At 40.6% G+C, this 144,179-nt stretch overlaps 4 protein-coding genes and 2 long non-coding RNA genes across 7 annotated transcripts; 1 reads left to right on the forward strand and 5 right to left on the reverse strand.

The window, feature by feature from the left end:
- Positions 1-22,296: 22,296 nt before the first annotated feature.
- On the forward strand, positions 22,297-26,249 carry LOC132765664 (uncharacterized). The gene is made up of 4 exons (XR_010909409.1): positions 22,297-22,476; positions 22,986-23,089; positions 24,218-24,398; positions 25,856-26,249. It is a non-coding gene; the product is annotated as an uncharacterized lncRNA (long non-coding RNA).
- Positions 26,250-29,900: 3,651 nt separating this feature from the next.
- Positions 29,901-39,980, reverse strand: LOC132766749 (killer cell lectin-like receptor subfamily B member 1B allele A). The gene is made up of 6 exons (XM_067465528.1): positions 39,207-39,980; positions 36,552-36,641; positions 35,182-35,307; positions 31,414-31,574; positions 30,491-30,612; positions 29,901-30,080 (listed from the first exon to the last, which is right to left on the reverse strand). Exons 1-6 carry the CDS (start codon positions 39,547-39,549, stop codon positions 29,957-29,959), a joined length of 966 nt encoding a protein of 321 aa, XP_067321629.1. The 5' UTR covers positions 39,550-39,980; the 3' UTR covers positions 29,901-29,956.
- A 5,998-nt stretch (positions 39,981-45,978) lies between these two features.
- On the reverse strand, positions 45,979-66,736 carry LOC132765663 (uncharacterized). The gene is made up of 5 exons (XM_067463342.1): positions 66,255-66,736; positions 61,334-61,483; positions 55,552-55,950; positions 49,718-49,797; positions 45,979-46,448 (listed from the first exon to the last, which is right to left on the reverse strand). Exons 1-4 carry the CDS (start codon positions 66,718-66,720, stop codon positions 49,760-49,762), a joined length of 1,053 nt encoding a protein of 350 aa, XP_067319443.1. The 5' UTR covers positions 66,721-66,736; the 3' UTR covers positions 45,979-46,448; positions 49,718-49,759.
- A 10,585-nt stretch (positions 66,737-77,321) lies between these two features.
- On the reverse strand, positions 77,322-91,770 carry LOC132765178 (E3 ubiquitin-protein ligase TRIM39-like). 2 transcript variants are annotated; one of them, XR_010909127.1, is made up of 5 exons: positions 91,691-91,770; positions 91,313-91,436; positions 85,914-86,012; positions 84,413-84,532; positions 77,322-80,807 (listed from the first exon to the last, which is right to left on the reverse strand). XR_010909127.1 is itself a non-coding variant. In XM_060759391.2 (4 exons), the coding sequence occupies exons 1-4, from the start codon at positions 91,392-91,394 to the stop codon at positions 80,287-80,289; spliced, it is 822 nt and encodes a 273-aa protein (XP_060615374.1). In that variant the 5' UTR covers positions 91,395-91,751; the 3' UTR covers positions 77,322-80,286. The 2 variants fall into 2 exon arrangements, 1 of the variants encoding a protein (XP_060615374.1); XM_060759391.2 differs by having other exon boundaries at positions 91,313-91,751.
- Positions 91,771-98,902: 7,132 nt separating this feature from the next.
- On the reverse strand, positions 98,903-110,190 carry LOC137096012 (uncharacterized). The gene is made up of 4 exons (XR_010909128.1): positions 109,780-110,190; positions 105,596-105,694; positions 103,881-104,018; positions 98,903-100,551 (listed from the first exon to the last, which is right to left on the reverse strand). It is a non-coding gene; the product is annotated as an uncharacterized lncRNA (long non-coding RNA).
- A 19,940-nt stretch (positions 110,191-130,130) lies between these two features.
- On the reverse strand, positions 130,131-140,271 carry LOC137096376 (vomeronasal type-2 receptor 26-like). Its single transcript, XM_067465529.1, has 6 exons — positions 140,081-140,271; positions 137,533-137,824; positions 134,499-135,329; positions 132,535-132,762; positions 132,260-132,386; positions 130,131-131,041 (listed from the first exon to the last, which is right to left on the reverse strand). Exons 1-6 carry the CDS (start codon positions 140,269-140,271, stop codon positions 130,131-130,133), a joined length of 2,580 nt encoding a protein of 859 aa, XP_067321630.1.
- Between the last annotated feature and the right edge of the window lie 3,908 nt (positions 140,272-144,179).

A 144,179-nucleotide genomic window follows, 5' to 3' on the forward strand; every position in this document is an offset into this window, starting at 1 on the left:
TCAGAGAATGGCACCATGTTCCCCGTCTGCATTTCTGACACATCCTCCAAACTAAACTGTTCTTTGCCAGGTTTAGTGAGTATGTACGCAAAACAACAATGTATAGCTGCAGCAATCTACGCCTTTGCCTTCACTGAAATGTTACAACTCAGACAAACAAAAACTGTACACGCTAAAGAGCTGCAGTGCATACCTTCCTTCCTGGCTGGAGAGGCAGCACCGTCCCTCTGCGGACACCTGGACTGGAAGTTCAGAGAAGTATAGCCTTCTTCATCCTCCATTGGTAAGCAAAGGCCTTCTAAGCAAAAGGCCTTCTAAGCAAAAGCTCAGAGCTGTGAGCGAGGCAGTGTGAATGGTTTGCTCCTGTGGCCTGAATGGATGGTCTGACACATCCGCCTGAGCAGTAGTTCAACCACAACACCAGTCACACCATATAAGAATATAATAAGCAGCGTAGCATTGAGGTGTGTGTGTGTGTTTGTTTTTAAATTCTTGGATAAAGTTCTCGTCAGACAGTCATTAAGAGCTGTAATTAATATATGTGGAGAAATGTATAGAATTGTATAGACAGGAGCCCTTCCTGGCATATAGAGTGATTCAGGCCCCTTCTATACTGCCATATAATCCAGATTATCAAATTAGACAATCCACATTATTTGCTTTGGATTATATGATTCTACACTGCCATATAATCCAGATCAAAGCAGATAATCTGGATTTCATATGGCAGTGTAGAAGAGGCCTCAGTAGCCATGCAGCTCTTCAAAGGTTATAGCTAGCAGGGGTGTTTTGTGGTTTCTGGGCTGTATGGTTGGGATCTAGCAGCATTTTCTCCTAACGTTTCACCTGCATCTGTGCCTGGCATCTTCAGAGGATCCTAGAACACCGAAGGCAAAGGATGTGTCCTGGTCCTAAACTGGTGCCTGTCATCAGTAATGGATTGGATGAGGGCTAATAAGCTGAAACTAAATCCAGACAAGACAGAGGTACTTCTGGTCAGTTGGAAGGCAGATCAGGGTGTGGGATTACAGCCTGTGTTGGATGGGGTCACAACCCCTCTGAAGACACAGGTTCACAGTCTGAGTATGATCCTGGACTTATTGCTGACCCTGGAGCCTCAGGTATCAGCAGTGGCCAGGAGTACCTTTGCACAATTAAAACTTGTGTGCCAGCTGTGCCCATACCTTGAGATGCCACATCTGGCCATGGTAGTTCATGCCTTAGTCACATCCTGCTTGGACTACTACAACACTCTCTACATGGGGCAGTCTTTGAAGATAGTTCGGAAGCTTCAACTGGTGCAGAGATTGGCAGCCAGACAAAACCAAAATCTTGGCGTTTGGGAAAAGCAACAAAAGACAAGTCTGGAAGATAAAGGGCCACTATATTGAGCAAGTAAAACATTTCAAATACCTAGGTCTCTGGTTTAGCAACAACTTGTCATGGTCCACCCACTTAAAATATACACTGGCCCGGGCCAAATCGAGTGGCTGTGCGACCAGGAGGTTCTTCCACTCCAGGGGTAATCAATATATCCCCCTAGCTCTGCAAGTATTCAAAGCAAAGGTGATGTCACAACTTCTCTATGGAGCACCCATCTGGTTAACCCCCAATAACAGCGCCATCAGATCTTTTCATTCGAAATTCCTCCACAAACTATATGGTGCCCCCAACTGTGTCCCGTATGCAGTTCTTTGTCTTGAATCTGGGCAATATTCTATTGAGGCTACTATCTGGCTAATCGTCATTAAATTTTGGCTATCTATACACTATCAAAGTCCCAGAGACTCTCTGACTCAACTCACCTTGAGCGAACTCCACCACTCCAAATGGTGCTCAACTGTCCTAGCAAAGATCGGGGAATTGGGCTACGACAGCGATTTCCTGACCCTACTATCTTTTCCCAAGATTTTTACCCTCATCAAAAGGAGGCTGCTAGATAGGGACCACAACCAATTGTTGAGCTTGGCAAACAAATCCTGCTCACCTATTAACTTGGCAATTCCATACACACAGGGAAATCCAGCCTTTTACATCACAGAGCTCACCAACCCCTCTTACAGAAGAGCCTACATGCTGGCTAGATTTAACATCATGCCATCGCCGCACCATAGAGGAAGACTCAATGGCCTCCCGAGCGACAAGAGGGTCTGCCTCTGCAGCACAGGACAGCTAGACTCCATACCGCATATTCTCCTGCACTGTCCACTCTACCAGGAGCTAAGATCCAGTCTGCTAACACAAGTTTTAGACTCACTGAAGAACCGCAGCGATTCTGACAAAGTGATTTTGCTTTTAAATTGCCAGGACTTTAGCTGCTGCCTTTCAGTGGCAAGATTCCTGAATGAAGTCTGCAAACTGAATGTGTAGCAAACGAGAAGCCCTTTTCCATTATGTGTACTATTTTTTATACTCTCTGCCATGTTATGCCAATAAAGGCTTATTGTATTGTATTGTATTGATTGGCAGCCAGATTACTAACTGGAGCAGAGACAGAGAGGAATCCATTTTCATGTTACAGCAGCGCCACTGGCTGCCGACCCACTTCTGGGCTAAATTCATTTATGACTGTAAGCCAGCTAAGTTTCAGAACATTTCGGTCATTCGCTGATTTTCAGAAAAGTTGTAATGTTTTTCAAAACAAAAACTAAAAGAGGTATCCCCTTACATTTCTGCATGATGAGACAACATAAACAGGGCATCAGTCCTGCAAATTTCAGAAAAATTAGGCCATCTACTGATTTTTAGGATTTTTTTTTCTATTTAAGCAGCCAGGGCGAGTCAACTCTCTCAGCCTCAGAGACTTGAAAAATTTAAATATTTGTATCGAGATCAAACTTGCCATAGTTGTAGGCCACATTTACCACTTTAAGCCTGCCAAGTTTCAGAGCGTTTTGGTAATCTACTGAGTTTTTTAAAGTTTTTAAAAATATTTTTGATTTTTTAAAGAGGTATCCCTTTGAATTTTTACACAATCACACAACATAAGCAGGGCATCAATCCTGCAAAGTTTCAGAAAGATTTGTTTATCAATTGGTTTTTAGGGTTTTTTTTTTAAAAAAATTAAGCACATGTGACTGGGGACTGGTTTTTAAGCAGAGGCCAGATGGCCATGTCCCGGGAGGACTTGGATGGTGTCCCCAGTAGAGTTGGACTGGTTGGCCTTTGGGGGTCATGTTAAACTCCCAGCATTCTATAATTTTTTAAACAGAGTCTGGATGGCCATTTTCCTTTTGGGCAGAAAGGACCAGAATGGATGGCCCTTGGGTTGTTTTTCAACTCGATGAGTCCAACAACAACAACAATTTGAATTGAACAGGCTGATTTTCTTTTTTTGTGAAGTACAGCTGAAGTATTTTCTACAGTGTCTACTGAACACTGCACATTATGGCTAACAGATTTGTGTAACCTTTTACTGTTGTCAAATACTTTGTGACCCCCAATATTAAGTAAAGGGGACCCCATTAGGGGTCAGGACCCCAGTTTTAAAAGCAGTGCTCTAGAGCAGCAAAAACAAGCTTTACCCCTCAACAATGTGACATCCTTTCAGATATGTAAACATGACTATCATGGATTATTGTGGGTTTTTTCAGGCTATATGGCCATGTTCTAGAGACATTCTCTCCTGACGTTTCGCCTGCATCTATGGCAAGCATCCTCAGAGGTAGTGAGGTCGACCTCACTACCTCTGAGGATGCTTGCCATAGATGCAGGCGAAATGTCAGGAGAGAATGCCTCTAGAACATGGCCATATACCCCGAAAAACCCCCACAACAACCCAGTGATTCTGACCATGAAAGCCTTCGACAATACATGGCTATCATGTTCCTGTAATTCTTATATCCTCCTGACTAAACATCTTCCAAATCCCCTCCTCATGGGGTTTCCAGAGCTTTGACCATTTTGGTTGCCCTTCTCAGACACACTCGAGACTAAAGTATTTCTGCCTTTTCCCCTCTATTATGTTATCATAAGACTAATCATAATCAAGGGATAAGGAATAATTAATTAAAATATTAATATTAGTGCATATTAATAAAGCTGCCGCATTTCCGGGGTCCCTGGCCTCTACTGGACATACATATTTTATATTTTATATTTTTATTAGTATTTTCAAAAACCAGCGAAACAGTGAGTCTGTGTCAAGCGAACTGCGAAGTAGTGAGAGAACACTGCAAATGGCAAAAATTCAGTGCCTCACATATGATAAAAAATATGTCATATATCTAAAACAATAACATATAATTGTAAATTGAACCAAATAAAACTATAAAACCATCAAACATAAACATGAACACCTGGCATTGCATTTTCAGCATCTGCTTAATTTGTTCTTCTTATTGAAATATATGTGGACTTGGTTCTGGGATGAGATACTAAAATCTGTGGGTGGTCCTTTGTACCCTGCCTTCAATCAATCTGGGTGTGGGAAAACACTTTGTATGTTTATGAGTACACTATATTATATAGAAATGAGGAAGCAAGCTAAACTAAAGCAGGCAAAGAAAGCAGAAGTCCGTGTACCTAATTTGCATATTGAAAGCCAGCGTGGCATAATGGTTTCACCATGGACTATCACACTGGAGACTATAATTTGAACGCTCAGCCATGCAACCCAATGTATGACCCAGGGCAAGTTTTGGGGTGCATCTAAATGGAAAATAAGTGCAGTTTGATACTGCCATGGCTCAATACTGTGAAATTCTAGGAGTAGTAGTTTTGTGAGACACCTGCACTCTCTGACAGCGAAATCTAAAGACCTTGTAAGACTATAATTCCCATGAGCCCTGAGAGGACGCAAACCCAACGATAGACAGGGTATAGGGATTTTATCTTTGAAGATCCCCAAATATATGGAGGGAATATAACTCAGGCCTCAGTTGTATAGATGAGTATGTTATGGAGGAGGCCAATTATTATTTGTAAATTAAGGTAACTGCCACCAACGTGAGGTAATTGAGGTACCACCGATGAGATCTGGCTCGACAGACGCAGATTAGTTAAGATGAGATGGTTTTCAACAAAAGATAACAAGTTTATTGTGTACAAAGCATATGGTTGCAGGCTGTTAAATAACTTATAGAACTTTGAAAATCACTTGGTTTGTAATACAGTCCACTCTTCCCTATAACACAGCTTGTGGCTAACTTTCACTGAGGTGAAGCTCTTTAGTTAGTGAACAATGTTTCCTACTATAAATAGCCTTTCAATTTGATCTTTCCTCGATCAAATCTCTGATCTCTAGTCCTTCCTTGACTAGGGATCTTAACCAGGCTTCCCTTAGTCTGCTTTGACTAAAGAAACTAGCTAGGTTTCTTTCTCCAGCCCTCCTAGACTGAAAAACCCCAGCTGCTAACACACACCTCTCTCCCAGGCTTCTCAAGCCTCACTCTCTGCCCTTTTTAAAACGCACATAACTTTTCCTGCTTGGTTCCGCCCACTTCTCTCTCTCATGAGCCAGCCAGCTCCGTTTCCTTGGCAACGCTCACTGTGGATTCAAATCCGATGACTCCAGTTTTAGCTACTGTTACAAACACAAATATATACTCTAACAGTTAAACATAAACATAATATCAATGACTTCTGCACAGCCCATTGCACTGAAATAAGAGAATGCACAAAAAAGTATAGACTTACTACAAAAAGAGACAAAACTTCAATTCCTGAGTATACGAAAGCTATCAAATATTAGAAGAATTAGGAAGGCAAACTCTTGTAGTACAGGATTTATGAGCATTTTCTTTCCACACATTGCTTGCTTCAGAAATTACTTGAAGGCATAGAGCAAGAATTTCCTTATTACGCGCACTGAATGGAGCAATTAATCAAATAATTGTGTGTTGGCACATAAGCTTAACAACATTTGAATTATTTTATTACAGATGTGGTTCAGCCTTTGCACCATGTTCTAGTTCAGCGGTTCTCAATCTGGGAGTTGCAACCGCCAAAAGAGTCAATTGGCTACTTAGAAGGGGTCACAAGGCTGCCTCCTTTGACCCTGCCCCTTCACCTCCTCAAAATAGCGTGGTAAAGACTTGATCACCCGGCTCTTGCTGCCTGCTGGGCCGCAGGAGGTGGGAGCCAAGTGAGAGGATCCCTGCGAGGTTAGGCCATGCCGGCTCTGAGAGTGCCATGGACCACGAGAAGATCCAACCAGTCCATACTCCAGGAAATAAAGCCCGACTGTTGTGGCCAATCTCATGATTGGCCACATCATGAGAAGACAAGAAAGCTTAGAGAAGACAATGATGCTGGGGAAAATGGAAGGAAAAAGGGAGAGGGGCCTACTAAGGGAAAGATGGATGGATGGTATCCTTGAAGTGACTGGCTTGACTCTGAAGGAGCTGGGGGTGGTGACGGCCAACAGGGAGCTCTGCCGTGGGCTGGTCCATGAGGTTACAAAGAGTCGGAAGCAACTAAATGAATAAACAATATCAATAGGTCTTGCCTCATGTCCCCAGTCTCTCTACAAGCTTCATGAGAGGGAGACTGTGAAGGCTTATGAATCACTCAAAATAGTATAGGGTGTCAGAGGGGGCTGTATGGTGATGGTGAAAGTTTGCATAGTTATTTTTTTATTGTAGAGATTTTGGCTGAATTTTTAAAATAATTATAACATGTGTAATGCTTGCTTAATATTTATCTTCCACATGCTTTTAAGTGCATAGTTTTTATACTTATGAGCTGCTTTAAGCCAATCCTAAGTAAAAAGGATGGTATAAAAATATCAACATAATAATTTTACATTTTACTCCTGTGAATCTATTCACATCAATATTCAGATAGTTTTGGTTTGAGGTCCCCAAGGCTGAATCTACACTGCCCCATATCCCAAAAACTGATTCCAGATCCTGGAAAGTAGGGAAGTCTAGATCCAGCCTTAGGAAGGGGTTTCAGCATTGATGAGCTACTACAAAGAAAGACTATCAACTAGCATCCTGGGTCAGCAGCAGCAAATTATAATCCGGCCCTCCAACAGTTTGAAGGACAGTCAGTCCTAGAGAAATGCAAACTGCTAATTTTCAAAGAAGTCTGTTCCTGGATTGAACTCTGTTGTTGTTGTTGTTCATTCGTTCAGTCATCTCCAATTCTTCGTGACCTCATGGACCTCAGGGAATACCATGGCTTTGACTAGGCGGATCTTTGTTGCCAGTCTGATGTCTCTACTCTTCACTATTTTATCGAGACTGGACATTGCTCTCCTCCCAAGAAGTAAGCGTATTCAGATTTCCTGGCCACAGTCTGCATCTGCAGTAATCTTTGCACCTAGAAATACAAAGTCTGTCACGGCCTCCACATTTTCTCCCTCTATTTTCCAGTTGTCAATCATTCTTGTTGCCATAATCTTGGTTTTTTTGATGTTTAGCTGCAACCCAGCTTTTGTGCTTTCTTCTTTCACCTTGATTAGAAGGCTCCTCAGCTCCTCCTCGCTTTCGGCCATCAGAGTGATGTCATCTGCATATCTGAGGTTATTAATGTTTCTCAGTGTGTGTTCATGCAAAGGCTTGCAAGGATATGGCTGAATTCCATTTGAAATTGCCTCCTATAAAACACATAGTCCAGCTCTGTGCAAATTTGCAGAGTGAATGTAGGTTTTTAAAAACTCTTATCTACTTCTCTGGTGTCATAAAAAATGATTTTCCAGAATCGCTATTTTATGAATGGAAACAGAAAATGACATCTGCATTTATAATTCTGGTAAACTAGTTTAGGGGAGGGGCTTTTAAAATGCTCAGGCATAGAGGTCCTGGGTCCCAGTATGGGCCATTCTACACAGGCCCGAATGCCCGTGATAGGTAACAGGTTTTCCTAAAGTGTTCAAATGACACCTCAGGCAAACCAGGATTAATGTAGAGTAAACTGGGTTTTTCCAGTTCACTCTGCATTAATTTGACACCTGCAAAGATCTGAACCTCAAGCTTCAACAGTGCTGGGGGTCAATCCCCATAGCCATCCCGGTTTTTCAGGTTCTTGGATCCCAAAGGAGTGGGGGGAGCCCCCCTCCCCCTTTTCCTGCCCACAACTTACTGGAGGAGCCTGCTGGCAGTACAGGCCCCTCTTCACAGTACTCCTGATGCAAATAAATAAATAAATAAATAAAGCATGTTAGGAGTGTGGTGGAGCAGGGATTTCCTTCCTCCCCCCCCCCCCCAAAAAAAAAACTCCTGATGTCATTTTCTCATGTCAGGAGTAATGTAAAGAGGGGCCTGTGCTGCTAGCAGCCCTTTCCAGTAAATTTTGGGGAAGGGGGGCATTGAACCATTCCCCCCAGGGAAAGCCCAAAGTTGTGGGAGAAGGTGGAGACTGAAACCCAGGAGGAAGCGGGTTTTTAAAATCCGCTTCCTCCTGGGTTTTAGTTAAGTGGAAGGGCTCTAAACTACAACTTCAGGCTGCATCTGCATTGTCATATATTCCAGGATCTGATCACAGATTATCTGCTTATCCCAAATTATCTGCCAGGGTAGACTTATATAATCCAGTTCAAAGTAGAGATCTGATCCTGGGATACAGGGCAGTGTAGATCCAGAATTTTGCAGGAGGCAGCCACAGGATTTCAGATGGCATGCATACCTTTTGCCTATCCTTTTAGCTCTAGTGCAATAGCACTTTGTTTAGGTATTTATTTCACCTACCATCCCCTTTTTCAGGGAAAAAAAAATACTCAGAACCTGTCTGGAAATCTGTCTTCACTTAGCAAACAATCAGAAAGATGCACTGACAAATTTGCATTATTTTGTGCATCTATATTTCTGCCAACAACATAGTAAAAAAGCTGACAATTTGAAGCTTGAAATTATAAACTTATTTGTTAAAATCAAACATAGCAGCATTCACAGTGCACACAGAAAATTGGGATAACAAAGGATATTAAAATAAACATTACAAATAACATTAAAAATAAGCCTAAATGAGAAGGATGAATCTGGTGTCTGCTATTAATTAATTAATGGTCAGCTCTATTTTATCAGTAAAACGTAAATGTTTTCCCCTGACATTAAATCCAGTCGTGTCCGACTCTGGGGGTTGGCGCTTATCTCCATTTCTAAGCCGAAGAGCTGCCATTGTCTGTAGATACCACCAAGTCATGCGGCCAACAAGACTGCATGGAGTGGTGTTACCTTCCCGCCGGAGCAGTACCTATTGATCTACCCACATTTCCATGTTTTCGAACTGCTAGGTTGGCAGAAGCTGAGGCTAACAGCAAGGACTAATGCCTCTCCCTGGATTCGAACCTGCGACCTTTTGATCAGCAAGTTCAGCAGCCTGGAGATTTAACCCACTGCAACACAAAGGGCTCCATTTTATCAGTAGCATGATTTAATTTTTTAAAATAATTATTGCCCTTGCACTATTGTTACATGTTGTTCTTACAATTCAAAAACAATATGCATTATTGTTTTTGCATATTGTTTTTGAATTGTAAGACCAACATGTAACAATACTTCTACGCCTCTCCACCATGCTGCTGGCCACTTTAAAACCTTGCAGCACAGACTGGTAAGAACAGCTGAGAGAGGAGCCTCCAGTGAGTGGCTGCATTGGGCTGCCTCTATATTGAACCTTTTCCATCATCATCCCCTCTGGCATCGCTGCTTCAGTGCCCAAACCAGACAGGCAGTCTTGGGGCCTCCTCCACCATTGCCCCCTTGGCTTTTGTGTTATAAGACTGGCTTGTTCAACCACCATTGTCATTGCTGCCCTTGGAGGAGATGCTGTGGCTTAATATAGTTCAGTGCTTGAACTTTTATTAACATGTCACCCCCTTGCTCCCCCCTCCCCAGACCAAATGGACTGGTCTGGGTTAAATAGACTGGAGCAGCTGGATGCCTTTTGGGAATCTTTCATCAGCCCATTGGGCATTCCTTAAGAGCAATTGGGTATGGGGTGGATTGGACTAATTTTAGGTGGGGGTGGGCGGTATGTGACAATGTTTTGTGGGTGCTGAGCTGTTATTTATTAGGGTTTTGGCCGTTTAAGCCACTGGACTGTAAGACCTGTAATCGTGCTTCAATGCAATGTAATTTTGATATGTTTGAAATGTTTTAATATGTTTTAATCATTTGAAAGACTATTTTAATTTATATATTTGTGTTTCTTACAGTTTTATAATATTGTGTTCTATTGATATTGTTGTTATCTGAATCTGGCATTGAATTGTTGCCATAGTTTGTAAGCCACCCTGAGTCTCCTTCGGGGTGAGAAGGGCGGGGTATAAGTGCAGTAAATAAATAAATAAATAATATTTCATACATATTGCCTTGGGAGCAATAGTTACAGCCTGAAGCAGAGAAGGCTGAGAGGAGATATGATAGCTTTGTATAAATATGTGGGAGGAAGCCACAGGGAGGAGGGAGCAAGCTTGTTTTCTGCTTCTTTGGAGACTAGGATGCGGAACAATGGCTTCACACCATCTGAACACGAGGAAGAACTTCCTGACTGTGAGAGCCATTCAGCAGTGGAACTCTCTGCCCTGGAGTGTGGTGGAGGCTCCTTCTTTGGAAGCTTTTAAACAGAGGCTGGATGGCCATCTGTCAGGGGTGATTTGAATGCAACATTCCTGCTTCTTGGCAGGGGGTTGGACTGGATGGCCCATGAGGTCTCTTCCAACTCTTTGATTCTATGATTCTATTTTGTGACAGCAAGATACTCAACTTCGCAGGTGGTTTGATGGGAACTCTGCCTTACAAGTTTTTAGCGATTCTTGTAAAAGAGTCATATAGCCCCACCTTGGAAGTTTACAAGAATTCTTATAAAAGTGGTTTGCATATGATTAACTTGCATTTGTTTCCCCATCACTTTTGCACGTAGACCATAAACTATGTTAAAAGTAATCTAAACCTGTATTCTGATTCTATCTGAAAAAAAGGCACCAGAGCATACCTGCCTGTATTCTGTAATAAACAGATAACTGAAGCTCAGTTGGTGGAAATGAGAGAGGGGGCCTTCTCTCTTGGTGGCTCCCCCTCAACTCTGGCCCAGGGAAGCCAGAATGGTTCGGGACCGGCTTATTTTCATGACAGCATCTTCCCCTTTGAACCTACAAGATCTTTAAGATCTTATAGGGAGGCCCTTCTCTTGCTCCCACCCCCATCTCAACCACGGTTGGTGGGGATGAGAGAGAGGGCCTTCTCGGTGGTGACCCCTTGGCTCCCCCAGGGAGATCAGACTGGCACCCACCTTGTCAACCTTCCAGAAAGAACTAAAGACATGGATGTTCCACTGTGCTTTTGACTAGAGAGCTCCCCAAATAATTCTGACTCCCAATTTGATCCATAACTAGATCTTACACGTCACCACTTTTCCCTTTAGAGATATAGTGCTCTCCTTACACTACCCCCCAGGCCCGAATTTTGTCATCTGCCTTTAGCACTTTAACCATCAACCCTATCCTTTGGCAAGTGATTTGCACCAGACTCAGTCACCCCAACTCAGAATTGTGCACTACTCACACCACTGAAGGTTGTTAGATGTTCACTATGTATTGTATTCTGTGGTTTTTTTATATTATTGGAATGTTTTTATGAATTTTGTTGTTATATTTTAATTATGTTGAACCTCGGGCTTGTCCCCATGTAAGCTGCCTCGAGTCCCTTCGGGGAGATGGAGGCGGTGTAGAAAAATAAAGTTATTATTATTATGATGTTATTAATGGCCTCCTTCCTGCTGTCCTTCTGATGGCAGGCTAAAACTTTTTTATTCAGGCAAGCTTTTAAAGAAGAAGGTTTTTAGGATCGAGTCAGGGGATGCTGTGGTTTTAGCTTTGAATATGTTTTTAATCAGTTTTTATGGATTTTAACTGTGATTTTTAAAATAACATTGATATTTTATTCTGTTTTAATGTTTGTATATGTGTAAGTTTTAAATTGTATTGAAATGCTTTTAATATAAGCCACTTTAAGTATTTTTTGTGGAAACAAAATGCAGGATATAAATAAACACAACAACAACAACAACAACAACGACATAACCAAACACTCTTGTTCTCCTGTTTGAGGACTCGGGTTGATGGCCTTTTAATAATATTTTAGTCAAACAGGTTATTACATACACATATTCCTTTCAATGCATTCTGATCATGAGAAATGTACTTGCCTGCCAACACATGTTTGTTAGGACCAATCGGCAGACTTAACTTCTCATCCTTCATAGCTTGCATTTTTAGTGTTAATTTGGAAAATAAAGTGAGCCAGGTTTGAACTGCATTATATGTCTGTGTCAAAAGATCCTGAGAGTAGCTGACTTTCCCAAGTTAACCCAGTTGGCTTCCATGGCTGAGCGTTTTAACCCAACACTCAAATAATTGGGTTGTTGTAGGTTTTTCCGGGCTATGTGGCCATGTTCTAGAGGCATTTTCTCCTGACGTTTTGCCTGCATCTATGGCAAGCATCCTCAGAGGTAGTGAGGTCTGTTGGAAATAATTACATCATGTTAGTTCTAAGACCCTTCTACACAGCTATATAATCCAGATTATCAAAGAAGATAATTCACATTATCTGCTTTGAACTAGATTGTATGAGTCTATACTGTCATACAATTCAGTTCAAAGCAGATAATTTGGATTTCAAAGGTCTGTGTTAAAGCGGGCTAAAATATTCTGTTATATACTCTTAAGGCCCCTTCTACATTGCCATATAAAATCCAGATTATCTGCTTTGAACTGGATTATATGGCCTTCTAGACTCATATAATCCTGTTTAAAACAGATAATCTGGATTACATGGAAGTATATAAGGGGCCTAAGTGACCTATCATAGAGTTTTCTTGGCAAGATTTTTTTCAAAGGAATTTGGCCATTTACGTCCTCTAAAGCAACGGTTCTCAAGCTGTGCTCTGCAGAGCCTCTCCTCTCTGCTTTCACTGGGTTTCCTCTCAGCACTATTTATTTATTTATTTATTTATTTATTTATTTATTTATTTACGATATTTATAGCCCACTTTTCTCAGCTTTACAGTGACACAAGGTGGGTTACAGGTTGGCACAATTCGATGCCATACATCCATAAAAGTGCAATTAAAAACCATCAACATAACAATATAAAAACAGATAAAAACCATTAAAACATCAAATCATCGGTGTCAGCTTATTAAAAGCGTTTCCAGTAACATAATCTAGCCATTCCATGTTCATCAATTCATAGTTCCATGTTATCAATTCAGTTGCATTCTCAAAGGCGTGCTTAAAGAGCCAAGTTTTTAACTTTTTTTGGAAAGTCAGGAGGGAGGGGGACGATCTAATAGCCGGGGGGCCACAACTGAGAAGGTGGCGGCTTGGGCTGGGAGCTCACAGTTTTCCTTCTGCCTCCACTCCCATGCCGCCACCATTGCTCTCTCCACATCCTTGCCAAGACCAATGTGGAGGAAAGCCGCCCACAGCCCTTTGTGGTACGCAGCCACCTGCAGGCTCCTTCTAGTCCCCAGGCTGTGGCTCCCTCGCTGCATAGTCCAGGTTGCAGCCCTGAACAGAAGGCAGATGGGTCACCACAGCCTGACAGCCAGCCTTAAAAGTGAGGCCCCAACAACACGTAGCAGGGAAGAAGAAGGAGACGAAGGCCTATCTGGAGGTGAGGGAGGAGAAGGAGGCATAAGGGAAAGGTTTCTCCTGGGACAGGGATGGGGTGGGGAAGCTGCTTCAGGAAGTCCATTATGAGGGATGTCATCTCTAATGTAATAGGCATGGTTCAATGCTACGCCATCCTGGGATTTGAAGATTGGTGAGGCATCAGCATTCTTTGGAAGTTCCCTTGATCCCAAACTTTTAGCCCCATAACTCCATAGCATTGAACCAAGGCAGTTAAAGTAGATTCATTCTGCAGCATAGATGCATCCCGAAGATTTTCTTTTCTGTTTCTGAAAGCTTTGATGTTCTAGCACTTTGGTTTTTAAAGAAGGAATTATAAGTGTGCAGCTACTGCAACGCGTACCTTTTTGACCAAATTATAGATAGTGCACCTTTTGCCACTGTGCATTATATTCACCAGCAAATAGTTGTTTGATTTCAAGTTTTTGAAAATTGAGGTGCACATTAGAGTCGATGGTGCATTAGACTAGATTAAATTAAGGGGCTTTCGGATTAATTCACATGCCTTCATGTGAATTGTGCAGAGTTTTTAGCACACCACATTGCGCTTTGTTTTGACTCTGAGGGAGTTGAATGCTGTGAGCTTTCTCTCACATAGTGTATGAGCTTTTGCATTTAGCAGGACAAAGCCATTTTGACCTTCTCTAGTCATTTTATATATGATCCTTGCGGGGGCCATAGCAAAAATAAAATAAAATAAAATGGGGCAGGGGTTGAACCTTGGGTGTCTTGAACTTTACTGGTGCCATTTCCTCATAAAATGAGGTTATGGCCAGCAACAGCTGCAAAACCCACATGAACTTTGGCTAGTTCAGAAAGTTGTCAACAAGAGCAAGGCGTAGTGATAAATCAATAATGACATATTGTGAAAAACCTTGCTGGCAGAAGATATATAAAGCCTATGTGTGCTCAACACTCTTTTCATTCCAGGACCATTTGCCTTAGCAGTATATGTGAACCTTTTGAGCAAAAGATCTGGTCTGGATGTGCAATTATTTTCTGATCCAGTCATTTTTATTTTATTTATTTATTTGTTTATTTATTTATTTGTTTATTTTTGCAATTCTGCACCTATCTGGGTATGGAAAGGTAGGTCAGACCATTTTAATAACAATATGACTTTTCTTTCAGTCCTGGGAAGGGAGCCTGAGGCTTTCCTTTCCCTTTCAGCTTCCCCTGTCTCAAAGTTTGAGGTGATGTGATGTTTTAGGTTTAGATGCAAAAATCCTGGAGCTACTGCCACAAGAGTTGGGGCTAAAGTTGATTGTAGCCACTAAAGCTCTTCCATGAACATAAACAACTTAAAAGATAACATTGTTTCACTCCAAAGATGATGAACAGAGCCTTGATTCACCTCTTCATTTTCCTTGTCAGTGCTGGGTAGCACTGGGACATTAATTTGCATCTTGAACCTGCCATTAAATCAAGAACAATTATGAAGTGCATCGACAGTGTAAAGTTAATGCAGTTTAACACCACTTTAACTGTCATGGCTCAGTGACACGGAATCACGGGAATCATAGTTTTACATGTTTTTTTAGCCTTCTCTCTACCTATTTCCGCCTTGGTATTTAGCTTATATGTGTTCATACTAAAAAGTTCTAAACCACTATGAATTTGTATCTGAAGCAGGTAATATCTAGCTAACTAGGTAGATATTTCTCTGTCTTTTCAGGCTGGATCAACAGTGCCATATAATCCAGATTATCAAAGAAGATGATCTAGATCAGGGGTCCTCAAACTTTTTAAACAGAGGGCCAGTTCATAGTCCCTCAAATTGTTGGAGGGCCAGATTATAATTAGAAAAATAACATGAATGACTTCCTGTGCACACTGCACATATCTTATTTGTAGAGAAAAAAACACTTTAAAGTAATACAATAATTAAAATGAAGAAAATTTTTAACAAATATAAACTGATTAGTATTTCAATGGAAAGTGTGGGCCTGCTTTTGGCTGATGAGATAGGATTGTTGATGTTCTTGTGTGTTTTCAAGTCATTTCAGACTTAGGTTGACCCTAAGCAAGGGCCAGGTAAATGACCTTGGAGAGCCGTATCCGACCCCTTGACCTTAGTTTGAGGACCTCTGATCTAGATTATCTGCTTTGAACTGGGTTACATAAGTCTACACTGCCATATAATCCAGTTCAAAGGAGATGATCAGGATTTTTATGACAGTGTAGATCAGGAGTCCTCAAACTTTTAAAGCATAGGGCCGGTTCACTGTCCCTCAGACTGTTGGGGTGGGGGGGGGGGCACACTATATTTTGAGAAAAACATGGGCAAATTCCTATGCACACTGCACATATATTATTTGTACTGCAAAAAACATGAAAGAACAATACAGTATTTTAAATGATTAACAATTTTAACCAACATAAACTTACCAGTATTTCAATGGGAATGGAGTGCCTGCTTTTGGCTGATTAGATAGTTAAATTAATTCAGGTTGCTGCTGTTGTTGTTGTTGAAGTTATTTCAGACTTAGGGTGACCTAAGTCTAAAGTTTAGATCAGGGGCCAAGTAAATGACCATGGAGGGCCGCATCCCACCCACGGGCCTTAGTTTGAGAACCTCTGAACCCTTCTACACTGCCCTATATCCCAGGATCCGATCTGCACTATATGAATCTCCAATGCCAGATAATCTGGGAATAACAGAAAATCTGGAATCAGATCCTGGGATAGAGGGAAGTGCGGAAGGGGCCTCATTGAGAAGACCTGATGATACCTTTATTGAGTGGGAATTATTGTCCAACATTTAGAAAAACTGCCCACTGTGCCACAACTGTTACATAGCTGTAGAAGCATAGCCAAAATTTCTGGCAAAAGACATTATAGAAGAACATTTAGAAATTGCATGTGAAATAAAACACTGAAAGAGTAAACCATTTCTTTTTTTCTGTGTTTTTTCCTCTACAGTTGAATGTTGAAGTCAGAACTTAAGGGAAGAATAGCTTCACAAAACAGGAGCTGTCACTTCAGCATTTGAAGCTATTTCACTGTCCAGAGAAGCAGACACAAATATAATTTTATACAGGACCACATGGGAAGATAATCAGCCTAATTTGGCTGGGCAAAGGCACAGAGTAAAGTGCATGATTAAATGGTACTTGAAGTGTGTTTTCTCAGATCATATTACATGAATAAAATCTCTAGTAAAGAAACAGTTTAATACAGGCAATTAAGATCTCGATATCCTCAAGAAAAAATGGCTGAAGCTAATATAATCGAAGTGGGCAAGAAATGTTCTTTTTTGAAACCAAATGAAGAAGTGAATGGAACATGCAAAATATCTTTGGAGAGAAGATCCTCAAAGTATTGTAAAAATGGTGAGTTGTGATAAGAAAAAGAAAAACATCATTTGTAAAACCAATTGGAGAACAGAATTGAGCCATGAATGTTGTAGTAAAGAGTATTTTGAAGAAGGCGGATTGTGGTAAGACAGACAGTGCCTTATTTCCAGAAAAGTTGTGAATTCACTACTAGTCCAAATTGAATGCAAAGCCTGTTATTTAAAATATATGACCTTTCCTGCTTTCTGCATTTGCTCATTGTATATTGTTCAGCCCTTGAGAAATGATATATAACTCTTTGGCTCCAAGACCTCAAGCTCTTCTCTCATTTATGTGTATGATATAAATGAAGAGAAAACAAACTTCATGCAATTTTATTATTTGCCATGACTGTATCTTATGGAATCCTGGGATTTGTAGTTTGGTGAGGCACTAAAGCTCCCTGCTGAGAATTCTAAATGCTTCTCCCTAAACTACACCAGGAGCCCCCGGTGGCGCAGTGGGTTAAAGCACTGAGCTGCTGAGCTTGTTGATCGAAAGGTCGCAGGTTCGATTCCGGGGAGCGGCGTGAGCTTCCGCTGTCAGCCCTAGCTTCTGCCAACCTAGCAGTTAGAAAACATGCAAATGTGAGTAGATCAATAGGTACCGCTCCGGCGGGAAGGTAACGGCGCTCCATGTAGTCATGCCGGCCACATGACCTTGGAGGTGTCTACGGACAACGCTGGCTCTTCTGCTTAGAAATGGAGATGAGCACCACACCCCAGAGTCAGACATGACTGGACTTAATGTCAGGGGACTACCTTTACCTTTAAACTACAAAACATAATTCCATAGGATGTTGCCATAGTAGTTAAAGTGGAATAAAAACTATGCAATTGTGTAGAGTGAATGCCTCATTAATTAGTCTGATAAAAATATTACACATTACACCTATAAGCACATTATACATTTTGACAATCTACTTCCGGCTCAGTATAATCTCTGTAACATCCCTTAAGTAGGGAATATCCTGCCATTCACCAAATCCAGCTCGTGTGGCGTTTGTTTCCCTGCTACTATTATCTGCAAATGTCACCCACCCAAGTTCTGCCTCCTATAAGGGAATAACCTCTACAACCCTTCATAACACCTTCAAAGTGTATGGGTTTGTGGAAGGCTATGGGGCAGGAATCCCTCACCACTGACAGGAGATATTTATACTAATTCTGTAGAAATCACAGTTGCATTTTAGCAGTGGGCCTCTTCCATGAAAGTGGATAAAAGCATATAATCCATGCACATCTTCACTAGAGGCACCTCTTGTAACAATTTCATCTGCTAGGGAACATTCATTCTTACTTTATGTTAGAACTTATGGTTCTGGCTGAAAGAAAATGCTAGAAAATACATAATTTAAATTGATGAAGGCATGATGAAAATACATGATACACATATTGGAAAATATATATTTGATGTAACCATATTAGAAATAGTAATTAGAAAATATAAAGGATGTATGTATGCATGAACTTCACCTTACTTGGCTTCTTAAGAGTTGCAAAATTAGATGCCTCTATAAAAGGAATGTCAAGATGCCTCTGGCCAATTTCAAGAGATTCTTTCCATTTTGGTACCAGGCGAGGCTTATCGTAAGATTAATGAGCTGGCCATCAAGAGGCTTCAGGAAGAACTTATCTCAAGATGGATGGAAACTCTTGCTATCAGTAGCCTAGTAGACACTCTGGTGTGATGGTCCATTAATAGCAGCTCCTTAGATAAAGGTGCTTAAATAAAGATTGACAGGTGTTGAAGTTAAAATATGCTATTGAAGTCAATGTAAAAGTAGAATTTTGTGACGCACATTGTGATGTCTGTATGATGCATGCATATTATTTTAAAGGGTATATAAACCAAGGTAATTCTTTTGTTTGGTACCCTGTTTTCTGGACTACCAGCAGGGTCCATATCTGGTTGGTGCCCACTGAGAATAAACTGTGCTTTTGCAGACCTCAGGAATTCTCTTTGTTTCTTTTCCTCAAACCTTCTCTCTGTAAAAAAATTAGAACTGAAATTAGAATACATTTTTATAGGGGTAATAGAGAAAAGGGTAAAAAAATGGTATAACAATTTAAACAATCCCTTTCTAAAAATGTTTTAGAGATTTGGGGGAGATATAAAAAACCCTAATGCCAGGTATTTCTCCTATCATGCCAGTATTAATGACAGAAAACTTCCCAGAAATTTTAAAAAAAGAACTCGAAGTAGAACTTTAATGGAAGAGGTTTAATGAAAGTAAAAGACTGGGATCTGAAAATGGTAAATATGGAAAGAATAAAAGAGGAATTAGGAGACTTAGATTGGTATAAGTATCTACAATTGGGTAAATGGTCAAGTGATATAAGGAAAAAGTATAATGGAGGTAGGGAATACACAAAAATAGAAAAGATGATAACTCAAAGGGAGACTAAAGAAGAGAATATAACATTAAAAGGCACAGTAAGTGATATCTATAAACTGTTATTAATGAATGAACAGGAACAAGATTATTTGAAGGAAGTATGGGAAACAGACATGGGGGAAAATGAATAATCAAGAATGGGCAAACATATGGAATATGAGAATACTAAAAAATATGTCTATCAGAATTAAAGAAAATTACTACAAAATGATATGGAGGTGGTATCTAACCCCTATTAGATTAAATCAGATTTATAAAAAATATTCAAATCAGTGTTGGAGAGGTCGTCAGGAAATAGGGACATATCTTCATATGTGGTGGTCATGTTACATTATACAAACATTTTGGGAAAGCATATTCAAAGAAATAAGAGCAATAATAAAAATAGAGACTGAGATTACACCAAAATTAGCTTTATTACTTATACATGATAATATAATTCCTGTACAAGAGGAGAAAGAATTGGTTTCTAACTTGATAACAGCAGCTAAATTGTTTATAGCAAAAAAAAAAAAATGGAAGGAAAAAAAAAGAAATTCAATAAGAAGAATGGTATAGGGAAATTTGGAATATAGCGATTAATATTAAGCTAACTTGCAATATTAAAATTAAAAGGGGAATATGTAAACAAACAGACTTTTGGAAAATATGGGGAAAATGTATCGAGTATGTGTTTAATGAGGGAAAGGGGTATAAGCCAGCAAGAGAAACCATGATATTTTGGAATGGTGAAACAACATGAGTTGATTGGTCCTGGTGGAGGGGCACAAACTAAGGGGAAGGGGAAGAGGGGGAAAATGGTATAATAATAATTATAAAGAAATACAATATGTATAACTGGATAAAAGGTGTGTGATAGAGTTATATGTAACACAAGTTGTAATAGAAATTTAAAAATAATGATAAGAAATATGATAAAAAAAACCCTTCTCTCTGCCATTTCAAGATGACCTCCAAGAAGCAAAATTACACCGGTCACTCCTGTGGTGTGAAATATAATTGCAGACATGGTTGTGGACTAAAAATTAAGATTTCAGCAGCTCCCAACAATATAGATGTGTTAGGAACAGACCATAAATGGAGGAAACTGTTGGACTGGCACTTTTTGATGTCTGCTTTCAAAAAGCACCTGAGGGAGTTTTTTTTTTTTTTAAAGGGAGGATTAATAAACATTTAAAGATAACGGAGAAAAGCCAGAGGCAAGAAAAAAAGCTGATGATCCAGCATGAACAGGAATGCATCTTTCTTAAGCTTCTCCTGTTGACTGATGTTTTATCTTTTCTTCCTACACCTTGGGTACAATTTCACATTGTCTTTTAATTTTTTCAAGGATCTTTTTGGAAAATCACTTGGTGCTGCAAGAGTGAAAGAGGAAAACGGATCAATAACAGAACATGTTTTTATTTAGGGATTACCAGCGTGGTGCTTAATTTTCTTTTTCTTCTTTCAGTTCTGATACAATTCATTTTATTTGCAGGTGAGTGAAGAACTGCATTGGTCAAATTCTACTGTATAGTCTGTCAGTTTATTTTGAAACTTTGCAGATTCTTAAGTGGTCTAGATATGCTTCTCCATTTGATAAATTACATTTCTTCCTTTCTGTTGGAATTGTTCACATGCTTGTGGATTTCAGTGGCTTCTCTGTATGGCCTGACATAGAATCATAGAATCAAAGAGTTGGAAGAGACCTCATGGGCCATCCAGTCCTGCCAAAAAGCAGGAAAATCACATTCAAAGCACCCCCAACAGATGGCCATCCAGCCTCTGTTTAAAAGCTTCCAAAGAAGGAGCCTCCACCACACTCCGGGGCAGAGAGTTCCACTGCTGAACAGCTCTCACAGTCAGGAAGTTCTTCCTAATGTTCAGATGGAATCTCCTTTCTTGTAGTTTGAAGCCATTGTTCCTCGTCCTAGTCTCCAGGGCAGCAGAAAACAAGCTTGCCCCTTCATCCCTATGATTTCCTCTCACATATTTATACATGGCTATCATGTCTTCTCTCAGCCTTCTCTACTTCAGGCTAAACATGCCATGGTAGTTGTTATCTGGTAACACAGAAATGATGGACCACTCTAACAACCACCATGTCAGACTACACAGAGAAGCCATTGAAATCCACAAGCATGTGGACAACTTCAACAGAAAGGAAGAAACCATGAAGATGAACAAAATCTGGCTACCAATATTGAAAAAATCTAAAATCATAATAATAAATAAAGAAGAATACTCAAAAACAGGGGGACACCAGACAAGAAACAATCAGGGACAGCTAATCACCTCTCAACAAATCATGCCCCCAGGCAGTAAGAAGTCACACCTTGAAAACTGCCAGGCCATTAAATGCTAATCAAGGTGGCCAACTGAAACATTCACACCTACCTCAAACAGACAAGAGTTCTTTCCCCCACCCTGGATATTCCACAAATATATAAACCCCATTTTCCTAGTTTCCAACAAACCTCACAACCTCTGAGGATGCCTGCCATAAATGTGGGTGAAATGTCAAGAGAGACATTTCTTCTGGAGCTTCTGGAGCATGGCCAGGGGCGGCTCAACCCATTACACAAAGTAAGCATTTGCAGTATAGTTGATTTTGCCCAGGGACACTCTTGAGGTGCTCTTGGGGGAAAATAGACCTTGACATATGCGAGTTGTAGTTACTGGGATGTATAGTTCACCTAAAATCAAAGAGCATTCTGAACTCCACCAAATATGGCACACAGAACTCCCATGACGAACAGAAAATATATATCAATGATTGGTGGGGGACGGGGCAAAATACTGTTTGCTTACATTGAAAATTACCTAGGGCCGCCTCTGAGCATGGCCATACAGCCTGAAAAACTTACAACAACCCGGTGATTCCGACCATGAAAGTCTTTAACAAGGTGCTTAACCTTTTTACTTCTAACATTCTAAGAGCTATGGTTTGGTCAATATTGTTAATATTCTGGTTTCTTAAATTCTTTTTATCATCAGAGGGAAGGAACAAAACATGCTCAGTTTTCCCCACTGCTGCCCTTGATGTTCCCTGTCCAAAAGGCTGGATTGGGTATCAGAGGAAATGCTACTACTTTTCAGAGACTGAAGGAAACTGGACATATGGCAGCAGATACTGTTCCTCCTACAATGCCTCCTTGGCTGTGGTTGACTCTCAGGAAGAAGTAGTAGGTATCAACATTTGGAGACATGGTTCCCCAGAGGTCTTTCATTGAATTCTATGGCACTTGCATTTTATTATAGGATTATACAATTATTGTATCCATCAGTTTGTGCTCTTGGTATAGAGAGTATTATAATCTGCTTTGGATTATTGCCCAAAAATGTAAAGTATAAAAATGTCTTGACATAAAACAGAATAAACAAAACAGAAGCAGCAAACTTGAAGGTGCAGTGGATTTCACAGCTTTATTTCATAGCGAAATGAAAGGTTTGGAATACCGGTAGATTTACTTAATTTCTCAGCCCAACTTTTAAAAAAAGTATTAGAATAAGTTTATGAGGGGTCTGGGGCTGAAGAGGGACTACCATATCATAGATGTCACATGTTCAAACTTCTAAATAGGGATATGGGTCCGTGTCTCATTCAACAGTTTTATTTTTTATATCAATTCTCAAATAATTTCTCACTCTCACTGGAGTTGCTAATCTGTGCTTCCTTTTTTCCTTGATGAAGGATTTCCTTTTACGCTACAAGAGTCTTCCTGATCATTGGATTGGTCTCCGGAAAGAATCTGGTCAACCCTGGAAATGGGTAAATGTCAGCAGTTTCCCAGAACAGTGAGTTTCCTTTTCTGTTTGAAGCAAAAAGCTTCCAAATCAAGGCTTGGAAGGTGGAAAATTGGAGCAGTATCTGTACTACCTGTGTAGGTATTGATTGATGACTATCAAGGCCAGATATTCCTACTTTTGTATAACCATTACATGTATACAGTACAGTCTTGTTTGTTCAACCTTCGCTCATCTAATGTTCTGTATTATCCAATGCAGTCTGCTTCCAACTCAGATCCACAGCTGTTTCTATAGGCAACAATGCTCAGAGGACCACTCTGTGCGCAGGGCGCCTACCGGGAGGGACGAGACATGGCTGACACAGATTTTTTACTATCGAGCACAGTGTCCGGTCTGCACCGACTGCATCTCACCCCTCCCAGGGCGCAGAAAGGCCCGCTGCGCATTGCTGCCTAGAAAAACAAGGCTTTTCCTTAATCCCTCCTTATTATTCAATATTCTTGCTTCTCCTACATTCTGCCAGCCTGTTTATGTTGGATAAGCGAGACTCTACTGTAGTTTTCAACCAGGCAACCCTAGATCAAATGTTCAGAATGCCCTAGTGTAGCAATATGTGTTCAACCTCAACATTTGTTGTGTTTAGTTAAATATCTATCTAGTCAGTGAACTGACATTCAACAAATTAGATAAATGAAAATTCAACTTTCTCAGGGATATCATTAACAGCAATTAAAGTGGGAGGGAAAGAATGAAATAATGAGTGGGGGATAAATTAAAAGATGAGATTAAGAATAAATCCATGGGCAAGAACCTTCAGATAGCAGAAAACTAGAATTACAGGCAGATCTATAAAGGACGAAGAATCCAAGAGACATACAAGACAGGTCTATATAGATCTATAAAGAACACCATTACAAATTATGGTAATTGACAATTACACAACAGCCTTGTTGGGGCAGAACCATCCCTACCTGGACCGAATAGTTCCCACTATTCACATAAGATGGCAAATTTATATTTCTAATAATTCTCATTTGAGTGATGGCAGATAAATGGCTGTGTCTTTTCAGCCTCAGTCTTCATGCCTTGCTGTTCCAAAAGAGGCCTTGGATGTCTACTATCTGACTTCACACCAATTATTATTCCTTTGCCTGACAGAATTGTGTTACTCCTCAGGCTCCTTGGACTTCCCACTGAAGCAGGAGTAAGATGTGCATATTTGAACCATAAAAGTATTGCCAGCTCTGGTTGCACAAGAGAAGAACCCTGGGTTTGTAGCAGGGAGATAACGTGAGACATTGCCTGACCTTCTGAAGCTGTATTTCTGCTGTGCACATGCACTGAAGCACTCTAAAAGGTACTAAACTTCTGCTTTGTGTGAAATCTTTGGCTGCTTGAAGGAGAAAGTCCATTCAGTCTTTGCAGAGGGGGAGGCACCTCAGACTTCTAATTAATGACTAGCAATATAAATAGGGCTGGGCGGTTTTGTTTCGTTAATTCGTAATTCGTTAAAAATTCGTTATTTTTTATTAACGAAGCGATAACGAACCATTCTGGAGCAACTTAAAAACGAAACAAATTTTTAAACACGTTTTGTAAATGCTTCGTATTTCGTTATGTATTCGTTTCGTTATTGGTTTGAGGTTGCTTCGTTATTATTTCTGCATGTCTGGGGCAAGTTTTAGGGTTGTTTTTTGTTTAATTAGTGAAAAAAATTATAATATCACACCAACAGTCAACAACAGAGGGAGAGGGAAGCATCAGAAGTTTTTTTAGCGTATTGCGCGATCGCGGCCGCCATTAACGAATCGATTCGTTATTGTTTCGTTATTGTTTTGTAATTTTTTTACCATTTACGAAATTTCGTAAATATCGAAATTTTTAAAGGAAAATTTTGTAATTATTTTAAATATCGAAACGCAAAAAACCCCAAAAAACGAATCGATTTTAGAAACAAATTTTTCCGTTGTTACCCAGGCCTAAATATAAACATTGAGCACCCTGAGATAGAAAAGCAAGGATACAGGCAGTACCAGATTCACATCAAAATATAACCGATCTCCCAAGTCCTAAACCCAGAAAAAACAAAATGATGGCTTCTTTTCCTGCAGACATTTTTGAGACGCAGAATATATTAGTGTAACCCACACTGACTAAAGTAGACCAATTGAATAAATTGGAATTATAGAATCATAGAATCATAAAATAATAGAGTTGGAAGAGACTGCACAGGCTATCCAGTCCAACCCCATTCTGCCATGCAGGAAAGCACAATCAAAGTATCTCTGACAGATGGCCATCCAGCCTCTATTTAAAAGTTACCAAGGAAGGACTTCCACCACACTCTGAGGCAGCTGGAACTTTTGAACAACTTGTATGGTCAGAAATTTCTTAGAATCATAGAATCATAGAGTTGGAAGAGACCTCATGGACCATCCAGTCCAACCCCCTGCCAAGAAGCATTCAGAGCACCCCCTGACAGATGGCCATTCTTCCTAATGCTCAAGTGGAGTCTCCTTTCCTGTAATTTGAAACCATTGCCCCTAATCCTAGTTTTAAGGGCAGCAGAAAACAAGCATGTTCCTTCTTCCTTATGACACCCTTTCACATATTTATACTTGGCTATCATGTCTCCTCCCAGCCTTCTCTTCTGCAGACTAAATATACCCAATTCTTTAAGACACTACTCATAGGGATTCATGGTCTCCCGACCTTTGATCATTTTAGTTGCCCTCCTCTGGACACCTTCCAGCTTGTCAATACTTTTAGAAAGGAATCTGTTACCATTTCTTACTTCTCTTTCTTTCTCCTTAGGTATGATGGGCCATTTCTAGATCCTCCTGGAAATGTAAGGAGAGAGGACATGAAACTCCTTAATGTTTGGCTTGGTTTAATCCCATTGGTGCTTCTGCGTATGGTTTGAGCCTTGTTTTCAGGAGATTGAAGAATGCAAAGAAGTCACTGTTCATCTGTCAAATGCTTACTGCACCAGGATGTTTTCTGTCATTGAAGGTTTTTGTTTTTTTTTGAGTGGTGCAGTATCTCAGAACTTACTAGTGGGGCAGAAGATCCACTTTATATTTGAAAATAATATCTTGCCTATTTCAATTTTAGTCTGCCAATTTTAAAATTTTTATTTTGTCTCTTTTAATTTTTTAAATTGTATTGTTGAGACTATGTTTTAAATATGTTCTAAGTGTTTTAATTGCCTTTTGACATGTTCTATTAATAGTAATATTTTATTTATTTTTAGCTTTGTAAATGAGTGTTTTAGTATCATGTGGAAAAATGCAATATAAAATTCAATAAGTAAATAAATACATTTAATTAAAATGTGATTGAAAATCACATTGTAAACTTAAAATATTTTCTCTTCCCCCCTCTGATATTAACAAGGAATACATTTTCTTTACAACTAGCTTAAGTACCTGGTGATACTTGGGTTAGATCTTTTATAATGCTATTTATAAGAAATGGTATTTGTTTGCATTCATTTTTTATGAATGCTCCAATTAGAAAACACATAAAGATTAGAGGTGTGCAAAATGGCAAAGATCAGTTTTGTTTCATTTCAAATTTCAGATCCCTCTTCTCTCCCCTGTGTCATTTTGGGAAGATTTGGGAAGATCTGTGTGTGTGTGTGTGTGTGTGGGGGGGGGGGCAGTGTTTTGATTCATAATTTGAAATTCAGAGTTTCGCTAATGTTTAGGTAAGATTTGGTACATTAGGCTCATTTTTCTGTCATTTTATGGCTATCAGGATGAAACTTGCCACAGCTGTAGAACACATTTAGGACTGTAAGTCTGCCAAGTTTCAGAATGTTTTGGTCATCTACTGATTTTTGGAAAATTTTAAAGTTCCTACAAATAAAATCTCTACAAAAACAAATGAGGTATCTCTTTGAATTTCTCCGCAGAGATGAACATGAGTAGGGCATCATTCCTGCCAAGTTTCAGAACATTTTGGTCATTAACTGAGTTGAAATATATATATTTAAAAATTACAAATATATTTTTAAAAAAATCTTATAAGAGATATTCTCTTGAATTGCTCCACAGCAACAGGACATGAGTAGTGCATCACTCCTGAAAAGTTTCAGAAACATCAGGTCTACCACTAATTTTAAGGATTTTTTTTCCAATTTAAGCACCTTGGCCAAGTCACACTTAGCCTCAGAGACCTGGGAGAAAAATTGGCTATTAGGATGAAACTTACCACACTTGTAGGACACATTTATAACTGTAAGCATGCCAAGTTTCAGAAAGATTTGGTCATCCAATATTTTTTAGGAAGTTTTTGAAGATTTTAGAAATAAATTTTCTTTTTTGAAAAACCAAAAGAGGTATCGTCTTGAATTTTTGCATGCTGAGACAACATGAGCATAGCATAATTCCTGCCAGGTTTAGGAATGCTCTGGTCCTCCACTGATTTTTAGGAATTTTTCCCATTTAAGCACCTTAGGCAACTCACACTCTCAGTCTCAGAGGAAGGCAAAGTAAACCCCTTCTGGTTAAATAATTAGAAATGGTTCAAAACAATCACATAAAAGAAGACTTTGTGGTGAAGAGGAGTAGTAGGCCTGAATATTGGTCATTCCAAGAAACAACAACAAATAATGGCTGTGCCAGGCTACACTGCATAAAATAAAATAAGATTTCTGGGAGGGATGATTCTCAAGGCACCAGTGCAGCCACCTATTTCCTGGCTGCACTGCGCAACAGGGTACGATTTATTGATTGAGTTGGGAGAGAGGGTCAAGCTTCCCACAAATGCACACCCACCCACACTGCCCTAGCAGAATTTGGAAAATAAAATTTAGATAATTCCAACAGAGGAAAATAGATATCAATGAAGGGACATAAAGAAAAATTGTAGCTAGGGCAGTTCTCCTATAAATTTTAAGCACAGACAGGCAGAGAAACTGAATGGAACTAAGGACACATTTCTTTTCTCTCCAAACGCTGCACCACCCAATCACAGAAAATGATTGGCCCCGTGTGCATCTCTATATAGACCAACTTTGTAGAAAGCCACATAATCAACTTTCTTCTTCTACTGATTGACTGACAAGGGGAAAAAACTGCATGCAGTTGTCCTTGTGAATCACACCAGCCAGTCCATGCCTCTGGGGTAGCAGAAATATGTTACATTGGGGGAAAAGTCCAATTCAACCAATTTTCCGAATTTGTCCGAAAAATTCGGAAGCTTGTGGTTTGATTCATAAATGCTTCAGAGACTTCCCTTCCAGCTTTGTATTTTGGTGGTTCATATCTCTGAATCTCTGAAAATTTCTGATATCTGGAATTTCACACAGCTCTAATAAAGTTGTGGGTGAATTACAACTCTCAACAGCTTGGGTCAACTCCCCCCCCCCCTCCAGCCACACAGTTGCAGCCACACAGCTGCAGGCCCTCCTTGGTCACCATTGCAGACATTTGCAAGGGTGCCAATGCAACTCAGGTACCTCTCCCCTTCCCATGTTACGTGGGGATCCTTGCAAATACCAGCAAAAGCACTCAAGGATGGCCAAGCACTCTTTGGAGCTTCATGGCTGCTGTGGCAATAGCAACTGGGGTGGGATTCTCTTATTCCCCCCCTCTCTCTCACTGTTACTAAAATGCACCTTTTCCATTCATTTGCCATTTTTCACATTTGCCTTTTTTTTGGCAAGGCTAAAATTGGGAAATTGCTCTGAAATCAAAAATTAATAAATTACAGAACAGTTGTAGTGCAGAAGATGGGATTTCTACTAAGGGCACTTCCAGAAAGCAGCAAATCACAGGTTTTAATCAGGGGCAAAAAAATCCTGTGACTTCAGAAGAGGTCCACATACAGACCTGTTGGTCCTGGGATTTCTGCCTCTGTCATCCACACTTGATGCTTCAATGCAGGATTTAGAGGCCCCCAAGATGGCCACCATCAGAATCCCACTGGAAATTTGGGCAGGTTTTTAAAACAATAACTTAAGATGTGAAGATGCGAATCATTGTATAAGTTCTGTTCCTGGGTTATATAAGCTGCAGGGCCATCTGTACAGACAGGGTGTTGTTCCTGGGTGAAGGTTAGGGTTAGGGTTCCTGATTGCTCTTATTGTGAAAAGATGTATAACATTGTTTGGGAGGACACAATTTTTCCTGGTCAGAGAAAATGTACCCTCCAAATGTTTCATGAAGTTTCTGGCACACAAACAAAGTTTTCACATTTTACTCAACTGTCACCTTTTTAGGAACTGACCAATCAGGAACAAACTAAAACCCAGAAATAAACCTGGATTAAAAAAACTCCATGATTTCTGAGTACAGGGACATACAGGTATTCAAAGATGTGGATATTCCTGCACCTGAAAATTTCACATCTTTTGCCATTTGTAGTGATTGCTTCCGTGCTTACTGGGAACGGCACCTGGCCACCCTCTTGTTTGCTGTGGAAGTTCCTGAGATAAAGGTTCTGTCTGGATGGGCCCTCAGTGTGGAAGTACAACCATGGGACCACAAACTGTCAAATCAGTGCAGTTTCACAATGGAAAAGAGGTGAAATATTAAAAGTGCTCAATCCAGTCTTCATCCACCATCAATAACTCGACTGCAGTGGAATAGCAGACATATGCAACGAAGTCCTTAGCCCTAAGACCATTTTCTAGTAGTGGTCCATCTCACATTTAGAGTATGAAGGAGAAAGTGCCTCCTAATTGTGTGCCACCCATATCTGGACTCTTAGCACACAACAGAAAGAACTCTGAGTCTAGTATCCTGAACTGAGTGAGTCTTGGCATAATGAATTGAACATGTCTCAATGAGTGATTACCATAGAAACAGAAATGCATTCTAGGTGAGTTTTTATTTGTGTGTTTGTATTTCTAGCAAAGAACAAAATTGTTATTAACAACATAATGATCCCATGAATTAGCATACAATATCATATCAAAACTGCGTCCTTCTGACAAATCCATCTGAATTCAACACTGCAGGCTTCAGGCTGGACTTTGCTGTTCCTTATTGATCCACAATGTTGTCCTTCTTCGTGGTTTGGTTCTTGGATTCTATGGAAGAAAAGAACATGCATTCACACCGTGGGTTTCATGGCTGTAGTAACTTTTCCCAGTTGTAATAGAAATCAACCTGCCAACTCTGCCTGAGATGCCACCTTGAAATCTCAGTGTTTCCCTGTCTCTGGGAAATCTACCACCTAAACCCCTCCCTCACTGAGGTCCACACAGTTGAATAAAATCCCACATTATCTGCTTTGAACTGGGATATATGGCAGTGTGGACTCAGATAACCCCATTCAAAGCAGATATTGTGGAATTTTCTGCCTTCATATTCTGGGTTATGTGGCTGTGTGGAAGGGTCCTGACATTGACCTTTGTACATTCAGATTGTCCCAGCAAAAAAATCTCCTTTTTTTCATGCCCATCTTGAGAGGCAGAGGTAATATGAAAAATGAACTCACATATTTCTGTCTATTTGGGAGCCTGTAGTCCACACCCATTTCTTCTCTGGTAGTGATAAAGACAGTCCAATCCAAAATGCATATGCGTTATGTTGATCTCGGTTGATTTTTGTTATGAAATCCTGTATTATAAAGACAGAAAACATTTGGAGTACTTACACAGAACTACTGCTTTCTAATTTTTTTGCCAACTTTAAGAAAGCCTCAACATTATAAGCATGAGTGATCCCCCAGGAAGCTATTCAGTCATATCTGCCAAAACATTGTTTCCTGAGAGGTGTGTGTGTGCCCCATTTAGTCATTATTCCATGTCCTAGTCGACCGGGCAGCAGAAAACAAGCCTCCTCCCTCCTTCCTATGACCTCCCTTCACACCTTGATACATGGCTCATCATGTCTCCTTTCAGCTTTCTCTTCTGCAGGCTAAACATACCCAGCTCTTTAAGTCGCTCCTCGTAGTGCTTTTTCTTCTGACCCATAATCAATTTAGTTGCCCTCCTCTGGACACATTCTAGCTTGTCAACATCTCCCTTAAATTGCAGTTCCCAGAATTGGACACAATGTGATTCCAGGTGTGGTCTGACCAAGGTTGAATAGAGGGATAGCATGACTTCCTGGGATCTAGACACTAGACTCCTATTTATGCACACGGAAATTGGCCTTTTTAGCTGCTGCATCACATTATTGACTCATTTTTAATTTGGTGTACACAAGGATTCCAAAATCTTTTTCACACATACTGCTGTCGTGCCAGGCACCCCCTATTCTGTATCTTTGCATTTCATTTTTTTTGCCTAGGTGGAGTGTCTTGCATTTGTCCCTGTTGACTTCATTTTGTTAGTTTTGGCCCTTCTCTCTAATCTTGTACATATAATCTGTATACATACAAATACACTTCAAGAGATGTTTCATTGTTTCCTTTACCAACACCTCCTTGTCTTGGATGATCAAGAGTTGGGCATCTCTTGTTGTGCAGTCATCTCTGCTGTCTCCCCAGTTTTTAAGTGAATTGTTTGACTGCCACCAATAGCATGTGTTGCTGTGGAGATGCCAATAAGCAGGGCAAACTTGGCAGGAAGAATTCACTGGGGAAGGAGAAAGGCCATTACTGTTTTGATTAGCATTATATCTAAAAGAAATCTTACTACTACTATTACTACTACTACATTCTATTTATAACCCATCTCTCCACATGACTTGAGGCAGATTTAAAATGCAATAGGTAGTTAAAAATATAAAGAATGTAAAACACATAGATTGAAAACACATAAACATAAACATAGATGGGCCATGTGGTCTCTTCCAACTTTGTTATTCTGTGATAAGATTGAAATATATTACAATCATTCATACATATAAAAAGAAACAATATCAAACAACATGCAAGGAGACACTAAAAAGGAATGCAAGCTACAACAGCAAATTATGCAAATACTATGAACTACAATACTTCATTAATATGCCGCACTAAGGTTTCTTCTGCCATATAATCCAGATTATCAAAGCAGATAATCCACATTATTGGCTTTAAACTGGATTATATGAGTCCACACTGCCATATAATCCAGTTCAAAGTAGATAATCTGGATTTTATATGGCAGTGCAGATGGTGCCTAAGACATACACAATGGGAAGGTGAACTACACCCGTCTTTCCAGCTAATGATTGTAGGTGCTAAAATATTTCAATTTAAATATCCTTTAAATTAACTTCTGTGTATTAATTCTAGAATTCTTCAAATACTTCTACTAATAACTCCCCCACAATCCCTGAAAAAGCAATAATCATTACTCAATCCTTTTTAAAAAAGGTTGTTCCTAATCAAAATGCTCATCTTGTCCTTCTCAGCAAATCATATAATTTCATGAACCAATCTTCTTGTGACAGACAACCACATCTTTTCATTACTGTATGGACAACACGCTGGTAATTATACTAATTTATCATATAACACAAGCCAATGAGTATTTTTCATCAGAGCATAATCGAATTATATATATATATATATATATATATATATATATATATAATAAAAATAATAACAGAATCTAATTGATACCAGTGCGTAAATGCATGAATTATTTGATTAGCCTGATCACAAAAACTACATGTGACAGAGGGAAAAAAACAGACCTGAATTCAGCACAAAACGCTCTATAAGAATGATCTAAAATCATATCTGATGAAAAATAGTTGTTGGGTTGTGATTAATTAGATTCTATTGTTATTGGTGTATACATGCATTAATTATTTGATTAACCTCATTGCAAAAACTACATGTGATAGAGAAAAAAATAAACACAGATCTGAATTCAGTGCAAAAACTCTATAGGGAATGATCTAAAATCATATCTGAGGAAAAATACTTATTGGCCTGTGTTATACAAATATGATGTGAAATGTGCAGACTTTACAATAGTCCACTGTAATGTTCCATTCATCATATTTTTAAAAGTTGACGTGATGGGAAAAAATATAGACATATTTAAAATCAGCATTAAAAAATCATTTAAAACGTGCGACTCTCATTTCTGGTGATTACAAAAAGTTTGATTTGTTGGCTTGTGTAATTTTCCTATATGACTTCTCCATTTTAGTTTTGGAGCCAGCATAATCTCTCCAGGGAGCTTTATGCAATTAATCCCTTTCTTCACTCTATCTCAAATACTCAAAATTGTTCCCATACATTGCTGCTTAACTCTGCTCAGCCTGAAAAAGTGGAAGAGGAAGGAGGGAGAGCTGTTTTTCTTTCTCCAAGTTGGGCAAAGAGGACAAATGGGTAAAATCACATCTTGCCCTTTCCTCTTGTTGCTGCCACCTCACTGGATCCCTATTCCAGCAGTGACATGTGTATAAGTCAACCCAGTTTTGTATGGTGTGTGTGATTTATTTTGTACTAGCAAATTAAAGTTATACAAAACAAGCAAAATGTGAAAAACAAACACCAATCCATCCTTCTACCCTTTCACTCACATAAAAAGACTAATTGAAATGAACGTCCCACCTTTTTACATCTAAGAAATTTTGTTTGGTTAACCCAGGGCTTCTTCAACCTTTCCTAGTCGTGACCCCTTTTCGACCAAGAAATTATTATGCGACCCCAGGTATGTAGGTATGTAAAATAGATACAAAGTGAAACATTTGCTGATAACAAAACAGCATTTGCGGAGCTTGCTAAACAGGCCAATTTTTCTTTTTATGACGCACAGGTGAAGAATTTTCTGGAGAGTCCACAGTAAATACTGCATGTTGTTGCTAACAGATTCATGTAAATGTCAAAAATAGCCACTAGGTAGACTGCTACATAAATGATTCATGACCCCAATATTGAGCTAAGGATACCCCATTTGGGATTGGGACCCACAGTTTAAGAAGCAGTGTTTTAGCCTATTTATTATATTTCTTATATTTATATACAGTGTTCCCTCACTTATCGCGGGTGTTACATTCTAGAACCACCCGCAATAAGTGAAAATCCGTGTAGGGATACTATATATGTACTGCCTCTGTGCATGCGAAGCGTAGAACCGACCCCTCCAAGAAGTGGCTCCGCCCACTGCTCTCTCCCCCTCTCCCTCTTTCTCATTCAATCCCTTCCCCTTTTCTTTCCTCTCATCTTCCTCCCCCTCCCTTCCTCCCCTTGCTGAAGCCACCCTTCACCCTCCCTGCTTCCCCACTGGCTTGGGGCTCTTACCCGGTCACTCGAGAAAGGAGCCCCAGGAGAAGGTGCCTTGGCAGCCCTCTCCGCACCCCTTGCTCTTCACCAGACACACACATGCCTCCCTTGCAGCCTGCCACCTCTGCCAGCCAGGGCAATGCTTCAGGCTTCCAGAAGGCACCTAAATGTCATTTCCCGTGTGCCTATGTAACCACCAAGGAGTTCCTGGCTTGCCCCCTCCCCCTTCCCCAGGGCTGTGCGAGAGCCATTCTTCCGCTCTGTGCAACTCAAGTCTGTGGCAACATCTACGCTGGAGAAACAATGCACTTTGATAACGGGTATATACAGTATTCTCTCGCTACTTGTATATTTAAAATTCATATATTTTGAAAAACCGCAAAACAGCGAGTCTCCGAAAAGCGACCCACAAGGTAGCGAGGGAACACTGTACTGCCTTTCTCATCCCTGGAGGGACTCAAGGCAGTTTACAATATATTAATGGCAAAAATTCAACATACATCAAATCAAATCAAATCACATTAACGAAACACTGACATATAACTATATATTAAAACTATTAAACATTGGCATATACAACATGTAAACACTAAGGCACAGCATTAAAAACTGCCAAATATAAATATTAAAATCACATGATCCAAAAATCGTTCACTGTGGCAATTCCAATTGTCATAGCACATATTTCCTGATTATTCTTTGCATTGCATTACTGGCCAAAAGCCTGGTCCCACAACCACATCTTTGTTTTCTTTCTGAAGGCCAGGAGGGAAGGTGCTGATCTAATCTCACTGGGGAGAGAATTCCAGAGCCAGGGAGCCACCACTGAGAAGGCCCTGTCTGTCGTCCCCACCAACTGCCTTGTGACACAAGCGAGACCGAAAGCATGACCTACACTCTCGCTGTCTCAACTTTCTGGCAAATCATTGCTGCTCTCTTAAAGCCCCCCCCCTCCCCATTTTAACATGGATCTTTCCTACAAATTGCAAAGCTACAATATACAGTCTATGCTTTACCTGAGGAGCTTCCCTGGGTCTTATTGCAGAGCCTGCTTCTTAGGTGAGACGTAAAGTTGGCCAAGGAGGTGCTGCAGTCTGTCACATTAATCTCTGATCCATCTTTCTCAGCCTGCCTCTGCAAAACTGTGCAAAGTGGACAGCTTTATTTCTCTATTTCATTTTTTAAACTATTTCTTTCTCACCTTGCAATTATAACCTCTCAGTGGACCAAAATATTTTACTTTAAGAACTAGTTTTAAAAATATGCAACTGCCACATAAAATAGTGAAATTTTCACGAGAAAAATGTATACCAGATCTGAACTTCAATATAAGGGACAATAAACAATGATTTATAAATGCTTGATCAGTTTTATATATGAAATGGGGCAAAGTTTTAGAACAGGCTGAGAGTCTTGTCACAGAATGATAATATCAGAGATAGTATGAGGGCATTTCCAGACAGGCCCTATATTTCAGGATCTGATCCCAGATTTTCTGTTTTAAACTGGATTGTACGAGTCTCCACTACAAGATAATCTGGGATAAACTGAAAACCTTGGATTAGATCCTGGGATATAGGACCTGTCTGGAAGGGCGCTGGCTGGTCAAACATTTGGGCCTTTTCATTATTCACCACATATACTTATGTATAAGTCAACAAAATCAATCAAAAAATGTCCTCCAAAACATGGGTCTATTTATATATGGGCCAACATAGAAGTAGGGACACAGCAGAAGGCAGTAATAATAAAAAGTGGGAAGGGTTCCCACCCCATTAACTTTCTTGCTCAAACCTGGCAAAAGAAAAGCAGACGTCTCTCCTTTTCCTCCTCCTCTTTTTTTGGCCAAAGTGAAGTTAATTCCCAACATTTTGGACTCTTGGTGTGGAGTAGAACATCAGTAGCCATTTGTAATTAGGGCTTTGTGCATAAACTTTTCAGCAGAAAGACTGTGGCAGCCATTTTTAATAGGGTAAGACAACTATCTATAGTAACATTTGAGCATTGGACTAGAACTTGGGAGATCAAGGTTTGAAAACCTGCTCAGATATAAAAAGTTTCTGGATACCCTTGAATAAATCATATTCTCCCATTCTTAAAGAAAGGCAAAGGCAAACTCCTACTGAACAAATTTGCCCCCCCCCCCCCCCCAAAATAGCTTCCTTATGCTCATATGTCGGAAACTATTTGGATGCAAACATTAACAACAAAATGAAGCAAGATAATACTAGAAAAAAAGGAAGGAAGGAAGGAAGGAAGGAAGGAAGGAAGGAAGGAAGGAAGGGGAAGGGAGGAAGGCTGGTTCTTTTTCTTTGAAAACTACCAATTATTTTTTAAAGGGCCTGTTAAAAACACAAGTAGTCGTAAAATGCAGCCTAAAACTCACTTAAGGCTACCAGAGATGCCAACAGGATAACATTTCCAATGCATGCAATACATAGAGTGATCTTTTGCCAGCGGGGTGATTGGGAAGTATCTGTGAAGGATGACATCAGATTTTTAATGTTATAACATACTTATAAACAATCATTTGCATTTGTTACCACACACCTGACAAATTAGCTACCAGACAACCAATTGTTGGCGGAAAGGTCAAATTTATTTTCATTTCCCCCCCAATGTAGCATAACCTACATCAGATATTTTTCTGTGCATTTACCAATATACCAAATAGTCAACAAAATCTACAATTCACTTTTCATGAGACTCACAAATCCCAATGATGAATTAATTGTGAGGCCACATTGCTCTTGCTGCCATTAGTTTATTATTCATGGTTATTTATTCAAAAGAATATCCTGCCTAATTTTTTTAAAGATAGCAAAGTACGGACCACACTTTCAGACCTGACTTTTACGGGTTTGATTATCATTACGTCCTCCAGTATGAAATTATGATCAGTTTCCAGGAGATTTAGTTTAAAAATGGCAATTTCTTTATTTGCAGTTTTTTATTCTCTTTTGAATACTCATGCTAGTGGCTCCGCATCACTTATTTAACTATTAGACCAACAATGGGATTTTCCTGCTTCTAGGCAGGGGGTTCCATGAGGTCTCTTCCAACTCTATGATACTATGATTTCCAAACATAAAACATCCAGCTTTGTTTACTCTGTGCCCCAACATTCAGAGTCCCTTCCAAATCTTTGCCAAAGTTTTGAAATTGTTTTGTAACAAAACAAAACAAAAAACCTGAGTTGTGCAACACCCCAAAACTGAGATACAGACACTTGGGATCTATAGCAAACAACCAAAAAATCCAATATTGTACTATTTTCTATAAACCATTGTCAAATTTTGCATTCTTGATCCTGAATTCTTTATCAAACTCTAAGGTTCTGTGACTTTTGTAGCAATTTACATAAACAGGAACAGATTGTATGCAGCAATGTCAATGTTTCCGCTCAACATGTTTGTCACTAAAATCTCTCCAAATTGTGTGATCCCCCCACCCCCATGAATAAGCCCATTACTTTGCAATACTCTTTCTTCTTTTAAAAGAGACGTGACTTCAAAAATAGGAAATGTGGGTGGTCTTGGTATTACATTATAAATGGAAGAAAATATATGAGAAAAGTAGCATTAACAGTTGTTTTAAAAAGTGCAGTAGCTCTCTACGGTTCACCCATTTCCCATTGGACAGCAGACATGGAAGTGGCTATAGTTTCAGTTTTTCAATTTGTAACATTTTTGAATTTGTTAGTATAAATTTCCATCTCCAACTGTCAGCAATACATTGCTTAGAAGGAATGATAAACTTGTCTGCTCTGACTTCATAAAGTTTGGTAGTTTGTAAAGGCAGGGTTATAGTAAGTAGAGAGTATGCCCTCTCCATAACCTTATCAACCTTTTTTTCTCCATTCACATTTGTAAACATATATGTATAGTTGTCATGTTGATAACATGTCCCATGTAGTCTAAGGAGTTCTGCAATGGCAGTGTATAGGCTATATCAAGTCAAAATGAATTTTAATAGCCCATTCTCTCATTAAAATATGCTAGATATGCCTACATAATTTGGAAAAAGACATATTTATTTACAGAGTTATAAACTGATCTGATTTTGAACGTAGTTACTTCCAAGATCTATTTCTCAAAGAAATAGAGAGGTAGGGGTGAAACCACATAGTGAAATCTGGCTAATGTAATTGGAACACTATCTTGCCAAGTTCCTTAGGATATTTCCCAGGTAAGAATGTGTCAATGTTCTTATACCTTTAAAAAAGGAGAGAATATAATAACAAAAATGCAGATGTAACAAGTGAATAACAGATTCCACCCCCGACCCCGCTTTTTACAAGATGTTTGGAATCAATTGTAAAACTTCAACAAATATTTGGAGTGAATCAGAAATTGTTGTATTTTGGAGGTTTACTAAAACTCTAATTTGGAATACACAATGCCCAGTTTTTCGGCTGTTTTGAATTACTGGATTTGATTTCACATATGTGTTGAAGCGCCTCAGAAATGTTAGGATTGTGTGATTAACTAAGAACTCTGATCTGACAGGCAACGATTCAGTTTTGAGGGTGTTCTGAAACACAGATTTCTTTTTGTTATGAAATGTTGCAAAAAAATTATTTTTGGAGTGAATTGGACAATGTTATTCCTTAGGTATTTATTTGGAACCTGTTGAAAGTGTCTGTATCTCAAGTTTTGGAGCACTGTAAAATGCAGGGGCTTATTACAAAATGTTGCAGATCAACTACAAAATTTTGACTTTGGTTGGGATGAGTTCCAAATCTCAGGTTTCATAGAAAACAAAGCCACACACTCTTATCCCTAACCCAAATTCATGTTTCCCTGTGTTCCTCAAAAGGAAGAATTCAGCTCTGAAAAAATACAGCTCATATGTCATTCCATTTCTGCAGAGTAAGTTGTTTCCTCTGATCACCAAAATTTACTGGCATATTTGCACATATATCAAATGTAAATTAGAATTATAATACTCAGTCTAGATTCTTGAGTTTCATACCATTTTCAACCGTGCAAAAAGGCAACCAAGTTTGAAAAGATAACTAACAACATGAATGCACACTTACAGGGCTGCTGAGAGGGGTGGAATGTCCTTGAGGAGGGTGTTTCAGGAGGCAAGTTGAGATCAGCATAAACAATTTGTCCAGCCATGATGGAAACTGTACACAAACAGGATGGATGTTTAGTGACAAAAAGATGTCTGCAATTGTGAAGGACTTGTATTATAGGGAGCTGACCAACTAAGGTCAGGAAATGCTCATTACACCTAACTGCGGAAATCATACGTCTGAGTGTGTGGAGGTGTGGGGGTGGGGGTCCAATGTTTTTTTTAAAGTCACACTGCTCTTTTTTTAGGAATGTTAACTTATCGTGTCTGTCTGGTATCTTGGAGATAAGGCAGTCTGCCATTTATATATATCAAACAATTTTTGGTGTATCCCCTAAGGGTGGGAATTGTTATACAACAAAATCACTTAGGCCAATTGCAATATTCACACTTGCCTCAAGCAGACAAGAGTTCTTTCTCCCACTATGGGCATTCCACAAATATATAAATTCCACTTGCCTAGTTTCCAACAGATCTCAGAACCTCTGAGGATGCTTGCCATAGATGTGGGAGAAACATCAGGAGAGACTGCTTCTGGAATATGGCCATACAACCCAAAAAACTCACAGCAACCCCGTGATTCCGACTATGAAAGCCTTCGACAACACAAAACATTTATGTTGCAATTGCCTTCCCAGAGCTTAAATTGGACTTATATTTGAACAGACATGACTAAAATGACACCACTGGAATAGGTTGGCAGATCTTCTTGAACCTGAAACTGAGACGTCCAACCTGTTCAGATTATGAGTCTCCTCTGGTATGCAAAATGAGTTCTTATGATCAGAAGAGTAGCCTGAAAAGATGAACTTGAGCAAAACTTCAACATTTAAATTTGTCAGCCATTTTTTCAACTTGAAACTCATCCTTGAGAACTCTTTATAATAATGTTCCCATTGTAAATGAGTATTTAGACCTTGGAATTATTAGCTAAAGAACCTAATACATTGCCCGAAAACTTGGCTTAAAGATCTTCAAAGAACTGTACATCACCTTCTGGGGTGATTTCGTACCATCTGGATGTCTACTGTAATGTTTAGGATCTTAGAGAGTTAGGGAGACTGAGTTATGCACATTAACACTAAGTTAAATTATATATTTGGGGAAAATATATGTCAGCCAGTCATTTTCTTTATGCTCTACCTTTTTGCAAAAAGTGGAAATGAAAGCAGCTCATAGAATAAAAACGGATTTTTTTATTCAAAAAACACAATAAAAAAGGTAGGATTAAAATATTACACTTTATATAGAGATAAACTAATAGAATCATAGGATCATAGAGTTGGAAGAAACCTCATGGACCATCCAGTCCAACCCCCTGACAAGAAGCAGGAAAATCACATTCAAAGCACCCCCGACAGATGGCCTCTGCTTAAAAGCCTCCAAAGAAAGAGACTCCACCACACTCTGGAGCAGAGAGTTCCACTGCTGAACAGCTCTCACAGTGAGGAGGTTCAGGTGGAATCTCCTTTCTTGTAGTTTGAAGCCATTGTTCCGCATCCTAGCCCTAGTCTGTGTTCTAATAAAAACTTATGAAACCAAAGATTAAAAACAGTGCAAAAGAAAATCAAATATATAAAATGACCAGTTCCTAAATACCTGTTGGAATATAAAAGTCTTCACTTGAAAGTGAAAAGAAAACAAAAAGGCGAACTGCCTAGTCTTTTGAGGAAAGGACCTCATCTATACAGATTCAATACCCCATGCCAATGGAAAATATGCTTCTGGCTATCTTCATGAGGCCCTTGAATCTTATAAATAAGTGTTGTCATTATTCATCCAGGATCTCTGGTTCTTATTGTGGTGTTAACTAGATTAAGCTGACCTAGTCGCACATTGAGGGGATACTCTGAAATTCATTCTATATTCTAAAGCAGTCATTTGGGAACAGTGTGGATAGCAAGACTGGGTCAGAGGTGAAATGGCCCACAGTTGACATGGCCACCACTGCCATTCCTTTTTTTAGAAGTTCTAGAGATATTTTAAAGCATACAGCTGTACATATCTGGGCCAATTTTTTAGATCCCAAACGTATATGTGCAGCTGCATGCTTTAAAACTGTTTAAATTTATTTTAGGAATTCTTTATATATCACTGCTTATTGCCTCTTCTCAATATTTTCCTGTTGTTGCAAAGATAAGCTATCTTTGTATTGTTTCCACTGAAAATATTATTTTCACAGAATCTTAAGAGTTGGAGAGGATTGGAAGCATAAATTGTTTAATATGTTTTAAATGCTTATTTCCACTTTGTTAAATTTTTAAATTTGTTTATCCCCCCCCCCCCAATTGATTGCATTTTACCCTGTCCAGAGATGTTATAATAACAGACAGCATATGATGTCTGTCGCTCAGTTTTATTGTTTTAATTATTGACAAACAATGTATTTTAATTGTGTTATATCTTACTTCTGTTTTTGCTTGGTTGGTCCCCATGTAAGCCACCCCAAGTTCCTTCGGTGAGATGGTGGCGGGATATAAGAAAAAAAGTTGTTGTTATTATTATTATTCTATAAATCAGTCACTTTGCGTCCACATTGGAAAAAAGTGGGATATAAATCAAATACATAAAACAAGTATTCTTTAGGAGATAGGCTGACTGAAAAAGGTAGTTGACTGTAGAAAATCAGGGAAAATTATTGAATTAAATGACTCCATGACCATATAGGGCAGAAACTACTAACAGATAAGGATCTTTTGTGTATTGTTTGAGTTTGTTTCCCCTTAAAGAATGGATATGGACATTTTAACATAATTGTGGTGGATTTGGGAGGTGGGGTGGGAACATTTTGCAAATTTGCTTTAAACCTTGAACAAAATAAAACAGTAAAGCAAGAAGCACATTTTTTCACAGAGTCAAATCTGAAGTGGAAAGAATTGTGGCAAACACCTTGACCATAAAGCATTCACAAGTGGGTCTTAGACTAAAATGGAGCAAATGAGTCACATAAATGTGTTGGCCATCTCTAGACTGTAATGCTAACTTTTCATAAGAGAATACTGACAGAATGACAGACTCCTTGGCTGCTCTAGAAATGACCTCTTCTGCACAATGGTCTTCCTGTTAGAAAAGGATGTGGGTGCATAGCGTGAAGGAGATGGTTATATTTATAGCTGTAGACTGCTACTAGAACGATAGGGCCAAGATCAAAAAAAGTGACACGTATGTGGCAGGAGTATGGATTTCTGCAGAAGAAGAAATAAGTTAGCATTGCTTCATGGTTGCATGCAGATATCAATGTGAATTGGAGACAAACAATATGCATCTTTTGAGCAAGGACCTTCATAAAATCATAGAGAATCATAGAATCATAGAGTTGGAAGAGACCTCATGGGCCATCCAGTCCAACCCCCTGCCAAGAAGTAGGAAAATTGCTTTCAAAGCAACCCCAACTGTTTGAAAGCTTCCAAAGAAGGGGCCTCCACCACACTCCGATACAGAGAGTTCCATGGCTGAACAGCTCTCGCAGTCAGGAAGTTCTTCCTAATGTTCAGATGGAATCTCCTTTTTTTGTAGTTTGAAGTCATTGTTCCACGTCCTAGTCTCCAGCGCAGCAGAAAACAAGTTGGCTCTCTCCTCCCTATGACTTCCTCACACATATTTATACATGGCTATCATGTCTCCTCTCAGCCTTCTCTTCTTCAGGATAAACATGCCCAGCTCTTTAAGCCACTCCTCATAGGGTTTGCTCTCGAGACCCTTGATCATTTTAGTCGCCCTCCTCTGGACACATTCCAGCTTGTCAAAATCTCTCTTCAATTGTGGTGCCCAGAATTCGACACAATATTCTAGGCCTCTGACAATTCGAAACAACTCAGCCGGACGGTTCTTTGCAGACGCAATAGTGGCCGCAAAGAAAGCCTTCTTTGTGGCTTTTATTGCCGCGGCATATGCCCTCAGAAAGGACACAAACCGTGTTTGATTTGGCTCGCTCGGGTCCGAATGCCACACACTCTCTAGTTCCCTCTTCCTTCGCTTCATCACTGCCTGCTCCTCGGTGAACCAAGGCGCTGGTTTAGCTCGGCTACTTGAGAGGGGACGTTCCGGAGCGATCGTGTCGATTGCCCTAGTCATCTCCCCATTCCAGAGAGCAACCAGGGCGTCGACAGGGTCACCTACCAAGGCGGCGGGAAACTCCCCAAGAGCCGTCAGGAATCTATCCGGATCCATAAGCCTCCTGGGGCGGACCATCCTAAAAGGTCCTCCACCTCTGCAGAGGTTAGGGGGTGCAGTGAGCCTAAATCTGACCAGGTAGTGGTCGGTCCATGGCAACAGAGAGATGGTCAACTCCTCAACACCGCCCCCTTCCTCCCATCCCTGGCAGAAAACTAAGTCCAATGTATGTCCTGCACTGTGAGTGGGGCCAGTTACTTGTTGGGACAGCCCCATGGTTGCCATGGCAGACATGAAGTCCTGAGCTGCTCCAGAAAGGGCCATCTCGGCGTGGACATTGAAGTCCCCCAGCACAAGGAGCTGCCGGGACTCCAACGCCAGGCTCGAGACCACCCCCGCTAGCTCAGGTAGGGAGACTGTAGTGCAGCGAGGTGGACGGTACACTAACAGAATCCCTATTCTGTCCCGGTCACCCACTCTCAGGTAGACGCCTTCAAAATTTGTAGACTGCGGGATGGGGCCCCTGGTCAGAGGGATGGAATCTCTATAGACCACTGCAACCCCACCTCCCCGCCCTCCAGATCTTGGTTGGTGCTGCACGGAGAAGCCTGGCGGGCAGAGCTGGGTGAGATTCACCCCCCCCCCCCAGCCTCGTCCAGCCAGGTCTCCGTGATGCACGCCAGATCTGCCCACTCATCCAAAATTAGGTCTTGGATGAAGGTGGTTTTTCCGTTGACAGATCTGGCGTTCAACAACACCACCTTCAATCCAGAGGGACCGCCAACCTGGTTACACCAATTTACCATATAAGGAGACCGGTTTGGAATTACTAATGTTGGTGCACGATCCCTAGGCCGAATTGTTGGTCTCCTTGTTCCGCATCTCCCCTTCCCCACCACCACTTCTATGGGGGGCCCTCGGCTGATGGAACACCCTCCCCCCTCCATGCTACATTCCATCCCTGTAATCTCAGTTTGCGCTTCATTGTTAATTGTATAGCTTGTTGAGATCTTAAACCGATTCGCGTTTCCATTCCCTTTGCTTCCCCCCCCCCCCGTCCCATTGTTTCCCCCAGTCTCCAGCCCGCTGTGTCCCCTGACCTCCCCACAGAAGATTAACAATACAGATAGAAGGTACCAAGGGATGGGGGAGCACATGGATAACAGTTATCAATACACTTATTAACGCTTCACGATCTCAATGTGTAGCGGATGCTCTCTCTAGGTTCTTAAAGTGAAATGTGCAATGTGCTGTTGGTATCTAACCAGAACTTGTTAAAGTGCAGCATGGAGGTAAAGTGCTAAGATGGATCAATAGCAGCATAAAGTATGGGATTAGTAACTTCATTTAGTTTGGCTCATCACCTCTCTAATCTGTTAAGATTGTTTTGAGTCCTGCTCCTGTCCCCTGGAGTATTGGCTATCCCTCCCAATTTGGTGTCGTCGGCAAACTTGATGATCATGCCTTCTAAGCCTTCATCTAAGTCATTAACAAAGATGTTGAACAGGACCGGGCCCAGGATGGAACCCTGCGGCACTTCAACTCACTTTACTCTTTAAAGAGGTACAGATTTCAAACTTACTGTGACAGGCATGTAGCTGAGGGGGGGGGGGGGCGTGTTGGGGCGCTTCAGCCCCCTCCCTGAAATTCTCAAGGGTCTGGAGAACAAGTCCTATGAGGAGAGGCTTAAAAAGTGATGTTATTTATGCTACATGTTTTTAGTTGTTTTTATGTTATTGGGGGCATTGAATTGTGCCATTTGTAAACCACCCTGAGTTGCCCTTGGGCTGAGAAAGGCGGTATATAAATATGGTAAATAAATAAATAAAATAATAAATAAACATCAATACAGAAGTAGGTCAATATAATTATGCAGCAAACCTAGCACCTGATAGTCCCAATTTTTAAACTGAAGTTGCTTTCACAAACTAATTACAGTGGGATGCAAGGTGCTATAGAGCTTTTTAAAAAAGAATATTTCGGGAACTGAATTCACTCTTTGGAACTTTGCTAGTTGAAGGATTCTGGGAGTTGTAGTCCAAAAAGGTTACTTGACTATACGCAAACCCATTGTTACTTCTATTTCAGAAATAGCCTATAGAACTGATGATTGAGAGATATGATAAGCATCTTGATGGAGCCCTGGTGGCACAGTGGGTTAAACCCCTGTGCTGACAGGACTGAAGACCGACAGGTTGTAGGCTTGAATCAGGGGGGAGCACAGATGAGCTCCCTCTATCAGCTCTAGCTCCTCATGCAGGGACATGAGAGAAGCCTCCCACAAGGATGATAAAACATCAAAACATCCTGGCATCCCCTGGGCAACATCCTTGCAGACAGCCAATTCTCTCACACCAGAAGTGACTTGTAGTTTCTCGCCACTCCTGACACGACAAAATAATAATAATAATAATAATAATAATAATAAGCATCTTGAAATATTTGAAGGGAATTCATGTAGAAGATAAGGTGGGCTTGTTTTCTACTATTCCAGAACACAAGCCAATGCAGTCAAATCATAATTGAAAAAAATACACATAAACACTAGAAGGAAGAGTCATAAATTAGTTTGTGAGTCTTAGAACCCAGTCAGATTGGTCAAAAATTGCAGACTGTAATACTGAAGTCCATTCACATTTATTAATGCATTCATATATCATGACACAATTCCGTATGCTGTTTAAACTGAAAATCACAAATCAAACTTCCAAGATTTGTCAATTTCTATTTAAATAGGAATTTGGAGAGAAATTCATGGATAAACTATAGTTCTGAGTTGGATATTATAGCATGCAGTGATTTAAACAACTTGAATGTGTAAGCCAACAATAAAACATGGTTTCAGAGTGTTAGACGACTAACAAACTATGGCTTGTAAGCATGTTCTCACATCATAGTGCACCACTTTTTAACAATCAACTTGTTAACACGGTTAACTTGTGACTCTGGTACTCATATTCCTCCATCTCTGCTTTACAGAAATACTCTTCTGGGTCTGAATTCTGTGAGTGAACACTAGAGAAGTTCCTGTTGTTTTCTGATCACTTGGTTTGTGACAAAATGTACCCTAGTCTTGTTGATGTATTTGCTAGAGGAAAAGAAGAGAGAGAAAGAAATTGTTTCAGAACAATAAACAGAAATCTAATTCTCATGAAAAATAAATGTATATTCATTTTTTTAGAAAAGGAAAGATGATGAAATTCTGCCAAAGTACCACTAGATGGCGCTGCTTCCTATAATAGTGCACATAGAACATGTTTTTGGCTGGAGCTATACTGACCTATATCCCAGGATCTGATCCCAAATTATCTGACAGTGTAAACTCATACATAGCAGATAATGTAGGATCAGACCCTGGGATATTGGGCAGTGTAGATCCAGTCTTTGAGAGATTTGTTCCAACAAGAATATAAAATGTACTTGCTACAAAGTATTGTTGAAGGCTTTCATGGCTGGAATCACTGGGTTGTTGTAGGTTTTTTTGGGATATATGGCCATGTTCTAGAAGCATTCTCTCCTGACGTTTCGCCTGCAACTATGACCTCACAACCTCTGAGGATGCTTTCCACTGATGCAGGCGAAACGTCAGGAGAGAATGCCTCTAGAACATGGCCATATAGCCCGAAAAACCTACAACAACCCAGTACTTTCTACAATTTGTGAAAATACCATATCTTTACTACTGCTTAGAAGGATTTTCAAAAAGCTCTAAAATTCACATCCAAATGTTCAACTTATTTCTTAGTTAGTTTATATCCTACCCTTCATCTTACAACAAGGCTAAAATCAGATAAAGCTAACAATATGATCATAAAGTTTAAAAAGTTAAACAAGCTATAATATTAAAATAGCATTTTAAACAGTGTAAAATTACTTAAATACGTAATTAAAAAGATGAAAATTACAGCAAATGTATGCCATAAAAAGACTAAGGCTGGATCTACACTGCCCTAGGCCCCTTTTACACTGTCATATAATCTAGATCAGTGGTTCCCAACCTGTGGCCTGTGGATCACCAGTGGTCTGCCAGAACAAAAATATTGTCCACGGCCATATCATTACTACACTGTTGCCACAAAACCACGAGAGCGACCCTCTTATAGTGCCGAGGCAATGGGGATGTCGGGAGGGGAGAGGCTGACTACCCACAAAAGATTACTACCACATCAGCTCTACATTATTAAATATGTATTCTGTGGGCAAGGAGATGGTGACTACTGGATGACATATGTTCTGTATCAGAAACTAGAGCTGATGTGGTCTATCCAATGCAATTTTCTGAATCAGCACCCCAAATAACCAAGCTGAACCTAAAGTTGACCAAAACCCGATTCGTAATCCTTTTGGTACTAATGTTGGAGAGTGGTCCCTGATCAAAGTGGTCCCTGGTTAAAAAAAGGTTGGGAACCACTGGTCTAGATTATCAAACCTGATAATCCAGATTATTTTATTTGAACTGGTTTATATGAGTCTACACTGCCATATCATCCAGTCCAAAGCAGATAATCTGGATTTTGTATGGCAGCGTAGTTGGGGCCTTATAACCCAGGATATGATTCCAGATAATCTGCTTTGAACTAGATTATTTGAATCTACACTGCCAGTTAATATAGGATAAGCAGATATTCTGGAATCAGATCCTAGGATGTCCATCAAAAGTCATTTTAAATTAAAAAAAATATCCTTGCCTGATATGAAGAGAAATCTGAAAGGGGTCTGCCTAGCCAAGGCAACTTCTATAGAGGTCTCTTCTACACTGCCACATAAAATCCAGATTATCTTTTTTGAACTGGATTATATGAGAGTGTAAACTCATATAATCCACTTCAAAGCAGATCACGTGGGTTATCTATCTATAATCAGGGTTATGTGGCAGTGTACAAAGGGTTGGATTTCTTTTTTCAGGAATCTGGAGAATATCAGAAAAGCCTAGTTCCTCTCAAAATGATATGACCACTTGTGAGATTTCTGATACTTATATTGAAACTTATTTGAGAAGCAGGAGGAAATGCTATATGTTACTGTTACCCAAATTAGGTAGCATTGTTTCCTTCTCCTCCCATTCCTTGTTTTTTGTAGACATTATACTCATCCAAATCTATTCTGGTAATTATTTCTCCTACCATAAAGTTGGAAAGCATTACAGCTATATCTTTACCACACAGATAAATCAGATAACTCTTTAACAACCTTGGTTCAAACCTTTGAACCTACTGGTGCCTCAATTGAATTCAAGGATTTCAAGGATTTGCTGTTTGACTAGCCACTTCGCTTTTTATTTGTTTGAGAGCTCTCTTGAACATCCCTCAACACACTACAGTCCCTAAGACCTCCTAAGAAGAATGTCTGATGTTAAACCAGTGCTGCTTGGAACACCATAATCCAAGTGAATGGACTAAAGCTCTCTAAAGTTGTGTCTCCACTGTCATATAATCCAGTTTCTAAATCCAGGTTATCTGCTTTAAACTGGGACCCCATCTATACTGTCATATAAAATTCAGATTACCTTTGAACTGGGTTATATGGCCGTGTAGACTCAGGCTGGATCTACACTGCCATATAATCCAGATTATCTAAGAAAATAATCCAGAGTATCTAAAATAATCCAGATTATCTGCTTTGAACTGGAGTATATGAGTCTACACTGCCATGTAATCCATCAGATAATCTGGATTTTTATATAGCAGCGTGGATGGGGGCGTAGATGGGGCCTAACATTACAGATCTCAGTATTCCATAGCATAATGCTAATTACATTGTTATTGTGTTAGGAGTTGTTTAATTTGGTGCAGATTCACCTCCTATCTGTTTACCAAAGAGATGGGTATATTGATTCCAGATTTCAACTATAACAGGGGTGTTATTGAACTGGGAATGGGAGGTAAGCAAAGTAGACATCGTATTGTCGAAGGCTTTCATGGCTGGAATCACTAGGTTCTTGTGGGTTTTTTCGGGCTATAGGGCCATGTTCTAGAGGCATTTCTCCTGACGTTTCGCCTGCATCTATGGCAAGCATCCTCAGAGGTAGTAAGGTCTGTCGGAATTAGGACAATGGGTTTATATATCGGTGGAATGGCTGGGGTGGGGCAAAGAGCTTTTCTCTGCTGGAGCTAGGTGTGAATGTGCTAATGAAGGTGGTCAGTTGAAAAATTCACACCCAGTTCCAGCAGAGAAAATCTCTTTGCCCCACCCCAGTCATTCCACAGATATATAAACCCATTTTCCTAATTCCAACAGACCTCACTACCTCTGAGGATGCTTGCCATAGATGCAGGCGAAACGTCAGGAGAAATGCCTCTAGAACATGGCTCTATAGCCCGAAAAAACCCACAAGAACCTAAAGTAGACATCACTCACCTCTTCGAAGCAGAGCTTGAAGAATTGTGTTTTGGCACTTTTCTATGTATAATAAACTGGATTTCTGCTTCCTTCATGCTCTGTGGAAGAAGAAAGAGCAGAAGGACAAAGCTTATTGAAGAGATGAACATTTAATGGCTAAGTGCTAAAATACTTGGAACAGAGCAGAAGAGGAGAAAGATCTTAAAAGTGTTGGAATGAAATGTGCTACTGAACCAGGTGACATCTGAGGCTAGTTTTGTGGGATGGGCAAAACATTCAAGGAACTTAATGAGACTCTAATTCAACACATTCGTATCAAGAAGAAACCCCAAAGAATTTAACAACTTAATAGAAATGCACAGGCCTGGACTGTAAAAGACAAAGAGATGCCTTCCTTTATTATTATTATTATTATTATTATTATTATTATTATTATTATTATTATACTTTATTTGTACCTCGCTAGCATCTCCCGAAGGACTCGATGCGGCTTACAAAGGCCAAGGCCTCAACACACAATATAACAATACACCTAAAGCAAATTAAAACAATTAAAGCAGTATTAAAACAACAAAACCACAAGCAGTAAACAGTACATCAAACACAATAAAACTAGGCCGGGCCAGAGTAAAGGGTACAGGATTAAAAGTGCTGATGTGACAGGTGATATGTAAGGGTTATAGGACAAGTGCAGTGTGCAGTGTGCGGCAATCTTAATTCTAATAAAGTGCTTCTGGGACTTGGTATTGGAGATTCCTAATCTGGAAAGGCACTTCGGAACAGCCAGGTCTTCAAGTTCTTTCTGAAGACTGCCAATGTGGGGGCCTGTCTAAGATCTTTGGGGAGAGTGTTCCAGAGACGGGGGGCCACCACGGAGAAGGCCCTGTCTCCTGCCCCCACCAAACGTGCTTGTGACGCAGGCGGGATCATGAGTAGGGCCTCTCCAGATGAGCGTAGTGAGCGCGTGGGTTCGTAGACGGAGATGCGGTCACGCAGGTAGGGTGGTCCCAAACCGTTCAGGGCTTTGTAGGTAAGCACCTGCACCTTAAATTGGGCTCGGAAGATAAACGGCAGCCAGTGGAGCTCCTTGAACAGGAGGGTTGACCTCTCTCTATAAGGAGCCCCAGTTAACATCCTGGCTGCTGCCCGTTGGACAAGTTGGAATTTCCGAGCCGTTTTCAAGGGCAGCCCCACGTAGAGCGCATTACAGTAATCTAACCTAGAGGTGACCAAGGCATGGACCACCCCGGCCAGATCAGCTTTCGCGAGGTTCTTCTGATAACACATAAAATATTATATCATATTATATTATATTATATATAATATAATATCATATTATAAGCATAGCACAGGAGACAAGGTGGAAATGTCCCCTGGCTCCCTCTCTCTTCACTCTGGCCCAGAGCAGCAGTTGGTGCTGGGGGATGGGTCCCCTACTCTTCCTCCTCCTCTTCCCCTCCCTCCCTCCCTCCCTCCCTCCCTCCCTCCCTCCCTCCCTCCTTCCTTCCTTCCTTCCTCCTCCTCCTCCTCCTCTTCTTCTATAACCCCCCCCCCCCACACACACCCTTGTATGAAGATCTGCATTTATTTAAGTCCATATTCCTGAACCATGATGAATACAAAGCTATCAAGATGGTTCTCCTTATATCATTTTTTCAAAAGAGTATTCAGCTCATCTCAAAATTACCATATATACTCGAGTGTAAGATGACCCAAATATAAGCCAAGGCACCTAATTTTACCACAAAAAAACAAAACAAAACAAAATAAAACAAAAAAAACCTGGGAAAACGGATAGACTCAAATATAAGCCGGGGGTGGGAAATGCAGCTACTGGTAAATTTCAAAATAAAAATAGATACCAATAAAATTACATCGATTGAGGCATCAGTAGGTTCGAAGTTTTTGAATAGTTACATAAAACTGTAATTTAAGTCTGCCCAACTCTGATTAAACCATTATTCTAGCCTTCTTCAATGTAAATGCGCTTACGTATCCTTCCAATAATAATAAAGAGAGTAAAATAATAAATATAATAATAATAATGATAGAGTAAAATAATGGAAATGTAATAATAACAATAATAAATAGAGTAAAATAATAAATGTAACAATAATAATACATCACACAGTCCTAGACACTTGGGAAGTGTCCGACGTGTGATCCAATACAACAGCCGGCAGAGTAATCTTGTTTGCTGTGGACTCATCTTGTTGTGTTTAAAATAATAATAATAATAATAATAATAATAGAGTAAAATAATGGAAATGTGATAATAACAGAAATAGTAGAGTAATAATACAATAATATGATAAATGTAATAATAATAATAATAATAATAATAATAATAATAAAGTAAAATAATAAATAATCTTGACTCGAGTATAAGCTGACGGGGACTTTTTCAACCTAAAAAAGGGCTAAAAAAAAACCTAAGCTTATACTTGAGTATATACAGCATATGCCCAATTCATTCTACTCAGCTAGTTGTCAAAGAAGTTAAGATCTTGTATTGTAGAATGAATTGTATGCACCACTCTCGCTGTGCTGTTTCCATTTTTTTACCTTTTCAGGCCTATTTGCTGAAGGTAAAATATTAACGGGAGAGGAGCGGATGTTGTCACAGAGGTCGAGTGGACTGTATCCCATGAGATAAGGACTGTGCTGCGACCCTGGACTTTGTGACGGCTTCAGTAGCCCTTGATGACCTATATCATAGAGAGTTGGCAGATCAGCCACAAGGCAATGAAACAGATCATTACCTTTAGTGATGGCCCTGCTACTGTGCTGGTTCACCATCTCTGTGTGATAAACTCCTCAACCAAATGATGTAGAAAACTAGTATAATGAATTATATATAATAAGAAGGGACCAAAGTCTTGGGGAGATGGAGGGCCTTCTGGGGAGGCCCTGCTTTCGGTCCCACCTTCTTCACAAGCGCGACAGGTGGGGACAAGAGACAGGGTCTTCTCAGTGGTGTCCCTTTGGCTGTGGAACTCCCTCCCTAGTGACATTAAATCAGCCCCCTCCCTCCTAGCCTTCAGAAGGAGAATAAATACCTGGCCCTGGGACCAGGCCTTCGGAGAAGCAGTGCAATAATATTATATAATTGGAATATGTGCAATGACTACGGAACAGCTTCAGACTATTTTTGGATGGTGGGATTTTAATATTTATTTATTATTATTTATTTATTATTTATTTACTTCGCTTATATACCGCAATTCTCAGCCCAGGAGCAACTCATTGCAGTGTACAACATAGAAAACAAGTGCAAAATTCAATACATAGTGTAAAATCATTATCACAAAAACATCATCAAAAACATCAACATTAACATTTCTATAATAGCCATTCCGTGTCGTCTCATCGTCAAATCCACAATCTGGTATCATTTCAATTGTTCCAATCCTATGGTCAGTTTACCAATCATTGCACTTCTTGATCAAATGCCTTCTTAAACAGCCAGGTCTTTAATTTCCTGCGGAATATCAACAGGGAGGGAGCTAGCCTGATGTCCACGGGAAGGGTGTTCCACAGCCGAGGAGCCACCACCGAGAAGGCCCTATCCCTCGTTCCCGCCAGCCGCGCCTGCGACGCAGGCAGAATTGAGAGCAGGGCCTCCCCGGAAAATCTCAAAGTCCTCGTGGGCTCATAGGCCGAGAGGCGGTCGGTTAGGTAACTTGGGCCGGAACCGTTTAGGGCTTTATAGGCCAATGCCAGCACCTTGAATTGAGCCCGGTAGCAGATCAGCAGCCAGTGGAGCTGGTACAGCAGGGGGGTGGTATGCTCCCTGCGTCCCGCTCCTGTTAGTATCATGGCTGCCGCCCGTTGGACCAGTTGGAGCTTCCGGGCCGTCTTCAAAGGCAACCCCACGTAGAAAGCGTTGCAGTAGTCTAAACGGGATGTAACCAGAGCGTGGACTACCGTGGCCAAGTCAGACTTCCCAAGGTATGTAATTTTAATTTTTTTGATATGCATTAATTTAATTCAATCTATTTTAAGCTTAATGTATGTATTTAAGGCATTGAATAATTGCCATATGCAAGCCTCCTTGGGGTAGAGAAAGATGGGGTATAAATAGGGTAAATAAATAATAAATAAATAGTCTGTATTACAAATAGGTCATTTTAATATACAGTTGGCTATCCATATCACAGATTCTGAATTCACGGAAACATTTTAATACACAGAAACCAAAGCTCGCTTTTGTGATTCTACATCAGGGACATTGTTTTACTACACCACTGTATATAATGGGACATGATTTTGACATGTAACATATATATAACATATCTGCCTATAGAAAGGTAGAACATCAGAGAAAAGTTGGTCACTACAAAGTCATTGTTTTCTGCCTGTGAGTGCTTTTCAAATGCCCACCCCAGTGAGAAAGTCTTCCAACTTCTAGACTCCATCTTGTTGACAACAGTGTTGCTGTCCAGACAAATATTTTCCCACTTCATTCTGGATTCATTGCTGAGCCTGGAACCTCAGGTTTTGGCGGTGGCCAGCGGAGCTTTTGCACAGTTAAAACTCATACGCCAGCTGCGCCAGTACCTCTGGAAGTCTGATCTGGCCACGGTGGTCCATGCTCTGGTTACATCCTGAATAGATTACTGCAACGCGCTCTACGTGGGGCTGCCTTTGAAGACGGTTCGGAAACTTCAGCTAGTTCAACAGGCAGCAGCCAGATTACTAACTGGGGCGGCATATAGGGAGCATACCACCCCCCTGCTATGCCAGCTCCACTGGCTGCCAGTCCATCTCCAAGCCCAATTCAAAGTGCTGGTCTTGACCTATAAAGCTCTATACAGCTCTGGCCCAGCTTACTTGTCCGAATGCATCTTCCCCTACGTCCCACCTCGTAGTCTAAGATCATCCGGGGAGGCCCTGCTCTCGCTCCCGTCAATAGCACAGATTCACCTGGCGGGGATGGGAGACAGGGCCTTCTCGGCTGTGGCACCCCACCTATGGAACACACTCCCAAATAAGGTAAGATCCACTCCCTCCCTCCTGGCTTTTAGGGAAAAAAAATCATGGTATTGGAACCATGCCTTTGGACAGTAGAAGTAAATGTATGCAGCATTTCAGGAAGACAATGACTAAATGGCGCTCTACGTGGGGCTGCCTTTGAAGACGGTTCGGAAACTTCAGCTAGTTCAACAGGCAGCAGCCAGATTACTAACTGGGGCGGCATATAGGGAGCATACCACCCCCCTGCTATGCCAGCTCCACTGGCTGCCGGTCCATCTCCGAGCCCAATTCAAAGTGCTGGTTTTGACCTATAAAGCTCTGGCCCAGCTTACTTGTCTGAATGCATCTTCCCCTACGTCCCACCTCGTAATCTAAGATCATCCGGGGAGGCCCTGCTCTCGCTCCCGTCAATAGCACAGATTCGCCTGGCGGGGATGGGAGACAGGGCCTTCTCGGCTGTGGTGCCCCACCTATGGAACACACTCCCAAATAAGGTAAGATCCACTCCCTCCCTCCTGGCTTTTAGAAAAAAAAATATCATGGTATTGGAACCAGGCCTTTGGACAGTAGAAGTAAATGTATGCAGCATTTCAGGAAGACAATGACTAGAATGGCGATTCGATGAACGAGACTGTTTTATTGTTTTAATGATTGTTTTATTGCTTATGGAAGTATTGTTTTAATTTGATTTGTGTCTAATTGTAGCGTATAATTGTAATTGTTTGTACTGGCATTGAATTTTGCCATTACTTATGTGTAAACTGCTTTGAGTCCCCCTCAGGGTGAGAAAAGCGGTATAGAAATACTGCAAATAAATAAATAAATAAATAAATAAATAAATAAATATACCTTTGCCCAGGTCCATCGCTTCTTACCTGTAGTCACTGAAAGTTCCATAAAACTGCATGCATCTTTCATGTTGTTGGATTTCACTGTGACTTGGTATCTCCCAGCATCATTCTGTTGTACATTCCAGATGATCAACCAAGCATTCATCATAAGTGAAACCTTCCACCGATGTGCTGGCAACACTTCCAAAAATTGGTGGCAATGACTCTCCCACCATTTCTGCCCAGGTTTGATTTTACTGCATGTTCTCAGGCCATATTTCAGAATGAAATCATTATTGGTTCCTTTGGTGTGATGCCAGTGGACCTCAATGAAGTCCCAATTGGGCTTTGTTGCATCAATTTCAACAGGGATGATTGCCACTTGATTGATTGCTGCAGTTATGTGATTTTGTGGTGTGTAGATGCAGATTTCAGAAGGGGTAGCTATGGATCAAAGAAAGAAGACCAACAAAAATTAAATTAAATTTTGTAAAAAATTAATATACCATGGTTAACTTATGAGCATTGTTGTATCTGTGGATGTCTGCAAAAAAAAATATGGACATTTGCATAAAATACAACACTTTGTACAAACAATGGCTTTGTGCAAAACAACAGGTTTGTAGATGGGTTGTTGTAGGTTTTTTCGGGCTGTATGGCCATGGTCTAGAGGCATTCTCTCCTGACGTTTCGCCTGCACTTTGGCAAGCATCCTCAGAGGTAGTGAGGCCTGTTGGAGCTAGGCAAAAGGGTTTATATATCTGTGGAATGACCAGGGTGAGACAAAGGACTCTTCTCTGTTAGAGCTAGGTGTGAATATTTCAACTGACCACCTTGATTAGCATACAACGGTCTGACTGCGCCTGGGGCAAACTTTTGTTGAGAGGTAATTAGATGTCCCTGCCTGTTTCCTCTCTGTTGTTGTGCTGTTGCAATTTTAGAGGTTTTTTTTAATACTGGTAGCCAGATTTTGTTCATTTTCATTGTTTCCTCCTTTCTGTTGAAATTGTCCACATGTTTGTGGATTTCAATGGCTTCTCTGTGTAGTCTGACATCTAATTACCTCTCAACAAAAGTTTGCCCCAGATGCAGTCAGACCATTGTATGCTAATCAAGGTGGTCAGTTGAAACATTCACACCTAGCTCTAACAGAGAAGAGTCCTTTGTCTCACCCTGGTCATTCCACAGATATATAAACCCTTTTGCCTAGCTCCAACGGGCCTCAATACCTCTGAGGATGCTTGCCAAAGTGCAGGCGAAACGTCAGGAGAGAATGCCTCTAGACCATGGCCATACAGCCCGAAAAAACCTACAGAAACCCAGTGATTCCGGCCATGAAAGCCTTCGACAATAGGTTTGCAGATGTTGCTACTGCTTAAAAAAGATCTAGTTTAATACAAGAATGGAAAATATCTCTGTGGTCCACATGTTTTTTTTAAAAATGGGATTCCTCTACATATGAGATGATTTGCGAATATTCTTTATCTCCTAGGGTGCATTTACATTGTAGAATTATTAGTTTGACACAACTTTAACTGGTGTGGCTCCATCCTATGGACTTCAACATTCATTGCCAAAACTTCATGGGGATTTTTTTGGAATGGTTTCTTCAAAGCAGATTGCCTTTGCCTTCATCTGAAGTTGACAGTATATCATCATCATCATCATCATCATCTTTAATTACTTATTGATTGTCCTCCATCCGAGATGCTCTAGTCGATTTACATAGCAGAAATTATACAGAATAAAACACATAAATACAAATATTAATACATTAACATGAGTATAAAAAGTAAAGGTAAAGGTAGTCCCCTGACATTAAGTCCAGTCATGTCTGACTCTGGGGTGTGGTGCTCATCTCCATTTCTAAGCCAAAGAGCCAGCGTTGTCCGTAGACACCTCCAAGGTCATGTGGCCGGCATGACTGCATGGAGCACCGTTACCTTCCCGCCGGAGCGGTACCTATTGATCTACTCACATTTGCATGTTTTCGAACTGCTAGGTTGGCAGAAGCTAGGGCTGACAGCAGAAGCTCACGCCGCTCCCCGGAATCGAACCTGCGACCTTTTGATCAACAAGCTCAGCAGCTCAGTGCTTTAACCCACTGCACCAACATGAGTATATGACCTGCTCAATCACACCCAATAGGTTTCCATCACCACGGGTTCATTTACACCAGTGATTCTCAACCTGTGGGTCCCCAGGTGTTTTGGCCTACAACTCCCAGAAATCCCAGCCACTTTATCAGCTGTTAGGATTTCTGGGAGTTGAAGGCCAAAACATCTGAGGACCCACAGGTAGAAAACCACTGATCTACACTATAGTGCAATTTAGCAATTACAATATTGTTCAATAATATGTAGTTATGAAAGTTGTAGTTTTACAAGTACTTAAGTCTTCTCTGTCACATAGTGCTGGTTCCTCAACAAACTACAACACTCATGGCAGTCAATGGAGCCCCCGGTGGCGCAGTGGGTTAAACCCCTGTGTCGGCAGGACTGAAGACCGACAAGTCGCAGGTTCGAATCCGGGGAGAGGCGGATGAGCTCCCTCTATCAGCGCCAGCTCCTCATATGGGACAGGAGAGAAGCCTTCCAAAAAGATGATAAAAACATCAAATCATCCGGGTGTTCCCTGGGCAACGTCCTTGCAGACGGCCAATTATCTCACACCAGAAGTGACTTGCAGTTTCTCAAGTCGCTCCTGACACAACAACAACAACAAAAATAGCAGTCAATGTGGTGTCAAACTGCACTGTTGCTACAGTGTAGATGCACCCCAAGTGGGAATTTGAATGCTGACTACCGAAGTTCAACATGTAAACTACGTCACACTGGCTCTCCATTTGAAATCTGCAGTCTCCATATCTCTAGATGAGCCTGGCTAATCAATCTTGCCTCTAAGGGCCACAGAGAACATGTCTTTAATAGAGGGCCCTTTCTGTACTTGAGGAGTGCTCTCCAGTTGTCTCTCCTTCATGCTCAAATTTTGCAGTCCTTCAGAGTTTTCCTAGTTAGAAGTAGTCCACTGATTGGTTTTGGAAACAACCATATTTCTTCAAATGTAAGATGCCGTCAATTGTAAGAAGCACCCTAATTTCAGTACTGCCGCCACTAACAAGAAATGCATAAGATACACCTCTGATTCTAAGACCCATTCCTTTTTAGAGATATTTATATAGTAAAAAAAATGCATCTTACAATGGAAGAAATACAGTAGTACTGGATTGCAGCCCAACCTAATGTAGGTTGCAGTAGCAGCAGTACCACCAGTACTTTGGAGACATATTGGCACCGTCTTGATATCATTTTGGCACCAAGTCAAAACCTGGCTATTTATTATTGCTTTCCAGCCTAACTGATTTTATTCATACTGCATATCATATTTGCTATGGTTTCATTATTTTAAATAGTTTTGACTAGTTACAAATTGTGTGACTTTCAAATGACAAATGATTTAGGCACATCTTAACACCTCTCAACAAAAGATTCTCCCAGGCTCAGCCAGGCATTCAAATGCTAATGAAGGTGGTCAGTTGAAGCATTCACACCCAGTTCCAGCAGAGAAGAGCTCTTTGTCCCACCCCAGCCATTCCACAGATATATAAACCCATTTTCCTAATTCCAACAGACCTCACTACCTCTGAGGATGCTTGCCTTAGATGCAGGCGAAACGTCAGGAGAAATGCCTCTAGAACATGGCCATATAGCCCAACCCCCCCCCCCACAAGAACCTATATTTAATATATTATTTATTGTTTCACATTGATGTTACTGTAAGCTACCGGGGAGCAGTGTGAGCTCCCGCTGTTAGCCCCAGCTTCTGCCAACCTAGCAGTTCAAAAACATGCAAATGTGAGTAGATCAATAGGTACCGCTCCGGTGCGAAGGTAACGGCGCTCCATGAAGTCATGCTGGCCACATGACATTGGAGGTGTCTACGGACAATGCCGGCTCTTCGGCTTATAAATGGAGATGAGCACCAACCCCAGAGTCGGATATAACTGGACTTAATGTCAGGGGAAAACCTTTACCTATCTTACCTTTACCTACCCTGAGATATTCAGATATTCAATATTCACAAGGGCTGAATGCATACAAACACTGTGGGTGTGGAGAAACAGTGAAAAAAATACAATCCTTTTTTATCTTAGAGAGCACGACTTTAGGAATCACTGTGTCTTTCACTATGACTCTATGGCAGTGGTTCCCAACCTTTGGGCCTCCAGGTGTTTTGAACTCCCAGAAATCCCAGCCAGTTTACCAGCAGTTAGCTGTTACTCATATCCACTCATATCCAAAGCTGGAAGTAACCAAATAACTTGAGGAAAATATTGTTTCAAGTCTCGAAAGGGGTTGGGGTGAGAAGAACCCTAAAATAGTGACACAGCCCCTCCTGGGAGGCTTCAGTCTGTATTGCTCTGGGTTTTTTTGGCGGGACCGGATGGAATAATTACAGGGAACTCAGATGAGTCTGGTGTTTGAGCTATGTAGGCCACATTGGTCATATATGTAGGCATTTGTAGATCATATATGGCTTGCAAGCCACATAGTTTACATTCCAAGTGAAATAGGGAAAGGTGAAATTTCAGGAACCCATACGCTAATGGTGATGTTCTCAGATCAAGCGGCCAACAGCTTCCTAGAAGTCACAAGTTCCTCGGTGACATGGAAAGTGCAAGAAAAATGATGACATTTTGGATGAAACTAAGCCCACTTCCTCTTAAGCTTCCCCTTTTCAACACAAGCCTGCTATCTGTATACAAAACAGATGCTGTCTATTTTGAGAAGTCCTTACAAATCAAGATGGTATGTCATAAGAATGGATATTACACTGTAGGATGAGCAACAACAGTTCAAACAGGAAATATACCATATCTATCTGTCTATCTATCTGTCTATCTATCTGTCTATCTATCTATCTATCTATCTATCTATCTATCTATCTCTGTAGTCCCCAGTGGCACAGTGGATTAAACAGCTGAGCTGCTGAACTTGCTGACCAAAAAGTTGCCAGTTTGAATCTGGGGAGTGGGGTGAGCTCCCGCTGTTAGCCCCAGCTTCATGCAAATGTGAGTAGATCAAAAGGTACTGTTCCAGTAGGAAGGTAATGGCGCTCCATGCAGTCATGCCGGCCACATGACTTTGGAGGTGTCTACAGATAACGCTGGCTCTACACTGCTATATGGAGCCCTTGGTGACACAGTGGGCTAAACCACTGAGCTGCTGAACTTGCTGACTGAAAGATTGGGGGTTCGAATCCTGGTAGAGAGGTGACTTCCACTATTAGACCCTTAATGTTTGTTGTCAATGTATTCAGTCCTCCATAGCCAGAGATTCTGCATCCATATCTTAAGAATATTTTTTAAAATCCCAAACAAACTTCGATTTGAACACTATTTTGATATTCCATTGTATATGGGACTTGAGCATCCATGGATCTTGGTATCCACAGGAAGTTCTGGAACCAAACCTCAGCAGATACTGAAGGCCCAGCATGACTGGCACTGAGTATTATAAACCTGGGATGGGAATCATGTAGACCAGATGTTATTGAACTGGAACTCCTAGCCCAAATAGCCAGTGTTGAAGAATGCTTGGGATTGTACTGCAACAACTTCTAGAAGACTATGGGTCCACCACCTTCACCATTCTAGTTTCCTATCATGGTCAAAGGCTTGAGAAACTGTTTATACATTTCTAGAAAGCATCTTAGCCAAGATGTCTTGATCCTGTGGCTTTAATCATGTGAAAAAATATGTTTTTTAAAAGTTGTATAAAAAGAACATAACGACTTCTTGAACCCAGAAGCCCAAAATTGTACTTACACAAACACGAGGAGCCATTTGATGTGCATGAGTTTTTTCGAGGGAGTTTACTGAGATGATCTAGCATACTGTTATTTACCGGGCTGTGGAAACGTGCGGGGAAAATCACTGGATGTGGCAAGAATGCTGTCTCGGAAGAGCCCTGCGGACCTTGATGAAAGATATGATAAGTTAGAGAACAACATGTAAGGGCACCATATGAAAGGGAAAGGCATACTAATCTGGTGGGACATACTCTTCCTTGAAATGTTACTCTACTATGCACATTTTAATTAGTGCTGGATGGAGTTCAGTAAAATGATGCTTCCCTTGGCTCATGTGAAGCACATTTCACATTTGTGAAGTGGGAAATATCTCATTTTCTCAGGAACAAAATATTTTTTGAAAATTATGTGCATTTGTGACCTACTGTATATATTCATGTATAGCCTGTCCTCATGTATATAGTTGGTGGCAGGTTTGAGACCAAAATTATGGATTTTGAAATGACCTATGGATGACCTGGGGATCATTCTATGACGGTGGTTCTCAACCTTCCTAATGCCACAACCCCTTAATACAGTTCCTCATGTTGTGGTGACCCCCAACCATAAAATTATTTCATTGCTACTTCATAACTGTAATTTTGCTACTGTTGTGAATTGTAATGTAAATATCTGGTATGCAGGATGTATTTTCATTCACTGGACCAAATTTGGCAGAAATACCTGATATGCCCCAATTTGAATACTGGATGGGTTGGAGGCGGATTGATTTGGTCATTTGGAAGTTGCAGTTGCTGGGATTTATAGGTAACCTACAATCAAGGAACTCCACCAATGATGGAATTAAACCAAAGTTGGCACATAGAACTCCCATGACCAACTGAAAATACTGGAAGGGTTTGGTGGGCTTTGACCTTGAGTTTTTGAGTTGTAGTTCATCTACATCTGGAGAGCACTGTGGACTGAAACAATGATGGATCTGGACCAAACAAATACTCAATATGAACAGATGTGAACACTGGTGGAGTTTGGGGAAAACATGTAAAAAACAAAGTATCAAATCCACTAGAATATCCAGGAATTTTCCAGTTTTTCCACAGAATAACTAAGACACATTACCTAAAGGTGTAAAATGAATATTTGCTTTCTTCCCCTTATCCTAAATATAAAAGAAAAATAATTGGCAATTTATAAGCAGAGTTCTTATCATAGTTCAACATGCAACATTGGTCTCATTTCTGTACTATTAAATAAGACTATTTACACACAATCTATATATATAAATTTGTTAGGGGCATCCAACGAGGAAACAAAACTCAAAAACCCCCCAACGAAACTTAACCAAAATTCCCATGCCCATAACACAACCCACAAGGTACAAACATATCTACTCAAAATGAAAAACAACACAACAACACACTCACAAAACGGTAAAACAACAAAACACAAAAATCCCACATCGAAACTAAACCAAAATTCCCATGCCCATAACACAACCCACAAGGTACAAACATATCTACTCAAAATGAAAAACAACACAACAACACACTCACAAAACGGCAAAACAACAAAACTCAAAAATCCCACATCGAAACTTAACCAAAATCCCTGTGCCCATAACACAACCCACAAGGTACAAACATATCTACTCAAAATGAAAAACAACACAACAACACACTCACAAAACGGCAAAACAACAAAACTCAAAAATCCCCCAACGAAACTTAACCAAAATCCCTGTGCCCATAACACAACCCACAAGGTACAAACATATCTACTCAAAATGAAAAACAACACAACAACACACTCACAAAACGGCAAAACAACAAAACTCAAAAATTCCCCAACGAAACTTAACCAAAATCCCCGTGCTCATAACACAACCCACAAGGTACAAACATATCTACTCAAAATGAAAAACAACACAACAACACACTCACAAAACGGCAAAACAACAAAACTCAAAAATCCCCCAACGAAACTTAACCAAAATCCCCGTGCCCATAACACAACCCACAAGGTACAAACATATCTACTCAAAATGAAAAACAATACAACAACACACTCACAAAACGGCAAAACAACAAAACTCAAAAATCCCCCAACGAGACTTAACCAAAATCCCCGTACCCATAACACAACCCACAAGGTATAAACATATCTACTCAAAATGAAAAACAACACAACACACTCACAAAACGGCAAAACAACTGAGCATGCGCATTGGCGCCCAGCCGCAAGTTCCATCGCGCGCGCACATGGCCTTCCAGCCAACGTTCCCTCTGCAGAAACCATGCCCACTCCAAGCCCCGCCGCGCCACTTCCCGCACACACACACACCCTGCTGCACACACACACGCAACCCCACGCTCCATCACTCCCCCCACCGCCGCACACACACACACGCAACCCCACGTTCCATCACTCCCCCCACCGCCGCACACACACGCAACCCCACTCCCCCCACCGCCGCACACACACACGCAACCCCAGGCTCCATCACTCCCCCCGCCGCCGCACACACACACGCAACCCCACGCTCCATCACTCCCCTGCCCCAATCTTACCTCCTTTTACTTCAGGCCACCTCCAAACCCCACCCCGCCCCTTCCCGCCCTGTCAAAATCTAGGAAAGACAGGAAGGAAGGAAAGAAGGAAGGAAGAGAAAGGGAGGTAAAGAAAAAGGGGGAAGGAAGGAAAGTTAGAGGAAGAAGAAAAGGAAAGAAAAGGAAAGATGGAAGGAAAGGAAAGAGAGACAGCAGAAGAGAAAGAAAAAGGGGAAGGAAGGAAAGAGATAGAGAAAGAAGAGGAGAAGGAAAGATGGGAAGGAAGGAAGGAAGGAAGGAAGGAAGGAAGGAAGGAGGGAGGGAGGGAGGGAGGGAGGGAGGGAGGGAAAGAAGGAGAGAAAGAGGGAAGATTGGCCACAGCAACACGTGGCGGGTAAAGGTTGTTATTTCTATTATTATGATGCTATTGTTCCTCTGAGACCCTTTTAGGGGGAATGGGAGAGGTGTCAGGTCCCAGAGGCAATGCATTGCATTATTGTTATTGTTATGATGGTGGTGAAATAAAAGGAAATAAAAAGTGTAAGAAGGAAGCAAACAGGGAGGGAAGAAAGGCAAAGGAAGAAAGGGGGAGGGAATGAAGGAAAGAGAGAAGGATGAAACCAAGTAGTGAAAGAAGGAAAGAAAGAAAGAGGTAGAGAAGGAAGAAAGTAGAGAAAGGGGGAAGAAAAGGGGGAAGGAATAGGTAGGGACCTCTCTTTCATAATAGTCCAGATATCTACCTCAACTTTGATAAGTTTTACTATAGGCCACAGCAACGCGTGGCAGGGCACAGCTAGTACATATATAATCTCTTTCTCTCTGTATACACATGCATTGGTCCTAGCCTAGGTGTCAAAGACCACATGTGAGTTCTCTGGGTCAACTTTATTCAAGCGATTCCAGTTTGAATTTTTGTTTAGCTTTGGGTAGGCTGGGATCTTCTCAGTTTTTCCAAATATCAGCATAGACCACAGATTCTGACTTGATGATCTTGTCACTGCAATGCCCTCCGGAGTGATCAAACTGTGCATAAATTACTGGGCCCCAGACAGAGGCAGCCCTAGGTAATTTTCAATGGTAAGCAAACAGTATTTTGGTGCCCACCCCCCCCCCCCCCCCACCAATTACTGATATATATTTTCTGTTCGTCGTGGGAGTTCTGCGTGCCATATTTGGTTCAACTCCACCATTGGTGGAGTTCAGAATGCTCTTTGATTGTAGGTGAACTATACATCCTAGTAACTACAACTCACATATGTCAAGGTCTGATGTATCCATTACTACTGTAATTGTGCTGGAAAATACTTGTTACTCTATGTGATGTTATGTTTTGTTATAGATAAGAGTCTAGAGTTGCTGAATTTATCAACTCCTGAGGCAGGGGATTGCTTTCCCCGAAACAGGGTACAAAAATACCCGGGCATCCCTGTTGAATGCCATTGGGACTTTTCTTTGAAGACTTATTTTGAGAAGCAGTGCTCCATTTTTCACTGGACTTGAGTTGGATCTTTTCCATGAAGATTGTTTTGAGAGTGGCGCTTCATCCTCATTATTGTCTTCAGTTTACATATAGCCTCATGACTCAATGCTTACTTTGTTTATATGACTTTTCTTATTGAATGTATCCCTGAAGCCTATATACAGTGGAATCCCTATCCAAACCCAGAACTGTTACGTTTGAGAGCGGTTGCTCCTTTTGATTTCTGTGTACCACTGAATTGAGCTATGTACTGGGGATTTTGGTAAATAGAATATTATATGTTTTCTTGATAATACACTTTGACATTACGCATAGATTGTTTTGTGTTTGTACTGAAGGTCTATTTTCCCCCAAGAGTGCCTCAAGAGTGCCCCTGGGCAAAATCAACTATACTGCAAATGCTTACTTTGCGTAATGGGTTGAGCCGCCCTTGGCCCCAGAGTAATGTTTTTTAGAATTCTTTTTTCTGGACACGACACACACAATAAGAATGATGAGTAAACCTAAACCCAGAACTCCCCCAATCAGGCCCGTAGCCAGGATTTTGTTTGGGGGGGGGGGCTAAAAAATTCAGGGGGGGGGTTCGGGGGGGGGGCTGAGTTTCGGGGGGGGGCTGAGTCTGAGTGAAAGAGGGTCTAGCCTAGCAAACCTTTTGTATCATTACCCCAATACCCCCATGCATATGGGATATATTGAGTATGGTGATCAGATCATGATAGGAATAAACATAACAGTTTAAATAATGCACCAGTAAGGCCTTTTCGCGAACCACCATGAGAATTTCGGGGGGGGGGGGGCTGAAGCCCCTCAAGCCCCCCCCCCCCCCCCCCTGGCTACATGCCTGCCCCCAATGCTTACTCCTGCCACAAGGGTAGGGGTCAACAGAGGCAAGTTTCCAGCGACTACTGTACCTCTCTCCACAACTCTGACGTTGATCTCTCCTGGAGTGCCAACTATATCTGGAGGGTTCTTGACATCACAGGTGTAAGTTCCCTTGTCTTGAAACTGCATGTTTGCTATCTTGATAGAGGCATCTTTCTTATTCAGGTCTCCAGCCCAGCTGCTTCTGTCTTCAAATCTTCTCCCAGGATATGCTCTCCCATTGGAATAATAGAAGAACGCCACAGGAGTAGTGGATCCCTCTGCTTGAAAGCTCCAGGTAACAGAAGCTGCACTGCTGACCACTTCTGATGATGCAAAGGTGCAAGGGAGTTTGGCCTCTGTTCCATTCTCCACAGAGAGTTCTGTTGGTGTGTGGACATCCACAGCTGAAACCTGGGCCAGGCACACCACCCAGGCCACCAGGAGCGCCGGGAAGCAGGCGCCTCTCCCCCCCGCTGCCATTTTGCTCCCGCGTCCACCTCCTTCTCCTCCCATTGTGTCCCTTCCCCTCCCATGGATGGCTGGAGAAAGCCAAAGGGGAGGGAACCTCCGCGCGAGGATTGGGCCCAGGAGCTGTCCATCACGCACACCTCCTTTGCTAAGGGCCCCGCCCGCGGCTTCTCCGAGGGGAGAGCGATTGGAAGACATTGACATTTGGGAGTGGTAGCCGCTGGGATTTATAGTTCACCTACAATCAAAGAGCCTTCCAAACCCCACCACCCACAGAAATAGACCAAGCTTCCCACAGAGAATCTCCACGACCAACAAAAATACTGTGGTTCTTGTGGGTTTTTTCGGGCTATAGGGCCATGTTCTATCTAGAGGCATTTCTCCTGACGTTTCGCCTGCATCTATGGCAAGCATCCTCAGAGGTAGTGAGGTCTGTTGGAATTAGGACAATGGGTTTATATATCTGCGGAATGACTGGGGTGGGGCAAAGAGCTCTTCCCTGCTGGAACTGGGTGTGAATGTTTCAGCTGACCACCTTCATTAGCATTTGAAGGCCTGGCTGAGCCTGGGAAAATGTTTTGTTGAGAGGTGTTAAGATGTGCCTGGTTGCTTGTTTCCTCTCTGCTGTTTTACTGTTGTAATTTTAGAGTTTTTTAATACAGGTAGGCAGATATTGTTTATTTTCATGGTCTCCTCCTTTCTGTTGAAATTGTCCACATGCTTGTGGACTTCAATGGCTTCTCTGTGTAGTCTGACATAGAGGTTGTTGGAGTGGTCCAGCATTTCGGTGTTCTCAAATAATATGCTGTGTCCAGGCTGGTTCATCAGGTGCTCTGCTATGGCTGACTTCTATGGTTGAGTTAGTTTGCAGTGCCTTTCATGTTCCTTGATTTGTGTTTGGGTAATGCTGCTGCGTTTGGTGGTCCCTATGTAGACTTGTCCACAGCTGCATGGTATACGGTAGACTCCTGCAGAGGTGAGAGGATCCCTCTTGTCCTTTGCTTGTCCTTTGGTGGGTCTGTAGATTGTTTGTTTCCTCATCAGCTTCCCTATGCGGTCAGTGGTTCCCTTGATGTTTGGCAAGAACACTTTTCCTCTTCGACAATACAATAATACTGTGTTTTCTGATAGTCTTTGGTGACCCCTCTGATACCACCTTGTGACCCCCCTCCCCGACCCCCAGATTGAGAAACACTGTTCTGTGAAGAGGAGAAAGTGCCGGTGCTGCCTCAGGGACCCAGCCACCTGTCCAATTTCCTGCCTAGGCATTCAAAAAGCCAGAAGTGGCACTGCAGCACTGAGAGTAGAGGGGTCAGTACTTTTTTTAGGGTCTCCTGAGATGGGCTAAGCCAGGGGTCCACAAACGTTTTAAACAGAAGGCCAGGCCACAGTCCCTCAAACTGTTGGAGGGCCGGATTATAATTTGAAAAAAACCATAAATGAATTCCTATGCGCACTGGGCATGACTTATTTGTAGTGCAAAAAAAATGCTTAAAACAATACAATAATTAAAATGAAGAAACTTTTAGTAATGCATTCTGCGTATCAGCAAATGCCAGGGTTTAGCAGAATAAAACCACAGTAATTTGAAGAGCACTAAAGTGCTGCAATTGTGTAGGATAGACACAGTCATAGATCAAGTTCTTTGCTTTTCTTTTCAGAATGAAGGATCAGACAGAAGTCCTTATGAACTGGAGATATTGGAACCCGGAATTAGTTGATGGGTCAGGTCACAAATTCACTGAAGCGTGGGAGTATTCTGAAAACTGATGTGCAAAATATTATGGTATGCGACAGTCAAAGCCAAAGAAGCAAAACAAGAAGACTTACCTAGAACACCGACAACAATCAAGATCACAATTAGAATGATGATTATTGTCAGTGAAATACTGAAACTAATTTTCCACCAGAAAAGTTTGGATGAAGTATCTGTGGGATAGAAAGTTATAGTGAAGATCAGCAGTTACTCTATTTCCACAGAATGTGTGCCATAACCGTAAGAGGCCTTTGCAGAGTGACAGGGAGGTTCAGTGGGCCCTGGGTGTCTGCTGAGGTTGGTTCTGGAACCACATGTGGTGAACAAAATCCATGGGTGCACAAGTCCCATTAAGGACAATGGTGTAGTTAAATCGTGTTCCTTGTACAACATGGTAAAACCTAAGTTTGCTTTTTTTGGATTTTAAAAAAGTAATTTCAAGTTATGAGTAGTTGAATTCATTGAAGCAGAATCTGTGGATATGGAAGACTAGCTGTATTTCAGTGCTTTGTGAAATACATGCTATCATGTTGTTGTTGTTAATTTATACTCACACTTTTGCAAAATACCTGGTGAGTACTTGCATGAGAGATCCATAACAAACACTGAGAAAACCATTTACGGTTCCTGGCCTAAGACAATCTTATGAAATTCAGTAGATAGGAAACTTGAAGGGGCACAAACACTAAATTTCATTAAATGACTATATACAAACTATCAGACGAAAGTCATTTTCAGACCATTTGTGAATGGCTGATGTCCTAAAAATATTTTATCTTGCCTACAGAAGGGAGCCCCCGGTGGCGCAGTGGGTTAAAGCACTGAGCTCCTGAGCTTGTTGATCGAAAGGTCGCAGGTTCAATTCCAGGGAGCGGCGTGAGCTTCCGCTGTCAGCCCTAGCTTCTGCCAACCTAGCAGTTCGAAAACATGCAAATGTGAGTAGATCAATAGGTAACAGCGCTCCATGCAGTCATGCCAGCCACATGACCTTGGAGGTGTCTACGGACAACACTGGCTCTTCGGCTTAGAAATGGAGATGAGCACCACATCCCAGAGTCAGACATGACTGGACTTAATGTCAGGGGACTACCTTTACCTTTTTACAGAAGGAGAGCAAGGATGGAATCATGCTGTTCTCCTTAGAGAGCAAGTACCTGCCAAATAACCCTAAGAAAATGGCAGGACAGAGTGAAGAGCCTTTCCAAAAGATCTGGACATTCCTTCAAGTCATCTTACTGCTGGCAAAAGTGTGACTGTACATATTAAACAATAAGACAAACATGTTTTGATGTTGGACCCTTAGAGTTCCTAAGGAAACTACCCTGCCACACACAATTACAAGTTTTTTTCTTTGAGGAGTGCTGTTCTATTATCTGGGCGGCCACAGTGGGGTGCTACAAAGAGAATGATAGTCCATTTTACAGAGGGTGGGGTGAGGGAGGGGTTTGAAGGAGTTAAACCATTTCCCTCTATTTTCCTTTTCATTTATGATATGGGAAGGGGGGTGGGTGGAATAATGGTTCAGGCCCCACCTATCTCCGCGATCTCATTTCCTTCTATGAACCGACGTGAACTCTAAGATCTTCCGGGGAGGCCCTCCTTTTGCTCCCACCACCGTCACAAGGACAGTTGGTGGGGATGAGAGAGTGAGTCTTCTTGGTGGTGGCCCCCCGCCTCTGGAATGCCCTTCCAAGGAAATAATACAGGCCCCATCCCTCCTCTCCTTTCGTAAGAGCTTGAAGACGTGGTGGTTTCAACAAGCCCTTGAGAATGACCAGTTCTAGCTCAGCCCTAAACATTGTTGAATATGGCCTTATACCCTACCTATTACCCTGGTCATCCTTCTAATAGGCCCTGGAAACGAGCAGCCACAGCTATTGTTGTTAGCTTATTATAGCACTGTACTTAATTCCCGCCCCCCTCATGTTTTGAGTTTGCACTGGCCTTTCAATTGCCCTAAACAGGCAGGATTATTTTTTATATATGTGTGTTATTGTGATGATTTTATACTTATGTTGTTTTGTTAATTTTATTGCTGTTTACTCTGTATGTTTTGGTGATGTTACTTGGAAATCGCTCTTAGTCCCCCTTGGGGAGATAGAGCGGTATATAAATATATTATTATTATTATTATTATTATTATTATTATTATTATTATATAACCAGTGAAAATGGTGGAAATGGTTTTTTTTTCCTCCTTCAAACCGACCCCTCCATAAAATGGACTATTGTTTTTTGTCAAGGCCTCCTTTTGGAGTCCATCCAGATAACATAACAGTACCCTTTAAGGCAGTGGTTCCCAACCTTTTTTTTTTTTTTAACCAGGGACCACTTGACCAGGGTCCACGCTCCAACATTAGTACCAAAAGGGATACAAATCAATTTTTGGTCAACCTTAGATTCAGTTTGGTAATTTGGGGTGCTGATTCAGAAAATTGCATTGGATAGACAACATCAGCCCAAGTTTCTGATACAGAACATATGCCATCCAGTAGTCACCATCTTGCCCACAGAAAACCATATTTAATAAGCCTCGGCACTATAAGAGGATTTCTCCAGACCAGTCACTCTTATTGCAACGGTGCAGAAATGGTGAGGCCGCAGACCATATTTTAGTTCTTGCAGATCACGGGGTCCATAGACCACAGGTTGGGAACCACTGCTTTAAGGATATAAATAAAAAAAGTCAAGGACTTCACTATCTTGTCTTTCTGCTGTGTTGCCTGTGTGGTGTAGTATTTTGTGTGGGGGGCTTCAACTCTGGAGACTAGGGCTGTCCAACCACGGAAAAAATTGTTTCTAAACTCGATTCGTTTTTAGGGGGCTTTTGCGTTTCGTTATTTAAAAGAATTCCGAAATTTTTCTTTTAAAAAGTTCGATATTTATGAAATTTCGGAAATTACGAAACAATTTCGAAACAATAACGAATCGATTTGTTAATGGCAGACGCGATTGCGCAATACGCTAAAAAACCCTCCAAATGGGACAGGGGGAACTTCTGAAGCTTCCCTCTCCCTCTGTTGTTGACTGTTGGTGTGATAATTCTTTTTTATCACTGATAAAACAAACAACGACTATAAAACTTGCACCAGACATACGGAAATAACGAAATAATAACGAAACAATTTCGAAACAATTACGAAAGAATTTCGAAACAATTACGAAATGAATTGGAAAAATTCGTTTTGTTTTTTAGTTGCACCTGAATGGTTCAATATTGCTTCGTTATCAAAAAATAACGAATTAATAACGAATTACGAAATTAACGAACGAAACCGCCCAGCCCTACTGGAGACCATGCTTTCGATTCCTGTTCATATATGAAAAACCATTGGGAGACCTTTGTCTGCTGTTGCAAAAATGGAGGAAAACTGAGAGAGAGGGAAAAAAACAAATACAGTCCCTGAGTTGCGAACATCCAACTTGCATATGACTCCTTGTAACAAATGGGGGTGAAACAACAGGAAGTCAGAGGAAATCTACCTCTAGGAAGGGAAATTTACTCCTGAAAGAGTTATCAGGGAGAGAAGGTGTCTCAACTGAAGCTTTATTATTACCAATCCTTGTTTACATAACAATTCAAAATTTTCAAAATCCAGTTGTCACATCTTTTAAACATAGGTATAGAGAGAAAAACAATGCTAATACATGCTTTATATCTGAGCAATTATTATCACCATCATTGCACCTGAACAACAGATTTACATCCACAAAAGCTCACATAATAAGAAAATCCCATAAATTTCTTTCTCTTCCCCTTTCCCTCCTCCTTTTTATGCAGAAAGAGATGAACACTGCTACTTCTCTAAAAATAATGTAAGTTGTTGCAACTGTATAAATAAATAAAAACAGCAAGAAGACTAAATTGAACAAAGACTAAAACAATACCTTTTTGCTCAATGTCTGGATGGGGTTTTGTGTATGTTTCCCGTCTTCTTGGGTCTATGTTTGTATAACCATCTTCATCTTCCATTTTTCCAGAGCAACTCTTCAGCCCTTATAGCAAATGGTAAGTATCTGAAGTTCCTTGAAGTAGTTCCTTAAACGTGCAAGCCGAATGCAATTATAGGAATCGGTTTACCACTTGGTGAAGTCAGAATTCATTCAGCTGGTTAAAACTAGAACAGAAGGTCAGATTTGGTCTGCAGATAGTCACTAGTTCATTACTAGGTAAAACATTTTTGTCTACTTTTTGTACCTAAGATATTGCACCTCTGAGCAATGGAATTTATTTTATCTTGTCTCTTTCACCTATCTATTTTTCCTGTCCAACCTGCTGTAGTAAACAGGACGACGCAATGACTAACAGAGATGAGATCAGATTACTGGATTGGGAAACAAAAGAGAAACTCTACCTTATGATCTTTGCTTAAGCAATTGTTTGAGAGGCATGGAACCATACACTCCCGCTGTCTCAGTTTGGCAAGGATACTTCCAGTGGGTCCTCTATCACACTATTTTTAGCTGCATTAAATGCTGTTCCTGCTGTTAGCCCCAGCATCTGCCAACCTAGCAGTTTGAAAACACACAAATGTGAGTAAATTAATAGGTACTGCTCCATCGGAAAGGTAACAGCGCTCCATGCAGTCATGCTGACCTTGGAGGTGTCTACGGACAATGCTGGCTCTTTGGCTTAGAAATGGAGAAGAGCACCACCCCCCAGAGCTGGATGCAACTAGACTTAATGCCAAGGGCCATTACCTTGTCCCATTCCCCTCTTCCCCCTTTTGTCCCAGTTAACTACTCATAGTTTGGGTAATCTCCATTAATAACATTTGCCATTTTCTCCATTCTCTTGTCCAAATTCAAGTGCAAATTCAAGTTCAAGTTCACGCTCATGTACAAGTTCAAGTTTATGTTCATGCTCTTAAATTTGGTTGGCAGATCACACAGAGACTGATTGTTAACATGTAATAAAAGTTGCTAATAGTTAATCCACAATATTGCATTGTCTCGTGATTTCATTTGTGGGAGAACAATTCCTTTCCTGCAGTCAGCATGAGGTCGGGGAAGCGCTTTGTTCCCTTCCAGTGAGGGAACGCTTTGCTCCCCACACAGGTAATTCCTTCAATGACGCTGACCCGCCCACCTACTCACCTACCTACCCACCTCCCTCCCTCCCTCTTCAACAGTGTACTTTACAAAAGTCGCCGATGGGGCTTGGTAGGAATTTCCCCCTCCCCTTCGTCCTGGGGGGAGGGGAGGTGGGTTTCGCCTAACCTACACTGTTTAATCCATGGCAAATTGGGTAAAGGAGTCCTAAATAGGCTTCACATGTGCAAAGGATATTAGGTACACATCGGTGCACACCACAGGATGGGGAAGATTGTTTCTGATGTGTTCACCCATTTACCTGATGGGTCCTCTTGCATAGTGTCTCATCCATTGTTTGAGGAGGAGTTGGTCTCTGATGGCCATTGCTTCATTTCACAAACAAAGTGTAAGTTCAAATTCAAGTTCAAGTTCATGTACAAGTTCAAGTTTATGTTCATGCCCATAAATTTGGTTGGCTGATCACACGGAGATTGATTGGTAACATATAATAAAAGTGTTGTCTTGTGATTTCACTGGTAGGAGAACAACTGTCCCATTCCTGTCTTCCCCAGTCTGTCCGAGCTAACTACTCATAGTTTTGGTGATCTTCTCCATTAACAACATTTGCTGTTTTCTCCATACTGTGGTGTTGCTTGGCCACACTTGTCCTTGTTTTCAACTGTGAAAAGTTGAAGGCTCTGTGGGGCAGATTCTTGGTAGCACTGAAATTACACAGCACCACAGCTCTCCTTATTTTTGTGTATACTTTACTTTTGTGCTGTATTTTGAATGCTACAATGAGGTCATGACTTGTATAAAACTGGAAGAGCAATGGATGAAGAGGACTTGCAAATTTAATTAAGAGCTCTGGATTGTGACTGGGCTACCTACTCCACAGATAGTGATCGCTAAGCAGCCCCAACATGTGTACTGAATTATACAAGACTTCATATTGCTTGGATACTTCAAATCTTTGACCCATTACCCATACAGACATCATCGTGTCTATCCACTAGGGTCTTAAGAATATAACATGAACATTGCTGGATCAGGCCTCGAGATTAATGTTCTTTATCCATTACTCTGGGAAGTTCTCAACAAGGGATAATAAGCACACTCATCCAGGGATGGGTAATGTTTCTGGCCTGTAGAGTGAAGTATATTAGGGCTATGACTTGAACGCACACAACAATAGCAATAATGTTAGCTTATTGATAGGTTAAATGATCTAGTTTTTCCGTTCTGAAAATGAGACTTTTAGCAACACAATTTTGCACATCAGTAAGTTCTTTGTCTCTAAAAGGCACTACATGCTGTACAGCTCTGATGGCAATGGAGAAAAACACAATTCATCATGCCAATAACATCAAGGCTCAAAAATATTCTTTATATCTCTGATATGATCGCAGTAAAAAGACAACATTAAAAAGTAAGCTGGGGGAGAAAGTGGAAAGCAGGATGATGAAACTCAGGCATTTAAAAAACTACTGAAAAAGTGGGAACAGAGATTATTTCAGCCAGAATTGTGAAACTGCAAACTGTTCAGCTCTGTTGCTCTCACAGATGCAAGGTCTTTAGCCTTCCCTGTCAAAGAATGTTGGTGCTTTGTCAAACTGCAAATTCCAGTATTTCATAGCATTGAACTATGCAAATTAAAGTGTGTGTGTGTGGAGTGTGTGTGTCAAATTGCATTAATTCCACACTGGTAGATACACCCTTAGGGGCTGCGGTGGTGCAGCAGGTTAAACTGCTGAGTTGTAGAACTTGCTGACAAGAAGGAAAGTGGTTCGAATCAGCAGATGTGGTGAGCTCCCACAGTTCACCCCAGCTTCTGCCAACCTAGCAGTTCGAAAACATGTGAGTAGATCAATAGGTACTGCTTCGGCGGAAAGGTTACAGCACTCGGTGCAGTCATGCTGGCCACATGACCTTGGAGGTGTCTACGGACAACGCTGGCTGTTTGGCTTAGAAATGGAGTTGAGCGCCACCCAGAGTTAGACTTGACTAGATTTAATATCAAGGGGAAACTTTGTTTTCTTGTTTGCTTGCAGCTTGTATTTGCTTGAACCGTAACTACTTAGTATACATATTTATGTGATATAATTATGACTGCAGTCTAGGTAATGAGTATAATTAATTTAAAGCCCTGATCTGGGAATTCTACTTGTAGCAATCACTAACACTCATGATAATTAACAGTGGTATGAAGAGCAAAGGAAAATCCCTTATCTATGCAAATCCACATGTTAATGTCCTGAATTACTGGCACTTGGATTCCCCACTGAGTAAGGTGTGGAGTGTAGACAGGAAAATGCTTTGGTTTATTCAAAACACCACATTACAGCATAGTACCCGTGTTATAATATCTGCAGGACTGATTTAATCTGCTCACGTCTGATAAAATATATGCTCTAGGACTTTCCTAGGTCCTCCAGGTATGTCCTCCTATGTATGTTTCTGCAGGAACGTACCATGGAATCATTTTTCAAGACCTAGAAAATTCCTAAAGGATATCTTTCTATGAATTTTCTAGGTCCTTCAGAGGCCTTTTATGATACCTAAAGGCAGAAGTAAAACATTTCAATAGGGTTCACTGTTACCCATTATTTCCTATTTCCATACACAATCTGTATTTTATTAGTAGATTTTATCTTGTATTTTAACTCCGTGTATCCTGTTGTATGTCTTTTAATAGTGTTTTATCTCTTGTTTTAATGATGTAGTATCCCTTCTTGGTCTGTAGGGAAAGGCAGGTATTATTATTATTATTATTATTAGTAGTAGTAGTAGTAGTAGTAGTTCAGGGATGCATCTCCTGTAAACGTGGGAGTTATACTGCTCAAAACACATCTATGCTCTTTAGCTTATAGAGAGGAGGAGGATTGTAATATTATGCATTATAACCTTGACTGAAAAAAAACAGTGCCTCACCCTGGATTGCCGGTGGTGGAAAAATCATCTAATAATTTTAAATGTATTTTATATTGATTAGTTTTTGTTTATACTGTAGATCTGATTGATATGGGGATTGAGTGTGTTTTATTTATTTATTTATTTATTTATTTACATTATTTATATCCCGCCCATATCAGCCCGCAGGCGACTCAGGGCAGTTATTTACTATGTATGTTTTGATTAGTTTATTATATTTTGTTATGGATGCATCTTCATATTTTGGATTTGTTTTTGTGTTTGTTTATTGTTTATTGCGTATTATGGCATTGAATGTCTGCTATTTTTGCGGGAAATCGTCCAGAGTCCCTTTGGGGAGATAGAATGGGTTATAAATTATTATTATTATTGATAATAATAATAATAATAATAATAATAATAATAATACTGTATAGGAAGGATACAAATGTGTGTGAGAGAGCTTTGCTGACTGCCTGCAAGCAACTTTTGCATTCTGAACCCAGTATGCTGCATTTTCCAGTAAGATAAAGGTGAAGGTGGAAAGGACAAAAGAGAGAAATTGAGACACTTTAAATGTGGGGTTGTTGTATCTCTGTGCCTTCAAGTCATTTTTCAGTTATGCTGATATCATGGGTTTTTTTCCCCTGGGGGGTGGTTTTTCCTTGCTTTTCCTTGCTTTTCTCTAGCCTCAGCGAGTGTGATTTGCCCAAGATCACCCAGTGGGTTTCTGTAGCTGAGTGGGGGTTCAAACTCTGGTCTCCAGAGTATCCATGTTCACTAAGTACCTCATCCTATGAGTGGGGGAAACCATCATATTACCATGGCATTATATCATGTTGCATTATAAAGCAAATCACATTGTTTATTTATTTATTTGCCATATTTTTTTAATATAATATTTTATTGAGTTTATCATATAAAAAGAGGTGTGACATATAATACATTTATTTGCCATATTTATATACCACCTCTCTCAGCCTGAAGGTGACTTGAGGCGATTTACAGTGGACAGTCAATGCTCCCAACAACATGAAATACAGTTAAAACATTACATATAATATAAAACATATAAAAGCAATGAAAAATAAAAACCATTCAACACAAGTCCTCAGCGTCTCATCACTAAATCATTTTTTCCATTGCATCGTCCAATCGTTCTGTGGATCTCAATTTGCGTCTGCAAATGCCTGCTCAAACAGCCAGGTTTTAACTCTCTTTTATAATGTTAGGAGGGAATGGGCCAATCTAATATCCCTAGGGATAGCTGAGGGGCCACTGCTGAGAAAGCCCTGTCTCTCGTTCCCGCCTACGATCACACCTACGAAGGTGGCAGGACCGAGAGCAGGGCCTCCCCAAACTATTTTAAGCACATAGGGAGAGATGCGTTCGGACAGGTAAACTGGGCCGGAACCGTTTAGGACTTTAAAGGCTAAAGCCAGCACTTTTAATTGTGCCCAGATCCCATCACATGCTATTCTTTCTTGCCTTTCCTTCTGAAATCATCCATTTTCAGATTTATCACACGAGTTAGTGCATCTTTGAGTGCCCACTCCATCTTTTAAAAAAAGCTTGGGGAAAAAAGTTTTGAGAGACTTGACTTTCCCCTCCAGTCTCACTACTCTTAAGGAGACACAAGGAATTGTTCTTAAGGCAAACCCAATCTCATTATTCTCAATTGTGGAAATCTGAAACAAAGTTAGAAAGAGAGCAAGAGTGCAATTTCAAAAACCAAGATTACTATGAAGGACAGAAAAAATAAAGTAGTGATATCTTGAGATTTTAGTACCTCTAATGATTAACTTAATTTTTAAAAATTACCATGCCAGACTCATGAGGCAGGATTTTGGGAGATAAGAGAGTCCCCATAGGAACACCCATTATTCAACACAGGAAAATTAACCAATCCCATCCTACATGTTTTTCCTTGCTTTCTCCCATTTACACTTGAATCATGAGCTTAGAAGACTATTTTGCTTGCTCCAGAGTGACAATGTCCAAGAGATCCACATTCACCACTTTATAAGAAATGCATCTCTTTTATGTCAATTAAAAACTGCTATTTTATGCCAATGTTATATTTGTTGAAACACTGCTTATATCATTTTACAATTGTACATCAAATATAAATTACAAAAAGGGAAAAAGAAAAAACAAAAGACTACTAATTTGTACAGAGCAACAAAGATAACACAAGGGCCTTAGGAAACCTATGCATTATGAAAGGACACAAATGGTTTGTGATTCCTATTGTATTTGGGTACAGAATGCCATGAACCTTTCCCTAAACCATTATTGAGATATCTGAGTATGAATCTAATGAGACAGAGATAATATTCAACATCTTGGATAGCCTCTGAATTTCAGATTAAAACCCACCATGGATTCCTCGAGTATTGAAGGCACCCGCCCACATGGGAAATAAGTCTGTGGCTCACACTGTCATTATGCAAGAAGACCCTTATATAGGTAATTCATATGTAACATTAGCAATGGTTATTATAAGAACTGAATGGGAAATAGTATCAGAATTCCCCCTTGATGGATTGTCACCTTGTTGTGGAGAGGGCGCTTGTGTGTTCCCATGAACCTACAGGTGTAACCACCGGAGTCATGCACTCCCAGGAGGTGCTGTAGGGAAGGTTCCAGACCAAGCACAATCTGAAGACCTCATCATGTCCATTGGACTGGCCATGTTATCCGAGTCCCTGATCACTGTCTCCCAAAGCAGTTACTATACTCCCAACTCAAGAACAGGAAACGTAATGTTGGTGGACAGGAAAAGAGATTTAAAAATGGGCCTAAAGCCAACCTTAAAAACTGTGGCATAGACACCGAGAATTGGAAGGCCTGGCACTCGAGTGCTCTAACTGGAGGTCAGCTGTGACCAGCAGTGCTGCAGAATTCAAAGAGGCATGAATGGAGGGTGAAAGTGAGAAACGTGCGAAGAGGAAGGCATGTCATGCCAACCCTGACTGGGATCACCTTTGACCTGGAAACTGATGTTCTCATTGCAGGAGAACATGCGGATCAAGAATAGGGCTCCACAGCCACACACTGCCAAGATGTAAGACTTGGAGGACCATCACCCTTGAGCTGCGAGGGATTGCCAAATTAAGTAAATAACTAAGTAAGTATCAGAATTTATCTCATCCTTAGATCGACAGTGAGCCTTTCGGAAGACCAAACATGCATTTTTGCAGTTAAGTGGATTAGAACTCCAGGTTAGGAGGAACATGTCCATTGAGGAACATATCTCCCTTAGAGCATCTTTCAGAATAGCAAGAATCACTCCTGTGGAGTTTAATATTATCAAAAAGTGGGTGAGTTCTCCAAAGTCTGGGTATTGGTTAACTGTCTTTTAAAGTAAAACGCAAATAAGAAATCAATTTATGTATAATTTTCTCAATAATCCAACCTGAAATACATATCTTGCAAATTTTGAAGGAAGGGAACTAGGATAACTGTTGGTCCTTGATAGACTTATTGGAAGAAACATCTGGAGGGAATGAGTGGGGAGAATTTATGGGGAGATTTAGGAGAGAGATGGGACATTGTTAAGGAATACTAGGTAATATAGGCTATATTAATAGGAAGGAGCTGGCACAACCACCTCAGAGTCTTCCTTGCCTAAGATAACCCAATGATCTATAGGGTTGTCCTAAGATAGGTGATTTGAAAGCACATATATACAAATATTGGGTTTTTTAAAGCCACATTAAACTTCTGACATTTCCTGCATGTCCTTGCTCCATAAAGTCCTCCTCTGACATAAACCAGTTGAAGCTGGGACTTGAAGGATGTTCATACCAAAATGTTAAACCTAGGTCTAGAACTCACCAAGGGTAGAGAACTAGATTTGGCTGCCTAGATAAACAGGTTGCTGAAAATAGTGGCATGTATGTTTACTTTCATGGATGGATCATGAGCTCCCCATTCCATCCATGGATCAAGAACCAAGGAAAAATCTTTTCTCCAGAGAATTTTTCTTTTGGGAAAGTGAAGATCTCAGCATGTGTATCCCCATCAAAAAATGCTACCTGTCCTATTGAATAGTCCAGAGAAACTCTGATCCTCTTTGGTGGATGACATAGAGTCAAATTCGTCCTTGGGTGCGTGATTGCTTCGTACTTCCCATACCAAAGTTGTACTGCCCAATACCCTCCTCTAGGATCAAAGAAAATTTTATCATTTCTGTTTGCGGACTCCCTAACCACTCCCACCCCCCACCATTCCCCTGCTTGCACAATCTCAACTTCCCAGCAAATTTTTCCTGAGTTAAAGCCCTCCTGGGTTAATACACTGGCCATGAGGTCGTATCTCTGAGGACCAGGAGCAACACTTTGCTTCATTCCTTTCCATTTCACACTTTTTTTGTCTTCAGATATGTAGAGCTGGGGGAAATTTGTGCTGGGATCCAGAGTCAGGTTTGCTGCACAGAGGAGAGAAAGAAAGAAATCGTTGTGCTGTCAGGAGTCATTAGGCTCTTAAGACAAATGCAAGAAATCATTTTTGTTGTTGAAATTGTTGTTGTTGCCAGCCTGCAACTCTCAGACCTCAGAAAAAAAAGAGATGGCAGAAAGTTGTGGCCCTTCACTTTTTGATGGAGTGCAATCCCTAGCATTTCTTACCATTGGCTTTTTCCAGCTGAGGGTAAGGGAACATGCAGTTCTTCAACATCTAGAGCAGAACTTTCCAAACTTTTCATGTTGGTGACACACTTCTCAGACCCGCATCATTTTGGGACAAGGCATCTTAAACTTTTGCACTCACAATCCCTTTCAGCCCGAGAATTTTTATGTGACTATAGGTATATAATAGGTATATAAAAGAGAAAAACCCCGAACATTTACTGATAAAAAAATAGCATTTGCAAAACTTGCTGAACAGATTGATTTCCCTTTTTTATAAATGTTGTTTTTATGTTGTTTTCATATTTTATATGCTATGTTTTTAACTGTATATGATTGGGCTTGGTCCTGTGTAAGCTGCCCCAAGACCTTTCGGGAAGATGGAGGCAGGATATAAAAATTAAGTTGTTGTTGTTGTTGTTGTTGTTGTTATTATTATTATTATTATTATTATTATTATTAGAAACACAACAAGATTAGTCCACAGCATTCACTCTGCTGGTTGTTATATTGGATCACACGTCGGACACTTCCCAAGCGTCTAGGACTGTGTGATGTATCGGCGAATAATGAGTGCAGATCCCAGTAAGGTGGCCTTCTGCAGCTGGCAGGTGGTAATCTTGTCAGTGCCGATTGTGTTTAAGTGTAGGCCAAGGTCTTTAGGCACTGCACCCAGTGTGCCGATCACAACTGGGACCACCTATACTGGTTTGTGTCAGAGTCTTTGCAGTTCGATCTTTAAATCCTCATATCGTGTCTGCTTTTCCAGTTGGTTCTCTTCAATCTTGCTGTCACCTGCATATCCAAACTTTGTTTTTTTAATCGACAGGAGACCATCATGCTCCACAGAGTGCAGTCCATGAGATTCATGCAACCTCCCCCCCCCCAAACAAAAAAGATTCCACAAAAACCAAGAATTCATTTTTTAATTTAAAATGAGGCAGATTCTAATAGAATTTTTAAAAACTCCATGTCCACACAAAAATCATTCAAACCCAGCAGTGTGCTTTCCTTCCAAAGCACCCACCTCACTAAAATATAAAACAAATCTAAAATATCAATGCATTGAAATATTCTGGTGTAGTCTGTCATATGTGTTCAGGGTGGAAAAATAGTCCATGCCCCCCTGCACATTCCCACCATTGCATGTGGCATACAAATGACTTTTGAGGCACCATTTCTAGAATCTTCCAGACACCATGATCTGTGTTCTGGGTGTTGTGGTTTCGAAAAAAGGTTCCACTTAAACATCAGCAAGAACTGCTTGACGCCAGAATACACATCTTTGGAGTGTGGTGGAGTCTTCTTTTTGGAGGTTTTGAAATGGCAACTGTTGGGAGTGTTTTGATTGTGTGTTCCTGCTTTGCAGAATGAGGTTGGACTGGATGGCCTTTGTGGTTTCTTCTAATTTTATGATTCTATGAAAAAATAACTTTTCCAGCTCTGATAACTGACATGCAAATTTTGAATACCTGGCAGTGTTGTTGGTGGTAAGTAATTAATTGTTTTTGTTGATGCTGAAAAATACTTTTTTTCTAACACATGACAGAAGCAGAACTAAAGTTAAACTAGAGTTTGAAAAACAGGAAGGCAGACACTTTAATGGAGATGTGGGAAAAGAGCAGTATATGGGATGCAAGCAGTCCACCAACTTGCCCAGTTCTTGGTCCCAAGCCTTGCTCAACAGCCTCTTTACATATGCCTGTTTATCTATAGATTCTCTCTCTCTCTCTGTGTGTGTGTGTGTGTGTGTATGTATGTGTATGTGTGTGTATATATATACACACATACACATACACATGTCCCTTTTTACAATGTGTAAATCGGTTACCAAGGGACACTCCCTTCATATGAGCCATTCATGTAGGTTTGCTTCCCATGGGGCCTAAAAGTTCAACAGTTTGGATTTTCCAGAGGTCGCGTGGAGTCTGGAAAGTTTCTTCTTAATGTTTATTATGTAACTGCTGTATTTCCAAAGTGGCCTGTTACCATTCTTTGTGGGAAGACTGAAAACCAATGACTCCTTACTTTCCCTGTTTGCCTAGCTCACCACCTTCCTATTACTTCCTATTACTCTTTGAGAGAGAAAAACCACAGGACTGATAGGAGTATGCCCTCTGAAAATGTAGTACTTTAAGTCATTTTGAGAGGGGGGGGGGGTCACAAACAGTACAACAAGCCTTCCACTTTCACAGAAGGTTAAGGGTGCAGGACTCCCATGCAAGCCGAAAAAACACAAATAAAAAAGTTGCTATTTTGTTTTCCAGCAAGAACACCTATGTATCACTAGTCTTCCTGTGTGTCAAAATGGCCAATCTCTGCTGGAAGGCCTGCAAATGCATAAATAAATGTTCCCTCAATGAGTCTTTGGGTCCTACAGCATGACTGGAAGTTGACCATAGATTCTTAAAGAGAACACAATAATACAATTTGGATATAACAAAATCCATAAAAGTTAAATCCACAGATGTGGATGTCCAACTGTAATATTTCAATATCCTTCTTGTCACAAAACCAAATAGTTGCAAGTAACCTCCAAGGTCTAGCTAGGGAAGCCACCCTCCCCAACCCAATCTTCAAAATCAAAATCAGAAGTAGATATCAATTTACTTCAGGTTTTAATTCTCTCCATATTTTCTTTGTTCCTCATTGCTAGGGATGAAAATATGCTTTCCCAACCTGCCCCCCTCCCACCCCTACAAGGGTTGCCAGGTCAAAGGTCTGAAGTCTCAGGGCCAAAACCTGAGATCTTAGGGCAAGTTCTCATGTTATTATGTGGCTGACACTGATGATGCCATTCGTCATTATATTTCGAGCGTTGGCTATATTTGGAAGAGAAAAACATGCACATACACACACTTTCTAGGATAGCACTCTTGCCCCGAGATTCTTCTGTTAATGTAAGATTAATTTAATGTGAATGTTTAAATGTAATTTTTGTTTGATGCCTGTGAATGTAACCTGATTGCTTTAGCAAAGAGTGTATTGACACTGAAAAGGTTAAACAGTCAAGCCTCTAATGAACTGTGAAGATGTGACCCTGGGTTTGCCTGGAACACGTAGGGAGGATCCAGAGATAAAGTTTCGTTCGTCCTTCTTACTTCGGTGTGTTTTTTGTCTTGTTCCTGTCTGGTTTGATGAATGCGTGCTGTATATTTGCTCTACTCAGTAAAGCTAAATGTCTGCTTTTACTGAAGTCTCAAAGTGTCCATTCTTCTAAGCTCCAAAGCTTCTGTCGCACTCTGACATCTCCTTTGCCCTGAGGACTGATGAAGAAGCCCCAGACAGAGAGATCTGGCCACCTGGAGATCTGGCATCCAAACTATTGCTTTGTTAGTTCAAAATCTGATATCATAACCATAGAGGAACAAATATCTTGTTTAGAAGCAAAAGAAGATGACCATACCTATTATGCTGTCCTTAGCAGATCTGCAAGGGATGCAGTTTTGTACACAACTCCGGATCTGGTTGTGAGGAAGCTTGGTGTAAGAAGTAGCATGATTTCCATAAGAATAATCCTGCAAAGCTTAGAACATAGTTGGATTTCACAATGGGATCACAATCTATTCAACAATATTATTTACGGAGAAATTTGATTCTATTTAGACTAGCCATGGGATGTTTCCTGCTTACTCATACTGACCTATATATGGTACATAAATGTACTGGAAGAAATGAGGGATGCTGTGAGAGTTTCCACATTGTTTCACAGGAGCCTTGAAAGCCTGGGAAACATGATTGTATAGCAAAATAAGAACTAGCAAAACAAAAATAATATCTATTGTATCAAAATACATGTTGCTTTAATATTTGGATGAATCCCATTTTTGCTTGAAACAAAACAAGATCCAGTATAAGTATTCTGCTGATTCCTACTGGAGTGCACTGTTATTTGCTTTGCTTGTGGCCCTTTTTCTTTCACATACTGTGGCAATTTGGTTGGCTTTGGGAGCTTCTATCTCTTGACATGCCCTGCTTTTGTATTCAACAACTTAATTGCATCCATGTCTGATTTTGGACATTAAGCAAGATGGGCACTGGTTAGAATTTGGATAGGAGACCACCTACAAATTTAATCATAGAATAATAAAGTTGGAAGAGACCACATGGGCCATCTAGTCCAACCCCTTGCCTTGCAGTAAAAGCACAAAGTACCCCTGACAGATGGCCATCCACGCTCTGTTTAAAAGCTTCCAAGGAAGGAACATCCACCAATAGTCAATGCTGAAGGCTATATTTGGTAGAAAGAAACTGGGAAAACCACTTTTGAATAATCCTTGTCTAAGAAAACTTAAGAATTTCATAGGGTCACCATACCAGGATACTTTAAGTCATATACAAGTCCATATATTATATAATGCGAAAATTATTATTAGAGTTGGCCTTCATATCTATGGATTCTTCAGCCATGAATTCAACCAACCACAGCTTGAAAATATTCTTCTCACCTAAAAAAAAAATTCCAAAAAATAAATGTTGATTTTGCCATTATATATAAGGGCCACAATTTTACTTGATCGGTTTATATAATAGGACTTGAACACCTATTGATGTGGTACCCATGGAGGGTTCTGGAACCATATTCTAGGCAATGCCAATGCCCAACTGTATATGGAGGGAAGACCTTAATTAGAAAGTGAAGAAGAGAAAACACTACCAGTTTGGAGTAGCAATTTGAGTTTAGGCAAGTACTTGAGAGAATGAGGGTTCAGATACTCAGTCAGACACCTCACTGGATGTCCTTGGTTCAGTCACACTCTCTTAGTTGAAGAGGAAGGCAGTGACTTCCCCTATGAATTGAGTTTCCAAGAAAATCTCTGTGACAGATTTGGCTGAGGGTGACTGAAAATTAGTAACAACTTGGAATGCACACACACACACACACAAACACAGCAGATATCTCTTACCTGGGATATTGAGAAGGATAAAAACCAAGATCATAGCAACATTTCCTGCCACTGAGATGCCAAGACCAATTTTCCACCAGAGAAGATTGGAGGAACAGCCTGTGGAATTGGAAGTCAATTGGTGAAGTTGAGCACTAGTTCCATGCTTTGCTTTCCCACACTTACTAAATGAATATGCGTCTCTGTAATGCCTGCTTTTTTTAGCGCTATGATGAAAAATCATCTGACAATACCTCCTTTAAAATATGGCTTTTCTAGGCTATATTCTACAATAGAGTTACGAGGGTTGAATGAAAAGTAATGCCTCCACCTTTGTTACTTGGGTTTGGATGGGAATATTTTAATAAATCCAACCCAGAAATAATCCTTAAAATGTGCTCTTTAACTACCACTATTCACTTTTCCACATAATCACCAGGCAATTGGATACATTTCTGCCAAAGATGAACAAAGATGAAGAAGTCGACACTCTATTTCTGCAACCAGCATCTCACAGTTTTCTCAACGTCTTCATCAGAAGCATAATGATGTCCCCACAGATCTTCTTTCATTATTGGGAACAGATGGAAGTCAGACAGTGCTAAATCTGGACTGTATGGAGGATGCTGTACAGTGGTGAGATCCAGTCTCTGAAGTTCTGCTGTCAACCTTTTGCTTGTGAAACTCGATGGTTGCTGTCACAGGATGTCCAACTCTCTGTTTGTCATGTAAGTCAGATGTTCCCACCTCAATGTCTTTAAATTTACTCGCCCAGTGACACACAGTACTCACATCAACACAATCACCATAAAGAGCTTGCATTCTCTGATGAATCTCCTTTGGGGTGACAACTTCTGCTGTCAAGAATTAAATAACTGCACATTGCTTAAGTCGCATTGACCAACTGTCTGCGCAGGGTTCCATATTTTGCACTTTGACAACACAACTATTCAATGCTGAGGCTTCCTGCCAAAATGGAACTGTAGAGGAGAGTCTACTGAACAAGCCAGTACCTTCCGCATACCAGTACTACCATCTGTTGATGAGTTATGAAGGTGGAGGCATTACTTTTCATTCAACCCTCATAATATCAAAGCAACCTTGAATTACTTTGCTGATATTGGCATTCAGATCATCCAGACATGAACAAGCAAAACATATCTGACCTTGTACTGAGAAGAGTAAACCACACATGTACGTGGTATGTAATTGTTTGTTAAGGTTGTTCTTGAAGGAAGAAACAAAAAAAGTTACCAGTTTACTTTCTGCTGTGAGAAAGTATTCAAAACAGCGCAGTTTTCAAGAAGTAATCATACTTTGAGACTTATTCTATTCAAAAATAGCAAATGTTTTTTCAATACAAAGAAACAAACAAACAAGCATTTTCTGCACTGTAAATGTTTCAGCTTCCTCCACATAAAGTGTCCATTTTCTGTGCAAAAAAGTGAAACTTTTGCACAGAACAAGTCCTCAGTTGCAAAGACCAACCCAGAACATTTCCACATCAACCTTTCCTAACACTTGACAAATATGTTCTTCTATGATTTTATGGATGTTTTTAATATTCTTTCCAACCCTGAGGTGTTTAGAGCTAGAGAGCACTGGTACTTTTTCACAAAGAAGTCATCAGCTGCGGAAACTTATTTTGGTGATTTTCTGCAATTGGATATTTTTCTCAGTATTTTATCAGGAAAAATGTATTTCTCAATTCACTCTAACAGCTAAAGAAGGATTTTTGTTGTCTATATGGTTTCAAATCATCTGGAGTTATTTCCACCAATGACTAAAGTTGAAGAAGCCCTGATATGAGAGCCATCAGTGCTATTAAATTTGTGCAGTAAATAGAATCATAGAATCATAGAGTTGGAGGAGACCTCGCGGGCCATCCAGTCCATCCCCCTGTCAAGAAGCAGGAAAATCACATTCAAAGCACCCCCGAGAGATGGCCATCCCGCCTCTGTTTAAAAGCCTCCAAAGAAGGAGCCCCCCCACACTCCAGGGCAGAGAGTTCCACTGTGGGAACAAGAGGGAAAGAGGGAGAGAACAGCAAGAAGTTACAAGAGAGTCATTTCTCCCTGACCGTTGCAAAATATACATTTATTTATTTATTTACAATATTTCTATTCCAGCTTTCTCAAGCCCGAAGGCAACTCAAGGTGGTTTTACAACATAGGCAGCTATTTGATGCCATAACCATATACAGTATAAGTATAAAACATTTAAACCATTAATAACATAATACAATAAAAACCATTAAAACATATAAAACCAATGCCTTCGGGCTTGAGAAAGGTGGAATAGAAAGATTCTAAATAAATTCACTGTTCATCTAGTTGTCCAAAAATATAGTCTGAGCCCTTCCAATTCAGTTCCATATAAATCTGTGATTGTCTATAGCACTTCGTTCCCAAAGGCTTATTCAAAAAGCCAGGTTTTTACTTGCTTCCTGAAGGTTGGGAGGGAAGGAGTTGACCTGATCTGATATCCCTGGGGAGGGAGTTTCACAGCTGAGGGGCCATCACTAAGAAGGCCCTGTTCCTCGTCCCTGCCAAGCGAGCTTTCAAAGAAGGCAGGATAGAGAGCAGGGCCTCCCCAGCCAATCTTAAGCTCCTAGAAGGTTCATAAAGAGAGATACGTTCGGACTGGTAAGCCGGGCCGGAACCATTTAGAGCTTTATAGGCTAGCGCCAGCACTTTAAATTATGCCTGGAAACAAACTGGCAACTAGTGGAGCTGACGTAACAGGGGAGTTGTATTCTTCCTGAGTGCCTCTCCAGTGAGCAACCTGGCTGTCGCTTGCTGGACCATTTGAAGTTTCCAAACAGTCTATATTTATTTATAATGCAAAATAAAATAAAATAAATGACTGCATGTTAATATCTATCTAATGCAACACTATTTTCTATACACCTCTATAAAACCTCCAAGTAATTTGTTGTCAAACCAACACTAACTTGTGGTGCCCCTATGAATGAGAAACTTGTTTATTAACAGCCCTCTTAGAAGCTTGCTAATTCAGTGCCCTGGCTACCTTGAAGAAATTTAACTATCCTATAGACTCATCTTTAAATCTAGAAATTTCAGTAAAAAAAAAATCAACCAAAAGTTGGTTGACTTGTCCACAGGTCAGTGTAAATACCATAACTTAACTCCTATTTAAAAATGAACCATACTTTTTCTGAGTGGAGTGATAAAAGGCAAGAACTTGTCCATCCTGGGAGAACTTAAAAGGAACAATAAATACGTCTATTCTCTCCACCATAGTGTTGCTTCTCCTTTTTTGAATGTCAGGATATGAGCAGCAAAGGACATTTCCCTTTCCATTGAGTGACCTTTATCCATGGGTCATTTCAAAATCCACCCGTTTGCCCCCCCCAACCTGTCTTCAATGTAAACATGAGGTCGACTTATATATACAACAATACATCTAATGTGATCTTCCTCTTTTCTTGCTGCCTTCCTTTTTACTGAGAACTCACATCATTTCTATTTTGATTTTTTTATTTATTTACAACATTTATATTCCGCCCTTCTCACCCCGCAGGGGAGTCAGGGCGGATTACAGTGTACACATATATGGCAAACATTCAATGCCAATTTTGACATACAACATACACAGACATAGATCTAATAAATCATGTTGTTTGATGAAACATCATATTGTGTTTTACATGTAGAGTAAGTTTAACAAATGTGGTATTTGAAATGAAGGTCAAAGTCCTGTACTGAGGTAGGCACTGTTGGATTCCATTTCCTGGAAAAGCATTAATGCTTTCCTGGGGAACGGAATTCATTAGTGCCTAAATCAAGACTCGGAAATCTGAAATCAAGAATTAAAAGTGCTTTACTTTGCTCGATTGTGCCATGTTTAAATTATTTCTAAATAAGAACTAATGACTTACTTAGTGGGAGATTTACGTTTATACTGTGTGGTTATACACACACACACACATGTATTCTATTTTTGCTCAGGTCAGAAAAAATGTGAAAAGTTTACTTCATTATCATGTCCGGAGCGACTCGAGAAACTGCAAGTCACTTCTGGTGTGAGAGAATTGGCCGTCTGCAGAGAAGTTGCCCAGGGTGTGTTACCATTCTGTGGAAGGCTTCTCTCATGTCCCCGCATGGGAAGCTGGAGTTGACAGACAGGAGCTCACCCCATCTTGCAGATTCAAACCACTGACCTTTAGGTCAGCAGTTCTGCCGGCACAATGGTTTAACCCATTTTGCCACAGCAGCTCCTTTAGCATGTTAACTGAGATAGTTAACATGCTATGAGTACTCTTGTGTTGAAAATGTTGAGATTTTGAGTTTTTAAATATATTTAAAATGTTCAATATCTAAAAATAAAATAAAAGTTACATGAAATCACTAAAAAAAGTGCAACTGCCTTGGTTTAGTCATTTTGGATTCTTTAGGGGAAGTGTAGAATTAATTTGCTCTATGAACCTTTTATTTGTATTGTTGACAGTCCACTTTTTCCAACCCCATATATCATTTTTTTTCCAGGAGCACATTTCAAATGAGTTGAATCTCTAAATTATTCTGAAGCCACCTATCTCCTCAGCTTTCTCCTCTGGAACAGGGCAATGTTCTTAGCAGAGAAAGGGGTGAATGCAAAAGAAGATGAGAAAACACAGCAGGACTTGGAAAAGTTCCTTGAGGAGGAGGAGCTCCCAGTCTCCTGGCTATGGGATTCTGAGAGCTATATTGTAAACAAGGAACTTACCCAAGCTTTGAAATTAATTCCTGAGGACATAAAGGCTACATTTAATATGAGGAGGGTACTTTTGAGCTTGTGTCCTGCTGGTGGGCATCATATGAGTCACTGAGCATATAGAACAGCTAGGAAAGAATAAGCCATTGATGGGACCCAGCACATCTTTCCATCCATTTAAAAATATGATATATATCCTGTTGGAGCAATGTTGCTTACAACTTGTTTAAGTCTCACTACATCCAATTGGCAAGACTGTCATGGTGCTGGTCTTGGTGCTGGAATACAGAAACAAGCCCTAGTTACAAAGTTTCCATTCTGACTTCAAAGATCTTGCTTTCTCTTTTTCTCACCTGCTTTCTCTCACTCACACAATTTCCCTTTCACACACAGACACCTGCAATGCAAAGCACTTTCTGCTTTCCATATTGTTATTAAGGAGGGGAAAAATATCAAGGTTTATTACAAGCCCAGCTCTTATTAGATCAGGAGTGGGAACTGTGTAGCTTTCCAGATGTTGGCCAGAAACCTCCAGCTTTCCTCATTGGCAGGGGCTGCTGCTAATTAGTTTAAAACATCTGGAAAGATCAGCATTCTCACCCATGTTACAAATCATGACTATGATACATTTTAAAATCTTCCCTTCATGTTACTTCAGTTCCCAAACTTGTGGGGCAGGAAGAGAGAAAGATTCAAATCAATACCTTTGCCTCCAGTAGAAGGTGTTGTTGCACAGAAGTTCCTTACTTTTGGGTCTATACTCATATATCCGTCTTCATCCTCCATCCTCGTGAGTTCCCTTGAAGTCTTGGTTGCAAGTAAGAGAGTCTTTGGAAGACGAAGCGGCAGATCCTTGAAATTCTTAAAATGGGAAGCCTGTTGCAATTATGTAAGCGGACTTGGAAAACCGGCTTGCTGACTTTCATTCAGTTGGAATCTATGAGTAGATTATCCCACACATAATATTTGTAACAGGCAACTGGTGGCTTGCTTCTAAGCCAAACCTTGAAGAAGATGATTACTTGTTAATTGATGAAGGAAGTTTTGGGGGCTCATTTTGGTTCATATCCTCTCCCACTAACCCACAAGCAATGGAATGAATGCCACATTCACTTCACTTCCCCTTCCCAATCTGCTGAAGTAAGCAAGACTCCTGTTCTCCGTGCCACAACTGTTGCAGGAGAAATCACATGACTAGATTGCAAAAGAAAAGGGAGGTAACTCACTTAGCTATTTTATTAAATGAACAGAGCTAAGGCCATGCACAACACTATTTTTTTATCCTCTCATTAGCTACTGTGCATGTCTCAGCTTGGAACAATTACTGTGATGGATAATTCTCAGAATCCTCAGCCTGCATGATCACTGGCCACCCTGAGTGAGAGTACTAAGAGAGTTGTCCCAAAAGTAATATTTCCAAGGTTGGATCTTGTCATATTCTCCTTTGCCCCACTTCATCCTTGCCATAACTAGTTTTCAGATCCTTCCCAGAGTTACTGAGAATATTAGTCAGAGTATTGGAAGATTGTATTACCATATATACTTCTATATCACTGGAGGACAGGTTTGTAGACCAAAATTGGACTCTGATACAGGCATGTAGCCGGAGGGGGGGGGGGGGGGGCTCGGGGGGCTTCAGCCCCCCCCCCCCCCCGAAATTCTCATGGTGGTTCGTGAAAAGGCCTTACTGGTGCATTATTTAGGCTGTTATGTTTATTCATATCATGATCTGATCACCATACTCAATATATCCCATATGCATGGGGGTATTGGGGTAATGATACAAAAGGTTTGCTAGGCTAGACCCTCTTTCACTCAGACTCAGCCCCCCCCCCCCGAAACTCAGCCCCCCGAAAGCCCCCCTGAAAAAAATTCAGCCCCCCCCCCCCGAAATGAAATCCTGGCTACGGGCCTGCTCTGATATGTAGATATATTGAGGGTCATTCCAGAAAGAGGGGTTAGTACCAACACCTCCTCAGAGACCCAGCCATCCCTAGCTGCCGTTTTCCCAGAAAGGCATTTGTTTACTATATTATACCTTGTTTCAACAAGCATTCGAGAATGATAATGTCCAGTCCCTAGTTAGCCAGATAGGACTCTATTCCCTCTTCCCCACCCAATTCCCAGCCCTATAGCTTGCTGTCTGCATTTCCCATGCCCAGCCCTTTTAGATAGTCTGGAAAAAGCCAAAGGGATGATGCTGTTATTTTCATGATCAGGCATGAAAAAGGCAGAAGTAGCACCACAGGTGGAGAAAATACAGAAGGTCAAAACTTATTGTTTCCCTCCGCGAGTCATGAGATGCCGTCATAAATAAAATAATAATAATAATAATAATAATAATTATTATTATTATTATTGACACAAAAACACAGTATGACACAGCAAATGAGACCTATATGCTGGATTTCATATCACAAAATCACAAGTTGAACACTTTCCAAGCGTTTAGGACTGTGTGATGTATTTTCGAATGATGCACAGTCACAGAGTAAGGTGGCCTTTTGCAGTTGACAGATCTTGATTTTGTCAATGTTTATTGTTCTCAAATGCCGGCTGAGGTCTTTTGGCATGGCAACCAGTGTGCCAATGACCACTGGGACCACCTGACTGGTTTATGCCAGAGCTTTTGCAGTTTGAATTTGAGGTCCAGATAATGGCTGAGTTTTTCCTGTTGTTTTTCATCAATTTGGCTGTCACCTGGTATGGTGACATCAATAATCCAAACTGTTTTCTTTTCCACAATCATGATGTCTGGTGTATTGTGTTCCAAAACTTTGTCAGTCTGGATTCAAAAGTCCCACAGTATTTTTGAGTGTTCATTTTCCACTATCCTTGCAAGTTTATGATCCACCAGTGCTTTACTACTGGCAGGTGGTACTTGTGACATAAGTTCCAATGAATCATTTGGGCCACAGAGTTGTGCCTCTGTTTTTAGTCTGTCTGTGCAATTTTCTTGCAGCAGCTGAAGATATGGTCAATGGTTTCATCAGCTTCCTTGCACAGTCTGCATTTTGGGTCATCAGTTGATTTTTTTATCCTGGTCTTAATGGCACTTGTTCTGATGGCTTGCTACTGGGCTGCAAGAATCAGACCTTTTGTTTCCTCCTTCAGCATTCCATTAGTGAGCCATAATCAGGTCTTCTCCTTGTCAACTTTTCCTTCAACCCCACCTTGTCGTGGTGGGGGACGGGCGGCTTAACTGCTCCAAGAATGCTGAGAGCTGTGCTGGCGGAGTGTAACTACCACAGGTCCAACCAAGTCAGAGAGATCTCAGCTGAGGAGTGGAACTAAGAACACCTAATCCATTAGCACTATGGAGAAATAAACCAAAATGAAGTCTATACTTGCTCGGTCGATGCCCAGGATAAAAACAACCATGGTGAATGCTGCTGATTCTGGACACCCATCGATAAGTGGGCTACAGAATCAAAATACAAATGAACAGTTACAGAAGTGGCAGAAATATACAATGCTAGAAAACTGCACTATTATTGGGTCGTTGTAGGTTTTTTCGGGCTATATGGCCATGTTCTAGAGGCATTCTCTCCTGGCGTTTCACCTGCATCTATGGCAAGCATCCTTGCCATAGATACAGGTGAAATGTCAGGAGAGAATGCCTCTAGAACATGGCCATATAGCCTGAAAAAACCTACAACAACCCAGTGATTCCGGCCATGATAGCCCTCAACAATACATTGTTATTATTATTATTCAACACAGGTAAATGATATAAGACTTTGGAAAGTTGAACTAAGACAGGTTAAGTATATTTCACTGAGCAGCTGAGATTTCTGCTCCATATTTTTAACTATTATTATTATTTACTATATGTTTTTGATGTTAGTGATACAGGCACCAATCCCCTCTACTCTCTTGGCATTCCTTTGAGGCAGTAGTTCTCAACCTGTGGGTCCCCAGGTGTTTTGGCCTACAACTCTCAGAAATCCCAGCCAGTTTACCAGCTTTTAGGATTTCTGTGAGTTGAAGGCAAAAATATTTGGGGACCCACAGGTTGAGAACCGCTGCTTCTGGTCACTTCTGGAGTGTGGAGCAGAGCAAACCACAGACCATCTATTGCAATGCAGCCTGAGTCCTGACACATGCACAATGGAGAGCCTTCTTATAGCAACAGCAGAGGCACTCCAAGTGGCCACCTACTGGTCAAAGGACATTTAATAGAATGTCAAGTTTGCAAACTGTGTGTGTGTGTGTGTGTGTTTTAAATACAATACAACTGTTTGGTTTGCTCCTGACATGATAAATAAATAAATAAATAAATAAATAAAACCACTGCTTTGAGGGGAAATGTCAAGGAGATTATGCTATTATTTTCATGATCAAGCATGAAAAAGGCAGAAGTAGCACCACAGATGGAGAAAATACAGAAGGTCAAAACTTATTGTTATTCACCGTGAGTCATGAGAGGCAGCCATAAATAAATGTATTATTATTATTATTATTATTATTATTATTATTATTATTATTCAGCATGGGTAAATAATATCAGATTTTGGAAGGTTTAAGCAAGACAATTTATTTATTTATTTATTTATTTGATGCACTTATTAACCGCCATTCTCAGCCCTCTAGGGCGACTCATGGCGGTGTACAAATACATATAGAAGACAATTTACAAAGGAAACCAATTACAACAGCATATAGACTATACAACGATTACAGACAACATTAAAAATCCGCTTCGTCTCTTAGTAGAATCATAACCAGTCTCATATTCCTTGTTCCATTCCGATCTTCTTTACCACATTGTTGCACTTAACTAAATGCCCTCTCGAACAGCCATGTCTTAAGGCTTTTTCGGAAGGACATGAGGGAGGGCGCCTGCCTGATGTCTGCAGGGAGAGTGTTCCACAGCCGGGGGGCCACCACCGAGAAGGCCCTCTCCCTCGTCCCCGCCAGCCGTGCCTGTGAGGCAGGCGGGATCGAGAGAAGGGCCTCCCCAGACGATCTCAAGGTCCTCGTGGGCTCGTAGGCCAAGATGCGGTCCGAAAGGTATTTTGGGCCGGAACCGTTTAGGGCTTTGTAGGCCAAAACCAGCACCTTGAATTGGGTCCGGTAGCAAATCGGCAGCCAGTGGAGCTGGGACAACAAGGGCGTTGTGTGCTCCCTGCTACCCGCTCCAGTTAGTAACATGGCTGCCGTGCGCTGAACCAGCTGCAGCTTCCGGGCCGTCTTCAAGGGCAGCCCCACGTAGAGAGCGTTGCAGTAGTCTAGGCGGGATGTGACCAGAGCGTGTACCACCGTGGCCAAGTCAGACTTCCCGAGATACGGGAAGGTAAATATATTTAACTGAGGTAAATATATTTAAGACAAGGTAAATATATTTAACTGAGCAGCAGAGATACATTACTGCTCCATATTTTTTAACTAATATTACTATTGACTATATGTTTTTTATGTTAGTGATACAAGCAGAGCATCACTTATTCAGAATTCCAAAGTACTCCAGAATCCAAAATTGCACACATGGCTAGCTGACATAGTGACATGTTTGCTTTCTGAGGGTTTAAACATTGTTTCATGCACAAAATTATGAAAAGGCATGTATGGAATATAACTCATTGTCTTGTTTAGACTTGACCCCCATCTACAAGATATTTCTTGATGCACGTATATACAAACACAGGTTTTCCAAACTCATTAAAATACACAATCCCAAACACTTCTAGTCCCTAGCATTTTAGATAATGTATATTCAACCTGTAGTTTGATTGTATTTTAACATCAGACTTTTGTATGTTTCAGTCACATTGTGTGCTGAAATTTAAGCCACCTTAAGTCTCAGTTTTGCAGGGAAAGGGTGAATAACAACAATAAGTGCAGCTAGCATGATCTGTTGTTCAGGAGTAGTAGGAGTGGTTGTCCAAAAACATCTGAAGAACAGAAAGTTTTGCCATATAGGAATGAGAGCTGCTCCAGGGAGGAGCTTGTATTCTAGGATGCAATACTGGAAAAACAAATTCACAGGGCTCAGCCAACTTCTAGGGAGCTGCCCAGGGCCTCTCTGAAACATGTCAAGCAGGTAGAAGGGTGTGGTGAGTAGTGTTGATTTCCTGGTAGGAAGTTGAGTTCAAAGGGAGATATGATTGGCAGAAAATGAGGTTTGCAAGTGAACTCCAGGCAGAGATTTTATTTCTAGCTGTTTGTTTCAGCCCTGGCATTCCAACATGGGAGAAATCTTTCACTGCTCAATTTTTATGTGTCAGGATCAGTTGATATTTTTGTTTTATAAAAGGGTTTCAGCTCGTATAGACTTCCTACGTGGTGGATCACTTTTAAAATGTAATTGACTAGTATAAGTTAATAAGATCCATGTCTTGGCATTTAACATTCTACCATCTAATGCAGTGTTTCGTGGTTCACAAGTTGTTTTTAGAGGGGTCAACAAAGACCATCAGAAAACACATATTTCTGATTGTCTTATGAACCCCTTTGGCAGAGAAGGCTGAAGATTTCTCTGCCTGTCACTCTCTTCTTTTTTAGAAACAGCTGAAGAATCCTCCCACCAATAGCCCTCCTCTGCTGTGATTAGCCAGCATTTCAACCAATGGGAGGGCTGTTTCTGAGACTCCAAGTGGGTAGCAACCGTGCTCGGTGCATGGCAGTGTGGAATGCATGTGCAGGCGAGGGAAAGCATCCGAGGCTGGAGGAAGGCTTATGCCAGTGAGTCCATTCAAGGCATGGGGTTCTATGTGGAAAGTTTGGCCTAATTCTATTATTGGTGGGGTTCAGAATGTGCTTTGATTGTAGGTCAACTATAAATCCCAGCAACTACAACTCCCAAATGTCAAGATCTATTTTCTCCAAACTCCACCAGTGTTCACATTTGGCCATATTGAGTATTTGTGCCAAGTTTGTCCAGATCCATCATTGTTTGAGTCCACAGTGCTCTCTGGATGTAGATGAACTACAACTCCAAAACTCAAGGTCAATGTCCACGAAACCCTTCCAGTATTTTCTGTTCGTCATGGGTGTTCTGTGTGCCAAGTTTGGTTCAATTCCATTGTTGGTGGAGTTCAGGATGCTCTTTGATTGTAGGTGAACTGTAAATCCCAGCAACTCCCAAATGACAAAATCTATCCCCCAACCCCACCAGTATTGAAATGTGGGCGTATAGGGTATTTGTGCCAAATTTGGTCCAATGAATGAAAAAACATCATGTATATTTATTTATTTATTTATTTATTTCAAACATTTCTATTCTGTCCTTCTCAACCCCCAAGGGGAGACTCCGGGCAGCTTACAAATTGCAGCCTTTAGATATCAAACAATAACATCAATCACATTACAAAACAAATTGACAATTAGGTGAACTACAGGATCACAAATATACATTTAAATATTAAAAATAAAATGTTAAAAAATTGAAACATTAAAACAGCACCAGGCTCAAATCACAAATCCAAATCAAAGTCCAAAGTTCCAGTCTGATGGTTGATTTTAATCGGTCAATTGCTGTTACTGCTCAGTCAGCTGCCCAAGTGCTTGGTCCCAGAGCCATGTTTTGACCTTTTTTTCTAAAGGAGAGGAGTGAGGGAGTTGCCCTAATTTTGCTGGGGAGTGTGTTCCATAGGTGGGGGTCCACCACCGAGAAGGCCCTGTTCGTTGTCTGTGCCAACCGCGCTTGTGAAAGTGGTGGACTTGAGAGCAGGGTCTCCCCAGTGATCATAAACTCAAAGGTGAATTGTAGAGGGATATTTTATATTACAATTCATAACAGTAGCAAAATTACAGTTATGAAGTAGCAATGAAAATAATTGTATGATTGGGGCTCACCATAACATGAGGAATTGTATTAAGTGGTCACGGCATTAGGAAGGTTGAGAAACACTGCCCTACAGAATGTTCAGTTGCTGATCATGTGCCATAGGAAAGGGTTAAGGGAGAGGCGGTGGCCGGGGTCATGGCAATTCCACACCAATTGAGAAAGAAAGGAACCCTGGGAGGTGTCTTTGGTGGAGGAAAAACAGAACATCTAGGCTGAAATGGTCCCCGTGTGAAAGCCTTTACTTGGGTTGTAGGCAGGATAGCATTTGTGGATGACATTGGCAGGGCTCCTGGGTAACCTGCAATGGAGGGCCATAGGTGTCTCCTGCTCAGTGGGAACTGTAGCCTGTTTGTGGAGGCAGGACTCTATCTGTGTAAGCAGATACCCCTGCCACATAAACACATTATCCATTTTATTATGTGTATAGAAGAAAGATGTATGTTTTGATTAGTTTATTATAATTTGTTATTGATGTATCTTCATTTTTTATTTGGTTTTGTGTTTTCCATTTTTGCTGGAAATTGCCCTAATTCCCTCTGGGGAGATAGGGTGGGTTATTATTATTATTATTATTATTAATAATAATAACTGTATTGGAAGGATGCAAATGTGTGAGAGAGAGCTTTGCTGACTGCCTGCAAGCTACTTTTGCATTCTGAACCCAGTGTGCTGCAATTTCAGTAAGATAAAGGTCAAGACAGAAAAGACAAAAGAGAAAAATTGGGACACTTTAAATGTGGGGTTGTTGTATCTCTGTGCCTTCAGGTCATTTCTGAGTTATGCCGATATCATGTTGTTTTTATTAGGGGGTGGTTTTTCCCTTGCTTTTCTCAAAGCTCAGAGAGTTTGACTTGCCCAAAATCACCCAGTGGGTTTCTGTAGCTGAGTGGGAGTTCAAACTCTGGTCTCCAAGTTTATTTCAATGGATTAGATGGATACCATTACAATAAAAAAAACATTTTTTAAAAAACTCTGGTCTCCAGAGTATCCATGTTTACCAAGTACCTCATCCCGTGAGAGGGGGAAACCATCATATTACCGTGGCATTATGTCCTGTTGCATTAGAAAGCAAATCACATTGTTTCTCAGATCCCATCACATGTTATTCTTTCTTGCCTTTCCTTCTGAAATCATCCATTTTCAGATTTATCACAAAAATGAATGCAATTTTCGCCCACTCCATTTTTTAGAAAAGCTTGGAAAAAATCTGATGGGAGACTTGACTTTCTCCTCCAGTCTCGCTACTCTTGAGGAGACGCAAGGAATTGTTCTTAAGGTAAACCCCCCTCTTGTTTCCTCACAATCTCCCCATAAGAACGCCCATTACTCCATGTCACTGAAGTGATTCAACACAGGCAAATTAACCGATCCCATCCCACATGTTTTTCCTTGCTTTCTCCCATTTCTACTCAAATCATGATCTTAGAAATGGGAGAAAGCAAGGACTTCTGACATTTCCTTCATGACCTTGCTCCACAAAGTCCTGCTCTGATATAAACCAGTTGAAGCTGGGATGTGGAGGATGTTCATACCGAAATGTTAAACCTAGATCTAGAACTCCTCAAGAGTAGAGAACTGGATTTAGCCTCCTACATAAATAGGCCACTGAAAATAGGGGCATGTATCTTGACTCTCATGGATGGATCTTGACCTCCCCATTCCACCCGTCTATCAGGAACCAAGGAAAAATCTTTTCCCCAGAGAATTTTACTTTTGGGAAAGTGAAGATCTCAGCATGTGTATCCCCATCAAAAAACGCTACCTGCCCTATTGAATAATCCAGAGAAACTCTGATCCTCTTTGGCGGAGAACATAAAGACAAATTTGTCCTTGGGTGCGTGATTGCTTGGTACCTCCCCTCAAAGTGTTGTACTGCCCAATACCCCCCTCTAGGATCAAATAAAATTGGATTGTTTCTGTCTGCTGATGCCCTAACCACTCCCACACCCCACCTACGCCCTTCTCCCACAATCTCAACTTCCCAGCAATTTTTCCCTGAGTTAAAGCCCTCCTGGGTTAATACACTGGGCATGGGGTCGTATCTCATAAAACTAGGAGCAATACGTTGCTTCATTCCTTTCCATTTGATACTTTTTTTGTCTTCAGATATGTAGAGCTGAGGGAAACTTGTGCTGGTATCCAGAGTCAGGTTTGCTGCACAGAGGAGAGAAAGAAAAAAATCATTGTGCCATCAAGATTGATTAGGCTCTTAAGATGAATGCAAGAAATCATTATTGTTGTTATAAGTAGCTGCCAGCCTGCAACTCTCAGACCTCAGAAAAAAAGAGGTAGGTAAGCTGTAATGTTTTATTGTTATTGCTTTAATGTTTATTGTTTTGCTTTATGAGTTTTATTGTTGTATTTGTTATGCTGTTGTTTTATTGAGGGCCTTGGCCTTTGTAAGCCGCACTGAGTCCTTCGGGAGATGTTAGTGGGGTATAAATAAAGTTAATAATAATAATAATAATAATAATAATTGTAGCCTTTCATTTTTTGTTGGTGTGGAATCCCTAGTCTTTCTTACCATTGGCTCTTTCCAGCTGCGGGCAATGGAACATGCAATTCATCATAATCTAGAGCAGAGCTTTCCAAACTTTTCATGTTGGTGACACACTTTTTGGACCTGCATCATTTTGTGACAAGGCATCTTAAACTTTTGCACTCACAATCCCTTTCAGCCCGAGAAGTTTTATGTGACTATAGGTGTATAATATAATATCTATTTAAAATAGGTCAAAAATAAACATCTCCTGATCACAAATCAGCAGTTGCAAAACTTGTTAAACAGGTTGAATTCCCTTTTTTTATGAAGTACAGCTAAAGCATCCTCTGCAGGACCCACTGTAAACACTGCACAACAGGTTCATGCAAGCATCTAACAGCCACTGTTAAGAAAACTTTTAGTGTTCCCAAATTTTGGGGGATCCCAACATTGAGCTAAGGGGATTGTCATGCTCCTCAGAGTAAGAGTGAGTAAAGTGCGGCCCATGATATTCATGCAACCTTTGTCCCACCCACCCCAAGAATTCTCTAAGGCAAGGATTCATTTTTAATTTAAAATATTTTCATAGGATTTTTTTACACTACATCTGCCCAAAAGACATTCAAAACCTAGCAGTGTGCTTCTCCTTCAACCCCCCCCCCCCCCCAATACAAAATAAATCCACTTAAACATCAGCAAGAAATGTTTAACGCTGGAATACACATCTTTGGAGTGTGGTGGATTCTTCTTTTGGGTTTTTTTTTTTGAAATGGCGACTGTTGTGTTTTGATTGTGTGTTCCTGCTTTGCAGAATGAGGCTGGACTGGATGGCCTTTGTGGTTTCTTCTAATTCCGATGAGATGCAACATAACACCAATCTTACTACAGCTGCATTGGTTACCAATTGAGCACCGGATCACTTTCAAAGTGATGGTACTCACCTTTAAGGCCTTGCATGGTCTGGGGCTGATGTGTCTGAGGGACCGCCTCACCCCCTACCAACCCCAGAGATCCCTCCGTTCTGAGGACCAAGATCTATTGGAAGCCCCCAGTGTCAAGACCTTGCGTCTAACAGCAACCAGACGCAGAGCCTTCACAGCAGTGGCACCATCACTCTGGAATACTCTGCCACCTGAAGTCAGTGCCTTGCGGGATTTACCAGCTTTCCGCAGGGCATGTAAGACATACCTGTTTCAACAGGCTTTTAATGTTTGATACTGTTGTTTTTAAATTGTTTTAAATTGCTTTTAAATTTTGTTAGATTTTAGCTATTCTTGTAAGCCGCTCCGAGCCCCAGGGGAGTGGCGGCATATAAGTTTAAATAAATAAATAAATAAATAAATAAATAAATAATTCTATGATTCTATGAACAATAACTTTCCTGGCTCTGATAACTGACATGTAATTCTTGATCGCCTGGCAGTGTTGTTGATGGTAAGGAATTAATTGGGGGGGGGGGGGGGGAGGGGGTTGGTGATGAAAAAAACTTTTTTTCTAACACATGACAATAGCAGAACAAAAGTTAAACTAGAGTTTCAAAAATATATGTGAGGTGCAAGCAGTCCACCAGTTTGCCCAGTTCTTCCTCCCAAGCCTTGCTCAACAGCCTCTTTGCATAAGCTAGAACTTTGTTAATCTGTAGATTCTGTGAATATATATCTATATTTCCTGTTTCTCGTAATGGGACTCTATTGATGTTGGCATTATTATTATTATTTTGTAATAAGCAATATCTACATTTTAAACAATGAAGCTGGCTTGGTTGTCCCTTTTACAATATATCATTCTGTTACCAAGGGACACTCACTCCATATGAGTCATTCATGTAGGTTTGCTTCCCATGGGGCCTAAAAGATCAAAGATCCAGATGTTGGGTGGTGTCTAGAAAGTTTCTTCTTAATGTTTATTCTGTGACTGCTGTGTTTCAAAAGTGGGCTGTTGCCATTCTTTGTGGCAAGAATAAAAAGCAACGACTTCTTACTTTTCCTGTTATCCAGCTCATCACCTTCCCATTACTTCTGTTACTTCTGTTACTGTTTCAGAGAGAAAACCACAGGACTATGGGGAGGGGTTCACAAACAGTGCAGTAGGCCTTCCACTTTCATGGAAGGTTAAGGGTGCAGGACTCCCATGCAGGCAAAATAAATAAATAGAAAAGTTGCTATCCCCCCCCCCCCCCCCCAGTGAGAACACCTATGTCTTCTGGTGTGATTAAATGGCCAACCTCTGCTGGAAGACCTGCAAGTGTTTCCTCAAGGAATGGATGTTGACTAGAGCTTCCTAGAGATAATTTAATAATAAAATCTGCATATAATGTAGACTAGGATGTGGAACAATGGAAAGAAGATTCCATCTGAATATTAGGAAGAACTTCCTGACTGTGAGAGCTGTTCAGCAGTGGAACTCTCTGCTTCTTGGCAGAATGGGGTTGTCTGGATGGTCCATGAGGTCTCTTCCAACTCTACGATTCAATGATATTCACAAAAATTGAATCCACAAATGTGGAGGTCCAACTGTAGTATTTCAATACCCTTTTTGCCACAAAACCAACCAGTTGCAGGTAACCTCCAAGTTCTGGCTAGAAAGGCTTCCCCTCACCCCAAAATTCCCAAAATCAAAATCAGAAGTAGGTATCAATTCACTTCCTTCAGTATTTTCTCTGCACCCCATTGCTGAAGGTGAAAATATACCTTCACAACCTGTCAAGCCTCCCCCCTCACAAATTATCTTACTACAAGAGTTGCCAGGTCAAAGGCCTGCAGAGTTCTCATATTATCATGGGGTAAACACTGGTGATATCATTAATCATGATAAACATGCACATAGCACTCTTCCCCTGAGATTCTGCTCTTTTGCCCTGAGGACTGATGAAAGAAGCATCAGACAGAGAGATCTGGCAACCTGGAGATCTGGCATACAAACTATTTGTCAGTTCAAAGTCTGAAATCATAACCATAGGGGAACAAATATCTTGTTTATTAGCAAAAGGAGATGACACTACCTATTATGCTGTCATTAGCAGATCTGCAAGGGGTGCAGTTTTGTAGGCAATTCCGGATCTGGTTGTGAGGAAGCTTGGTGTAAGAAGTATCCTGAGCATGGTTGGCGGGAGTGTTTCCATAAGAATTATCCTGCAAAGCTTAGAACATAGTTTGATTTCACAATGGGATCACCATCTATTCCACAATATTATTTACAGAGAAATATGATTCTATTTAGACTAACCATGAGATGTTTCCTTCTTAGTGAAGGTACAGTATTCATACTGACCTATATAGAGTACATAAATGTACTGGGGAAAATGAGGGATGCTGTGAGAGTTTCTGCATTGTTTCACAGGATTCTTGAAAGCCTGGGAAACATGATTGTATAGCAAAATAAGAACTAGCAAAACAAAAATAATATATATTGTAGCAATATACATGTTGCCTCAGTATTTCAATGAATCCCATTTTTGCTTGAAACAAAATAAGATCCAGTATAAGTATTCTGCTGATTCGTACTGGAGTGCATTGTTATTTGCTTTGCTTGTGGCCTTTTTTCTTTCACATACTGGGGCAATTTGGTTGGTTTTGGGAACTTATATCTCTTGACTTATGTAGGTATTTTTTTATCGTGTCATCAGCAACCATTGTATTACAATTCCAACAGAGCAAAACAAACACAGAGATTAAAAAGAAAAAGAAAAAAAAGAAAGAAAAAAAAACCACACAGATTTTGTAAATTTGGTATTTGGTTAAATGTCCTTTGACCAGTATCTGGCCACTTGGAGTGCCTCTGGGGTTGCCGCAAGAAGGTCCTCCATCGTGCATGTGGCAGGGCTCAGGGTGCATTGCAGCAGGTGGTCAGTGGTTTGTTCTTCTCCGCACTCGCATGCCGAGGATTCCACCCTGTAGCCCCATTTCTTAAGATTGGCTCTGCATCTCGTGGTGCCAGAGCGCAATCTGTTCAGCGCCTTCCAAGTCGCCCAGTCTTCTGTGTGCCCAGGGGGGAGTCTCTCATCTGGTATCACCCATGAATTGAGGTGCTGGGTTTGGGCCTGCCACTTTTGGACTCTCGCTTGCTGGGGTGTTCCAGCGAGTGTCTCTGTAGTTCTAAGAAAACTATGTCTTGATTTAAGTCGTTGACGTGCTGGCTGATACCCAACCGGAGACTTATGTAGGTGATAAGTCCTATGTCCTGCTTTTCTATTCAGCAACTTAATTACATTCAGAAATTATTTCATGGGGCCACAATATCTTAAAGGCACCGGATTCTGTCTGATTTTGGACACTAAGCAAGATCAGCACTGGTTAGAATTTGGATGGGAGTCCACCTACAAATATAATCATACAATAGTAGAGTTACAAGAGACTACATGGACCAGACCTTTGGACAAGAAATGTAGCAGCACTTTGGTTATGGAACTGAACTGGAATGGCTTATGGTTTTGACAAAATTATGGAATTGAACTGGATTGGCTTCATGGTTTTGACAAATGTTTTAACTGCTTTTAACCTAATGATTTATCTATTGTTTTAAACTATTGCTATATTGTTGTTTGCTTGTATTAATGGCATTGAATTGTTGCCGAGTGTAAGCCGTCCTGAGTCCCCCTTCGGGGGTTGAGAAGGATGGGATAGAAATGCCAGAAATAAATAAATAAAATCTGAGAGTGACCGAAAATTGGAAGCAACTTCAAAGACACACAGAAAGAACACAGCAGATATTACTTACCTAGGAGATTGAGAAGAATAAGAACCAAGAGCACAGCAACATTTCCTACCACTGAGATGCCAAGACCAATTTTCCAACAGAGAAGATTAGAGCAACAACCTGTGGAATTGGAAGTCAATTGGTGAAGTTGAGCACTACTTCCATGCTTTGCCTTCACACACTTACTAAATGAATGTGCATCCCTGACTAAGGAGAGTTGAGGCTCTCCTTTACATGAAAATTTGAACACATGTGATTAAACTACTAATCAAAGAATGCTGTTGCATTGAGGTTTATCACATAGTATGACTATACATTGTACCTTACAGGGGAAGCTCATGAATGATATCCTAAAACTGTGCTGTTCCAGTGTTGAAGTGGAGCAAGTACTGCTGCAGTGCTATCGGATGAATCCACATGGCTTTGCAAGCATATCATGGGCATAACTTTTCTCCACTTCTGTGTCCATTCAACATTCAGTTAGTAGATGAAGACCTCCGTCTGCACTGCCATTACTTCACCTTTTGCCCTGGATGGGGACTTTTAAATAAGATCAATTTTGTCATTTTTTTCTTGGGCACTATTTTGGTTTCTTACTAGTTGTACAGGCTTTTCCTTTACAATGCAGAGATACTTTTGGAAAAGGTACTGCTTGATATGCCCAGGTACATTTATGCACATGGTTGCAGTGTTGTTAACACAGACTGCCTTTTGAATATGGGTCCACATCTTTAATTACAATGTGGTTCACTGGATTCAAATGGACAAAAGTTGTCAGAATTCTGATGTTTGGGCCTTGATACCCCAAAACCAGGTTGGGCACTGATGGCAGCATAAACTAACTTGTAGAAGATTGGGATTCATGGTTGTGATCCACTTGAGTTTTATTTATTTATTTATTTATTTATTTATTTATGATATTTCTATTCCGCCTTTCTCAAGGCAGCATGGAAAGGTATGGAAAGATAAATTACATGCAACTCCTAGAACGATTCCATCAGCGTTGCCTCTGAAAAGTCCTGCAAATCTCTTGGGAAGACAAGTGAACAAATGTCAGTGTGCTGGAAGAAGCAAAGACCTCCACCGTTGAAGTGATGGTCCTCCACCATCAACTCCGCTGGACCAGCCATGTTGTCTGGATGCCCGACCACCGTCTCCCAAAGCAGTTGCTCTACTCCGAACTCAAGAACAGAAAACGGAATGTTGGTGGGCAGGAAAAGAGATTTAAAGATGGGCTCAAAGCCAATCTTAAAAACTCTGGCATAGACACTAAGAACTGGAAAGCCCTGACCCTTGAGCACTCCACCTGGAGGTCAACTATGACCAGCAGTGCTGCAGAATTTGAAGAGGCACTAATGGAGGGCAAAAGAGAGAAACGTGCCAAGAGGAAGATGCATCAAGTCAACCCCGATTGGGACTGCCTTCCACCTGGAAACCAATGCCCTCACTGCGGGAGACGATGCAGATCAAGAATAGGGCTCGACAGTCACCTACTGACCCACCCTGGAGGATTATCCTACTCGGACAAGGAGGGATCGCCTAAGTAAGTAAGTAAGTAAGTAAGTGAGATTGTTGTTGATGATTTTTATAGGTTTAATGGTTTTAATATTTTGTCATAAGTGGATAATTTGATATGTGATGTTTTTACATGTAAGACATTGAATTTTTGTCAAGGATTATGTCATTAACTGCTTTGAATTCCTCCAAGGGTGAGAAAAGCTATAAACAAATAAACAAATTTCTCCCTAAGCCTTGCAAAATAAAATAAAACAAATGACTTCATGTGAATATCTAATGCAACTCTAGAAAATCCCCAAGTAATTTGTTATTGGGTTGTTCTGTGTTTTCCAGGCTGTATGGCCAGGTTCCAGAAGCATTCTCTCCTGACCTTTCACCTGCATCTATGGCTATTGGTTATTGCTAATAGTTGTCAAACCAACTCTAAATTATGGTGGCCCTATGGGTGAGAAACTTGTTTATTAACAGCCCTCTTAAAAGCTTGCAAATTCAGTGCCCTGGCTTCCTTGATTAAGGTTATCTATCCTACAGATTCATCTATAAATCTAGATATTTCAGTTAAAAAATCAACCAAAAATGGATTGACTTGTCCACAGGTCAGTGTAAATACAGTACCTTTACTCTGGTTAAAAAAGAACCATATTTTATCTGAGTGAAATGATAAAAAGCAAGAAGTTTTTCTATCCTGGGAGAACCAAAAAGAAGCATTGAACACTGCTATTCTCTCCAGCATAGTGTTGCTTCTCCTTTTTTAAATGTCAGGACATGAAAATAGGAACAGCCAGGGACTTTCCCCTTCCCATGGAGTGACCTTTGATTTATCATGGGTCATTTCAAAATCCATCATTTTGCACCCCTCCCCCCCCCCAAATTTACCTTCGATGTGTACATGAGGTCGACTTAATAGTGTGTGTGTGTGTGTGTGTATGTGTATATATATATATATATATATATACTCTCTTCTTAATGCCTTCCTTTTGACTGAGAACTCACATCTTTTCTAATCAATCATGCTGTTTGATGATACATCGAAAGTGCAGTATCCTTGGTTTAGTAATTTTGGTTACTTTGGGGAAGTGCAGAATTAATTTGCTCTATGAACCCTTTATTTGTATTTTTAACAGTCCACTTTTTCCATCACCATATATCAAAGGTTTTGACAGATTTCTTCCCCAGGAGCACTTTTCGAATGAGTTGAATCTCTGAATTGTTCTGACTCCATCTATCTCCTCAGCTTTCCCAATGTTATTAGCAGAGAAAGGGGTGAATGCAGAAGAAGATGAGAAAGCACAGTAGGACTTGGAAAAGTTTTTTTTCTTGAGGGGGGGGGGGCTACTAGTCTCCTGGCTATGGGATTCTGAGAGTTATATTCTAAACAAGGAACTTGGCCAAGCTTTGAAATTCATTCCTGAGGACATAAAGGCTACATTTAAAATGAGGAGGGTGCTTTTGAGCTTGTGTCCTGCTGCTGGGCATCACATGGGTCACTGAGCATATTTACTTACTTACTTACTTACTTACTTACTTACTTACTGTATTTGTATTTCTCAGCCCATAGGCAACTCAAGGTGGTTAACAGAGCAAAATTCAATGCTTACAATGTCATAAATACAATTAAAAACATAACATATAATAAAAACTAGACAAATCAATAAAATATAAATTCATAGTGTCTCCTTCTAAAAAACCTTGTCTGGACTCATTGTCTAGTTCTTCCATCTTTCTGTGTCAGTTACTCTTCATTTGAAAATGCTTCTTTAAAAAGCCACATCTTGACTTTTTTCCGGAATGTTAAAAGGGAGGTGGCCGATCTAATATCTATAGGGAGGGCATTCCACAGCCAAGGGGCCACCGCCGAGAAGGCTCTGTCTCTCGTCTTCGCCAAACGTACTTGTGACAAAGGCGGCACCGATAGCAGGGCCTCCCCAGATGATCTTAAGGTCCTAGATGGTTTATAAGGGGAGATGTGTTCAGAAATGTAAGTTGGGTCAGAACCATTTATAAGCTAAAGCCAACACTTTGAAATGTGCCCAGTAGCAATCTGGCAGCCAGTGGAGCTGGCTCAACAGAGGAGTTGTAAGCTCCCTGAGATATATATACATACAGAACAGCTAGGAACGAATAAGCCATTGATGGGACCCAACACAGCTTTCCATCCATTAAAAAGTATGATATATGTCCTGTTGAAACAATGTTGCTTACAACTTGTTTAAGTCTCATTATATCCAATATGCAAGACTGTCATGGTGCTGGTCTTGGTGCTGGAATACAGAAACAAGCCCTAGTTACAAAGTTTCCATTCTGACTTCAGAGCTCTTGCTTTCTCTTTTTCTCACCTGCTTTCTCTCTCACACAATTTCCCTTTCACACACACAGACACCTGCAATGCAAAGCACTTTCTGCTTTCAATACTGTTATTGGGGGGGGGGGGGGAGGGGGCAAGGTGTATTACAAGCCCAGCTCTTATTAGACCAGGAGTGGGAAATGTATAGCCTTCCAGATGTTGGCCAGCAACCTCCAGCTTTCCTCATTGGCAGGGGCTGCTAGTAATTAGTTTAACAACACCTGGAAGGTTCAGCATTCTCACCCATGTTACAACTCATGACTATGATACATTTTTTAAATCTTCCCTTCAAACTTGCTGCCATACTTGTGGGGCGGAAAGTGAGAAAGATTTCAATCAATACCTTTGCCTCCAGTAGGTGTTGTTGCACAGAAGTTCCTTACTTTTGGGTCTATACTCATATATCCGTCTTCATCCTCCATCCTCGTGAGTTCCCTTGAAGTCTTGGTTGCAAGTAAGAGAGTCTTTGGAAGACAAAGTGGCAGATCCTTGAAATTCTTAAAATGGGAAATCTGTTGCAATTATGTAAATAGACTTGGAAAACCAGCCTGCTGACTTTCATTCAGTTGGAATCTATGAGTAGATTATGCCACACATAATATTTGTAACAGATAACCGGTGGCCTGCAAGCCAAACCTTGAAGAAGATGACCTCTTGTTACTTGATGAAGGAAGTTTGGAGGGCTCATTTTGGTTCATATCCTCTCCCACTCACCCACAGGCAATGGAATGAATGCCACATTCACTTCACTTCCCCTTCCCAATCTGCTGAAGTAAGCAAGACTCCCATTCTCCATGCCACAACTGTTGCAGGAGAAACCGCATAACTAGATTGTGAACGAAAAAGGGGGGTAACCTGCTTAGCTATTTTATTAAATGCACATAGCTAAGACCATGCACAACACGATGTTTTCATCCTCTCATTAGCTACTATGCATGTCTCAGAGCTTGGAACAATTATTGTGTTGGATAATTCTCAGAATTCTCAGCCTGCATGATCACTGGCCACCCTGGCTGAGAGTTATACATCCCATGGCAGCATAAACTAATTTGTAAAAGGTTGGGATTCACAGTTGTCATCCGCTTGAGCTAGCAATGCCTCCATATTATGATGGGGGACATGGAAAGAGAGTTGTCCCAAAAAGTAACTTTTCCAATGTTCATTCTTATCATATTCTTTGCCTCATTTCATTTTCCTCATTGCTAGAGTTTTCAGATCCTTCTCAGGGTTACTGAGAATATTAGCCAGCATAGATATATTCCAAAATTGTTTTACCATATATCCTTGCATATCAGTTGGGGATGTCCTCTGTTCAGACATCAGCCAGCATGCCAATGCCTTAAATCAGGAGATAGCTTTCTAAGATCTACAGAGATACTCACAGAACACCTCAGCAAACAAGAGTCCAAAAGTTGCAGGCTAAAACCCAGAACCTCAATCCATGGCTGATACCAGATGGGAGACTCCCTCTTGGCCACACAGAAGACTGGGTGACTTGGAAGGCACTGAACAGACTGTGGTCTGGCACTACGGAGAGGCAGAACTACTCTTAAGAAATGGAGCTACAAAGTGAGTGCATGACATGCGAGTGTGGAGAAGAGAAAGCCACAGACCATTGATTACAATGCAGCCTGGGCCCTGCCACGTGCACAATGGAGGACCTTCTTACACTGACACCAGAGGCACTCCCTTGGCCAGCTTCTGGTCAAAGGACATTTAGTATGATGCCAAGTTTTTAACTTTGTGTAGCCAGGGGTGACCCCCCCCCCCATCCCCGATAAAAGATAGTTTATAATCAAGGAATTCATAGTTTTGCCAAGGACACCACGCTGGAGATATATAATAAGAGTTAAGCCTTGGCCAATTTGCAAAAGGACAAACAACCCTTCCCATGTTAGATAGTGTGTACATTTAATCAAGATTTTATGTCCTATATTTCATATATTTATTGCAGAAGGTAACTACTATATTTGCTGGAGTTTACTGTAATTTACTGGAAACCATGTCACAAAAGGTATTTAACCTTTTTTAGCTTGGGCCTAGGCTGAGCCATGCTCGAGGCAAGAAGTAACGACTGTTAATTAATAATAATAATAATAATAATAACTTTATTTATACCCCACCACCATCTCCCCAAGGGACTCGGAGCAGCTTACATGAGGCCAAGCCCAACAACACATCAATAAAAGAAAAAAGCAATAAATACAATACAATACAATACAAATTAATATAAATCACATATAGGCAATAACACACAAGGATTTAAAAACCTATGGCCGGACCAAATGTAATAGTTTAAATTTTTAAAAATAAATGCTGGGCATGAACAAGGTAGGCTATATCTGGTAGGAGGGTTTTAAAGAAGTGAGGGGAGCGCAGTCCAACGCAATCCAATAGTTAAAGTGCATTCTGAGGACATATTGCTGAGAATTATTTCCTTATTCTGGGAAGGCTCACTGGAACAGCCAAGTTTTCAGGCTCCTCCTAAAGACTGCCAATGTTGGGGCATGCCTGATATCCTTGGGAGGTAAGTTCCAGAGTCAGCGGGCTCCCTTGTCCCCACCAATCGCGCCTGCGAGGGAGGTGGGAGTGCGAGCAGGGCCTCTCCAGATGATTGAAGAGATTGTGTGGGTTTGTACACGGAAATGCGGTCATGCAGGTAGGCAGGTAATTGCTCCATACAGTCCTCTATCACTCAAACAATAAGAACTCCAAGGCTGAGCTGAGGAAAATTTACATCTCTAGGCTAGGGCTAGCAAAAGGAGAAACGCCTAGTAAATAATATATTTTATAAACTTGCCCTTATGTCTCATCTCAAAATGTATCTTGTCTGCCTATCCTTGCCTTTATGTCTAATCTTTGACTCACCTTTACTGATGCTGGACTAAAACATATCCTACCAAAATACACACACATATTGCCTTTCAAAAACATCCCAAGCCCCATTTTGCTTCCTTTTTTCCTTTGCTATTCCTTTCCACACTCTCTCACATCCTATAACTACCTAACACATAATTTCCTTCCTTGTGCTGGATTCCCTATCCCATCACAGGGAATCTGGCACCTGAGACCGTCATGTGAACATCTTTTCTATTTCCAGATATTTTGGTCTTCAACTCCCGGAAATCCTAACAGCTGGTAAACTGGCTGGGATTTCTTGGAGTGGTAGGCCAAAACACCTGGGAACCCACAGGTTGAGAACCACTGCCATATAGGAATGAGAGCTGCTCTAAGGATGGGCTTGTATTCTAGGATGCAATACTGGAAAAACAAAGGCACAGGGCTCAGCCAACTTCTAGGGAGCTGCCCAGGCCTCTCTGAAACATGTCAAGCAGGTAGAAGGGTGTGGTGGGTTGTGCTGATTTCCTGGTAGGAAGCTGAGTTCAAAGGGAAATCTGATTGGCAGAAAATTAGGCTTGCAAGTGAACTCCAGGCAGAAATTTTGTATCTGCTGGCTAGCTGTTTGATTAAGTCTTGGCATTCCGACATGGGAGAAATATTTCACTGCTTTATTTTTGTGTATCAGGATCAGTTGGTGTTTTATAAAAGGGTTTCAGCTCGTATAGATTTCCCATGTGGTGGATCACTTCTAAAATGTAATTGACTAGTATCAATAATTAAGTTGCCAGTCAGAGCATTCAACATTCTACCATCTAATGGTTATTCAGTTTCCTATCTATTCAAATTATTTATTTATCGTGTCATCAGCAACCATACCATCTGGTATCTATTCAAATTAATTAAATTGATTTAGAGAATGAAGGGAATATCCTTCACTGTGCAAGGAACTTCCTCACTCCTCCCTTTGGCAAAGAAGGATAAATCCTTGTAAAACTACAACTTCCATGACTTCACAACATTTTAATGAAGAATTTTAAATCCATTCTATGTCTAACTTTTTTGGGTATTTTAATATGCATTTTATGGAAATATGTTTTAATATGTGTATTCTTCAGAGTGTTTTTTTAAATGATTATGTCTTTTGATTATGTGTTTTAGCAGTGTTGTAACCTGCCTTGAGCCATGAGGAGAGGTGGGTAAGAATTATTATTATTATTATTATTATTATTATTATTATTATTATTATGGACTTCATCATATGCAGGGAAAGAAGTATCTTCTGCCCACTTCTCTCTGCTTCTGCCATAGAGTCCTCCAGAGTTCATCACATGATGCAGGGCTACTTCCAAAAGGACTCCATGGAGGTCCGTATTAGCAGCGTTCCAGTGGTGGAGCCCAGAGAAGTCAGGTATACACCTGAATTCTCATAGAAAAACCCAGAGGAGCCAAAGAGGAAGTGGGGGGCAATGGGGAAACATTGAGGGAAGGAATGCCACGGACTTCGCCATAGGGAACACAGTGAGATGGTTCCCTTTACTGCCCAATGATTTCCCATGCTGTCCCCTGCTTTACAAATGGCCATCTGATAAGGTCCTAAGTCACTGAAGTTAATGTGGTACTAACAAACTGCATCCATTTACAGTGTAGGTGCTCCCAGAGTCAAAGTACTAAAACCCTTTAACAATATCACACATTAAAGAAAAATAATTACACTGAATATTTTGGATACTGTGTTGTTATTTGGATAGAGGCAGCAAAGGGGTGCTAGGGAGAGAAGAATAATTATGAGGGTGGAGAGTGGGTTGAAGGAGTAAAACCATTTCCCCCAATTTTCCTGTTATTCACTTCACCCATGTCCCTGTTGTGGAAAACCCTAATTTATGATATGGGAAATAGGAAGATGGAATAACCAGCAAAAATGGAGGAAATGATTTTCCTCCCTCAACTCCCCCCCCCCCCATAAAATGGACTATCCTTCTCTCTCTAATGCCCCCTAATGGTCTCTCCTGGGATAACAGATTAATACCGTGTAATGTATTGATCTTTCAATTTCTGCCTTACCTTGGGAGGAAAAGCAAATGCTCCTTGATTTTTTTAAAAAAACATTTTGATATAGCCCACTCAAACTCCTTATCATTGTTTTCCCTGTCTCTGTTCCTTATACCCTCCATTAACCTCTACCTAGGGCACATCCAGACAGCCCCTTGATTGTGGAAACCTCCCCAATAAAAAGTGGGCTGTCCAGATGACATTCTGGGCAATCCACAAATAATTTGCCACAAACCAGGAAAACCCTGGCAAATTAATTAGATAGTGTATTTATTCCACACCTTCTTGAAAGGCATGGGATAACCCACTACTTCCTGTGTCTGCACTGCAGTCCAGACACCATTTCCACAGTTTTCCAGACTAAATTAGTCCGGAAAACTGTGAGAACATTCACCCATCCCCCAAAGTACTTAAAAAACCCTTTTAAAATAAAAGTACTTACCAGCTTCTAGTGGAGAACTGTAGCAGCTCTCCTGGTGTGTAGAAATGATCTTGATCTGTATTTTAATGTGTTTTAATGTATTAATGCACTATGATGTTATTATGCTTTAGTTTATTTGTATATTGATTCTCTGTTGTTAGCCGGCCTGAGTCCCTCCTTGGAGGTCAAGAAGACCGGGTTATAAAAGCTCTAAGTAAATAAAGGGGGGGGGATTTCCTCTCCCCCCCCCTTTCGCCTGTCATATCATTTCTATGCTCCAGGAGACACATACCAAAGCACCAAAGACATGCAATCAGAATTAAAGGATGTTGAGTCCAACAATATTTAAAGGAGCTTGCAGTTATTATTTTTTAATCCATTCTTGCTCAGTGGACTGATTTCTCAGGCTCCTTGGTGCTCCTCCTGGTGTAAGCTGTCCATTTCTACTATGTCACTCATGTATTGGAATGGTAATGCTTGTTACCACTTTCATCACATTGAAGTAGGAAAGGATTTGTTATAGTAGTGCTTAGTCATCTCCATTTAGAAATGAAACTGATGATTTTCCTATCTTCATCACACTGTTAAATCTATCTGTGCAACTCAGATGTACTTAGGATTCTTCAGTTGATTTTCTATCACACTGTGATCTCTAGGCACCACCCACCATCCCTCTCATGTTCTTTGTTGAAAAAAACCCCTCTTGTCTTTGAAATGTCAGCTGTTACACATCTTCAATTCTCTGAGCTTTCAGTCTAGCCCCCCCCCCCCCATCTCTTTCTCGGCTGCCCCACCAGGGAAGGAAGAAATTCAGGAGGGAGGGAGCAAAAGTGGTGATGCACCCACCCTTCTCTCCATCTCTCTCGGCTTTCCCATGCAACACAAGGCACAGACATATCATGGAAAGAAGGAAAGGAAAGGGAAAAAAAGGACTCTGAAAGGCTATTTTTTTTAAAAAGAAATTGTTTGGCAGAGAAAAAGCTTGGTGAGCAAAAGGTAATGGCAGAACTTTCCCTAACAAGGGATGTTGGCTCCCCCCACAATTTCCCCTCCTACAAATTGGGGAAACATTTCATTCTAAACCTGAGAGCAATGAATGCCATCACATTACAGAGTTGGCCATTTTGCCCATCTACATACGGATTGTTACCAAAATCCACTTACCAAGCAGCTCCTACATGAAGCCGCTGGGTGAGATCATCCGGGTTTTCGGGGTACGGTGTCATCTGTACGCAGATGATGTCCAACTCTGTCACTCCTTTCCACCTGCTACTAAGGAGGCTGTCGAGGTCCTGAACCGGTGCCTGGCCGCTGTGACGGTCTGGATGAGGGCGAACAAATTGAAATTGAATACAGACAAGACAGAGGTACTCCTGGTCAGTCATAAGGCCGAACAGGGCATAGGGTTACAGCCTGTGTTGGATGGGGTCGCACTCCCTCTGAAGACACAGGTTCGCAGCTTGGGCGTGATCCTGGATTCATCACTGAGCCTGGAGCCCCAGGTTTCAGTGGTGACCAGGGGAGCATTTGCACAGTTAAAACTTGTGCGCCAGCTGCGCCCGTACCTTGGGAAGTCTGACTTGGCCACGGTAGTCCACGCTCTTGTCATATCCCGCCTAGACTACTGCAACGCTCTCTACGTGGGGCTGCCCCTGAAGACGGCCCGGAAGCTGCAATTAGTCCAACGCGCGGCAGCCATGATTCTAACAGGAGCGGAGCGCAGGGAGCACACAACCCCCCTGTTGCGCCAGCTCCGCTGGCTGCCGATTTGCTACCGGGCTCAATTCAAGGTGTTGGTATTGGCCTATAAAGCCCTAAACGGTTCCGGCCCAAGATACCTCTCTGACCACATCTCGGCCTATGAACCCACCAGGACTTTGAGATCTTCCGGGGAGGCCCTGCTCTCGATCCTGCCGGCCTCCCAAACACGGTTGGCGGGGACGAAAGATAGGGCCTTCTCGGTGGTGGCTCCTCGGCTGTGGAACGCCCTTCCTACAGACATTAGGCTGGCTCCATCTCTCATGGCATTCTGAAGAAAGTTGAAGAACCTGGATGTTTGTGCAGGCATTTGAGTAATTTAGTGCAATCTGGTAACTGAACATAGGAATGGAACAATGGACGACGAACTTGGATCATGCGTGGATGATGAGGCGATTGGGTATGGGGTTTTTTTTTTGTAATAGTGGTGTATTGGGATTGCTTATTAGTTATTAATGGAAAATGTGTAAATTAATTGTCATTGTTGTATGGAATTATTGCTGTTTTTATTGTCTTTACTGTTTGTGAACCGCTGTGAGTCGCCCTCGGGCTTGAGATACAGCGGTATATAAGCATAGTAAATAAATAAATAAATAAATAAATAGTGCCAGAGCACAGTCGATTCAGCTCCTTCCAAGTCACCCTGTCTTCTGTGTGCCCATCTTTTAATTGGTGTCAGCCATGGCTTGAGCTTCTGGATTTTTGCCTGCCACTTTTGGACTCTCACTTGCTGAGGTGTTCCTGTGAGTATCTCTGTAAATCTTAGAAAACTATTTCTAGATTTAAGGCATTGGCATACTGGCTGATATCTGAACAGAGGATAATGTAATGAACACAGTGGTTACCACTTCTAAAGTGTTTGACTCAATGGTATTTAATCAATGCAATCAGTAAAGTATTTCAAGTCACCGAGAGACCTGATCTATATAATCCCTGCCCCTGATCTCAGCCATTAAAATTAAAAATACACCGAGGTTGTAAGGCATTTTGTTTTATTTAACAGAAAGTTGAAGAAGAATTGGATTTTTTGCAATGTATTTGGTACACAACTTTACAACATATAGTGAGTAATCTGTTCTGCTTTTTCTCCTGGTTGTGACTGCAGTGTGTGTGTTGGGTTTAATGAAGATATATAGAGCTTGTGTTTTGACTGACACTCAGTTTTGTGTTCTGTATGACTTGTATTCTGTTGAAATGAGAGCCCAAGGAATATTCCAGAAAGTTGTCGATTAACACACACACACACAAAAAGTCAGACTGTAAATCCCAGAAGCCCACAAGAAGCCCTTTGTTTCAAGGATGGAGTGTGAGCTTCGCATTTGACTGATGTACCAAGAAGAATGCATAGATCTCTCCTTTAAATGTTGTTTGGGGGAAAGTGAAGATCTCAGCATCTGTATCACCATCAAAAAATGCTACCTGCCCTTCTGAATAGTCCAGTAAAACCTGGATCTTAGTGAGATGTTTATGCAAGGTCAGAACTGTCCTCTTAGGATCAGTGATTGACTCATACTGCCCACCAATAAGCTGGACAGCCCAATACCCTGCTTGAGGAGCAAAATAGATGCTCCCTTTTCTCTGGACAGATTTATCAGCAACCCCCACAGCCCACCAATGCCCATCTTGTACCACTTCGACCTCCCAACAAATTTTCCCAGAAGTGAAGCTTTCCTGGCTTAGTACACTGGCCAAAACGTCATATCGTATTTTAGTACTGGTGACATTCTGTGCCATATTTCTCCATTCCACACTCTTCAGATCTTCTGACACGTAAAGTTGTGGATGGGCAGTTTTTGGGTTCAAGGTCAGATTTGCTGCAACAAAGAGAAAAGTGAGGACAAGCATCAGCATAACCTCCCTAATTTTTCTTAGAAATAAAGGTGTATCTACGCTATAACATTAATGCAATTTGACACCACTTTAACTGCTATGTCTCAATGCTGTGGAATCATGGGAGTTGTAGTTTTATGTGGTCTTATTTGCCAAAGAATCCCAGTGTCCACCAAACTACAACTTCCATTATTCCATAGCACTGAGCCATGGCAGATAAAGTGGTGTCAAATGGCATTAATTTTACAGTGTAGATGCACCATCAGAAACTGTATTTATTGATATAATTGCCATTATAAAAGCAAGATTTTATGTTTCTACTTAATCTTCTGGAGTTCTGTAATATTGATTAATTGGTGTCCGCTGGGGGGAGGGAGTCATGGAATCCACTAATCAAGTCACAGGTGATATTTAAAGAAAACTCTTTGAGATGGTATGCGCCTTCAATTCATTTTCTGACTTACAATCAGCAGAGCAAAAGAGGGAGTTGTGTGTCATTTTTTCACCTTTTTGTGGGACTCTCCTTTCTCTTCCTTCCCTTGATAGTGGATATAAGTGGATATAGACCAACATATATCTACCTACTTATTGATGTCCTATTGAAAAGGGGGACTAGCCTCCACGTGTGCTCAGGATATAAACAGGAACAAAACAAAGTTATTTCATCTTTATTACAAAGCCTGATTTAGCATCAGAGAACTGTGGTAAACCTGCCTCCCACAGAAGCCAAAATATGCTATCATGTCAGACTGATTAACATACACATCCTCTTGTTTGCAGAAGGTTAGGAAACCAATATGGTTACTTGGGTGTGTGGACACTGCTCATAGAGAAAAGTCTGACTGCATGGTGGGGGTTTCATCATTCAGAGGGGGCTTGCCATTGCTTTCCTTTGAGAGTAGAACATGTGACTTGCCCAGGGTCATCCAGTGGATTTCCATAGCTAAGTGGTTTCCACTATCCTAGTTCAATACTAAAACCACCACACCCTAGTCCCTCCATAAGATTACAATTCATCTCCCAAGAGTCGTTGTTGTTGTTGTTGTTGTTGTTGTTGTTGTTGTTGATCCATGGCTAAACTGGCTGGGATTTCTGGGAGTTGAAATCCAAAGTTTGGGAACCACTTGGTTAGAAGAATCCTCTTCACATAAGTAATGTTTTCTACAAAGCCAGCGAAGTGTGGTGTTGGATTAGGAGAAAAGGATTCAAATCTCCACTCGGTCATGGAAATCCAGTGGGTGAGCTTGGACATGCCACGCTCTCTCAGCCTCAGAGACAGTGATGACAAACCTCCTTTGAATATATATTGCCAAAAAATAAATATAAGATAAGTTGGAGTCAACTAGACATCACATAAAAACACACCAAGAGGAAAGAGCTATTAGTATGTATAATCATAAAATCATAAAGCTTTACAGTTAGCACCTTTGAAGCAAACTAGAAACCAATTATTTTCGAAATTTTCATAAACACAGCCCAGTTCTACAGATGCACAATCTATGCTAGAAGCTTATCCTAGAAATCTCTTATTTCAGTTACTCAAAAGTGCTGTTGGATTCCTTTATGACTTTCTATGCAATGATGGAGAGAAGAAATGAGAAGGAAGAAACACATTCTTTCCAACATCCTGGGGATTTGTGCTATCAGAAAAAAGGATGGAACTGAGTGTAGCATTCTCATTTTTACATGTGACCCTCCCTCCTTCCTCCCACTTCTCTTCCTTGTTTCACTCCATTCTCAGGAGTGGGTTGGAGTGGAAGAAAGCTTGGCACTGTGAAGCCCTGCTACCCCATCCCTCCTGGCATGCTCTCCAACAGAATGGGTCTTGTGATTGCACAGCAACATAACTGAATGCAGGCCAATGTATACATAGCTGCCTTTTAATGCCATATTAAAAAGGGGGTTGCTCTGTTAATAACCTGAAGTTTTTATCCCAAACAGATAAAACCTGCCAAAGCACCAGACCACTGCCTGCCAAAGACCACTGCCTGCCAAAGGATTTTGCTCACCTTGAGCACAAAAGCCAAAATATGCTATCAAGTCGGACTCACACACATATCTTCCCCTGTTTGCAGAAGGTTAGAAAATATTGTGGTTATCTGGATGTGCAAGCACTGCCCACAGAGGAGAGCTCATGAGGAACCAAAACTCTCCAACATCTGCATTGGAATTGGATGAGGGGAACTGAGAGAAAAGGTCACACGAAAGGCTGGCTGCTCACTCTTGCAGTGTTCAATGTAATGTTGCATAAAAAGTGGGTGGTTGGCATCAAAAAAGATTTCCATGAAAAGATCCAACATTGCACTTGCTGGCCTAGATCCAATCATTTCTCCTAACTAGAGAGGCATCATCCTACCAACATGGGAGCCACCAGTTGCCACTTAAGAAACATTTAAGTCAAGAGGGTTTGGATTAGATGTGATAAAGGCAATGTAGTTCATTTCAACAGTTGTATTCTAAAACTATGGATTTCAGTTCAGTATAATGTTTAGTGACAATGAAAGTCAGTGTTACCTGTTGTGTAATTTTTAGCTGATCTACAAGGAATACATTTTTGTATGCAAGCCTGGATCTCTTTTTGTGCCTCATTCTTCACAGGATGGACCCGGGAAGCTGAGAAAATAGCATGAGATTAGAATAGGTAGCCACCTAGTCTACATACATCGAGAAATCTTTCCTTATCAACACTAAGCCCTGGTATGGATAGGGATTGGTCCATATACTTCAGCTTCTATAAACTGTAGTTATTCATTAGGTCAGTGGTTCCAAACCTTTGGTCTTCCAGATATTTTTGACTTCAACTCCCATAAATCCTAGCCAATTTATTAGCTGCTAGGAATTGTGGGAGCTGAGTCCAAAATACCTGGAGAACCAAAGTTTGGGAACCACTGGTCTAGTGAAAGAGTCCAGCAGAATCTGAAAGAAACTCCAGGGCAGATATTGAACGGTGGTCTGAAAATAGTAGAAAATTACCATCAGATATGGCACCGGGCAATCCCTATTGTCATTGTCAACAACAACATCCTTGTTCTTACAAGCATAGCCACTATTTTAGACCTTATTCCATTATCTATCCTGGAATTATTTTTTTCAGATTCTGTTGGACTCTATCACTACACCAGAGGTTCACAATATTTGGTCCTCCAGGTGTTTTGGACTCAACTCCCACAATTCCTAGCAGGTGGTAAACTGGCTGGGATTTCTGGGAGTTGAAGTCCAAAACATCTGGAAGACCAAAGGTTGGGGACCACTGCATTAGATGGAGGAAAAGATATCCTGAGTTTTTGACTGATACACATATTCACATTGCTTCATGTATCTGGTAGGAGATTATTAGGGCTATTGTTCACAAAGTTAAAGTTTCCAAGGTCTCTATTAACAATGTAAATAATATTTGCAAATTGTCTTAGCTTTGATGATAAAGCATCCTTTAACTAGTTAAGACATCACTCTGGGGAAAAAAGAAAGTTCTGCAATATTTTGTCCTCCTGCATAAGAACTAAAATACTGGTGTTTCTCTGTGTTTTTAAAACTTTTTTGGACTGAGGAATTTAAAAGCATTTTATATTTTATATAAAATACAATAGACTTTATTGCTTTTCTTTTTTTTTAAAAAAAAACCCCTCTCACACAACCTTATTTACACTTTTAGACAACATGTTAAATATAACAGAAATGTTTGTAATTTCACCCAGTCCAAAGAAAACTTTTGAAAGTTTTTGTCTATATCAAGAATGAAATCAGTAATTCACATCTCTTTTCTCTTTTTAATCTCTTTTTATTAAAAATTCAGCTACATCCCTCCTCCATTTGTATAATGTTTATGAGACTGTGAGGCTTCAGGATCGGTCTTGTCTCTTCATAGATAACATCCAACTTCATGTATCTGGTAGGTGATATAAAGTGATATAAAGAGACATAAGTGCACCTTAAGGCTTTTTATGATCAAGCATAAGTACACTGGTGAATATTTACACAAGGCTAAAAGTGTATAATGTTTTGGCCATAATCATTAAGGTATCCCTTTCTGTCTTTTATAAGCAAAAAGGCTATTTGCTAGGCCTCCAGAAATGACTCCCCCTGTTTTTTGGTATACTAATCTCTCCCTGGTTGCAAGCTCATACACAGGTGGATTGCAACAAGGAGTAATGGGCTGTCACTTTCTTTAGTGTAACTTACTACTTTCAGGTTATATGGTGAAAGTAAAATAACCTACCTGAAAGAATCATGAAGACCACAATGCACTTCAGAGCAATGATTGCTGTGAATGACATTCCAAGAACAATTTTGAGCCACATAGGAAATGAAGGAGGACCTAGGAGAAAATGATATTTAAGAAATTGAAAATCTAAGTATACTTATGCCTATGATCTTAATAAATGTACAAATGATATACCAATGATACGTAACTCCATATAAACTAGCAAAATATTATAAAAACACCATAACAAATGCTGGAAAAGTGAAACCCAAGAGGGAATGTTCTATCATCTGTGGTGGACCTGCAGAAAAGCAAAGGACTATTGGAAATAAGTACAGGATAAACATAGAAAATACTTAACACTAAAATACAATTAAAACCTGAATATTTTTTAATTAGAAATAACATTTTTTCTGGGACACTAATAATGATATCTAATTCAATTATTTGGCAACAGGGGCAAGAATTGTATATGCAAGGAATTGGAGAGTAAAAGAAATACCATAATTAGAATTATTTATTTCTTTATTTTGTACACTTGTATCCTGTCCTTCTCACCCCCAGAAAGCAGGCAGCTTCACAACAAGCACTTGTTTAAGTGCTGATCACAAACATAAAATACAGTTTAAAACAATTCATTTAAAATACATTATGTTAATAAAAACTTTTGTTTAAAATCATGCTGGTTTCTGGCATAGCAGAGGGCTTGTATGCTCTCTGTATGTCGCTCCAGTGAGCAACCTGGATGCTGAGCATTGGACCATTTGAAGCTTCCAAACAGTCTTCAAAGGCAACCCCATGTAGAGTATGTTGCAGTAATCTATTACTCAATTACTTACAATGGCTAATGAAAATAAAGGAAATTATGAATATGGACAAATTAACTCAATTACTTACAAAAAATCAGGGAAGACCCAAGAAAGTAATGGATTGTCTACCTTACAAAGGACATATGCTACGAGAACAAAGGAAAATGATAATATAGAATAAATTTGATAAAATAAATTGAATGTTACACTGACAGAAGGGAGAAATGAAGAAGCAGTCAACAAGAAGAAAGTATCAATGGACAATTTAAATATCACAGCAAAGAAGATTGGAAGCCTTATGAACATTTCCTCCCTTTCTCATCTCTTTTTTTCAACCTCTTGCCCTATACTTCTAGTTTACCATTTCTTAATCTTTTTTCCCTCTATATCTTTTTATTTTAGATTTATGTTACAAAGTATCTTAATAAAATTATTTATTTTAAAAAAGAAATTGAAAATCTACAATATTGGAGACAGCATGGTGTATTGATTTGAGTACTAAAAAGGATTCCTAGGAATTTGATTTCATAGATCACAGAATCATTAAATCAAAGAGCTGAAAGGGAGCACTTGACTATTCAGTTCAATGAACTTTTCAACTTCTTCAGCTGTGAAGTAAAAAGGGAAGACAGAAACTCGCATTCTGTTGACTGTTCAGCCACTGACAGAAATTTCCTGATCATTTGTAGTGCCCTTCTAATCTGGTGTCCTCCACATGAGTTGAACTACAAAGTCCATCTCCTCCAATGGTTATGTTGACTTGGAATGATAGACATGTTGTCCAACTCAAGTGAAGGCATCAGGATAAGTAAGACCAATATACTAGCTTTTCATTGCATATACTTTTACAAGAAACAGAAACCTGGCATCCTGTATTCCAGCAGTGTTTGGAAAGAGAAGAACCCAATGTAGGATATTAGTTCGGTACCTTTGAGTTGAGGAGGAGGTAGATCAGGAGGCAACACTTTGTTTGGAGGTCCTGTTTTGTATGTCTTATTATCCATGTCCAAAAACTTCTTTGTAATAAGAAGCTTTCCAAAATAGGAAGTGATGGTTCCTTAAAGCTGGAGGGAAAACACAGGCATTTTAAAAGAAAAAGATCCCACAGAGGAAGTGGGACACCCTTCCCATGGACATTAGATCAGCCCCTTCGTTAATGGTGTTTCGAAGAAAACTAAAAACCTGGCTGTTCCAACATGCGTTCGGTTAAACAATGCAATGTACATGATGAATATAGGAAACGGAATTATGGAAGACGAATTGGATCACGATTCTAGTTACGAGATGTTAATGTGTTGTTATTGATGTGTCATTTTGTATATTATGCTGTTAATGGTTTTTAAATTTTGTATGCTGTTGGATTGACTTTTGCTCTTGTTGTAAACTGCGTTGAGTCGCCTACAAGGCTGAGAAATTGCGGTATACAAGCAAAGTAAATAAACAAATAATAAATAAATAAGTGCTAATATAGCCATGCAATTTTTGGGGGCTAGCCATCCTGGGCTGTAACCACCTGAAACTTCTTGTATTAAAGTTGGCCATTGAAGTTATAGATTTCAGGATGGACACCCCTCCTTTCAGAGTAAAACGACTACCTCAAGCAGGAAACTGCACTGTCACGATAGGGCAATACATTGTTATATAATTATTTTTAGCTACTACTGTGTTTAAGATGTTCTAGCTCCTATGTCAGTGTACCTTGGTTGGCTGTGTGTACCACTTTGATCAGTAGAATAGGTAGCAAAATGTCTTGGGCAGTCTTGCCTCTTGTGGAGATAAAACTTTGGCAACCAGCTGTGGGACATTTTCCTAATTCATTTGGCACAATTCTAATGACTTTTTTTCAGCAGCAGCAAAAAAAATGGCCCTGTTCATCTTGGTTTTCTGGTGTTCCTACGACCGTGTTCCTTTGACCCCTGTGTCTTTATATTTTGCCTGTGCTCTGAAGACACTTTTATTACTCTTGAAGTTTTGATGTACAGGAGTGTTGTGTATTACTTTAAGCATTGATAGACTGCAATGAGGTTTTGAAGTTCTTGGGGAGGAGGGCAGTTTTATATTGCTAAGGGATGCCCTTCTAGAGAAACATAGTGGACAGCAGTACACAACAAGAGACACACTCCCTCTGAGCCACTTGCATATTCAAAGTCTCTACTACCCAAATTTATTTATCACTTTCAAATATTAAGTGAGGCTTTTGGTTTATAAAGTTGACATCATGTAAATTCTGCACCTTAACCATAATACAAAAAGTATTCCTATTTCTTAGTAGAATGATGAAGGGTGAAAATGTAACCAATCCCAAAGACTCTTGAGCATTTTCTCTTAGGATAATGCTTGTGGAATAGACTAATCCCTCACTTTTCTCTGCTTGGGGGAAGGAATGGTTCTCTCTCTCTCTCTCTCTCTCTCTCTCTCTCTCTATATATATATATATAGACCTTGAGTTTTGTAGTTGTAGTTCACCTACATCCAGAGAGCACTGTGGACTCAAACAATGAAGGATCTAGACCAAACTTGGAACAAATATTCTATATGCCCAAATGTGAATACAGATGGAGTTTGGGGAAAATAGACCTTGACATTTGGAAGTTGTAGTTACTGGGATTGATAGTTCACCTCCAATCAAAGAGCATTCTGGACCCTACCAACAATATAATTGGGCCAAACTTCCCACACAGAACCCCCATGACCAACAGAAAATATTGTGTTTTCTGATGGTCTTTGACAACCCTTCTGACACCCTTTCGAGACCCCCCCCCCCGCCCCTGGGGTCCCAAACCCCAGGTAGAGGAATGCTGCCTTAAGGCTATCCAGTCCAATCCCTTTACCAGAGCAAGAAAACATAATCAAAGCCCTTCTAACAACAAACCATCCAGCCATAGATATAGATGGACATATATGATTCACACACACACGTTTATGACACAGTATCATAGATCTGAAAGGGATCTCCAAAGAAGGACAATTATATGTTGTATGTTTCAGAGAAGGTAAACCAGACAATCTCAACATGTACACCGACAAAGAAACAACAAGAAATACTGTTTATCCAGAAGCATAAAGAAATTACATTTATTAGAAACCAACACTTTCTCATTATTTTATTTTCCAAATCACCGCACTGGGCCACAGCAACGCCTGGCAGGGGATGGCTAGTATGGGTGTGTGTGTGTGTATATATCTACCAAGAATGGGCAACTTGGAAGTGCCTGAACAGACTCAGAAGTGGAGTTGGCAGATTAAAAGACAACCTGGCAAAATGGCACTATATAGAAGAATCCTCTACCTTGTGTGACTGTGGAGCAGAACAAACAACTCCACATCTGTATGCCTGTCCACAAAACCCTGCGTCATGCACAGAGAAAGAACTGTTTAAAGTTACAGACAATGTGGTTTCTGTTGCCCATTTTTGGTCAAACATTATTTAGCAGCTTGTGTTCCCTCTGTTTTATCAGTTTTATACTAACTTATTTATGCAATGTTTTTGACATGAAATAAATAAAGGACTGGGAGAGAGAGAAAGACTCAGATCAATACCTTTGTCTCCAGTAGGAACCGTTGCTGCGTATGAATCTCTTCTTCTTGCCTCTATACCCATATATCCCTCTTCATTCTCAATCTTCCTGAGTTCTTTATTAGTTCTGGTTGAAAGTAAGAGAGGCTTTGGAAAAGGAAGTAACAGATCCTTGAAGTCCTTATAATAGGAATTCAGGTGCAATTATGCAAATGGCCTTATAAAACCAGCCTGCTGGTTGGCAAAGTCAGTTTCACTTGGTTGGCATCTCTGTGCAATATTATTCCACATATAATATTTGTAGCAGACAATCAGTACCATTTGGGCTAAATTTCTCAGATGATGACCTCTAGTTAGTTGCTGAGGGAAATTCTATTCTGTTAGTAATTGGAATATGGGTGAATGACATTTCCACCAATTTCAGAAGACTGGACCAGGAGATATTTATTTGTTAAGTATACAGAATAGATTCTGATTGTTTGATTTAATCTTTTAAAAATATATATTTATTGACTTGGAAGCAAAGCGGGGACAATCTGGTCAGTACTTGGAATGGAGGCAACCAATGAAAACCAGGTGATGTAGCCTATATTTCAAAGGGAATTACCTCTAAATATTGCTTGCCTAAGGAAATGCTATGGAATTCATATGATCATTAAAACTCAACAGGAGACTTGAAGGAACACACATGTTGGTGTTGATGTTCGGAAGGGCTTGATTTCATTTTAATATTAAACTTTTGGATGCTTCAGCATTGTTGTTTGTCCAGAAATGTGTAAGCCGCCTTCAGTCTCCGAGGAAAGGGAGGGTGAAGACAATAACAGCAGAATGTATTGTCAAATGCTTTCCTGGCTGGAATCACTGGGTTGTTGTAGGTTTTTCGGGCTGTATGGCTATGTTCTAGAAGTATTCTCTCCTGATGTTTCGCCTGCATCTATGGCAGGCATCCTCAGAGGTTGTGAGGTCTGTTGGAAACTAGGACAATTGGGTTTATATATCTGTGGAAAGTCCAGGGTGGGAGAAAGAACTCTTGTCTGTTGGAGCTAAGTGTGACTGTTTCAATTGGCCACCTTGATTAGCATTTGATGGCCTGACAGTTTTTAGGTGTGCCCTGTTACTACCTGGGGGAATTCTTTATTGAGAGGTAATTAGCTGTTCCTGATTGTTTCTTCTCTGGAGTTCCCTTGTGTTTGAGTTTTGTTCTTTATTTACTGTTAGAATTTTAGAGTTTTTTTAATAGTGGTAGCCAGATTTTGTTCATTTTCATGGTTTCTTCCTTTCTGTTGAAATTGTCCACATGCTTGTGGATTTCAATGGCTTCTCTGTGTAGCCTGACATGGTGGTTGTTAGAGTGGTTCCGCATTTCTGTGATCTCAAATAATATGCAATGTCCAGGTTGGTTCATCAGATGCTCTGCTGATGAATAACAGCAGATACTGACAGCATGAACTGTTGCTCAAGGATAATGGGAGTAGTTTCCCAAAAACATCTGAAGGGCAGAAAGTTGCCTCACTGTGCCTAATATGAATAAGGGCTGGTTGGAAGATGAGTTTGGATTCCTTGATGCAAGACTCAAATATACAGGGAAAGTTTCATTGGCTTCTGGGAATTTACCTGAGTTTTTTCAAAACCAACCAAGCAGGTATAAGCACGTGATGGCTTACACTGATACTTTCTTTTTTCTCCATACATTTTTATTACGTTTTTTAAAAAATCCACACAAAGAAAAAAGGAGACCAGAGAAGGAGGTGAAGGTTGTGGAGCTCAGAGCATCATCATGATCATGATCATGATCATGATCATCACCTTTATTATATCCCACCTTTCTCCTCATGGGGATTCAAGGTGGCTAATATTTATCCACACTAAACAGTTTAAAAAGAGCAATACAAAGGTTAAAAAAACAATGAAATAATAACAGCATGGTAAAACAGAATTAAAATACAGCAAATACATTAAATACAGTAAAATGATTTTTTAAATTCATATTCCCCGCCCTCACCCGATTCTACCCATGCTTCCCAGAGCCTTCTCTTGCCCTTCCCCAAAATCCTAACCCTTGACCTGCTTACAGAAGGCCAGCAAGGATGGGGCCATTCTGGTCTCTCATAGGAGGGAGTGGAGCCTCCAGTGGCGCAGTGGGTTAAACCCCTGTGCCAGCAGGACTGAAGACCGACAGGTTGCAGGTTCAAATCCGGGGAGAGGTGGATGAGCTTCCTCTATCAGCTCCAGCTCCTCATGTGGGGACATGGGAGAAACCTCCGACAAGGATGATAAAACATCAAATCATCCGGGCGTGCCCTGGGCAACGTCCTTGCAGACGACCAATCCTCTCACAGCAGAAGCGACTTGCAGTTTCTCAGGTAGCTCCTGACACGACAAAAAAAAAAAAAAAGGAGGGAGTTCCACAGCCTGGGAGCAGCCACCGAAAAGGCCCTCTCCCATGCTTGAGCAAGCACTGGGATCGGGAGAAGGCCTTCCCCCAGATTCAGAGAAAGAGATGTGGTCCTTCAGATAACTTGGACCAGAGCCAGTGCAGATCCAGTCTGAGTATAGGCAGAGCCTTATTTGCTATCATTCAAGAGATGTAGTTAAAGTGATATTTGCATTTAAATGTTTAAAGTGTGATTTTTTTTTGTGTGATTTTAACTGTAGTTTTAATAATTGATGTTTTAACTGTATTTATATGTGTTAGCATCGAGTCACTGCCTGTTGTAAGGCTGCCCTGAGCCCCCTTTGGGATGAATAGAGCAGGGTACAAATGGGGGAAATAAATAAATAAATTTAACAATATCACACTGATTTTAACAGTGACATACATTGCCCTGGGTTGTGGTGAAGTCTCCTTCTCTGTAGGGAGGAAGGTTTCTATATTTTGGAAATGCTTTGATTGTGGATTTCTGAATGGCAGAATGGCATTGGACTGGAGGGCCTTGATGCTCTCTTCCAACTGTGATCCTAACATTCAGTTTCAGCCTTCTCTACATTGTGCAAAGGAGACCAGGACATATTGTCTATGTCACAGCATGTCATATTTGGCTGCTCTACATGGTGAGATCAGGAAATAAGATGAAATTTCTTGTAAACAGGAATACTGGGGGTGGGATCACTACACACAGCCCATTTCTAATGTGAGATTTTTGGGTTCTTTACAATGTGTGAAAGTTGTTTTCACATGGGCCTGAAATGTGCCCCTGGCAACAATGAGGATGTTACTCTTTCATATACACTATACAGATAATATCAGTAGAAAGGAAGATGTATAGAATCAGCCAAATTTGTTTCTCTTCACCATTAGCTGCTCCTTTGTATTTAAATGAGGCTTCAGTACAATGATATAACATTTGGGAAGGAAGATGCAACCCAGTAACCCAATGTTGGAAGCCAAGATGGAAAAGATCTGCACAGCTACCATGTATTTACCTTTGGTGCTCAGATAGGTGGGCACAAAGGACACCCAAACACTGCAAACAATCAGCATACTGAAGGTGATAAATTTTGCTTCATTGAACCCTCCAGGTAGCTTCCTGGCCAAGAAAGCTACAATAAAGGAAGTGGTGGTCAGGATGCCCATGTAGCCAAGGGCAGAGTAGAACATGGTGGCAGAGCCTTCATTGCACTGCAGGATGATTTGTCTGGCATGGGAATTCATGACAAGTTCTGGGTAGGGAGGAGATGTGCCAATCCAGACAACACAGATACCAAACTGAATAATGAAACCAAAAAAGACAATGGCATTTGCAAGACTCTGCCCCATCCATTTCTGTATTCTGTGTCCTGGCTTTGTGGCCATGAAGACCAATATCACAGTGATCGTTTTTGCCAGAACAGAAGAGATAGCAATAGAGAAAATGATGCTAAAAGTGGTTTGGCGGAGAAAACAAGTCACTTTTTCTGGCTGGCCAATAAATAGAAATGAAGACAGACAGGCAAGCAGAATGGAGACAAGAAGGATATAGGTGACATTACGGTTATTGGCCTTGACTATTGGAGTGTTGCGGTATTTCAGAAAGATTCCTAGAACAAAACCTGTAACTACACACGAGAACAAGGAAAAGAAGACTAACACAATCCCCAGAACTTCTCCAAAAGATAGAAAATCAATGATCCTGGAGATGCATTGATCTCTGCTATTATTTGAATATTGATCTTCAGAACACTCTTGACATTGATCTGCATCTGTAAATGAACCAGATATGACGTTAATATTTTGCTTACCAAAACATATTTATGCATTTACTACATTTATATCTGATTTTTCTTAATACTATGCTTTGGATTTATTTCAGTTTTAAGAAACATAGCTAGGGAATCAGTAACAGAGTGAAAATAGTTACTCATCTGAAGAAATAGTCATTAGAGAATGAATTGCTCTTGATCTGAAAAGAGCCATGATATATGGTGAAGCAGCATTTACATCTAAATTAGAGATGAGACAACTTGGAGGACCAAATTCAAAATGAATCCTTCATCAAAGTGCCCTGGAGACTTATGGATATGAGTATAATAACGTGGACTGTCTGCAGACTTCACACTCAACTCCTGGAACGTTCCATCAGCGTTGCCTCCAGAAAATCCTGCGAATCTCTTGGGAAGACAGGTGGACAAATGTCAGCATGCTGGAAGCAGTAAAGACCACCAGCATTGAAGCGATGCTCCTATGTCATCAATTCTACTGGACTGGTCACATTGTCCAAATGCCCAATCACTATCTCCCAAAGTTTTAACTATATTCCCAACTCAAGAATGGAAAAAGAAATTTTGGGGTATAGGAAGAGAGATTTAATGATGGGCTTAAAGCTAACCTTAAAAACTATGGAATAGACACTGAGAACTGGGAAGGCCTGGCCTTTGAGTGCTCTACCTGGAGGTCAGCTGTGACCAGCAGTGCTGTGGAATTTGAAGAGGCATGAATGGAGGGTGAAAGGGAGAAACAGGCCAAGAGGAAGGCATGTCAAGCCAACCCTGACCGGAACCTTCCACCTTCCACCTGGAAACTGATGTCCTCACTGTGGAAGAACATGTAAGTCAAGAAAGGGCTCTACAGTCACCTATGTATCCAAGACCCTACACTTGGAAGACCATCATACTCAAACAATGAGGGAAAACCTAAGTAAGTAAGTAAGTAAATAACCAAACATATAACTTGATGGTATCAGTTTACAGACAGCTGGTCAAAGAAACAGTCTAAACCATATTTCGGATTATTCCACATCCATCAAAATGGAATATTCTATATTAAAGCTACATGATGAAGGAAAAATCTTCATTTAGATGTTAGATTCAAGATCTGAATTTTACAAGCCGAGCCTCCTTCATGTGATGAAACCCATCACAATGATTATCACTATATACTTTTCATTCCTCTGTGTCTGCCGTTCCTTGAGAGCCACCGACCTGGGTTGGCAGAAATGGTTCCTTCCAGACATGGGATACAAACATAGCAGCAAATTGGTTGTCCTTCAGGGACCATCTTCCTGTCTCCAGGGTGGCAGCTTGGAGTACACACAGAACGAGGTGTTATCTAAAAGGCATCAAAGAATGAGATCATAATTGAGAACATCCTTTCTCTATAGAAACACATTATTTAGCAGCAGGGATGAGGAACCATTAATTGCTGACAGACAATTCCCACATTACACCACTTTGTAGGTTATGAATAGTTTTCCCACCTGGTCAAACCAGTTGGGCCACACAATGGCCTCTTCATGAATGATCATCATCACATTTGAGGAAGTTTCTCTCTGGAGTTTTCCAACTTTTACTCTTCTAGCAGACTCATTAGGAAATGTAACCAAGTTGACAAGATCATAGTCAGCCACCAGCTCTCCATCATTGTCAAAATATACCTCATCCATGGTGGTACTGTTATAGTGGACATTTCTCAGGAAAGAATGAAGCTGGGAAGAAGTGGAAGTGCCATCATTGGCAAATGGAAAGGAGAATTAGAACCCTGTCATCAGACTTTCCCAATGCAACAAGGTGTCCTTGCCACCTTTTGAAGGCATTGAGGTAATAAGGCATTCCCATTTCAAAAGCCCTCACTACTGAAGACTATTACGTTCAGTATTAAACATTATCTAATAGCAACACTAGATATTTTTTCTGAATCTGTAGGAGTGACTGATGGAACCAAGCCTTTGCACTACATGGAGAAATATGGGAGAATTATCAACCCCTAGTGAAGAATGCAACTGGGTGTCATTGTGGGATGTACAGAAAGATAGCAGGGAACCATATCTGTGTTTGAGTAATTTCGGTTGAATTGAATGTTCTCATAGCAAATTGACAATATTCTTGTATCTTTACACAGCAAAATGTGAACACCAATTTGAATAGGTACACATAATTAAATTTAACAGATTTGTTAAACAGATGTAATCAATTTAAAAAAATGTAGCACTTAAACAGGCAAACATATAATGGTTTAGGAATTAAGGAAGCCACCATGTGCCATGCCGTAAGATTCACCTATCTAGTCCTGTTTTACATCCTTAACATGAAAGGAATTCTTTAGATGTCTCAACAAAACACTAAAAATGTACAATTTCTGATGGTTTTTCACAACTATAGATGTATTAAAATTTTGTGCTGTGCTGTGTGTTTCGAACAGAGAAAGGAGGAATATTTTCGAACAAAGAAAACTCTTTGTCAAGGAGATGGAGCAACAGCACCCCCCTGTGGCTGGAACTGAGCACATCCTCCAGAAATGCCAAAAGATGGGGAAGAGCCTATACAAACCTCTATCTGTTGTCTGTCTTATCATTGTATAGTTGAGGTGAGAAGAGGGAAAATAAATACAGGGAGCATACCACCCCCTTGCTGTGTCAGCTCCACTGGCTGCCGGTCCACTTCCGAGCACAATTCAAAGTGCTGGTCTTGACCTATAAAGCCCTATATGGTTCCAGCCCAGCTTACTTGTCCGAACCTATCTCCATCTATGTCCTTTCTTGAAGTTTAAGAGGGAGGCTCTGCTCTCGGTCCCACCAGCCTCACAAGTGTGCTTGGCGGGGATGAGGTACAGAGCCTTCTCAGGGGTGGCCCCACGTCTGTAGAACTCGCTCCCCAGCAAGATCAAGTCAGAGTCTTCCCTCCTTTCTTTCAGAAAGAAGGTTAAATCATGGTTCTGGAACCAGGCCTTTGGACAGCAAACATGACAGCACTTTGGATGCTGAATCGGGCTGGAATTGGCTATATGGATTGATGGCAATGTTTTTAATGTGTTTTTAACTTAATGTTATATTTACTGCTTTAAATTGTTGTTATATTTGTTTATATTTGTATTATGTTGTGGCATCAAATTGTTGTCGGTTTAATCCGCCCTGAGTCCCCCCCTCGGGGGTTTGAGAAGGGCAGGTTAGAAATGTGGGAAATAATAAATACATAAATAAATGTACAAAACAAAATCACCCACACTTTTCACTCTTGCATATGTGAGGGGAGTATACTCAGGAATGAAAGTTTTGTTTCTTTTGTAGTAAGTCTATACTTTTTTGTGCATTTACATATTTCAATTTTTATTTCAAGAGAGTCATCTTGGATAGCTTATAATAATATCAAGGTCAAGAATGAAATCAAATGGATGCTGAAATGAAACATCAGCTATAAACTCAGCTGTAATTGTTCTTTTTCTTACCTGCCATGATTGTGTCATAGTTGTAAGATCCAGTCCTGTTTCTTTTTTCATACTTTTACTAGATAGGGATGTCATCATGGCATGGAAGGCATGGGCCACAACATAGACCGCATTGTAAATATTGTAGCTTTCAGCAGACATGCGTTTCTCAAGCCAAGCTGTGGGAAGACCTCCCAGATTGTCCTTCACTCTACATCTTTCCCAGATCTTTCTTGAAAATCTGTGGTTGGGATCATAGCAGTCAAACATACCTGACCAGACTAGTTCAAAGGTATCTATATCTTCATCCAGGAGAAGTTCCTGGGTCTTTGAACTCCTATCTGTTTGGATGATGAAGGACAAGGCACCATGGAAATATTTAATATCCCAGAAAGAAAAAGAGGTGCTTAAAGTAAAGCCCCACAAAGCTGTGGAGACCCACACTTTCCCTGGAAGGGAATATTTTTCGATAATAGAAAGCATAAATGGCAACAAAATCATTGACTCTGAATCCCCGAAGTAAATGACTATGTTGACTTTCTCTCCTGCGAGGTGTTCAGATAGGTTAATCAATTCATTATCTAAAATAGTAATGCCATCAACAAATACAAGTGGGATCCTGTGAGTGAAGGCTACACAAATGCCACTCTCAGAGAACAGTGCTTCCATGGTTCTCAGAAACTGTTCTCCGCCATCATTTTTTGGGACAACAATGCTGATCCACGTCCACCTGAAATGTAGCAGCAACTTAACAATCCCCATGTACTGTGAGGTTTCCTTGGGGCTCATCCAGTAGGAGAAGGGGAACTGAGTTCTTTCATGTAGAATATCGTTGACAAAGCCATAAGTGAGCTACAGATGAAAGGAAAATATGAAGATAGTGATCTTTAAACTGGTTTGTGCATAGTAGCAATAATCCTGTACATCAGAGGTAGGAGGATTGTTGCCTATGGGTTTGTACCCTTGGGCCCCACTTTTGTGGCCACTGAAGCACTCACAATCCCTAGGACCCCATTCCTCCATTATATTTTACAAAAATAATCATTGTGATATTCTGGCAATATTGTGCCCCCAAACCACACAGAATCATGGCAACACCTGAAAACACCCCTAGAGGAATAGAGGAATAAAGGCAGCTGCTCCAAAACAATTCCTGCACTTGGCTAGAAGCTTTCCAGGGCACTCCATGAGATGACCAATAAGAGGAAAGAGCTCAAACGTGCCTACTAGGACCAGGACAAGCATGTAAACAATGCCACTGTGCTGCTATGCATACAAAAGGAACTCCTAATGGGAAAATTGTGTTGAGTACCTCATATACCGACCCCAAATAGGTGGGTATATGTAGTATCAAATAGGCCTTGCTCCTAATTCATACAATGACTTTTTTGGGAATAAGATCCTTTAAAACGCACAATATTTATTATTTGTTAGATGCACATACATTTTCAAAAAATGAAGTATTTGTTTCATTTATTTATTTATGCTATTTCTGCCCATATCAGCCCGAAGGGGACTCAGTATATGTTGGTTGTAAAAGATACAGAACCAGACATTTTTATATAATTCTGAGGTTTAATATTATATGGTCAACCGTCTGTATCCACAGATTCTTCATAAACAGATTCAATCATCCAATAATCCACCCTCCTCCTTCAAAAAAAAAATCCAAAGAACAAACAGATATTTCAATTTTATATAAGAAACACTATTTTACTACACCAGTGGCTCTCAACCTGTGGATCCCCAGATGTTTTGGCCTTCAACTCCCAGAAATCCTAACAGTTGGTAAACTGGCTGGAATTTCTGGGAGTTGTAAGCCAAAACACCTGGGGACCCACAGGTTGAGAACCACTGGGTTACATCATTTTGCAAAATGGAACTTGAGCATCCATGGATTATGGTATCCATGGGGGTCCTGGAATCAAACTACAGCTGATATCAAGGGCCCGCTGTTTATTCTTTATTTCTTATTTGTACAGCAGTATGAAGATATAACTGCAAAACTGCATGATACATATAGATGCGTATTATGCTAGAACTAGAGATTGACAGTATTGAAGCAGAGTTTCTCAAACTGTGCTCCTCTAGATGCTTTGGACTTCAGCTGATTAGCTGGCAGGGATTTCTGTGAACTGGAGTCCGAGGAGGAGGAGGAGGAGGAGGAGGAGGAGGAGGAGGAGGAGGAGGAGAAGGAGATTGATGAGAAGCAACTGGAAAAACTTCAATGGTATGAGGAGTTAAAGGTAGAACTGCAAAGACTCTGGCACAAGCCAGTCAAGTTGGTCCCATTGGTGATCGGCACACTGGGTGCAGTGCTTAAAGACCTTGACCTGCACTTAAACACAATCAGCACTGGCAAAATTACCATCTGCCAGCTGCAAATGCCACCCTACTTGGATCTGCATGTATTATTTGCCAATACATTACACAACAACCAGCATAGTGATCTTGTTTGCTGTGTACTAATCTTATGTTTCAAATAATAATAATATTTATTTATTCATTTATTTATACCCCACCACCATCTCCCAGTAGGGACTTGGGATGGCTTACAAAATAGCACATAGTGGTGCCATACAACACATAAACTATAGTACATCAACATCAGTACATCAACATCAATAAGACCAATAACACCTGAAGGAGCAGTTTGAAAAAGACTGATCTAAAGTTGTATTAGAAATATTTTATCTGTGTGAGTGTCGCTGGTATGGATTGAAATTTTGGAGGTTGCTTTGTTGCCTTTTATTTATTTCAAAGGCAGTTGCTTTTGTTATGTGGTGCTCGCTTATGATGTTGTTGTAAAATGTATTTGTAAATGACTTTATGCAAAAACATTTGTCTGTAAAAAAAAAGAAACAATGCAAGAAAGAAAAAGGCCTTGATGCTTAAATAATAGACTCTGAAAATGAATTTAACATTTTAAAAAATATGCAACATGAAATTAATAGAATATAGTGAAAAATTCAATTATAATCTTCCCAATAACCTCTAGTTGTCTAGTGTTGTTTTTGGATAACAGTGAGCAACTATTCCTTATCACTGTCCTTACCTGAGGAACCTTGTAGATCTCTAAGATGGTTGCCATCTGAAAATAGGTTTCAAAGTCCCCTCCTTGGATAACAGCCAGGATCTTTTCTTCTTGTCCACACTTGAAATTAGGTACCATTGAATGCCCACTAGAAAGCATGTCTATCGCGGCTTCGTAGACAACCCTTTTGCTGAAATAGTTTTCATAGAGATTGCAACCTAGGGTGATATTGGGTAAGAGCTCTGGATTTTTATTAATCTCACTAATGGCAAATAAGATGGCCAGGATATGCTGGTAGTTTCTCTTCATTGACCTGCATTATAAATAAAATTCAAGGTAAACTTCTTCCACATGCACACACAAACATGGGTGGGATCCTGTGCACAATTTACAAGAACATAATTGGGACTTATGATCTTGCAACTGCTGATGAATTGTATTTATGGCAATAAGGTAAAGTTAAAGGTTTTCCCCTGACATTAAGTCCAGTCATGTCCGACTCCGGGGGTTGATGCTCATCTCTATTTCGAAGCCGAAGAGCCAGCATTGTCCGTAGACACCTCCAAGGTAATGTGGCCAGCATGACTGCATGGAGTGTCGTTATCTTCCCACCAGAGCCGTACCTATTGATTTACTCACATTTGCATGTTTTCAAACTGCTAGTTTGGCAGAAGCTGGGGCTAACAGCAGGAACTCGCTCCGCTCCTTGGATTCAAACCTGCAACCTTTTGATCAGCAAGTTCAGCAGCTCAGCGGTTTAACCCACTGTGCCACTGGGGGCTCCAAGTGACCAAATATTCCCCCAAAATCCTACCTACCTTTCTAGCTTATCAGTTTCTGACAAAAATGTTGCTGAGGTGCTAGAGATAGGTTTTCTCCATACACGATGACTAGAGGAGTGTTCCAGGCATTGTCTCCCAATGCTCTGATTTTGGCTGCCTCAGAAATGTTTTTGCCAGTCTGCTTCTAGGCTGAAAAGCTATAGTTTCATTGACAATGGCCCATGTCTTGGTACTTAACTTTCACCTAAACTTAAACTTCACCACTTTAACTGCCATTTAACTCCATTGTTTCTACAGTGTAGATGTACCCTCAGAAATGTTTCAGCTACTGTGACTGACTGCTATTGATGGCCTGCTAAGTTTTTTAAAAACCTTGATAGATATGTCTTGCAAAAAATGATACTTGCAGTCACAAGGTGACTTTATTCGTTGTATGTCTTTTTCCTCAGTTTATAGTTTGTATGTCAAATATAGAGACCACTGAATTAAATGATAGTATGTACACTTCCTACCTTGGTAATGGTATTTAAAGGCAGTTCTCTCCCTTTTTTTCATGTTTTATCATTTCCCTGCATTGCTTTCAATGAAGTTAATTTACTTATATAACAAAGACTGAATTTATTAGGATAACTATAAATGTGTACTGGTTTATTAATATCGTACAAAATCTGTTTGCAACTAAAACTTTAATTTGTACAAATTAGACAAGGATTCTTATTTTGTTATACTTCCTGAATGCTGTCAAGGGAACCTGTAATCTAGGACTGTGGTTTCCAACATGTGGTCTGTGGACTACCAGCAGTCCACAAGAATGAAAATATGGTCCACAGCCTCACCATTACTACATTTGCCTCAAAACCATGTGGCAACTGGTCTTGTGAAATCCTCTTATAGTGCCGTGGCAACAGGGATGTGAGGAGGGGAGAGGCTGACTACCACGAGAGATTACTACTACCACATCAGCCCTAGATTATTAAATATGGTTTTCAGTAAGCTAGCAGATGGCAACTACTAGATGACATATATTCTGTATCAGAAACTAGAGCTGATGTGGTCTATCCAATGCAATTTTCTGAATCAGCACCCCAAATAACCAAACCAAATCTAAAGTCAACCAAAAACTGATTTGTAACCCTTTTGATACTAATGTTGGAGAGTGGACCCTGATCAAAAAGTTGGAAACCATTGATCTAGGTTAAGCAACAGAAGACTGAGGGGCTCATCAAATGCATAATCTCTGTTTGGGGACTGAGACGAATTGCTGACTTTAGTACCTCAAAACCTCTAGCCAAAACATTTATTTTGAATTCATGTGTGTTTTTCTTCTACTGAATGTTTTATCAATAGGGCTAATTAAGAGATGTGGCTCACACATTATGTGAATTCATACTCAAAAACTAAAGTGATTCTTATAATAGACTTGCCCACCTGTGGATTTTGGACATCTTAGAAAAATGTGTACATGCATGTGCAGTGGAAATAGTGTATGTATACTAGAAATGAGCCAAATCTATTCTTCACTCAGAAAGGCAATTCCTCTATACCTGAAAAGGAAAAATGGTAATAGAAAGATATAATAATAAATTCAAATGACCAGTTGTGGAAATAAGATGCCTCCCAAAAATCCAAAAGATAACCTGTTCGGAAATTTTTCATTATAATCTTCAAATAACATAGATACTTTTTTCCCATTGTTGGCTTTTGAAAAATAACTCCAAACACTGAGGAGACCAGAAGAACAGAACTGGCTGAGAAGAAGAAAAGCATTAAGAGTAGGAAACACTTACGGTAGTAAGTCCTCCACAGGGTTATACTGAAAGTCGTGTTTTGGGAACATAGCTGTCCTCATAGGTATAACTCCGGTAACAAGATAATCTCCTGATCTGTAATAATTATATGGTTGCATCTGTTTTATATCTACATTGCCTTCCATCATTACCTCAAAGGGCAAGTAAAAGTGCAGCAGTAGTGGGATCATTTGGACAGGAGACAAGACAATCCATCAGTTGGTTGAACAGCAAAGGAATTTAGCAGAAAAGAAGCCCAGCTCCTTGGCAAGTTGCATACTAGGGCTGACTGTATAGATGGGAATCCATGCCTGACTTCAGCATTTTCAGACATCTAGCTGATCGACTCTCCACACACAAAAGACTGTCTTGTGTCATCCAGGAGCTGTACCCATATAAAATAATTCTCTTTCCCAATTTGAGACAAGAAATTACTGTTGATCTTAAAAGTGACCCTTTGGGTAAAAAAAAACACTATGGGACTGACAAATGAAAATGCAAACTGACTACAGTGATTTTGATAATTACTGAGGAAATGTAATTGCCACCTCAAAGCAGAGTATTCTCTTTGCGACTGTATGCAGATGTGCAATGTGGAGAAAACATGTTTGCAAAAGTTCACCCAGACTTTCTTAGGTTTGCCTGGCATTCTGTTAGTGGTTGACACACATGTAAGGTGTAAGGTCAACTTCTACATGCACAACTCCTGTTTTGCTCATGTGCCCTTGCTCTCCATCCAAAAGCCTCCCGTCGTTCAGCAGCTGGTGACCCACAAGACAGACCCCTGCCATAATTGCTTACCAGAATGTTGAGGGCAGCTGAGGGCCCTTCCAAACAGTGTCAAAATGTGGGTTAAATAAGTGGGTTTAAAAATTGTGGAACCTGGCAACAAGTCTAGGCACAGACCTGTCAGTCCTGTTAAATGGTCCCCTGTTGCCCTGACACCTTCCTTTGTAGTGGATTTTAGAAATCCATAAGACAGAGGGGGGACATCAGGCAGAAGTTGTTTTTTTTTTTAAATTTCTCTCCAAGATGCTTTGGACTTTATATGAACACATACCAATATCTCAATGTACACACAAGCAGATTTCTTTTTCTCTCTCCTCAACCAACAGTAAATTCAAGCTCTGTTTAATGTTGTAAAGATCAGAACAAAGGTATGGTTGCAGAATGTTCTCATTGCTTTCCAGTTGTGCTTCAATTGAGCCACCTGTGTGTCGGTGGCTTAATTTTTTGACAGCCCAATCAGCTGTTTTGGGTTTCCTAAATGCACATGTGTGCTGGAGCTGTTCACACCAAGGTATAGGAAGGAATTCATGTTTTCCATGACTGCAGGGATATACAGGTATGCAAATATGCACATTTTTTTGGCCAGAATCACGTTTTAAGGACACCTTTTAAACACAAGATTTTCAGCCATTAGCCTGATTCAGCATGCGTTTTAGAAAAACATCATTTAGCCACCTCCACCCCTTTTATCCCAGTTTCTTCTGTGTATTTAGGCATAAGTAGAAGGGCCCAGGATCATACTATGAAAATCTGGCTGATCCAAGTGCTTAGGGGAAGAAAAAAGCCATGCGCTCTCTTTTCATCCCCCAACAAGCAGACACTTATAACTTCTTCATGGTTTGAACAGCCTCTTCTTTCCTTCCCTGTTCCACTGATAACGATGAAATATCAGCAGGATCCCCTTTCAGGGCTTGATAGCTACCAGGTTGTAGGGGGATGTATAAGTATCTATGGCTACTTATATAGCCACTGGAACGCTGTGAGATAAGTGGGGCAATGCAAGACATAAGCAACATGCTTGTCACATGTACCACTCCATGTTCTGGGGAATGAGATACTATTTGAGCATTCGTACATTCAAACTCCCTCTCTCATACATTCCTGTTATTCACGTGTCAAATACAAGCTCTGTCCATTCAGAAAATAGACTCCCTTACAACACAATGTAACAAAATTCGAAACATTTTCTGTTCCTGGTTTGGAAGTGCTGTTTCCTGTTTAATTGTGCAGTACTTACTTTGTTATACTCCAGAAACTTGGTTCTTGTGGCCGCCACAAACTATGTTGAATTGGTTGAGACACTATGAGATATTCATTGAAAAACTATAGTAATGTGTGTTACATGATGTCCCACCAAAACAACATTTTTGCAGTTTAATAAACCTTTTTCATGTTTTTATGATGCAACCAATTAGGAACATTTATAACTCAGGAACAAAAATCATGTTACAGAGTGTAATAATAAACTATTTTATTTGTGACCTGCCTCTCTCCTCATGGCAGAGTACAACACAGTAAAAATACATAGATAAAACAAAGGCCATAAAATACATTTAAACATATAACAAGGATTAAAACACAAATACTAATATATGTAAATCTAAAATTCATAGTTTAACATTGACTGGGTAGATCTACCAAAAGAGAAAGATCTTCAATTGTGCTGAATTGGGAGTTCTTCCGGCAGGTCATTCCACAGTCTCTGGGTGGCTGATATAAAGGTCCTTTGGGCGACAGTTGCCAAGGCTTGAGGTGGGATACAACACAGTCAAAACACACCAATATATAACAAAATACACATATCAAAACACATCACTATAAAGTGCATACATATGGTACAAAGATCAAATACAGAAGCAAGAGAATACAAATCCAAAGCACATGGTTCAAAATTGACTGGGTAGGCTGGATAGGGTAAATAGTGTGAGTGGATGGGTATAAACAACAACTCTCCATTTTAAATTAAGAATGGGATTTAACTACAGCTAGAAATAATGTTTTGAAGTAGATCAAAATGACTTTTTATTTTTATCTTCTGTTTTAAAAACAAAACAAAAAAGGCAGAAATAATAAATTATGACCTTTGGAAGAGAAAATGCTGTGGGGACCTGGGTACAAAGAACAGAGATTACTCACAACAATTGCAATAATTACTGAGGAAAATCACCATCATTACCTCAAAGTTGCATATTCTCATTGCATAGCACCAGCTGCACAGAATTAAATACATTTATAAAATCTCATATTATGTTTTGCTCTGATGGGACTGAGCAAATGCTTAATGAAGAAAAGTTCTCTGGAAAGCATGGACCATGGGGATGTTTTCCTGTATTTCTAGGAGCATAAGATCCATTTCGGAAGTTCTCCCTTCATGCATCTAAAAATTTTTTTATCTACAATGGAACCGAATTAAAGATGTTTTCCCTTCATGCACTTAACATTTTCTTTTTCCTGCATTCCTAGCCCACCTCACCTTCAATAAGTCCATGTCCTCCCCCCAAAACATGAGTGCTTCTGGGCATAGAGACAGCAAGTGCATATATAGAGAACTTCTACATTGGATTCAAGTCTAGATAGTGCTTGAATCCCTGGTTTCCCACAAACATGATTCTCTCTTGCTTCTAGAGACAAACAGAAGAATTCTGTGGCACAGAGTAAAAAGATCTATCCTATCTCATATCAGCTTTCTATGGTTTCCCCTTTGTGGGATGAACTCCCTTTCCTGTTGCCCCCCAAATAGTTGATGCATATGAACCCTACCTGTTTCACCTAAATCTTTGATACCAAAGAAAATATTTTCCTTTCACAATGGAGAGAAAAACATTGTTGAAGGCATTGTTGAAGGAATTGAGATTCCTCTCAAAAGATACTCAGGCACAGTGCCAGTAATTTGCTTTATACAATGGGACCATGTCTAGCTGTACCATAATGAGGCAATTGATATCGGTTGTAGTCTAGCACATATGACATTTTTAAACCAGAGCTTCCCACTTTTTCTGATGTGTGTGTGTGTGGGGGGGGGGGGGGGGGGTACCATTTTCCCCTAAGACTATGCTTGTGTTCATTGGCTATATAGGCAGTCCCCAAGTTACAGACAGCTGACTTACAAATGATTCATAGTTTAAAATGAGTTTGAGACAACATGAAGGACGTCATCATACCAATTGCCCAGCTTCCATTTAGTACTGTTTTGCTGGCATTTGCAGGTGAAATGGAAGATGTGTGGAGAACCTCACAGCACCCCATGCGCCCACTTTCCTTCCCACATCAAATGGGGGCATCGGGACAAGGCACATTGGCACCCTGTCCC

This window comes from Anolis sagrei, chromosome 2, assembly GCF_037176765.1.
Source record: "Anolis sagrei isolate rAnoSag1 chromosome 2, rAnoSag1.mat, whole genome shotgun sequence".
Taxonomy (NCBI): domain Eukaryota; kingdom Metazoa; phylum Chordata; class Lepidosauria; order Squamata; family Dactyloidae; genus Anolis; species Anolis sagrei.

Excerpts from the sequence above, each read along its gene's own strand:
- LOC132766749 (XM_067465528.1), bottom strand. The coding sequence starts at position 39,549 with ATGGCAGACTGCCTTATCTCCAAGATACCAGACAGACACGATAAGTTA. Across the intron at positions 35,308-36,551 it reads GGCATCTCTGGTAGCCTTAA|TTTTGCAGAGGCAGGCTGAG; the intron begins GTGAGTTTTAGG and ends CACTTTGCACAG. Across the intron at positions 30,081-30,490 it reads TCCCAAATAGACAGAAATAT|AATCCAAGAACCAAACCACG; the intron begins GTGAGTTCATTT and ends TTTCTTCCATAG.
- LOC132765663 (XM_067463342.1), bottom strand. The coding sequence starts at position 66,720 with ATGGGAGGAGAAGGAGGTGGACGCGGGAGCAAAATGGCAGCGGGGGGG. Across the intron at positions 61,484-66,254 it reads CGTCAGAGTTGTGGAGAGAG|GTCCGCAGGGCTCTTCCGAG; the intron begins GTACAGTAGTCG and ends TCTTTCATCAAG. Across the intron at positions 49,798-55,551 it reads GGAACTTTCAGTGACTACAG|AGCATGAAGGAAGCAGAAAT; the intron begins GTAAGAAGCGAT and ends CTTCTTCCACAG.
- LOC132765178 (XM_060759391.2), bottom strand. The coding sequence starts at position 91,394 with ATGGAGGATGAAGACGGATATATGAGTATAGACCCAAAAGTAAGGAAC. Across the intron at positions 86,013-91,312 it reads ACCTTCTACTGGAGGCAAAG|GCTGTTCCTCCAATCTTCTC; the intron begins GTATTGATTTGA and ends CCAATTCCACAG. Across the intron at positions 80,808-84,412 it reads TGCTAAGGACAGCATAATAG|CAAACCTGACTCTGGATCCC; the intron begins GTATGGTCATCT and ends TCCTCTGTGCAG.
- LOC137096376 (XM_067465529.1), bottom strand. The coding sequence starts at position 140,271 with ATGATCCCACTACTGCTGCACTTTTACTTGCCCTTTGAGGTAATGATG. Across the intron at positions 132,763-134,498 it reads CTATGACACAATCATGGCAG|CTTCATTCTTTCCTGAGAAA; the intron begins GTAAGAAAAAGA and ends ACTTCTTCCCAG. Across the intron at positions 131,042-132,259 it reads AACCATTTCTGCCAACCCAG|ATGCAGATCAATGTCAAGAG; the intron begins GTCGGTGGCTCT and ends GTTCATTTACAG.